Below are 144,179 nucleotides of genomic sequence, written 5' to 3' on the forward strand. Positions count from 1 at the left end.
GAAACAATTTTTTTTTTTACTACTTTTAGATTAACCTCTTCTCAAGCTTGATGTCTTAAGTGTTACCTCTCCACAGAGCTCTTTCATGTTCATAATGTCAGATAACATATCTTTTGTCTACTAAAGTCTCTTTTGCTGCTATTGTTATTTTCATAGTATTAGTTCAGTTCAGTTCAATAGCTCAGTCCTGTCTGACTCTTTGCAACCCCAGGAACTGCAGCACACCAGGCCTCCCTGTCCATCACCAACTCCCAGAGTCCACCCAAACCCATGTCCATTGAGTCAGTGATGCCACCCAACCATCTTATCTTCTGTCGTCCCCTTCTTCTCCTGCCCTCAATCTTTCCCAGCATCAGGGTCTTTTCAAATGAGCCAGCTCTTTGCATAAGGTGGCCAAAGTATTGGAGTTTTAGCTTCAACATCAGTCCTTCCAATGAACACCCAGGACTGATCTCCTTTAGGATGGACTGGTTGGATCTTCTTGCAGTCCAAGGGACTCTCAAGAGTCTTCTCCAACACCACAGTTCAAAAGCATCAATTCTTCTGTGTTCAGCTTTCTTTATAGTCCAACTCTCACATCCATACATGACTATTGGGAAAACCATAGCATTGACTAGATGGACCTTTGTTGACAAAGTGATGTCTCTGCTTTTTAATATGCTGTCTAGGTTGGTCATAACTTTCCTTCCAAGAAGTAAGCGTCTTTTAATTTCATGACTGCAATCACCATCTGCAGTGATTTTGGAGCCCAGAAAAATAAAGTCAGCCACTGTTTCCCCATCTATTTGCCATGAAGTGATGGGACCGTATGCCATGATCTTAGTTTTCTGAATGTTGAGTTTTAAGCCAACATTTCACTCTCCTCTTTCACTTTCATCAAGAACCTCTTTAGTTCTTCTTCACTTTCTGCCATAAGGGTGGTGTCATCTGCATATCTGAGGTTATTGGTATTTCTCCTGGCAATCTTGATTCCAGCTTGTGCTTCCTCCAGCCCAGTGTTTCTCATGATGTAGGCTGCATATAAGTTAAATAAGCAGGGTGACAACATACAGCCCTGATGTACTCCTTCCCGATTTGGAACCAGTCTGTTGTTCCATGTCCAGTTCTAACTGTTGCTTCCTGACCTGCATACAGATTTCTCAGGAGGCAGGTCAGGTGGTCTGGTATTCCCATCTCTTTCAGAATTTTCCACAGTTTATTGTGATCCACACAGTCAATGGCTTTGTCAGAATCAATAAAGCAGAAATAGTTGTTTTTCTGGAACTCTCTTGCTTTTTCGATGATCCAGCAAATGTTGGCAATTTGATCTCTGGTTCCTCTGCCTTTTCTAAAACCATTGACAACTTCTGATTATTTTATGTGTATGCTTCTTTATTTATGGTTTTTTTAGTCACCTATGCTATTATGGCAAGGATATTGGGGATACAATGTAATTTTTATTATGTAATATCTAAAACTTATAACTTTTATTTTTTCTTCTTCAGTTTAATCATTAGCATTGAAAATAATTCATTCTACGTTTGATTGAAAACTTATCCTGACCTGATACTTTAAGCAATCATTTAAGAAATATTTCTCATCTCTTAAACTGAATGTCTGTCCACACCTAAATTCCTTTGGATGACTGTGACTCATTCATCTCTTATTTGGGAAGTCTATTCCACATACAGCCCCTAAGAAACTACTTTACACACCTAAGGCAACCCTCTCTGGCAGATTTTCCAGTCAAATTCTCAGTTTCTTATGCATCCTATTCAAACCACTTTTTACTTGCCACTCTGGATTATGGGGTGATATATTACCCTAATTATGGGACAAGAAGCAACAAATAGAGATTGAAGAGGATAAGCATTATCTTGAAAGAGAAATTCCCACATTAGGTCATAATAAGGTCTTTGAGCTAAGGAAGTTTTGTTTTTGTAGGTTAGTTGCTAAGTTATGTGCGACTCTTTGCAACCCCATGGACTGAAGCCTGCCAGGTTACTCCATCCATGGTATTTCCCAGGCAAGAATACTGGAGTGGGTTGCCATTTCCTATGCCAAGGAAGTTTAATCTTCTCAAATATGGGAGGAAAATCTACATCTTCTGTCAGAAAAAGATCAAAATTAATCAAGGGTTTCAGTGTCTCTGTCATCAGATCTACCCCAAATATTACCATTTCAAGCCTTCTCCACTGTTTCCCCTCACTCTTCCATGCACCTTTCACATGATAGCCTAGTCACAGGTGGGAATTCATCTTTCATAGTAATTCTTCCACCTGAAGAATTAGGGTGTGTATCTTATTGCTACCATGTTAAGTTCTGCAGTTATAAGAAATAGATTCTATTAGAGCCAGTGCAGGAACTCTCTGGTTCTGTTTCCATGAATTGAGATGGATGTCTTAGGGAAGTGAAAGCTCAGATTGCCTTTCTGGTTGATCTCACCAGTTCACTAAGATTATGGCTCTCTGTTTCAGTCTGGTTTAGAGTATCATGAACACTTCCCCAGTGGGTAGCAGGGCACAAGCTATTTGATCTGAATGCAACTCTTTCATTACATCTAACATGCTGTTCTAGGTTCTGTCTTGATGCACAGAGAAGGAAAGTTACAAGGAATACTTTAAATGGATCTCTCCTCTTCATTATTGTCTCTTTCTCTTCTCTACCACTCCCTGGGCTGGAAAGTGCACAGGTTTTTATTATACTGTCCTCATATACTCAGACTATCAAAATATCTATTTAAATGTGAGAGAGTATCTTTTTTCTACTATAAGAGATTTCTCTGAGAGGTATATCTATTTGTTATTTTATCAAGAAATAATTGACATATAATATTAGTTTCAGGTGTACAACAGAATGATTCAATATCTGTCTACAGTATAAAATAACCACCACAATAAGTCTAATCGACATCCATCACCCCACACAGCTGTATATATATTTTCTTGTGATGAGAATTTTAAGATATACTCTCTCTGCAACTTTAAAACTTGTAACAGAGTAGTATTGACTACGGTTAACCATTATTCCTAGTCTCAGAAAACTTTTAGCTTTTCACCATTGAGTATGTTATCTCTAGGCTTATCACATGTGGCCTTAATTTTACTGATGTATGTTCCTTCTCTATTCCCTTTGTTGAGAGTTCTTAATCATAAATCGGTGTTAAATTTTGTCAAATGATTTTTTCTGCACCTATTGAGATGGTCATGTGATTTATATTCTTGATTTTGTTAATGTGATGCATCACATTGATTGATTTGCAGATGTTGAAACATTTATGCATCCCAGAATAAATCTCACTTGATTATAGCGTATGATCCTTTTAGTGTGCTGTTGAATTTAGTTTGCCAGTATTTTGTTCAGGATTTTTGCACTGATGTTCACCAGAGATATTAACTTGCAGTTTTCATTTCTAATACTCTCCTTGTCTAGCTTTGTTGTCAGAATAAGGCAGGCTTCATAAGATGAGTTTGGAAGTATTCTCTAAGCTTCTACTTTTTGGAAGAGTTTGAGAAATATTCATATTAATTCTTCTTTAAATGCTTGATGGAAAATCTATTCTTAATATTAGATATGCTATAAAAAGAAGATAAAGGGATTTTGAAATTTTCATCTTATCATAATTATATCTTATTTTAATTATACCTTGCCATAATGTCATAGGGCTTCCCTGGTGGCTCAGTCTGTAAAGAATCCACTTGCAATGTGGGAGACAGGAGTTTGTTTTATCACCATCTTTTATTCTACAGGATAATTCTACTTTTGAAAGTGAAAAGTTGAATATTGACCTATTTTTGTTTTCCATTTTTTGAAACAAATCTTACCTCTTCCTTCTAGCAGATGGTTGCCTGGTATAATCAAGAATAGGATTATACACTTGGGAAAGGAAAATGAAAAGGCCATATAAAACTATAAAAATATTTCCTCTGCCACACTGATATGTGTGGATACTTATAAAATGCATTGCCTACTTCATGACTAAATCTACCTTAAATAATCCTGTTTCTTTATAACATTTTTTAGGATCCAAAGTGTGAAATTCAGAAGTTATTAAAATTTCTAGATAAAGACCTTCCAGAAGAAACTGTGGATAAAATCCTCTATCATAGCTCCTTTGAGATGATGAAGCAAAATCCTAGTGCAAATTATACCACTATGCCAAAATTTAGTATGGACCATTCTGTGTCTCCCTTCATGAGAAAAGGTAGCTTTATATACATTATATATTAGCTTCTATACAGGCTGATAGTAACATTATGGACATTGTATGTAGGCAGATAAGAGCAGTATCAAAGCAAATGGGAAGAGATTATGTTGGGGAGAAAATTTTATGAAAAAAATGTTAAAGGAAATAATTCATGGCAAAGAAATTTATTATTACTTTAAGTCTAACATGTAAGACAAGCTTTCCAATAAAAAATATTTACTCAAGAGTCTATGCATTGATAAGTATGGATTTTGGCACTCAATGATATATCAGAAGAATGACTGTTGTTTGTCTGGATTATTTAGATAGTCTTCATATTCTCTAAAATTTTTGCTGTGGTTGGTAACTAGCTTAAATGATGTTGGGAATACTAAATTAACGAAAAGTGAAAGTGAAGTCACTCAGTTGTGTCTGACTCTTTGCGACCCCATGGACTGTAGCCTACTAGGTTCCTTCGTCCATGGGATTTTCAAGGCAAGAGTACTGGAGTGGGTTGCCATGAAAGAAAATCCAATTCCTTGAGATTGTTTCTATAATTATAATAAATCATTGCATACTCAGGTATTGAACTCAATGTGTAGTTAACATTTTGCACAAAATCTTCCTTTACTGATTATATGTTGAGTTGAATTGTGTGTGTGTGTGTATGGTTGGATGGCATCACGCTGGGAATATCTGGATCTTGGCCAGGTATGATTTTCCCTCCCAGGGGATGTTTGACAGTATTTGAAGTCATTGCTGATGGTCATGACTAGGGGTTCACTGTCGGCTTCCAATGTATAGAGGGTAAGGGTGCTAAAACATCCCACAATGCACAGGGCAACCGCCACATCCTCCCCAGCAAAGAACTGGCTGGCTTGAAATGGCAACAGTGGAGATATACATAAATAAAATGTCAAAGTTAAGAAGTCCTAGGCCAGATTGACAGTTGTTTTGGCATGTTTTCTTCATTTTTTCTCTAAAACTGGGCTTCCAAATATGTCTTCTTAATTGCCCTATGAAAATGACATTATATCAGATATGCATTACAAATACTACTTCCTATTTCTTCCTTTAAGGTTTTAGATGTGATTAGTATCGGGAAGATTGAAAGCACAATACAATAATAATGAAATAGGTTTAATTACATTGGATATAGTAGTCTCTAAATCTTACTTGATCATAGAAACTTTTAAATAAATTATCATTTTACATTGGAAAAGATAGTTTTAAAATGACTGAAAACTTCTCTGGTCCTTTATTAACCAAGCTCTTGAAATCAAAGAGTAAAGATTTTGAGACATTGGATTTTTCTCTCAGTGACATTTCCTGAAGCTATTCAAGAAGTTATTTCTTTATATAAGATATTGGAAAAACCCATGGAGATTTTTGGAAAGCTAGGAAGGTCTAGGAGTCTGGGAGTGGGAGTAGGAGGTGAAAAACAGAGTTATGGAGTAGATATGGCAGTATAAAGTTAGAGGTCTAAAAATACAAGCTGGTAATTAAGCTTAAAATTGATATTAGACATTTTTAACATTAGTTTAAAATTTACCATCTCATCTTTCTTTTCAGGTGTTTCAGGAGACTGGAAAAATCAGTTCACTGTAGCCCAGTATGAAAGATTTGAAGAAGATTATGAAAAGAAAATGAAAGGGTCTACACTGCAATTTCATTCAGAGATCTAAGAAATACTAGCTCTTTTTCCAGTTGCTTTAGTTATGTGTAATGTTTCGCTATTTACTGAGATTAGTGTTTTGTAATAGAATATTCAAATAATTTCAGTTTGCATATGAAAGATCAACATTGTTTTATTATTTTAACTACCTTCTACAATGCTTTTATTATACTTTATTATTCTTAAAGATTAAATAATAAAATTAAGTCTAAAAATCTATAATTTTACTCTTTATTTTTAAATTCAAGGCCTGCATTGTTGGACTAGTAAGGAAGATATTTAAAGAAATCTTCAAGATGGATGGATTAGACCCAAAATACCCTCTTAAGAAGACATTATATTCTCTTTGTTGTATGCTTAGAATGGTATCAGCATAATAAAATATCAATGACAGTTTTGTGTATTTCCTTAGAGTGTTTACTGTAGATTCAATTTTGAATAGTTTATTAATCATGGTCTTCTGCTCTTATACTTTATATGTTAATAATCTAAAACAGTACCAAGTAACCAATAAACATATATTACCAAAGTATGCAATAATAATAATTGATTCATTACTATCAGAGATAAAAATCAATAGTCATCATAGTATCAAGCTCATTAATATTTATTAACTACTTCCTATGTATAAATAGGACTTCCCTAGTGGCTTAAATGGTTAAGAATTCACCTGCAATGCGGGAGAGACCTGGGTTTGATCCCTGGGTCGGGAAGATCCCTTGGAGGAGGGCATGGCAACCCACTCCAGTATTCTTGCCTAAAGAATTCCCAAGGACAGAGAAACCTGGTGGGCTATAGTTCATGGGGTCACAAAGAGTTGGACTCAATTGAGTGACTAAACATGTATAAATAACATATATATGTGTAAATAAAGTAACTTAGAGATAACAAAGAATTCAAGGAACTTTAATTCAGGCTTGGAATAAAAAGAAAATACAGATAACTAATTGTAAGAAAGGTTAACAAACATTTGGTCCTACTCAAAATGTCCATAAGACATTTGGCCCTGTTCAAAAGATCCACAGGCCTTTTTGGTCTATGCCAAATGGTTTTGAATATGGCTAAATATAAAGTTGACTCAGTTGGTTAAGAATTCATCTGTAATGCAGGAGACTTGGGTTTGATCTCTGAGTTGGGAAGATCCCCTGAAGAAGAAAAAAACAACCCACTCCAGTATTCTTGCCTGGGAAATCTAATGAACAGAGGATCCTGGTGGGCTATAGTCCATGGGGTCACAAGAAAGTGGAAAGTAGAGTCGCTTAGTCATGTCCAACTCTTTGCGACCCCATGGACTGTAGCCTACTCCTCCATCCATGGGATTTTCCAGGCAAGAATACTGGAGTGGGCTGCTATTTCCTTTTCCAGGGGATCTTCCCAACTCAGGGATCAAACCTGGGACTCCTGCATTGTAGACAGATGCTTTACCGTCTGAGCCACCAGGGTGGGGCGGGGGGGGGGGGTCACAAGAGTCAGATATTATTTAGCAACTAAACCACCACTACCAAATATAAAGTAATTTTTGACATGGTTCAAATGTCTACATGGACATTTTGAGAAGGACCAAATATGCCCAAATTTAAAGGAGCTTTTAGAATGGACCAAACGTCTAATAGAGATTTTAGACAAGACCAAATGTCTTGCAAGGGTAAGAAAACAAAAATCAGCCATAATACTAATAGCTAATGTTTATTGAGAACTTACTCTGTACTAAGTACTATGCTATATAATTTACATGACTTCACTTCAACCAATCTTCATTTAGTTCTTTAAAATAGGTATTCTAATTTTTCACAATTTTGCTAGTCAGTAAACTTCAGAGAGTAAATATGCAGCCAACCATACATGCCAAATATGCACTAAAAGCATTTAGAGGGGATAGCTTAATTTCTGATTATTTTATCTTTTAAGTCTCAGTTATTCACTCTTATCCTCATATTCACTCATGAACTTATCCTATATTCACCTTCCTTCATGCTCTCCAATTTCTGCTGTTGCATGTTATTCATGCCTCATGACTGTCAGATAATTTAGATGAGATTACAATTACAAACATAACTGAAAATCTTCTCTGATATGGAAATAACAGATGCACTCAAATTTTGTTCTTTCTAAACATTTGATATATAATCTGGCAGCCTCCAAATATTTCTAAACAATCACCATTGCAATAACATGCTTTAAGCATACTCCAATAATATATACAAATCTATTTCTTTGTAAATTATATATTTTTGTATAAATACATTATGTATGTTGTGAAGTGAACATATACATTAAAAAGAGATAAATATGGAATAAATAATCCAGAATATATCATTTTATTTATTAATTATACTAAGTACACTTACTGTTACTAAAATAGTTTTAGAATAATTTAGAATGAGGAACAATGTGATTGAAATGGCTTTATGATTTTTAAAAATTTTTTGTAAAACTTTTAAAATATTTTTTAATTGATGGAAAATTGCTATATAAGGTTGTATTGGTTTCTGCTGTACAACAATGTGAGTCAGTCATAATTATATATATGTCTTCTCCCTCTCAAGTCTCCCTCCCTCCTCACTCCCATCCCACCCATCTAAGTCATCAAAGAGAGCCAGGCTGGGCTTACTCTGTTATACAGACACTTCCCACTAACTCTCAGTTTTACACATGATAGTGTATATATGCCAATGCAACAATTTTGATTTGAAAATGTGGTTCTAAATTTAGATTATTTAAGTATTTTTCTTCAGTTATTGTAAAGGTGAAAAGCATATGTTACTCAAACCATATGTTTAAATGGAAAAAAAAAGTGAATTTTTTCCTGTGTTTACCAAGTCACGTACTCAGTTTTCAATCTTATCTAACATTTAGGACGGGGAAGCCTGGTGTGCTGCAGTCCATGGGATCTCAAGAGTTGGATACAACTGAGCGACTGAGCAACAGCAACCATTTAGGAAAAGCATTTTGCCAGAATTTGGTAATAAATTTGTATCTTCATGCAGTATGAGGTGTCATTTATGTTGTATTTTTATAGGTCTTAACAAAGAAGTTCAAAAGCCATCAAAGGTCTTTGGAAAATTTTTAAATTAGTTAAAAAATTGTTTCCCAGATTTTTAAGTGTGTTGATATGATTCCCCTAAATGATACATTTACATTATTTTCACTATTACAATCTTATAGCTATAAAGTATTTTCAAGGTGCCCTCTTGTTAGTTCATTTATGACATATTTCAGAAAGCAAGCCCTTATTTTCTCACTCATTGATAACATCAAATGTCTTTGAAATCACAACTGATGGTAACTTTTTGTCATAGAAAGTTAAAACCTTGAAAAGATATCTTTAAAGAGAAAGGAAAGTGTAACATTTTTAAAGTTCTACATTCAGTTAACTTGTTTTCCATGAGATGATGGAAAACCTTGGTGTGTTTAAAGAATTATTTTGTCTCCTTAGAAAGTAAAATTTGTTCTTATTTAAAGGCCTTGTCTTTATACAATTAATTATGTACAAGGCACCCTATTGTCTGCAAACTAGAATCCATTGCAGTGCACAGAGTAAAAAATAAAATAATTGTTATCTATGGCTAAAAATACTATGTTGTATGTTTGAAAGTTGATTAGAGAGATCTTGCACTTTCTTATAACAAAAGAAGTGTAACCATGTGGTGATGGATGTTGACTAGATTTATTAAGGTTATCATTTCACAATATTTACATATAGAATCCTTATATTGTGCATCTGAAACTAATGTATTGTTATATGTCAATTATACCTCAATTTTCAAAAAATTGAAAGTGCCACTTAATTCTTTTGTGTTCCCAGAATTTCTGTTTCCTCATAATTTGTTCACAATATTAAGTCAGATTTAAATCACTTCTGTCAAGATGCCTGGGTATAATGACACCTTTCCATCAGGCCTCCTTTCGTTATCTGCCTTCTGACCCACACCAGAGTACTCTGGTGATACAGAGCTAAAATATGCACTCCTCTTAAAAGATTAAAGTGCTTAGTTTCTCAGTCATGTCCGACTCTTTGTGACCCTATGAACTGTAGCCTGCCAGGCTCCTCTGTCCATAAGGGTTCTCCAGGCAAGAATACTGGAGTGGGTTGTCATGTCTTTCTCCAGGGTACCTTCCCAACCCCACGGATCAAGCCCTGGTCTCCTGCATTGCAGGCAGATTCTTTGCCTTCTGAGTCATCTTGTGATACAGACAAGTATGAAAAAAATAGAAATTTGCTCAGAACTTTTGTTAAAACCTTGACTGAAGGAATATTTTTTCCTTAATAGTTAGAAAGTGAAAGAAAGTGAGGTCTCTCAGTCGTGTTCCACTCTTTGCTACCCCATGGACTGTAGCCTGTCAGGCTCCTCCGTCCATGGGATTTTCCAAGCAAGAATACTGGGGTGGGTTGCTATTTCCTTCTCCAGAGGATTTTCCTGACCCAGGGATCGAACCTGGGATCTCCCTCACTGCAGGCAGACGCTTTAACCTCTGAGCCACCAGGGAAGCCTTTTCAGTTATTGACTGTAGAACAGCAAATACTGGAAAATAACATCCTTTAACATCCTGGCAATCTTTTATTTATTATTTTTTTGTGCAGTATAGTTTTATTAAAGTATAAAGGAGATAGAGAAAGCTTCTGACATAGACATCAGAAGGAGGCAGAAAGAGTACCCACTTGCTAGTGTTAGCCATGGAGTTATATACTCTCCAATGAATCCAAAGAATGTCTGGAGGTTGTAAAGACCTCACCAGACCTACTCCCATAATTTACATTTTAAGATAACAGAGTTGACCAGAAGGTTTAACCCAAAGACTGTCCTCAGGCAGGATATATCCTTGTAAAGACCAGACCTACTCCCATAATTTATGCTTTAAGATAACAGAATTAGCCAGAGGGTTTAATCCAAAGACTGTCCTCAGGCAGGATACATTATCGTTATATAATCCTAAGGAATGTAGAGGGAAAAAAATAAATAGTTTGTCCTTTCTTCCTCTTTGAATATTCCAGACCTCTCTCTCCTTGGGGACCCCTGGACTTCTTATCAATCTGCCGAGGAATTGACTTTCTCATTTCCCCCTTTTGTTTAAGGAGGATTATGTTGCCAAGGGAAAGGGGCGTTGTTTTCATTTCATAAATACTTTCTGATGTCTAGGGGCATGGTCCCTAAATTGTTGAGGCAACACACTCTCCTAACCCTCATATCGAGGGTCTCTGATCCAGGGGCCCCAAGTAATAGTTGTTGGAGGAGGCTGGACAACCATTTGAACTTGAAAGCCTTCATGTGACTAGAAACAAATCCAATTACACAGTTACAGATGCAGGGAGCAAACAGCAAAAATAGAACACTCAGAATTATTGTAATTAAGATAGTCTTCCACTATGGGCAACTAGTTAACGTCTCCCAAAGTGAGGCAATTGAGGCTTCAGGAGTATCCATGGCCCCAATCATCTTGGTGACGTGTTTAGCAAAATGAGTAACATTAGTGCCCATATCAGGTATATAAGCACAGCATTGGGTATGAAGAATGGCACAAGTTCCTCCTTGCGCAGCTGTCAGAATATCTAAAGCTAGTCTGTTTTGTAAAACCACCTTTCTAATTTGAAAAAGGACCTCTAATATCCACTGCCCCTATAGCCTGGGAAAAAACCGAGCCATCCCCAAAAGTTAGCCAACAACTTAATTATAGTGATTGGAAACACTTGGAATTTTTGCCTCAGGAAGTGTGCACTGTAATCATTCCTGTATTTTCCAACCCCAATTCAGGTCCTCCCTTTGTCTGGCCAGGCACTGTGGGACTGGATACATCAGTCGCGCTGGCTTGCTCCAAACGGGACTTACTGGATATGTGACTCTTACCTATGGACTTGGCTTCCCCCTGGCTGGATAGGGAGATGCACCCTGGGTCTAGCCTTTACTCACGGCTTTATATTTTCAGAGCTTCCAGAAAAGCCTGCTAATTTACCCCACCTTAAAACTCGGTGGGCAAGGTCTGTATTTCACTGGTATGATTATTTGGCTGCAGTGTTTGTTCCCTCTTTGGGAACTACAGATGTTATGCTACGAGTGGATGCTTTGACTAATTTTACTCAACAGGCATTACAAGATTCTCAAAAAGCGATTTCAGCTCTTAATCCTGGCAATCTTTAAATAATGGCCCTATATTATTCAATTATATAAGAAGTAATGATTGAATGACTTATCTATTAGTCTCTTATCAGGAAGGTTATTTAATGTAAGCTGATTAAAGAGAGTGTGTTAAAAAAAAAAAAAGTAAAATCTATACTTAGGTTGTTCCAAAAAAGAAAAAGAATATATTCTTATCATAGAATTGAGACTGCCTTCTATACCAGAAGTGGTAAATCTTTTCCTTCTTTCCTGGGCAAAGGAAAGTTATTATTTGTCTGTTGTTTTCAATTACCTACACCTTTCCACACATTAGACACATACTTCTCAGGTTCCCAAGGTATTCTCCATTGTGGAATCAAATACCTTATCTGTTTCAAAAGTGCTGTTTTGCACCAAATTTTAAAATAGCATATTTTATGTATGAAATTTCAAAAATAATTTAGACTAGTTCCCTACTTACCTTAATAATTATGTCCATTGCATTTTTCCTTGTCTTTGATTTGTTTAACTATTTTAATCTAATAAGATTATATATGCAAATAGGAAATGTATTCTTCCAATATAGAGAAAGCAATATTTTTGGATTAAAAAAGCTATTCTTGTGTTTCAGGGCAATAAAGAAATTTCACAACCTATTAATAAGCAAATTTATATGCTTTATTGTATATGATTTAATAAAATCTAGAATTTGTTTAATTATTAATTGAAAATCTGCATTTAAAGATGCAAAATGTCAGCATATTGTTTGGCTGAAAGACTTATCTTTGCTATTGGGCCATAACTTGTGTCTTTGTTCTTAGACATCACTGGTAATAAACCAGCACAAAACCCCATATTTGTTCCCCCTGACAGGTAAGGAGAATTATCCTTTATACTGCAGAAGTGTGTTACCAAGAAAATGTATTCTTTGTAGAACACATGCATTTTTAATCAAGGAGGATAAACTACCTCATTGATTAAAACTACCTGTGTCTTATGTCTTCAACTCAGAATAAATAATAGCTATTTTTGGATTTTGTTTTTGTTTTTCTTGACTATGGTACATGCACATAGGAGACATTTAATAATAAAGGAATTCACAGCAGATGCTATAAACTGTTTTCAAAAATTTTTAATCCATCTTTATTTCCTGTTTTGACTTACTTTCATGAAGTATTCCTCACATTTCTTCACATTACAGGTATTCTTGATAATTATAAGCATTTTACAAACAGAGAAGATCCATTGCTAAGAATTTAAATGATTTCTCTAAAATCTTACATTTAGAAAGCAATAAGATTTGCTTTATAATACTAATAACTTGACATTTGCTTTTCCAATGCATGTCATTGAAATAAAGCAGTGATCATTCCAACTTTTCAGTCAATGTCTTTCACTTTCTTCCTGCCTCTATTTAATAAAGAGTTTTTCCCTTCAAATTTTATTGAGATATAATTGACAAATATCACTGTATAAAACATACAGCTTAGTTATTTGACTTACATACATCATGAAATGACTATCACAATAGATTTAGTAAACATCTGTCATTTTATATAGATGCAATTTTAAAAAATAGAAAAAATATTTTCCTTGTGATGAGGACTCTTAAGATTTACTTTTAATAGTTATATGACATAGTGTTAATTATATTTAGCTGTTGTACCTTACATCTCAAGTACTTATTTATCTTATAAGCAGAAATTTGTAATATTTGAATACCTTCATCCAAATCCACCTTCACCCCCATCTGCTTCTGGTAACCATAGAACTGATCTCTTTTTTCTATGACACTGTTTTCTAAGTAGAGTTGATCTAAACTTATGTTAATTCCTGCTAGACAACACAGTGATTCAGCATTTCTTTAAATGTAAAATGATCACCATGATAGGTCTAGTTATGATATGCAGCATATGAAGATATTAGATAGTTATTGACTATATTCCCCACACTGTACATTTTGTACCTGTGACTCATTCATCATGAAACTGGAAGTTTATGCCTCTTAAACCCCCTCACCAATTTCTTATCTTTCCTCATCTCTCCATCTCTCTACTCTTTGGCAGCCACCTGTGTCTCCTCTATATCTGTAACTCTGTTTCTCTTTTGTTATTTTTGTTCATTTTTTCTGTTTTTCTTTATATCCACATATGAGAAATAATATAGCATTTGTCTTTCTCTGTCTGATTTATTTCACTTAATACCCTCCAGGTACATCCATGCTGCCTCAAATGGCAAAATTTCATTCTTGTTTATGACTAAATATTTTTCCATTATATATATACTTGAATACTATTATATATAGCAGTATTAGATAGTGGGATATATGTGTGTATGTATATGTGACATACTGACAGAAAAATCCACTGCAAAAAGAGATTAAATGATTTCCCCAAAATCTTGCATATAGGAAGTAGGGAGATTTGTATTACAATATGTGGCTTTCCCAATGTCCAACAGGACTGGGATTGGAATCTAGGCAACTCTGTTCAGCTTCAAAACCCTACCTCACCCTTCGCCAAACTCAGCATTTCATTAATTAGAAAATCAACAGTGGACAAACTGAGAAATATTTCTCAGTCTATACTGAGAGAAAAGTGGCTGAGATCAGCTTAGAAAGTGTCTTTAGGTCTAACCTTCAACCCTAAATCTCTAACATAATTGGCTATAAATGGTGGAGACTAGAAAGTGAAGATTATTTAAAAATGAAGTCACAACAAAACTAAACAGAGTTAATTACATCTTGGGCAAAAAGTGTGAATGGAGTAGGGGTGTGAGTTGTAATGCATTATTCTATACTTTCTATACTTTTACTTCGTAGACTCACTATATTCAACCTGTCTCAGAAATTTTCAATTCTTCAGGAAAAGTTAAAAATATTGCAAAGAATAGCATGAGCCACCTGTATTTATAGAAGTCTCAATCACCATTTTTTATTTATTTCTTGGAAAGTTCTTTATTATTTTATGAACACATTGAGATGTTCTTAGGGTGTGTGTTCAGCTAACTATGTCAACTAAATTACTCTCTGATGGGCTACAGTCCATGGGTTCATAAAAAGTCTAGCACACATAGCCAGATGACATAAAATTAATCCTAGACTCAGATTTTTATTTCTTTAAAGACATGCAATAACTTCAAAGATGTCACTCATCTCAAGTTAATATAAATTAGAAAAATGAAAATATCATTATTATACCTTGCAAAAGAAAAAAATACATGCAAATAAAGTAAAACCAGTAATTTGTTTTGTATTTCAAATAGTCATAAAATAACATTTTAGCCTAGTCTCTGTCGGGATTCCCCTGGAAATTCAGTGGCTAGGATTCTGGGCTTTCACTGATGAGGGCCCAGATTCAGTCCCTGATCAGGAAATTAAGATACTGCAAGTCACATGGCACAGCCAAAAAAAGAAAAAGACTAGTCACTCTTTGATATATGTTTGCCTCATCCAGCTATGAAAGTAAAAATTCTCAAAATTATTAATAACATAACTTATTTTAAAGAAGCAAATAGTGGTAATTTATGCAAAAACAATCTTTAGTAAAAATCTAGATGATAAGAATTTAAAAGAAGACAAAACTCTTCTAAGAAATTAGCTATAAAATTATAATTTCTAAAGATTTTTTAATAAAAATTTATTTTATAGTATTTTGATCCACTGATATACACAAAGGTACTGCTTAATCTAAGACACAAGCAAGTAAATATTCATTTTTTACAAACTTATACCAAACAATATGTTCGATAGGGACTCCTGCCCAACCAACAAACTTTATCAGGCTGAGAATGGGTGAGGTTCAGATATGAGGTGTGTATCTCCAAAGCCACAGAGGTCAGGGAGGGAGGAATAAAGGAAGGAGGGACAAAGGTTGGGATATTAAAGTACAAATTATGTGTTAATAGAAAATATCACTTTTACTTTTTGCTGAGGCAGCTTATGAGGACTCGGGCTAAAGACACACTTCCTTTAAGAGAGCTTTTGCTGTTTCTTTTTCAAGAAATGTAAACCACAGGAAAAAGTATGGGCAGTGCAGGTAGCTGCTCACTCAACTTTCCCAAGTGTGTTCTAAAGAAAAGACAGAACCAGTGTGTGTCTCCAGTTGCTTCTCTCTTGGAATAAGAGGAGAAAGGTCTTCCACTCAAGTCCTTCTAATGTTATGGTGAACAACGTTTACCCTCCGTGTGTGTGTGTGTGTGTGTGTGTGTGTGTGTGTGGTGTGTGTGTTGGGGATGGAGTGGGTTTGTACAAATGGAAGAAAACTGGACATCAGGTAGTAGGTTTTATTATATATTATTTCCTTCTCCAGCGTCAAGATAAAGTCAGGATTATAAACAGAAACCACAGTGTCAAAGAGGACTTTTCACTTTGGCAGCAAAGATAGTTAGCACTCCTGTAGCACTTAAGATTATAACTTAGGTGCTGAGACATTCACTATCTATTGTTCTGAAAACTCACTTTTATTAACAATGAGAAGAAAGAAAAAAAAAAAAATCATGTCCATATCCATAACCCCAAATCCTTGCCTTGCCTAACCAAATGGAACTCTCTTTCTTGAGGAAGAAGAGAATATATTTGATTGGTGTTAGTTGAAAATTTAATGTTAATTTTGGTTTTAATAATTGTACTCAACAAGCAACAAGTGAGAAAGTCTGTATTTGAACTCAAATTTGTCTTGTAGACATTGAAGCTCATGATCTCATCACTCTACTATGTTCTCACCAGATTTTGGGTCAAATTAACGATTAAAGAAATCAATTGTGAGATTAATTACATGCCGGCATTTACCAAGCACAATTGATTAAATAAAATTACTCTAGCTCCTATATCTAGGACTAAAAACTTTTAACATATTACATAACTCTATGAATAATGACATAAATCTAAAAGCCTTTAATTCATCAGAACATCTACCAAGTTCATTCTTAGGGTCAAGATCAGTGCCAGTCTATATCACTAGCAAGTAAAGTTTTGAGTGTTGTGTACTCTACAATTCTAGGTGGTACAGTTCATATTGAAGTAAAAAACAAACAAACAAAAAAAACCCACTAATGTCCCTGAGACCTTAACAGACAATTGGTTTCTGAAGAAGAATAAGTTCCAGATTTTGCCACCAAGGCACTTTAAATTATGTCAAATGAGTGGATTTTTTTTTCTTTTGAAGACATCTAAGGAAAGAAGCCTGAATTGTTTAAGCTCACTTTTGTATATTTTATTTCCCAATGACAATAATTTTTTGTACTTCTTGTTAATATTTCTTTATCCAATAATATTCCTTCACTGTTACCATCCTTTCTCCTCATCAAAGGTGACTGAGATATATAAGGATATTAATATTCAGGTGAGGGATTTCTCTAGTTCTGAATAAGAAAGTGAGGAAAAACCCATTCTGTCAGTGTAATCTGCCTTTAGAGAGGGAGGAAGAGAGATCTTCCACTTAATCCCTGCTTTCTTAGGTAGATGAACTATGATGACACAAAGAATTTCAAGGAAGTGACTCTTACCACTATTTCTATCACAGGAGGAAGAAGACAGCCCCATCCTCAGGAATTAAAGGCAAACAAGCAATTTCAAAAAATGGTTACCTTTTCCTTTAGACTCATGCATTCTTAAGAAAGGTAAATAGAAAACTATTATGTATGCAGACACCACTGGTATAAGAAAAGTGAAACTTGGAGGAAGTAGATAAATATTAGGACATTAAGTTGCATGCTCTTAGATCTGATCCCATCACTTCATAGCAAATAGAAGGGCGGAAGTAGCAGCAATGACAGATCTTAATTTCTTGGGCTCCAAAAATCACTGCAGATGGTGACTGCAGTCATGAAATTAAAAGATGCAAACTCCTTTGGAAGGAAAATTATGACAAACCTAGACATCATATTGAAAAGTAGATCTTTGCTGAGATCCGTGCATTCAAAGCTATGTTTTTTGCAGTAGCTGTGTATGGATATGAGAGTTAAACCATAAAGAAGGTGGAGTGGCAAAGAATTGATGATTTTTAATTGTGGTACTGGAGAAGATTTTTGAGAGTCCCTTGGACAGCAAGGAGATCAAATCAATCAGTCCAAAAGGAAATCAACCCTGAATACTCATTGGCAAAACTGTCCCTCAAGCTGGAGTTCCAATTTGACCACCTGATACAAAGAGCCGACTCATTGGAAAAGACCTTGATGCTGGGAAAGATCAAGGGCAAGAGGAGAAGGTGGTAGCAGAGGATGAGATGGTTAGATACATCACCAACTCAGTGGACATGAATTTGAGCAAACTCCAGAGATAGTGGAGGACAGAGGAGCCTGACATATTGCAGTCTATGGGGTCACAAAGAGCTGGGCACGACTTAGCCACTGCATACAACAACAACAGCAAATATGAAAAATAAAAATAAATGTTCTTAAAACATAAAAGGAGAGCTAGGGAAAACATCATAATCTGAGAAAAGCTGTCATCACTTTTGCCTTGAGTTAAATATCATAAAGTAAAATGTCCAGTTTCAATGTTTCCTCTCATTATCAGTTTTAAACTTGATCTTTAAAAAAATTGGAATATTTTATTCTGTATTACTAGGTTAAAAAATTGAGGATATTATTTTTATTAACATGTAGTGAAAAGTAAAGTTCACTGTGGACATAAGCATGCTTGGCTAAAATTTAGAAACCCTTTTCCTCACAAATGCATCTATAAAAATTACATGCATATTTATAATTTCTTTGCATTTACTTTGCATATGCAATTTTTTAAAGCATAATACACATTCCTTGTCTTCAAAGAACTTATCTTCTTATAAGATAAATAATAAAAAAACTAAAATTTATTAATAAATATCAGGCTATTGTGGAAAGGAAAGTTGCATGATGTTGGTCATTAGGATTGATAAAATGTGCATTGATAATCCATTCTTGAGAGTTTAAATTGAATGAAGTACATAATTTTGATTTAGCAATTCTGTTTCTAACATTTTTTTTGAGTATGAAATGTTTTTCTTAATAGCAAAATTCAGCTTAAAACTGGTATGTATAGCATAATACCATTTGGGGGGACCAATTTGTGTAAAAATATTTAGAATATCTTTTTTTAAGCCCATTTTATTTTATTTATTTTTTATTTATTTACTTTTTTCATTTATTTTTATTAGTTGGAGGCTAATTACTTTACAATATTGTAGTGGTTTTTGCAATACATTGACATGAATCAGCTATGGATTTACATGTGTTCCCCATCCTGAATCTCCCTCCCACCTCCTTCCCCAACCCATTCCTCTGGCTCATCCTAGTGCACCAGCCCTGAGCACTTGTCCTAGAATATTCTTTAAATATCCAAATATTAATAGCAGTTGTTTCTGTTGGTGAAACAAAGAGCAAATTTAAATCCACATTTTCTGTATCTTCTAGAATTATCTTGTAATGTAAATTATTACTTTTACAAAAAAAAATTTTTTTTAAGATTTTGTGTGCCTCTAAAATTTTATCTTTCCCATTTGAAATAAAATAATATCCTAACTTTTATTTAACCCTTCATAGAATTTATTTATGTATTTATTTTATTAGACACAGTGACATTGGAAGAATTCAAACTTCTTGAACACTGCTGTTTAGATTGATTGAAGTGTACACAGGGTTAGTTTTAGGGAAAAAAGAATACATGCACTGTGAATCTTTTCTTTCTTAATCTAGCTCTTTTGTTTGTTAAGCCCACATGACTTAGAAGTCACAAGTTGTTTTCTGAATCTGATACTTTACTTAATATTTATAAGATTTTAGCCAAATCATTTAGAATTTCTGAATCTTAAAGGTAAAAATTGAGCTATCAATAGATTGAGAATGCCTTCAATCAATAATTATTTGTAAATCAGGAAGGCAAACACAGTGTCTTTCTATTTTTTTCCCCCAATGTAGTGTCTGGGACATTTTAGGTCTGGTGACTGAATGAATAAACAAATGAATGGACAGATAAATGAATGAATGAAATATAGAATATTAATACAAGTTTTAAAACAAGAGCAAATTTTTATTCATGGTTCTCAAAATATGATCCTCAAACTGATAGCATCAGTAATATCTCTGAGTTTGCTGAAATATTAATAGAAAATTTTCAGACTCTGTCTTAGACCAAATTTATCAGTAACACTGGGTATTGGGATCCAGTAATTTGTATTTTGTCACGGCCTCCAAAATGGTTCTGAAACATGCTAAAATTCAAGAAGATCTGATTTAGGTTGTTTTTCCATTAGTATTAATATTAACTGAAGTTTGATGGTTTTGCTATAGGAATGGGGACCTCTTCCAGGGCCTGAGAATGCGCTCTTGACTAAAAATCAGAAATGAGTTGACTGAAGAGATACAAGTGCTGACAAAGCAAGAGACTTTATTGGGAAGAGGATCCTGGAGAGCAGGAGGGTAGGGAACCCAGGAAAACTGCTCTGCCCTGTGGTTTACAGTCTTGGGTTTTATGGTAATGGGATTAGTTGCCAGGTTGTCACTGGTCAATCTTCTGACTCAAAGTCCCTTCTGGGGTAGCACTCATTACCCAGACAAATTGGATTCCAGAAAGAAAAAGGATTCTGGGAGACTGATAGGACATGCGATGTCTTCTTTTGACCTTTCCCAAATTTTTCCCGTTGATGGTGACTGGTTAGTTACTTCTTCCTTATCAGGACTTCTTATCATAAAATAACTCAGGCAAATGGTTACTATGGAGTCTGACCAGGGTGGGGCCTTCAGTCAGTGTTTCCCTTAACAGTTTGAACTTCCTTGGTAGCTCAGACAGTAAAGCGTCTGCCTACAATACAGGAGACCTGGGTTCGATCCCTGGGTCAGGAAGATCCCCTGGAGAAGGAAATGGCACCCCACTCCAGTACTGTTGCCTGGAAAATCCCTTGGACGGAGGAGCTTGGTAGGCTACTGTCCATGGGGTCGCAAAGAATCCCACATGATTGAGCGACTTCACTTTTCACTTTTCCTTAACAGTTTAATCGAAATGTGGTTGCCAGGCAACTGGTGCACATCTGAAGTAGGGTTTGCCTGAAATTAACACCTTGTTGCCAAAGTTTGCTAGTTGCATTCCTTGGCATGTCCTGCCATACAGAAATACTTATATTGTTTCATGTATGTATTAATAGTTAGTTGCCAATATATAAAATTTTAATATTTGGACTATCACAAAAATAATCTAGATCTCTAAAAATACTGCCCTCTTTTCTGCATGAAAAGGATGTGGTAGACCCTTGGTCCTCCAGCATCAGCATCATCAGCACATTATTATCCCACTAAACTCCTTTGTGTATATGTGACTTACCAAAAAAAAAAAAAAAAAAGAGAGAGAGAGAGGTTGTGGAAATGATTAGAGTGACAGAAAACAAGTGTATTCTGAAACCATCAGCTCTACTCTATTTCTGCTGCCAAAGTGTATCTTTAGTGTATGTTTGTGTAGCTTTGTTTTTTCTGTAATGTTGGAAACTCATGTTTCTTTCAGATGGATACACATCCAAAATGACTTTTTGTCATGATCAACATTATTACAAGACATTCTTTAAAAATTGTAGAGAAACAACAGGATTGTACCTACTAACCCTTCAGCTTCTTTCCCTTTGCTTTTCTTTCTTTGAAGCCATGTGAACCTTTAAATCTAGATAATCTCTGACTTTGCTGACTTTTAGCTCCCACCCTCATTCATTTCCTTTCAAGACTTCCTGCCTCTTCCAGCAGTTGAAGCAGCAGGCCCTGCCTCTATGTATGTCATTCAAATTTGTATGTCTTAACTGCCCATGAAGTCATTGACTACAGCAGTCAGATCATATCTTTAAACTTTTTTTTTTAATCCCAGAGACTGGAATGAGCCTCCCTGAGCTGTCTTCCCCTCCCTTCAGGGCTCCCACCAGGACCCAGGATTCCTTTTGGCAGCTGCATCACCAACTGAAAATGAAAACTGAAAAGAGGGATTAAATCCTGAGGTAAAGTGTTTTTTTTTTTTTTTTTTTTTTTTTAAATCTCTTTTCTCTGAGTTTTTATCATGCATCCACAGCACAATGAGCTCCTAGAATAATTTCGCTTTTGAACATATGTTTATTGCTAGAATGTTTTTGCCTAATTGCAGTTTTCCCTCAGGAAATGCAGTGTTGTTTATATTATGCGGACTTTCAGCGATCCCTTTCATTTTTCTAGGTTTTCTGCTGAAGCATGCCAGGATTGTGGATCTTCTCATCAAACTGTAGGCTCATAAGGGAAAATGGAATCCCCTCCAAGCCCTCATTTCTCTGCTCACATCTCTACTTCACCCCTATATACACATATGCATATGCACACCCTTTAGGGTACTTTCCAGAATGCAGAACATGTTATTTAATTAATATATTTCATTAGCTGGAGTTTGATGTAGACTAAGTAGAATTGCAGTTTGTTAGAGTGAAACAAATGGAGAGAATATTCTTTTCCCACTAAAAGAATATCAGTGTCAGATGATCCAGTTTGTTTCTCCTAAGAGGGGCAATGGCTTCCATTTTCCTTTTATTCAATTGTGTGTTTGTGTGTGTCAGCCGTATCCAACTCTTTGTGACTCTATAGACTGTAGCCTGCCAGACTCCTCTGTTCATGGGATTTTCTATTGATGTTTCTTAAGTCAATTTTAGACATTATAATTTTTAACTTATCACTCAACTAGGTAGATTTGTAGTATTGTCTAGACTGTACCATATAACGCATTAAAAGTTTTTGTCATTTCTTTTTGTCATTTTAAGATTTAAGAGAATTCTAGGAACTATTTTCTTTTTTTAAAGTAAATATCCCTCATCAACCATCTGCCAAAGTATTTTGCTCAATAATGTTAGTGGTAGCTCAGCTGGTAAAGAATCTGCCTTCAACACAGGAGACTCCAGTTCAATTCCTGGGTTGGGAAGATCTCCTGGAGAAGGGATAGGCTACCCACCCCAGAATTCTTTGTTTTCCTTGCTGGTTCACATGGTAAAGACTCCATCTGCAATACGGGAGACCTGTGTTCGATCCCTGGGTTGGGAAGATCCCCTGGAGGAGGGCTTGGCAACTCACTCCAGAATTCTTGCCTGGAGAATCCCATGGACAGAGGAGTCTGGAGGGCTACAATCTGCAGGATCGCGAAGAGTCGGACAAGACTAAGAGACTAAGCGCAATCCTATATCTTTGGGCTCTCTCCCCTGAATCTATCTTCTCATTTGTTCTAAACTCATCCTCATCCACTGGTCATGATGAGGCAATGTTAATCCCAGACTGCTACTCCAAGGTTCTTGAACTGGTTACACCCACTTCCCAGATGTGACTAGTATGTAGTCACTGTCCTATTGTTACTCATATTCCTCCTTCTCTGACAACATTTTTGCAGCATGAGGAGTTAAAGCTTTTATCAGAGGGATGTTTGCTTTGTCAAATAAACAAAAAAATTCCCTACAAACTGTGAACACCTTTAACCAAATGAGATAAATCAGGAACACCTATGACTCTGGTCAGGCCTACCCATGCAGTATGACCAGTGAGCAAAGCTGGGAAAACTGAACTTTATTTCTGAGACACACCTCACTTGCTATGTGTCTGAGCAGACTTCCTGCAACTCTGTTTCCTCATTTCAGTCTGTAAAACGAAAGTAAGACTTATCATCAGGGAGATAATATATATGAAGCACATTCAATATAATTTATTTTCTGGAAAACAATTCATTCTGATAAATCATTTATGTGTACTCTATATTGTTAGAGAGTACCTTAACAGTAGTTGAAAACCATACTTCCCCAATTTTCTTCTGCATGTAAGCTACTTGGGGATTTTATTAAAATATAAGTTCTGATTCTGGATTGGAGCCTCATATTCTGCATTTGTAATACAAGCTCTCAAGTGATGACAATAGTGCATGGGGCTTGCATATGTACCATATTTAAATAGCAATTATGAATCAATTATATAAATATAAGACAATAGTACAAGTTAAATTAAAATGAGTAAGTAAAGAAACTAAAACGTTTAAGACATGAAATGGAACCAGGAATGATGTTATAAATGTATAACATAATGTTAAGCACATACTATGTGAGAAACAAGTTTCTGTGATTTATTGCAGACCGTATGGAAAATAGATCTGTGTCCTCAATACCGACTTGCTTTCCCATGAAAATCTGTGTGTTTAATAACAGTTAATAAGTAGAATTATATTTCTACTAAATGCTAAATTCCAGAGCCAAAAAATTAAAAAAAAAATAAAGAGATAGCCTCATTTATTTTTCTCAACTGATTCAGAATATGCCAGTGTTCAAATGAGGCCTGGAATTGATATTTACCTTTACATAATCTGGAAAAGTTAATTTGATAAGAATTAATAGAATAAAATGTTTCAAGGAAAACTATTTTATTTACTATGTGAAGCTCAAATCTAATATCTGAATATGCTATGTTTATTTCTGCTCTCACTCATTCCTTATATCCAAACTCCAAAGTAACACTATCCCTAAGATCTTAGAAGATTCTGAATGGGAAGTACATGTCGCATCATTCATTCATTCATTTATTCAGTTCTCATTCATTTATTTATTCAGTTCATTTAACACCTACTTTATTCTAGGTACAGTGTTTACCTACTCAGTTCCTCTTCCTTTCACTTCTTGCTCTGTTGAGTTTTTGAGCAACCACATTATTTGTTCCATTCTTGAAGCTGCTGACATGTTCTAGAATTTTTTATTGACCTAACAAGGGACTACAGAAGCAAACAGATAGGATAATTAAGAAGCACCATGAAGGCAGCAATTTAATATGGAATGTTTAATTTTCCTAAAATGCCCAGACCACACAGCTCTCACCTGCATCCTTGTTTTAGGGTCTTGCTGGCTCTAAACCTATTTATGTCTACTCTGTGCTGAGGCTGCTCTTTCATTTAGATACTCTTTTCTAGGTTTCTCAGGTCCCCAAATCCTTTACTCTGTGAGCAGTAACGAAGATGTAAAATTCAAATAATTTTTCCTATATTTCTTGTATAAGATGCCATATATTTTTAGACAAATGAATTATATAGTAACTTTTATTGGGAAAACTAAAAAAAAAAAAAAAAAAAACATGCTATTGTGTGCATATCCACGAATTGTCAGACATAAAATATGTTATATATGATATATAATGCATATCTTATAATGTAAAATGAAAAATATGTCCAGATTTCTCTCTTCTAGACTTTTTTTTTTAAACATTATTTATTATGCTGGCTGAACTAGTTGTTGGTTGCTGCGTGCAGGCTTTCTCTAGTGGCAGAGCGGGAGCTGCTTTTCATTGCGGTGTGCGGGCTTCTCCCTGCAGTGGCTTCTCTTGTTGTGGAGCACGGGCTTTAGAGAGTTGGAGCTTCTGTAGCTGCTGCACTTGGGCTCAGAATTTGTGGCACATGGATTGAGTTGCTCCACTGCATGTGGGATATTTGCAGACCAGGGATCGAACCTGTGTCCCCTGCATATTCTTAACCATTGGACCATCAGGGAAGTCCCTCTTCTAGACCTTTTCAAGAGCCTGGAGGATGGGGTCTAGCAGGGTGTAGAGAAGTTATCTCTAAAACACAAGGCTGTTACACAATGTATTTTTCCTAATCTAAAGCATTCCTTTTTCCATACAAAAGCAAGTGAATTTAAATAGCAGCTAGCTTTTATGTTAGTGATTTTGTTTGCGGTTCCCATTACACAAATTGTTAGCTTAACAAGTTTCAACAATTTTCAAATCACCAAATTACTTACAAAATATTTGCCTGATAAAAATATTTGTATCAATGTGCCAATCAGTGATCAGCAGTCTTTGATGTCTAGTTATAATTATTTGCTATAAGCAATACAAGTTTATCTGAGATACATAATTTATGTTGTTAATTCAAACTCTTTTCATCTGGTTGTATACATTATCTATCATTATTGATGGATAAGTTCTCAGAAATAAATGGAATAGCAGATTATAATGGATCTTAAAATTTCTACATTCTACCTTTCCTTCTATTTCTGAGAGGTTTATGTTCTTTGGGGGCAGAGAGAAGGGTTGTAAAATGAGAAACACATTAGCAAGAGCCAGGCTACAGTTTCATATGCAAAGTTCAGTGAAGGTGAAGTGGAAAAAATAAATAATGATGAGCTCTATGTGATGGTCAATTTTGTGTGTCAAAATGATTGATGCACAGGAAACCCAGATATTTGGTCAAACATTATCATAAGTGTGCCTGTTAGTGTATTTCCTGGATGAGTTTAACATTTGAATTTTAGTGTATTTCCTGGATGAGATTAACATTTGAATTAGTATATGAATAAAACAAACTACCCTCCCTAGTGTAGACAAGCCTTATCCAGTCAGTTGAAGGTCTGAATCACATAAAAAGGCAGACCTCTGGGGGTGAGGCGGAATTCCCCCTGCCTGACTGTTTTTGAGCTGGGATATCATGTTTTCCTATCTTCACACTTAAACATGAGTCTCACTGGGTCTGAAGCCTGCAGGCCTTCAGAAGGGACCTACACCATTGACTATCCTGGGTCTCCAGCTTGGGATAATTTGATTCTATTTCTCTGGAGAATCCTGACTAAATCTCAAAATGTTTTGAATAGGTTAGCAGATCAATAAGATTCTAATTCAGGATTAGTATTATTAGGATTATTATGATAAGTTACCACTCAAAAATATGCAAGACAAATTTTATTATATATAAATATTTATGTATATATACATAAAGAGGTTTGTCATATGTAATTGGCTTAGATAATTTTACAGGTGGGCAAGTCCCAAGATGTGCAAGATGATTTATAAGCTGGAGACCCAGAATAGCTGATGATTTAGTTCCAATTGAGTCTGAAGTCTAAGAACAGTGAGAGCTAATGGTATAGTTTAAATTCAAAAGCTGCCAGGCTTCAGCCCCAGGAAAAGCTGATGTTTTAGTTTCAATCTGAAGGCAGGAAAAAAAACTGTATTACAATTCAAAGGCTATCAGGTAGGAAACATTCATTCTTACTCAGATTTGTTGTTCTAATCAGGCCTTAAACTCACAGAATGAGGTCATTCCACACTAGGGAGGGCAATCTGCTTTACTTAGTACTACCCATTTAAACATTAATCTCATCCCAACACATCCTTACAGAAACACTCAAAATAATGTTTGACCAAATATCTGGGCATCTGGTGGCCCAGTCAAAGAGACACATAAAATTAATCATCATAGCTTCTAAGCAAAATAGAGTATCATAAATTAAGTGTTCTCCCTTGTGTGAAACAACCAACAGGAATGTGGGTAGAAAACAAATTGGGCCCTATTATTGCCCCCATTTACTACTTTGAGAGAATTCCTGGGCCACAACCCAGGTACAACACCAGACATCCAATAGAAAGTATCAGGCAAGCTAATTAGCAGAAGAAAGCACCATACTGAAAGGAAAAATTAGGTAATTGAAAATAATCTAGAACTAACACAGATGTTAGGGTTAGCAAAAAATGTATTAAAGACAGTTATTATAACAATATTCAATATGCTCTAAAAGTTTTCTGCTTTATTGACTATGCCAAGCCTTTGACTGTGTGGATCACAATAAATTGTGAAAAAATTCTTCAAGAGTTGGGAATACCAGACCACCTGACCTGCCTTCTGAGAAATCTGTGTGCAGGTCAGGAAGCAACAGTTAGAACTGGACATGGAACAACAGGCTGGTTCCAAATAGGAAAAGGAGTACATCAAGGCTGTATATTGTCTCCTTGCTTATTTAACACATATGCAGAATACATCATGAGAAACGCTGGGCTAGATGAAGCACAAGCTGGAATCAAGATTGCTGGGAGAAATATCAATAACCTCAGATATGCAGATGACACCACCCTTATAGCAGAGAGTGAAGAAGAACTAAAGAGCCTCTTGATGAAAGTGAAAGAGGAGAGTGAAAAAGTTGGCTTAAAACTCAACATTCAGAAAACTAAGATCATGGCATACAGTCTATCACTTTATGGCAAATAGATGGAGAAACAATGGCAGGCTTTAGTTTCTTCGGCTCCAAAATCACTTCAGTTGGTGATTGTAGCCATGAAATTAAAATATGCTTACTCCTTGGAAGAAAAGTTATGACCAACTTAGACAGCATATTAAAAAGCAGAGACATTACTTTGCCAACAAAGGTTCATCTAGTCAAGGCTATGGTTTTTCTAGTGGTCATGTATAGATGTGAGATTTGGACCATTAAGAAAGCTGAGTGCCAAAAAATTGTTGGTTTTGAACTGTGGTGTTGGAGAAGACTCTTGAGAGTTCCTTGGACTTCAAGGAGATCCAATCAGTCCATCTTAAAGGAAATAAGTCCTGAATATTCATTGGAAGGACAGATGCTAAAGCTGAAACTCCAATATTTTGGCCACCTGATGCAAAGAACTGACTCATTTGAAATGACCATGATGCTGGGAAAGATTAAAGGTGGGAGAAGGGGATGACAGAGGATGAGATGGTTGGGTGGCATCACTGACTCAATGGGCATGAGTTTGAGTAAACTCTGGAAGCTGGTAATGGACAGGGAGGCCTGGCATGCTGCAGTCCATGGGGTCGCAAAGAGTTGGACATGACTGAGCTACTGAACTGAACTGAACTGAAAACTTGAGACAGGAAGAGCATAGTCATTCCCCAAATGATCTTCTAGAGATGAAAATTATAATGTCTGAGGGGGAGAAAAATAATTGGAAGAGATTAAAATCAGATTGTACATTGCAGATGAAAAAGTTAGTGAATATAAAGAAATATAGCCATAGACATTATCTGAACTGAAACACAAAGAGAGAAAAAAAGATTTTTTAAAAAATTTAAAGAGCTTCAATGAGCTGTAAACAAATTCATATATCTTGGAGTATCAGAAGGAAGAGAAAGAGACCCTCAAAAAAGGTATTGAAGAAATATTGGCTGTAAACCCAAAATTCACAGAAGTTCAATAAACATGAAGTGCAGACACACATACAAACCATGAAAATAAGCACATGAAGGCACATCATAACTTAATTGCTCAAAACCAGTGATAATATAGAATATCTTAGAAGCAGACAGAGAAAACAAATGCATTATACACAGAAGAACCAAAGTGAGAAAGACAACAGATTTCCTGCAAGATAAAATAAGGAGAAACAAGATGGCGGAGGAGTAGGTGGATGTGGAGTACATCTCTCTCCGTGGATACATCAGCAATACACCTTCAGACACAGAAGATCTTGCAGAACACCAGCTGAGAGTGGGCAGGAGTCTTTGACCACTGGGAAGGAATATATAGATCGACACAAATCACGGTAGGATGAAGGAAGGAGGGGGGAAAAGGAGTTATCAGGACTGGACATGTACCTGGGGGATGGGGGACCTGAAGCAGGGATCAGATCCCCACATCAGGGCAATTGTTTGGGACAGAGGAGAAGTATTTGAGGCTGCTGGAGAGTGCAGCAGCTCATGTGTGACAGTCCGAATGGAATGAGAACCACACAATCTTTCCGACAGCCCTACATACCTTGGATAGGATTCGAGTCCCCTGGAATGCGCGGTGGCGCAGAGCTGGACTGTGGGGATTGGAGAGCAATCCCAGGGTGAGAACTGCTGTTGACTGCAGGGAGAGAGTGGGAGGGGGACATGAGGGAGGAGATGGAGACAGGAAATACCTTGGAAGGAAAGCTGGGCAGCCATGGAGGTAAGGCAATACTGCTGAGTAACACGCAGAGGGTGGAGCCATCACTGTAGCCTCTCTTTCCCCACAGGCAAAGGCCAGCAGCTGACCAATAGACCCAAGGGAATGGGCCCTTTAAGTGCCTGATGCCCTAAGCAACAGAGAAAGATCAGATAAAGAGGCCCTTTGAAGCCAGGTGCCAGAGGCTAGGGGAAAAAACACAAAAAAACAAAAACCGAATAGCACCATATTTCCCGCACCGATGGCTGCTGGCTCCCCTGTGTACATGGCATTGCCAGGGTCCCCATGTCCAAGCAGCTGCACCAGCTCCACATCCGGTCCGGTCCTCACTGAGGCAGACCTAAAGCCTCCAGCGCAGCCACAGGAGCAAACTCCTATGGATGACTCACATACAGAGGTGGAAATAAAACCACAGTTGAACTCCAGGGGCAGTATGGCTAAGGATGAGGATTGAAAACTTTCCCAATAACTCTACAAGCTGCAGTTTAAATCCACATGATCAACTAGGCAGACTCTGTGTCTATGGAATATATAAAAGGGCAATGAGAGTTCCCACAAAAGAAAATGCAGTAGCTCTAGCAGCTGTGGACAGTGGAGGCAAGAACATGCAGGAGTAGGGTCAGATTAGCCTGAGCTGTCCCCATAGCAGGTCCAGAGACCAACCAACCCATTATTGGAAGACATTTTAAGGAGGTAGAGGTGGATTATCCAAGAAAAACATTTATTATTGTTTTTATATTTTGATTTGTTCTGTAATTGGTTCTGGAATTTTCTTCCCTGTTCCTGTGGTTGATTTTATTATTGATATTAGTCTATTTAAGCTTTTGAGAACTTTTTTAAAATCTCACTTTTCATTTCCTTTATATATTTCTAGTTCTTTGTTGGCCTTATGCAGTTCTGTAGAATTTTTTTCTTTTTAAAATTTTTTCTAAAATTTATTTTTTAATTTTTTCATATATATGTGTGTGTGTGTGTGTGTGTGTGTGTGTGTATAATATGTTTGTGTGTGTGCTAAGAAGCTTTAGTCATGTCTGACTCTTTGTGAAACTATGGACTGTAGCCCACCAGGCTCCTCTGCCCATGGGGTTCTCCAGGCAAGAATACTGGAGTGGGTTGCCATGCCCTCCTCCTGAGGATCTTCTTGACCCAGGGATCAAACACCCATCTCATTATGTCTGTTGCATTGGCAGGCAGGTGTTTTTCCCCTAGCAACACCTGAGAAGCCCCCCCTTTTTTATATACTTGTATTTAACTTTGCTTTTCTATTTTTTCTTTTTCTTTTATTCATCATGTTTGTTAGTTTTGTTTGTTTGTTTGTTTTCTTTGCTTTATTTCTTGGTTGGCACTCTGCTTTGGTTTTGTTTTCAGTTTGTGTTTTACTTAGTTTTGATTTTAATTGGTCTATATCATTTTTGGTTTCCTTTGCTCACTGGGTCACTCTGTTGTACTCTCTTTCCTTTGGACTGTTTCGGTTTTATTTTTGTGTGTGTGTATGTGTGTGTGTGTGTGTGTGTGTGTGTATGGGTGTATATTCTATTGTTTAAAAATTGTTAGTCTGATTTTGTACTTACCATTGTCTAGAGGGCCATCTTTTGTTTCTTGTTTTATTTTTCTTTTGTTATTGTTTTTTTTATTTTAATCATCTTTAATGCCATAACTAACAAATTGTGGAATCCCAGGTCCCTGGCCAGAGATCGAGCCTGAGCCTTTGGACTGAAAGTGTTGAGTCCAGGACCCTAGACTGTCAGAGAACTCCTAACCCCAAGGAGTATTAATTAGTGAGAATTCTCATGAAGGCCTCCACCTATATACAAGACCTGGCATCACCCAACTGCCCACAACACCCAGTGAAGGATGCCTTGCCCAAACGATAAGCAAGACAAAATTACAAACCCGATCATCAGTACAGAGGATTCCCAAAAACACTCCAACATATACCACCTCACACAGCCCTCCCCATTAGAGGGGGAAAAAAGCCAAACCTCACTACCTCCCGCCAGAACGCAGGCACAGTTCATTCCCAATAAAAAGCTTACACAAACCACAGGGCCAAATTTACCTACTGAAGGCAGAAACCAAATGGAAGAAGGACTATGACCCTAAAGCCTGTGAAAATGTGAGCTCAAGCACAGTAAATTAGAAAAAATCTGAAAAAGAATTCAGAGTAATTATAACAAGAGGATCCACAACCTCAAAAGTAGAATGGAGAAAATGAAAGAATTGATTAACACATTTAGCAAGGACCTAGAAGAAGTAAAGAAAAAACAAACAGAGATGAACAGCACAGCTACTGAAATTAAAAATACTCTAGAAGGAATCAATAACAGAATAACTGAGACAGAAGAATGGATAAGTAAGCTGGAAGATAGAATGGTGGAAATAACAGCTGAAGAGCAGAATAAAGAGATAAGAATGAAAAAATTTGAGGATGTCTCAGAGATCTCTGGGAAAATATTAAACACATCAACATTTGAATTATAGGGGTCCCAGAAGAAGAAGAAGAGAGGGGAAAAAAAAAAAGGTCTGAGACAATTTTTGAAGAGATAATTGAAAACTTTCACATCATGGGAAAGGAAATAGACCATCAAGTCCAAGAAGTGCAGAGAGCCCCATACAGGATAAACTCGAGGAGAAATACACACTGTTGCTGCTGCTGCTAAGTCACTTCAGTCATGTCCGACTCTGTGCAACTTCATAGACGGCAGCCCACCAGGTTCCCCAGTCCCTGGGATTCTCCAGGCAAGAACACTGGAGTGGGTTGCCATTTCCTTCTCCAATGCATGAAAGTGAAAAGTGAAAGTGAAGTCGTTCAATTGTGTCCGACTCTTGGCAACCCCAAGGACTGCATCCTACCAGGCTCCTCCATCCATGGGATTTTCCAGGCAAGAGTACTGGAGTGGTTTGCCATTGCCTTCTCCAGAAATACATACTAATCAAACTAATAAAGATTAAATACAGAGAAAGAATATTAAGTGTAGAAAAAGAAAAAGCAACAAGTAACATATAAGGGAAACCCCATATGATTAACAGCTGATCATTTATAGAATCTCTGCAAGCCAGAGTGGAAAGGCAGGATATATTTAAGATACTGAAAGGAAAAAATCTACAACCAAGATTATTCTACCCAGCAAGAATCTCATTCAGAATTGATGGAGAAATCAAAAGCTTACAGACAGTAAATGTTAAGAAAATGTAGCAACACCAAGCCAGCTTTACAACAAATGTTAAAGGGACTTCTATAGACAGGAAACACAAGAGTAGGAAAAGACCTATAAAAACAAACTCAAAACAATTAAAACAACGCCAGTAGGAACACATATATCAATACCTATTTTTAATGTAAATGGATAAAACACTTCAACCAAAAGACCAACACTGGCTGAATGCATACAAAAGCAAGACCCATATAGATACTGTTTACAATAGATCCACTTCACAGGTAGAGACACACATAGACTGAAAGTGAGAGGATGGAAAAAGATATTCCGTTCAAATAGAAATCAAAAGAAAGCTGGAGTAGCAATTCTCATATCAGACAAAATAAACCTTAAAATAAAGATATTGTAAGAGATGAAGGGCACTACATTATGATCAAGGGATTAATCCAAGAAGAAGGCATGACAATTGTAACTATTTATGCACCCAACATAGGAGAACCTCAATACATAAGGCAAACACTAACAGACATAAAAGAGGAAATTGATAGCAACACAATAATAGTAAGGGACTTTAACACCCTACTTACACCAATGGACAGATCATCAAGCCATAAAATTAATAAGGAAGCACAAGCCTAAAATGACACATTAGGCCAGATGGAGCTAATTGGTATCTTCAGGACATTACATCCAAATGCAGAATACACTTTCTTCTCAAGTGCATTCTCCAGGACAGACCCCAACATGAGTCACAAATAAACTCTCAGTAAATTTAAGATAATTGAAATTATATGAAGCATTTTTCTGATCACAACACTATGAGTCTAGATCAATTATAGGGAAAAAAAACTGTAAAAAAAACCCACAAAAACATAGAGATTAAACAATACATTTATAAATAATGAACAGGCTACTGAAGAAATTAAAGAGGGAAATAAAAGTATTCCCAGAAACAAATGATAATGAAAATATGAAGACCCAAGACCTATGGGATGCCCCAAAAGCAGTTCTAAGAGGGAGTTTATAGCAATATAATCCTACCTCAAGAAACAAAAAAACCACTGAATAGACAACCTAACTTTACACCTGAAATAACTTGAAAAAGAACAGAAAACCCCACAGTTAGTAGAAGGAAAGAAATGATAAGATCAGAGCAGAAATAAAATGAAGGAAACAGTAGTAAAGATTAGTAAAACTAAGATCTGATACTTTGAGAATATAAGCAAAGTTTACAAACCATTTACCAGAATCATCATGCAAAAAAGAGGAATCAAATCAACATAATTAGAAATGTATAAGACTAAGTTACAACAGACAACGTGGAAATAAGAAGGATCATAAGAGACTATTTTGAGCAACTATATGCCAATAAAATGGACAACCTGGAAGAAATGGAGGCAAAAATATGCAATGGGTAAAAGACAGTCTCTTTAATAAGCATCCTGGAAAAAAATGGACAGCTACTTATGAAAAATGAAATTAGAACACTTCTTAACATCATACACAAAGATAAATTCAAAATAGATTGAAGTCATAAGTATAAGACCAGAAACTGTAAAACTCTTAGAGGGAAACATAGGGAGAACACTCTATAACATAAATTACAGTAATGTCCTCTATGACCCACCTCCCAGAGTAATGAAAATAAAAACAAAAATAAACAAGAGGGACTTAATTAAGCTGAGAAGCTTTTCAATGCAAAGGAAACTATAAACAAGGAGAAAACAATACCTTGGGAGAATGGGAGAAAATAATAGCAAATGAAACAACTGAAAAAGGATTAATTTCCAACATATACAAGCAGCTCATGCAATCAATGCCAGAAAGACAAACAACCCAATCAAAAAGTGGGCAAAAGACCTAAACAGACATTTCTCCAAAGAAGACATATAGATGGCTAATAAACACATGAAAATAAGCTCAACCATGCTTGTTATTATATAAATTCAAATCAAAACTACAATGAAATATCACCTCACACTGGTCAGAAAGGACATCATCAAAAAAAATCTACATACAGTAAATGCTAGTGAGGTTGTGGAGAAAAGAGAACCCTCTTGAACTATTGGTGGGAATGTAAATTTATACAGCCACTATGAAAGAACAGTATGGAGATTCCTTAGAAAACTAAGACTAAAATTACCACATGACCCAATAATCCAACTACTGGGCATGTATCCTGAGAAAACTTTAATTCAAAAAAACTTATATACCCCAGTGTTCACTGCAGCACTACTTGCAGTAACTAGGACATGGAAGTAATCTACGTATCCATTGATGGATGAATAAAAAAAAAAACTGTGGTACATATATACAGTGGAATATTACTCAGCCTCAAAGAGGAACACATTTGAGTCAGTGCTAAAGATGTGGATGGACCTAGAGCCTATTATACAGCATGAAGTAAGTCAGAAAGAGAAAAACAAATACTGCATATTCATGAATGCATATATGGAATCTAGAAAGATGGTACTGATGAACTTATTTTCAGGGCTGCAGTGGAGATGCAGACATAGAGAACAGATTTATGAACACTGTGGGGAGGGAAGGGAAGGAGAGGGTGGGAAAGAGTAGCATAGAAATGTATACATTCCATATGTGGAATAGATAGCCAGGGGACTTTCCTGTATGACACAGGGAACTCAGACTGGGGCTCTATGACAACCTGGAAGGGTGGGGTGTGGTGGGAGGTGGGAGGGAGGTCCGAGAGGGAAGGGACTTAAGTATACCTGTGGCTGATTCATGTTGATATGTGGCAGAAACCAACACAATATTGTAAAGCAATTATCTTTCAATTAAAAATAAATAAATTTAAAAAATGAGATTCCACAGAAGTATGATGATGAATGATAGGTCCAGATATTTTTAGTGCATTTCTGGAAAATGGGATTTTTAAATGTTCAGTTCTGTTTCTTTCCCAGGCTTCCATTCCACTTAAGACTTTTGATCTGCTTGTCACTAAGTCAGCTTCTGCTCTTGCAGTCTACTGCTGAACACCCATAAAAACGCCCTTTGTATTTAGATCTCTCGTTCTCTGTGTTAAAGGTCAGTTTTACTTTGTCAAATTTCCGGGTCGTAATAATTTAAGTTATTCAACTTCTTCGTTTCATTCTCTCTTTTCTTCATGATTTGATTGTGCATTAGATATTTGTATAATCTGGGACAAAGATGACTTCCTCAAAAGATGTCCTGAGAAAAAATCTGAAGCTAATCCATGGCTGTCCCATCACCTATGCATTTGCAAACAACTGGGAAAAGATTGAACAGTTCCAAAGCAGACCAGATGACATCGTGATAGACACTTATCCCAAATCAGGTGAGTTCTGTGACCTGACAAATGCAGGTCTAACATCAACTTTTGTTTCCTGAAAATCAGCTTCTGTACAAAATTGTTAACATCCTAAATAAAATTAGTACTCCTAACAGTCAGCCTAGCCACCTACCCTGATTATATGAGAATAGACATTTGGGGCATAGAAGGGGAAATTCTACAGAATTAATTTTCTAAGAGACTATATTAAGATGGCAGGCTTCCAACAGGGACCTTCCCCCACATTCAGGTGAAGGTTAAAAAAATGTTCTTTTGCCACAGGTACAACTTGGATCAGTGAAATTGTGGACATGGTTCTACATGATGGGGATATTGAAAAATGTAAGCGAGATGTTATAACTGCTAAAGTTCCAATGTTGGAACTGGCTTTTCCTGGACTAAGGACTTCAGGTAATTTTTTTTTCTTTTCTTTTTTTTTTTCAGGTAATTTTAAATGGCCCAGGAATTATAATTTTATAGTCACATATTAGTAACATATTAGTTACTGTATCTGTGATTTCCATTCAAGAAAAATGGAATGTATTTGGTAACATGAAATAAAAGCATGCAAGTAGAACAGTAACCAAGGCATACAGAGAAACTGTAGTTTAGTCCATCACATGCACGTCAAGGTATAATAACAAAAATAAAAGAATTTTGTTATGGAAAATGACTAGAAATCTCACTGATGAAAAAGTTTTTTATCTTTTACTGAGTTCTGTTTTATAAAATTTGTCAGATTACATTTTCAATTTAGAATATTGCTATAATTAAATAAATGTGTGCGTATGCTCAGTCTGTTCAGGCATGTTCAACTCTTTGCGACCCCATGGACTATAGCCCACTAGGCTCCTTGGTCCAGGGGATACTCCAGGCAAGAATACTGGAGTGGGTTGCCATGACCTCCTCCAGGGGATCTTCCTGACCAAGGGGTCAAACCCACGTTTCTTGGATCTCCTGCATTTCAGGCGGATTCTTTTACTGCTGATCCACTGAGGAAGCTCCAACTAAATAAGTACCAGTGCTTTTTAAAATACAAAATTCATTATTAATACATTTGGCAGTATATGAGTATCCTATATTTTATTGGCAGCCCTATAAGGCTGTTTATAATTTCTCCTATTTAGCCTGGCATTGTATTCCTAAAGCAGATTAAGTTCTTTTTTCTTAATCACTAGATGTCTTGGTGGCCAACTGTAGTGTAAAACCTAACAGTTTGGTTTTGTATTTTTCTTTTTCATAATCCAAGTACCTGACATATGTTTTGATTGCCAGTGAAGCATCAGTTTCAAAGAGGCATCTATTTTTAAAAAGGTGATCTCTAATAAATCTTGTTTTTTTTCTTCCTGTGGTTTAAATTTCTGCTTTTATGTTTAAAATTCACCATTAAAGAGTGAGCACTTAAAACCCTAGGCCTTCCACCCCAGAATAAAATAAAAGCAGAACCCCGGGTCTACTCACTCTCTCTCCACCAATGACCTTACTGTGTGGCACCAGGTGTGCTATATAATTTCCAGGTCCTGTAAGTAACAAAACTTTATTTTTTAAATAAATAAATTTGGTAGATTAATTTCTTAACATATCCTTGCTGTAATCAAATAAAGAAGTACCATTTCTTAAAATACAAAATTTATTTTTAATACGATTCATTTTTTCATTGCACAAATATTTATTGAGTGTTTCTAAAGAATTATGCACTGACCTATGGGCCAGATATAAAACAATAAGTAAACTGTATTTCCTGCCCCCAATGAGCTTACAATAATATTGTGACTTTAACTAAGTAAATAAACTAACAATATATGAATACTATTAGTTTAATATATCCAGAGTAGGGCTCTATGAAAGGGAACATGAAATTTTACTTTAGACTGGATATTTAGGGATCCTTGCTCTGAGTGGAGACCTAAAACTTTGTACACAGCTAGAGAAGGCATATTTCAGGAAGATGAAGTAGATATGGTGGCCTAGATGCAGAAAAGAGCTGGGTGGTAGTCTGGGGACTTAAAAAAAAAAATCACTGCCACCAGAAATCAGCAACAATGAAAGATTGAAAAAGTGAGATTTAAAACAATTGAAGACTAGACAGGGACAGATCATTCAGGGCTCATAATTCTTAGGAATATTCAGTGAACTAAGAATCAGCAGACTAGGGTGTCCTGTAGGCAAGTGAGAAGGGTTCAAAAGCAAGGGCTGGCTCTCGAATGCTGCTAGAAACATGGGATAAGAAGACACTATTATGGTGGTGAATGTGTCTATCAGTGTAAAGAGAAGAATTCAGATTCTCTCCCCTACTAGAACTCATTACTTCTACAGTTAGACAAGGATCAACTGAAAAGGTGTTCTTCCTCTGTGTGGTTGTCTGAAGTCAGCAAGGAAATGATAAAGCTTGCAACTCAAGGATCATTCTGGGGCAAGTAACCCAAATGAGTGCAGAATGAGTTGAGATTCCAGAACCATAGAAAAAGATTAAATGAAAAGTGATAGAATCAAAGTAATAAGGGACAGGGGAATCAGATAACTGATGAAAGACAAGGGTAGTGTGGGGAACCAGTCTGTGAAGCATCACCAGAGAGGGAGTAGGTGAGATACAGCAGGTGAAGAAGAGTCAACTTGCACTCAGATTTATTCTAAAGTCTGAATGTGCATACTTGAGATGTCATTACATATTCCCAACATTCATATTTATGTGTGTAGGAGGATCCTTTAAAGGACCTTGCATGGCAAAATAATCACAAGACAGAAAAGGCTGAGAAATCTCCTTTCTGAAGTTAGGAGACAGAATGAAGCAAGAGTTTCATTTAGTATATACACAGTGTGTGTGTGTGTGTGTGTGTGTGTGTGTATACATATATATATATATAATATATATATATTTGACTCATAAAGGAGATAATGAAAATGCAGATATAACAGCTGATGCTCTACAAAGATATCATCTATGCTATCAATACAATAGCTCTTGCAAAGCAGAAGTCAATATGAGGTATGATGAAACTCCAAATTGCTAAGGTTGTTATTATTACTCCTCATTTTTTGGAGATGAAGAAAATGAAGCCTTGAAACTCTGGGATAGTTTCAGATGCTTTATGATGAATAAGTGGGAAAGTTAGGATTTGAACCCAAAGAGGCTAACAGAGAACCCAAGTCTTTATTCATTAGAAAATACTGGCTCTTAGAATCCACGTTAATGAGGCTTGTGATTTGTTCAAAATTTAGCAACATTATATACTGCTCAAAAGTATTTCAAAAGGTTGGTTGAGAAATTCAGAAAATGCAGGCTCATTGGAGACTGTAGTACCTATATAACCAAACTAAATTTCCTCAGGTTTAGAACAACTGGAGAAGAATCCATCACCTCGGGTTGTGAAAACACATCTGCCAATTGATCTCATTCCTAAATCTTTCTGGGAAAACAACTGCAAGGTATACTTTAAACAGCAAGTCAGTTTTTAACATGACTTTTAACTCTTTCTCACTCACATGGTAAAGTAATTGCTCAAATGCTTTGTTCACCTGTTACCATAAGAAGTGAGGTGTATAAAAAAGTGTTTAAATTTTTAAAAACACAGTATGTTTTAGCCTAAACATGCATACTCAAATTTTCCAAAATTATGTAGGAATAGAATCCTTATCTCAGTACAATATTGCTATTACTATTTCCCAGCTGTCCTCAATAGTCTGACCTTCTCTGAAAACTCAACATAAAGTTGTAGATTCTTATTTGTTTGGTAAAATTCTTCAGTGAGACACCTGAGCCTGGGTATTTGCTTTTGGGAGACTTTTAAATTGGAAACTCCACCCCCCCCCCCAAATATTGTGAAGCTATTCAGATTATCTATCTGGCATTTACTAGCTTGTCACATGTTGGAGTCTAAGTTGTTAAATTCTAAGTTGTTGAATTTTGTAATGAAAACTTGTTTGGAGCAGGAGCCGCATGCCTGGCTGTCTAGGCGCCTGCAGGAGCTCACAGTGCACCGGGACTGGGATTGGCTGGGCAGAGCACACAGGCCTGGAGACCACAGACAAAGGCACCTGCTTGCTCCTGGGCTGCCGCGCTCTCAGGCTCTGCCTTGGAGGAGCAAAGAAGCTCAGAAAGATCAAGTGGATTGCTCAAGGTGACACACCAGTGTCACAACGCAGTGCTTGGCTCAGAGCTCAAGTATTTCTGACAGTTGACTCCCCTCCTGGTCATGCATTCTTGATTTCATAGAGATTTTCGACCATGTTGTTAAACTTGGGAAAAATGGTTTAAATCCAGGGCCACAGACTCAGTATGAGCACCTCGTGAAAGGCTGAGGTGGCGTCTCCTTTATGAAGAAGGACAAGCTTGGTCTCTGATGCCACAGTGGAGAGAAGTTAATTAAAGTAGCTCATTTTCAAATGAAGCCAAGTGGACAGAAAAGACCAAGCTCTGAGCCTTTAGAGTGGGAGTGCTGACTCCAAGACCCTAGACTACCAGAAAACTAACTCTAGGGAGTATCAAGTAGTTAGAACTCACACAAAGGAAACCACTTGAATATAAGGCCCAGCATCACTCATCCACTAGTAGCACCCTGTACAGGACACCTCATTTAAACAACAAGGAAAACAAAATTACAAATCCAGTCATCAGCAGACAGGATTACCACCTCACTCAGCCTTGCCCATCAGAGGAAAAACAAACAAACAAAAACTCAGCACAAATCTCTCCCTATACTAAGCTTACACAAACCACTGGACCAACCTTAAGAGGGCAGAAACCAAAAGGAAGAAAGAATTCAACCTTGAAGCCTGGGAAAAGGAGACCTCAAACACAATAAGTTAAAACAAAATATGAAAAGGCAGAGAAATACTACATAAATGAAGGAACAAACTAGAAACCAGAAGCCAAAAAAAAAAGGAAGAGGAAATAGGCAATAGGAAAGAGAATTTAGGATAATGATAGTAAACATGATCCAAAACCATGTAAACAAAATGGAGAAAATGCAAGAATCAATTAACAAAGACCTAGAAGAATTAAAGAATAACATATGAACAACACAAGTACTGTAATTAAAAATACTCTAGAAGGATTCAATAGCAGAATATCTGAAGCAGAAGAAGGAATCAGGGAGCTGGAGATAAAATGGTGGAAATAACTTCTGAAGAGCAGAATAAAGTAGAAAGAATAAAAAGAACTGAGGATAGTCTCAGAGACCTCTGGGACAATATCAAACACACCAACATTCAAATTATAGAGGTCCCAGAAGAAGAAGAGAAAAAGAAAGGATATGAGAAAATGTTTGAAGAGATTATAGTTGAAAATTTCCCCAACATGGAAAAGGAAATAGTCAATCAAGTTCAACAGGTACAAAGAGTCTCATACAGGATAAACCCAAGGAGAAACATGCCAAGACACATACTAATCAAACTAACAAAGACTAAACACAAAGAAAGAAAAAGATAGTGCTAAGTCATGACTGACTCTTGTGATCCCATGAACTGTAGCCTACCAGGCTCCTCTGTCCATGTAATTCTTCAGGCAAGAATACAAGAGCGGGTTGCCATTTCCTTCCCCAAGGGAACTTCCTGACCCAGGAATTGAACTCAAGTCTCCCACGTTGCAGGCAGATGCTTTACCAACTAAGCTATGACACAAACACACACACAAAAAGACTATTAAAAGCACCAAGGGAAAAAGAACAAGTAACATACAAAGGAAACCCCAAACACTTAACAGCTGATCTTTCATCAGAAACTCTTCAGACCAGAAGGGAATGGCAGAGATATATTTAAAGAACTGAAAGGGAAAAGTCTAAAACCAAGATTACTGTACCCAGCAAGGATCTCATTCAAAATTGATGGAAAAATAAAAAGCTTTTCAGACAAGCAAAAGTTAAGAGAATTCACTACCACCAAACCAGCTTTATAACAAATGTTAAAGGGACTTATGTAGTCAAGAAATACAAGAGAAGAAAAAGATCTACAAAATCAACCCTAAACAATTAAGGAAATGGCAATAGGAACATATATATCAATAATTACTTTAAATGTAAATGGATTAAATGCTCCAACCAAAAGACACAGACTGGCTGAATGGATACAAAAACAAGACCCGTATATATGCTGTCTACAAGAGACCCACTTCAGACTTTGAGACACATATAGACTGAAAGTGAGAGGATGGAAAAATATATTCCATGTAAATGGGAAGCAAAAGAAAGCTGGAGTAGCAATCCTCAAGTCAGATGAAATCCACCTTAAAATAAAGAAGATTGCAAGAGGTAAGGAAGGACACTACATAATGATCAAGGGATCAATCCAAGAGGAAGACATAACGATCATAAATGTCTATGCACCCAACAAAGGAGCTCCTCAATACAGAAGACAAACACTAGCAGACAAAACAGGAGAAATTGACAGTAGCACAATAATAGTAAGATACTTTAACACTGCACTCACACCAATGAACAGATCATCAAAACAGAAAATTAATAAGGAAACACAAGTCTTAAATAACACATTAGATGAGATGGATCTCATTGATACCTTCAGGACATTCCATCCAAATGCAGAAGAATACACCTTCTTCTCTAGTGCACATGGAACATTCTCCAGGATAGACCACATCTTGGGTCACAAATCAAACCTCAGTAAATGTAAGAAAGTTGAAATTATATCAAGCATCTTCTCTGACCACAATGCTATCAGACTAGATATCAATTACAAGAAAAAGAAACTGTAAAAAGCACAAACATATGGAAATTAAACAACATGTTTTTAAATAATCAACAGGTTACTAAAGAAATCAGAAGAGAAATAAAAAAAATTTCTAGAAATAAATGATAATGAAAATACAACAACTCAAAACCTATGGGATGCAGCAAAAGCAATTCTAAAAGGAAAGTTTATAGCAATACAATTGTACCTCAAGAAACAAGAAAAACACCAAATAAACAATCTGACTTTATGCCTAAAACAACCAGAAAAAGAAGAAGAAGAACAACAAAAATTAGTAGAAGGAAAGAAATCATGAAGATCAGAGCAGAAATAAGTGAAAAAGACACGAAACAATAGCAAAGATTAATAAAATTAAAAGCTGGTTCTTTGAGAAGATAAACAAAATTGACAAACCTTTAGCCAGACTCATCAAGACAAAAAGAGAGAAGAATCAAACCAACAAAATTAGAAATTAAAAAGGAGAGATTTCAACAGACAATGCAGAAATACAAAGGATTATGAGACTATTATGAATAGCTATATGGCAATAAAATAGGTAACCTGAAAGAAATGGACAGTTTTTTTTAGAAAAGTTCAATCTTCCAAGACTGAACCATGAAGAAACAGAAATTGTGAACAACCCAATTACAAGCACTGAATTTGAAGCTGTGATAAAAAAAAAAAAATCCCCCAAAACAAAAGCTCAGGACCAGATGGCATCACAGGAGAATTCTATCAAACATTTAGAGCAGAGCTAATGCCCATCTTTTTTAAAATTCTTTCAGAAAATTGCAGAGAAAAGAACACTTCCAAACTCTTCCTACAAGGCGACCATCACCCTGATACCAAAACCAGATAAAGACAACACAAAAAAAGAAAATTATAGGCCAGTATCACTGATGAACATAGATGTAAACATTCTCACCAAAATTTTAGCAAACAGAATTCAGCAACACATCAAAAAGCTCATACACCATGATCAAATTGTGTTTATTCCAGGGATGCAAGGATTCTTCTATATATGCAAATCAATCAATGTGATATACCATATTAACAAATTGAAAGATAAAAAACATAATATAATCTAAATAGATGCAGAAAAAGCCTTTGGCAGAATTCAGCATCCATTTATAATTAAAACTTTTCAAAAAATAGGCATAGAAAGAACCCATCTCAACAAATAAAGGCCATGTATGATAAGCCTACAGCAAACATATTCTCAATGGTGAAAAACTGAAAGCATTCCCCCTAAGATCAGAAATAAGACAAAGGTGTTCACTTTTGCCACTATTATTCAACATAGTTCTGGAAGTCCTAGCTACAGCAATCAGAAAAGAAAAATAAATAAAAGGAATCTAGATCAGAAAAGAAGTAAAGCTCTCACTGTTTGCAGATGACATAATACTGTACATAGACAACACTAAAGATTGTATCAGAAAATTATTAGAGATAATCAGTTAATTTAATGATGTTGCAGGATACAAAATCAATACACAGAAATCACTTGCATTTCTATATACTAACAATGAAAAACTAGAAAGAGAAATTAAGGAATCAATCCCATTCACCCATTCAATCAATCCCAGTCAATTCCCATTGCAACAAAAAGAATTAAATATCTTGGAATAAACTTACCTAAGGAGACAAAAGAACTGTACACAGAAAATTATAAGACACTAATGAAAGAAGTCAAGGATGACATAAACAGATGGAAGGATATTCCCTGTTCCTGGGTAGGAAGAATCAATATTGTGAAAATGACTATACTACCAAATACAACCTACAGATTCAATGCAATTCCTATCAAATTACCGATGGAATTTTTCACAGAACAAGAACAAAAAATTTCACAATTCATATGCAAACACAAAAGACCCTGAATAGCCAAAGCAGTCTTGAGAAAGAAAAATGGAGCTGGAGGACTCAACCTTCCTGACTTCAGATTATATTGCAAAGCTACAGTCATCAAGACAGTACGGTATTGTCACAAAAACAGAAGTGTAGACCAATGGAATAACATAGAAAGCCCAGAAATAAACCCATGCACCTATGGGTACATTATTTTTTGACAAAGGAGGCAAGAATATACAATGGGGCAAAGACAGGCTCTCCAGTAAATGGTGCTGGGAAAACTAGACAGCTACATGTAAAAGAATGAAATTAGAATACTTCCTAACACCATACACAAAGATAATGGATTAAATGGATTAAAGACCTAAAAATGTAAGACCAGAAACTATAAAACTCTTAGAGGAAAACATAGGCAGAACACTCGATGATGTAAATCAAAGCAGATCCTCTATGACCCACCTCCTAGAGTAATGGAAATAAAAATAAAAGTAAACAAATGGGACCTGATTAAACTTAAAAGCTTTTGCACAGCAAAGGAAAGTATAAGCAAGGTGAAAGATAACCCTCAGAGCTGGAGAAAATAATAGCAAATGAAAAAATTGACAAAGGATTAATTTCCAAAATATATAAGCAGCTCATACAACTCAATACCAGAAAAACACACAACCCAATCAAAAAGTGGGAAAAAGATCTAAACAGAAATTTTTCCAAAGAAGACATACAGATGGCTAACAAACACATGAAAAGATGCTCAACAACACTCACTATTAGAGAAATACAAATCAAAACTCTAATGAGATATCACTTCACACTGGTCAGAAAGGCCATCATCAAGAAGTCTACAAACAATAAATGCTGGAGAGAGTGTGGAGAAAAGGGAATGCTCTTGCACTGTTGGTGAGAATGTAAATTGATACAGCCACTATGGAAGATGGTATGGAGATTCCTTAAAAAACTAGAAATAAAACCACCATATGACCCAGCCGTCCCATTCCTAGGCGTATACCCTGAGAAAACCAAAATTGAAAGAGACCCATGTATCCCATTTTTCATTGCAGCACTATTCACAATAGCTAAAACATGGAAGTAACCTAGATGGCCGTCAACCTATTATACAGAGTGAAGTAAGTCAGAAAGAGAAAGATAAATGTCATATTCTAACACATATATACTGAATCTAGAAAAATGATACTGAAGAATTTATTTACAGGGCAACAATAGAGAAACAGACATAGAGAATAGACTTATGGACAATGGGGAGAGGGGAGGAGAGGGTGAGATGTATGGAAAGAGTAACATGGAAACTTACATCACCATATATAAAATAGATCGCCAATGGGAATTTGTCGTATGGCTCAGGAAACTCAAATAGGGGCTCCATATCAATCTGGAGGGGTGGGATGGGTAAGGAGGGAGGTTCAAAAGGGAGGGGATGTATGTATACCTATGGCTGATTCTGGAGAAGGAAATGGCAACCCACTCCAGTATCCTTGCCTGGACAATCTCATGGATAGAGGAGCCTAGTAGGCTGCAGTCCATGGGGTTGCAAAGAGTCAGGCACGACTGATCGACTAACACTTAGACTGCTGACTGATGTTGAGGTTTGACAGAAAACAACAAAATTCTGTAAAGAAATTATCCTTCAATAAAAAGTAAATTAAAAAAAAAGTTGTTAAAAATACTCCCTCATTCCTTAACAGACTTTATTTTCTACAGTAATTTTATTTTTAAAGAATTTTAGATTAATAGCAAAATTGAAAGGAAGTTAGAGATTTTCCACATATCTCTTGTACCTGCATATCCAAAGACTTCTTATCATCAGTAACTCATGTCCTCTCTGTTTTGTCAGTCTTGTTAGATATTTATCAATTTTGTTGATTTTTTTTTAAAGAAAGATCCAACTTTTTCTTTTCTATTAGTTTTCTTAATATTTCACTGTTTTTCATTTCATGGATTTCAAATCTGTTGTTTTACATGCCTACTGTATGTTACTTTTTTTCTTAAATAAAATATCGTGCATTTGATTTTCTTCATCCTCCCCCTACAGATCATTTATCTGGCTCGAAATGCCAAGGATGTTGCTGTCTCATTTTACCACTTTGACTTAATGAATAATTTGCAGCCTTTTCCTGGAACCTGGGGACAATATCTAGAGAAATTCTTGACTGGAAATGGTAGGATGGCCTTAGCTAAAAATTAATGTCATTAAAAATATTTTTAATAATATTAACCATTACAAGTATGAATTTCCCTTTCAAAACACTTCTTTTTCCAAATCAGTAACAAGAATATTCAAAAATCATTTCAAATTAAATCAAATACATTTAATATTTCACTATGACATTCAATATATAACCTGGTATTAAACATCAGCTTAATGAAAATATTCTCAAACCTCTTTTCAGTCGCTAAAACCCATTCTCAGTTCCTACTCACAACAGAAATTTATTTTCCCAAATCATTAGTTAGATCTTTTATACACACATTTATAGTAGTTAGATAAATAAGTGATATGAGTACTTCATAAAAGAATAGTTTTCTTCTGCATGTGGCCAAGTGTAACCTATTGGAGGTCAATGTATTTCCATTTGAAATGTTTCTTTTGTAATTAATATATTTAAAAATCTGAAATTTGTGCATCCATAAGTAGCTGATTATATATACTTGTTCAAATAGACTTTATAGTTTCAGTTCCTTGATTACTAAATTCCACAAAATATTTGTATAATTTGACTTATTTTTCACAAACAAATTTTTAATTTGATAAATGTTTATGGAAATAAGCTGTTTCTCTGGTTTTAGTGGCCTATGGTTCCTGGTTTAATCATGTTAAAAGTTGGTGGAAGAAAAAGGAAGAACACCCAATACTTTTCTTATTCTATGAAGATATGAAAGAGGTAAAATAGTAGAAATACATTGTAGATAATTCCTCAACTACATCCTGGAGCAAAAGGATTAATAGTTTTTTCAATTAATCTATGGAGTTCAAATGCTATAACTGCTTTGTCTATTTTCCATGTCTGTTTACCCAGATCTTGCTAAGATCTTCAATGAATCTGTGAAATCAGTGACATTTTTATCCTCTTATCCTTTTTAATCATTGTGTTTCTCTTGAGCACCTTTCTTTTCAAATTTGTCTCCTTCATTTAATGGGTTATCATTCTGTTTGTCATGGTTTTCCTGTGAATCTCTATCATTTAGTCATCTTTTTTTTAAACTCTTTGTTATGGATTGATGATCATATCTATGCCCACTGTTGCCAAAACTATGTGCTAATTACCCACCAAAAACTCCATTTTAACTTCTAACCTGAATTCAGATCCTTGTTTTTCTTAAAATGACCCTCAAATTTAACATACTGAAAATTAAACTCATCTTGCTTCTCTCTCTCTCCAATAGGTAATCCTTTTCTTTTATTCTGTCTTTTGGTTAATGATGTTTGGTTGTTCATTCAGTGTTGAAAGTTTGAAAGTAAATTGTCCTCATTGACTTTCATGCAGTGAATATGGTTCCATTTTCTCCTGAACATCCCATTGGTTCACATGCCCTACCTATTATATCTTAAGTGTGCTCCTCTCTTTTACATTCTTCCTGTTAGTTCAGGTATTCATAAAGATTTGTATAGTCTCCCACATGAACTAGTATTAGCCTAAAGACTATTGCAAAGTTCCAGGCCTATCCTCAGGCTATTTTATTTCATTAGGAAATATACACATGCACACACACACACACACACACACGTGGAAACCAACTTTATCTAGTTGTAAAAGCCTGAACATGCAAATAAGGATATCTTGTAGAATTTCAGATTCTTGGTGGAAGGCATATCTATCTTTCTTGTAACTGCATCCACAGTACTTACAACGCCTACCACATATATAGGTGCTCATGGCCACTTATTGTATGCATAAGTGATTACTTGAATGAATGAATGAGCAGTGGTTGCAAACATTTGTGTGTGTATGTGTTACTTGCTTAGTCATGTCAACTCTCTGCAACCCCATGGCCTGTAGGCCACCAGGCCCCTCTGTCCACGGGATTCTCCAGGTAAGAACACTGGAGTGGGTTGCCATTTCTTTCTCCAAAAAGAACTATAGGGAGAAAGAAAGTGAAGTCACTTAGTCGTGTCTGACACTTTGCGACCCCATGGACTGCAGCCTACCATCCATGGAATTTTCCAGGCAAGAGTACTGGAGTGGGTTGCCATTTCCTTCTCCTTACAAACATCTGAGTAACATCAATAAAGAACCTGCCTGCAATGCGGGAGACTCTGGTTTAGTCCTTGGATTGGGAAGATCCCCTGGAGAAGGGAATGGCAACGCACCCCGGTATTCTTGCCTGGAAAATTGCACGGACAGAGGAGACTGGTGGGCTACAGTCCATGGGGTCGCAAAGAGTTGGACAGGACTGAGTGAGGAACACTCACTTTTTTGTTTTGATCCTACTCAGCACAGAAACCTTACCTTATGTAAAATCTCTCTTGTTGCATGTATTTCTGAGAAACTCTCAGGGTATTTCTCATGTCTTATCAGTAAGAGTCCTTTTCTACTCTGCCCAGGCTCCCACTCTCTATCACACTTACTTGTAGCTCATAGAGAATCTGTGATCTAAACATTATGATTGCCACTTTATGACAATTTGCTGGCAACAAAATAGACAGCTCTAAAATTAGAGTGGTTTTAGGAAACCGCTTTTAAAAAGTGGTGCTCTCTGTTGAGTGTTTGATTAATCAGAATTAAGTTATAAGTTCTTCATAAGACAGAAAACTGTGCTTCTGTGCCAACTATTTCTTTTTACTTTCTGGAGACCAAAGTAAAACTTATTCACTTTATGAAGAAAGCAAATTTAACTTCTGGATGTAGTTCTTTTTCTCCATAGAATAAACAAAATAATACATTTCCTAGGCTGAGCTGATATCCAAATTCTGAGTCAGACATCATGCTGTTCCTCACATGACATGCTTGTGTAAAATATTTCTCTCCTTATTCATTGAAAATGCCTTTTTCAAATCAATTTATGCATATTGATTTACAGGCTGATCTAATCAGTTCTATAAGAATATCTGGATATTTTGAATCCCACTCAAACTTACTATACATTAAACTTATTAGACAATATTTTTTCCTATCATAGTTATATTTTAGACAATGTTATAGAAATGGTTTTCATATAAAAACAATAATAGGACAAAATTATAAGTATAGATCAAGAATAAGATTCAGAGAGAAGCCTAGTAATTTACATCAGGTTTATGAATGCATCAGTTCTCAAACTCTCAATCAATGAGGTGAAAAAGAAGTAGAACCCAGCACTCTCTGCTTTAGCTTCTACTTGTCTATAAATTAGCATCATCACTGATACTTTGGCAGTGGCCAAATTATTCTTCAAACACTATAAATATGTAACAGAAATTGCTCTATGTTTTTTTGCCTGTCCATACATTTTTTCTGTTTTCACTACTAACTTTTCTCTTAGTCTTTTCTCCACTATCATCATTTCTGACATTTAAGTCATGTTAACCCCTGGCACTCCATTAATAGCCATCTCAGTGTTCTCTCATCAAGATCTGATACATAAAATATTGTCAGAACTTCCATTATAGGAAACTCTTTACCAAAACATACACATGCAAACACATTCAACACACATACACACACACTCAACGCACACAGAGTTAATAAGACACATTATTAAAGAGTTGTGCCCCTACTCCATAACAGATACAATTCAAATCCTTCAGCCGGACATCCAATGATGTTCTAAATTTTATCCCAATTCATCTTTCCTGCCTCATAGCTTCTCTCACTCCTATGAACAACTCAGCCCTAACTCCAACCACTTTTCTTTTTTCTCACTTGAACACAGTGAGTTGATGCTTCCAAGAGTTATATTTTCTTTACTGGAAATTTATTCTTTAACTGCTCAGGAGACTGCATCTTGGTAAACTCTGACACATCTTTCTAAATTAAGCTTAGATGTTAATCCCTTCAAAATCTTTCTAGACATATCTATACAGATTTTTGCTTAGCTCCCTAAAAAGTTACAGATGTTGTTAATGCCATTAGAATTTGAAAAATTATTTATTTCTCAGATTTTTTTCTTCTTATTCTCAATGACTAATGAGTAATTTGGGTCTTGCTATCTTTACAACTTCACTGGAATTTGTTTTTAATAATTTACATCCAAGTAAGATTTCATCAGTGTTTATAACTTTAAAAAATATCTGCAGTTTCCCCTGAATTTATTATAGTATTTTTATTAAATATTATTATTATAAACAAGAAACCAATTTGGAGGAATAACAGAAAAATAAAGTTGGAATAAAGAGACTGGGTCCCTAAAACATTCAGTTTTCAAATTTAACTGCAAATTGAGCTTAAAATTTTTGCTACAATCTGTTTTACTAAATGCTATTAATAATTATGTTAAAGTTTATTGTTATTGTACTTTGAATGAAAAATAAGACTTAGAATGAGCAAATATTTCCACTCTACCTTTACTAAACATAAATTATTGATCTTTTTTTTTCATTTTCATGATTTTTTTCACACTATTTTAATGATTTATTGTTTACCATTTCCTTGGGTGTATCTCTACCCTGTTGATAGAATCCAAAGCAAGAGATCAAGAAGGTTGTTCAATTTCTAGAGAAAAACCTGGATGATGAGATCTTGGATAAGATAATCCATCACACATCGTTTGAAATGATGAAGGACAACCCTCTAGTGAATTATACACATCTACCAAGTGAAGTGATGGACCACAGCAAGTCCCCATTTATGCGCAAAGGTTACTATTTTCTGAGTTTATTTTTCCTTTTTGCTTTCTTATGAATTGCTCTGAAATGAGGGTTAGCTTTGTAATCTCTACCAAGTTACTTAGCCAGTTTGGGACTCAATTTTTTCATCTGTAAAATAAGGACACTAAAAATACCTACCATAGTAGTTGCTGAGTTAGATTAGAAATAATTAAAGAAAATAATGCATATAGACCTGTTACTGGAATACCTTGAGTACCTAATAATCTTTCTCTCTTTCTTTACGACCCTGCAAAAAGGGAGTGGTTTTGTCACTTCTGATGCGAGTCATTCTGTATTTTTTCATTCTTAAAACTTAGATCTTTGTTTAAATTGGCACAGGCCTCCTCCTTCTTCCCAGTAATAAATTAATGTCAGTCAGTGAAGTACCATCTCTATAGACTCGTTATCATTAGAAAGCAGTGGTCATTTTGTTAAGAAGGATCCACAAAGAGAAAGGCCATGTGGGAAGATTTTGTTCCCTAAAAATACTATCTGAATCATGTTAATGGTAAACATGGAATCTAAAGTTAACTTAAGATGACAATAGAGAAATATGACATTCACTGTCAAAATACAGCTCTATTTCAATAAGTCAAGTATTATAAATTGTGGGTTATCATATGTGGTTTGGGTCAAAAATGTGTTATCTTAAATGTGAGAATTTGTCCACCTAGTCATGTCACCCTGTCTTTTCAATATTCTTTACTGAACTGGAGATAAAGATAAAATTGCAGTTGGTGTGCCTGAAAGTAAACATAACCTGGGATATGAACATGTGGATTAAGACCCTCAATTCTGAAAGTATTATATGATTATAGATTTTTCTAACACATTTTTCTCTGTACCTTAGCACACCTAGTGTTTTCAAATTAAGTGTTTTTTTTTTAATTTTCAAAACAGTACTTAAAAATTAAGGTCTAGTATAAGGTCAAGGCTAATTTTTCATTGTAAATGGTGCATTACAAGTTTGAACAAAGAAGACTGATACAACACAACACACAACAACACACACACACATGTTTTCCTGGTGGAAGAAACAGAGAAAAAAAAAACCTTATTAATTAAACAGCAAATTTTCATTATACCAGATCATTGAATGTAACTTCCAAGAGAGCTTTTTCCCAGTCATGAAAATTGATGCCATTGGATGATATCTCATTAGGGTATACAAATAACCTCAGTATCTGGATTCCACGGTTTCTAAAACTTCAAAGAGAGTACATAAGAAGGACACTCTTTCCACCCCCCGGGAGTCGTGAAGGACACAACTTTTGTGGTCAAATTGCTCTGGGGTTTATCCAGTCTGTGCCATTCCCTGAATCTTTGACGTTGCATACACTAATAAATCTGCCAAAGTTCTGGTTACATCACTGATAAAATGGAGAAAAGAATAGCATCTGAAGCACAAGCTTTGGGGGAGGATATTCATAGAAGATATGTAAGCTTGCATTGTATTTTTTTCTGACCAAAAATTATTTACACAAAAGTAGGAAGTCATATTATCTTGCAGTTTAGTATGTTCTTATCTAACATAACATCTATTTGTTTATTTATTCATGCATTCAATAACACTTTAAAGATATCTTTTATTTGTTAGTTAATATTTAAGAAAAGGTCTTCATGAACAACTATATGCAGATCATATTCTCTAGAATGTAAATAGCACATATATCCTCAAGAAGCTCATACTGTAATGCAAGAGAATGGATACTGGAAAATTCTCAGAAGTGAAGTATGAACAAAGGGCTAAGAACAGTTTTGAAGGATTCCACTCTGGATAATCAAGGTCATAGTTTGGTCACACAATATTAATGACGATAGGGAGATGATAAAGTCCAATGTTTATGCTTATGTCCCAAACTGCAACAAAACAGAAAATCTTGGGATTTGGCCAGAATTAATTTTATCAAACATTTTTTATGCTTCCTCACTCTCATGAAGCAAATGTGTTTGTGTATATAATATTTATACTCAGAAGATTATAGAAGATTATTAGAATGCTTTATATATGACTCTTTATTGTTTAAATCTACACTTCCTCTTTTCAATGACATCTTTAGAGGTGTACTATCCCAAATATGAACCACCCTCACATACATTCCAAAGAACTATGAACACCTGGTGAAAATAGAATAAAGTATAATAACCAGGGAAACAATCTTGTCTATGGGGATGTCTCTTGTTAAAAATGATTTAAAATCTTCATGAAGTCATCATGGTTTAATAAGACTTGCAATTCAATATGATTGCATTTATTTATTTTTAAATTTTACTTATTTTTGGTTGCACTGGGTCCTCATTGCTGCACATGGGCTTTTTCCAGTTTTGGCAAATGGCGGCCTCTCTCCAGTTGTGCGGTACGGGCTTCTCTTTGTGGTGGCTCCTCTGTGCAGATGAGAGGCTCTAGGGCATGTGGGCTCAGTAGCTGTGGCATCCAGGCTCAGTAGTTGCAGCTCATGGGCTCTAGAGCATGAACTCAGTAGTGGTGGTGCATGGGCTTGGTTGCCCCATGGCATGTGGGATCTTCCTGGATCAGGGACAGAACCCATGTCCCCTTAATTTGCAGGCAGATTCTTAACCACTGGACCACCAGGGAAGTTCAATTTAATGTTAAATAAATTGCAAAAGTAATGTTTTCCTCCAAACACATCAGCAGTACATTAAAAATTTATTTCTCAAATAAATAGTTTTAAGCATCCAAGAATAAAAGATTAAATGGAAATATATATCCCAACAGTTTCACTTCTATAAAAATTATTCAGTGATTCTATATGTTTGATTTTAATGCTATTCTTCTCCTCTAAAATTAAAATAAGATGTATCTAGTGAGTTCAGGGAACACAAGAATCATCCAAATATCCTAACACCTGCATTTATTATTTCTGGGAAATTATCAACTTTCTGTTTCACAGTTTGATTGTACTCATGACCAGTTCTTTTTACAGTTTCCAAAAGCAACCCATGAAAGATTGTAAAATATTTCCTGATCATTGATTCAGTGACTAGTGGTAACCCCATCATCTGGGACAATTAGAAACACTAAAATAATCTCTTCAGGAAATTATTGTACAGCTGCAAATTTAGACAAGAAAATTAACCCTTTTTATAATGTTTCTTTAAACCAGAGTCTGTTTAATTATGAACATGTCAAAGTGTTAGTCACTCAATTGTGTTCAACTCTTTGTGACTCCATGGACTGTAGTCCACCTCTGTTCATGGAATTCTCCAGGCAAGAATACTGGAGTGGGTAGCCATTCCCACTCCAGGGGATCTTCCTGACCCAGGGATGAAACCTGGGTCTCCTGCATTGCAGGCAGATTGTTTATCATCTGAGCACCAGAGAGGACTATTGTTTATTTATATATAGATGGAGGTAATTACCAATAAAAGAAGAAATGAATTTTAAGGTATTCAAATACAAGGAAAGGCTTCCTTTAAACTCTTTCAGTCTTTTCTTTTGGTATACAATGGCTTTTTCTTCATAAAGAAAATATTTTATTCATTCACGTGTTTTCTTATTTGTAATTTTTAGGGATTGCAGGTGACTGGAAGAATTATTTCACAGTGGCCCAAAATGAGAAATTTGATACCATTTATAAGAAGGAAATGTCTGAGACTGAACTTCAGTTCCGTACAGAGATTTAAGGAACCTAAATTGAAAATCTGAAGAAAAAAGTTTGATCTGCAGTTTGGTGAAATAAGGACAGCTAGGATTTAATTTGGGCAATTGAATGGTTTTATAAAGGAAAAAAAATGTGCTTCTAAGCTTTGATTTTTCATTGTGGTTAATCAGGTCCTCACTCACTCTGACAGAGTCCCTAAAACAAGAACAAACTGTTACCTTTTCATAAACTCTTCCTGCCTTTTCCTTGTGGTTTAAAATTAAGTTCTACTCCCTACTAACATGGCTCAAGAAATGCTGCTTTAACACTGGTACTATGTTTCCTAGCTCTGCCCCAATTTCCCTTTCCTGAAAATTTGACCCAGGACACTTTGTCTGGGTCTGTCTTCGGGATTTCAAGTTGTTCCGTGAGTCATAGCTCATCCGGCCTTGCCTCTCTTGCAGTGATATGATTCATGTCTCAGATAGTATGGTTCAGGTTTTGGAAATGTTGTTTCCATACCTAATTTCTGTTTATCCAAATTTCTAAATTCTGAGTATGTAATTTTCAAGTCTCCAAAGATGAAAGATCATCATTAGTCTCCCTACGGCTATTCCTTGGGAATAGGAGCTCTGCCCTGAGCACCTAAGCTGAGGGCTGGAACCTACTTCCTATGGAGAGTTCTTCCAGAATTCAACAGCTTCCTATGATTCCTGAGAATTTCCTATTGCCATGATATGGTTACATTTGGGAGCATCTTGGTTTCTTCATCTTATATCTGAAAAGATGTGAATCCCTTAATAATACTTTCAATATTTCAGATATAATCATATCTACCATTAAAACTTTCCCAATCTGGTGCCTACAAGAGATTCTCTAGGCTGAATGTCCACTACACCTTCCCAACCCAATGTCTTTTCCACCCATTTTTCTACTCTTAGGTCTATCTGTTGGTCTCTTTGATGGATTTTAGTAAATATGTGTAAGTTTTAAGGTAAACTTTTACAAGAGATGTCTCATTACAAGAGATCTCTTATATCTAAGAGATATATTAGCATTCTTTTATTTTTAATTGAACATAGCTGATTTACAATATTATGTTAGTTTCAGATATATAGCATTGTGAGTCAATTTTTTATAGACTGTACCCCATTTAAAGCTATTGCAAAATAAAGACTATATCTCTCTGTGCTGCACAATACAACCTTGTTGCTTATTTATTTTACACATTGTAGTTTGTATAGTTTAAATACATATTACTATTTTGTCTGTCCATATTTCCCTCTCCTGGTAACCACTAGTTTGTTCTCTATATCTCTGAATCTGTTTCTGTTATGTTATAGTCATTTGTTTTGCTTTATAGATTCCACTCATGAGGGATAACATAGAGTAAGTGTTTTTCTCTGTCTAACTCATTTCACTAAGCATAATGCTCTCCAAGTGTATTTGCACTATTGCAAATGTCAGAATTTCATTGCTTCTATGACTCAGTACTATTCCATGTGCATATTTAGCCATTCATCATCTTATTTACACACTCATCAGTGGAAGAACACAGGTTGTGTCCACATCTCACGTATTATAAATGTTGCTCCAAGCATTGGGGTGCATGTATCTTTCAAATTAGTGCTTTTGTTTTCTTTGGATTTATACCCAACAGTGGGATTCCTGGATCACATGGGCCTTCTATCTTTAGTTTTTTGAGGAACCTCTATACTGTTTTCCATAGAGTCTGTACCAGTTTATTTTCCCACCAAAAGTGTATACTAAGGTTCCCTTTACTCCTTGTATTCATCAAGACTTGTTATTTCTAGTCTTTTAAATGATAGCCTTTCTGACAAGTGTGGGATATCTTCCTGTGTTTTTTGTTTGTGTCTCTCTGATGATTAGCAATGTTGAACTTAAAAAAAAAAAAAATCTTTTTATTATTTATTTATTTATTATTTTTTAAAATTTTGGCTGCTCTGGGTTTTAAATCTTGATTATTGTACTTGGTTGTGCTTTTTGTTACAGCATACAGACAACATACAACTTTCTCTAGTTGTGGTGAATAACTTGCACTAGAAAGCAGATTCTTTGCCCCTGGACTACCAAGGACATACTTGTTGAGATTTTTCTTTTCCTTTTCCTGTTGGAACTCAATATATCTTTTTTGGAAAAATGTCTAATCAGGTCTTCTGCCATTTTTGATTCAGTTCTTCTTCTTCTTTTTTTTTTGATACTGAGTTGTATCTGTGTGTATATTTTGGATATTAATCCCTTATTGGTCATATAATTTGGAAATGTTTTCTCCCATCCTCCCGGTAGGTTGTCTTTTCATTTTATCTATGCTTTCCTTTGCTGTACAAAATTTTTTAAGTTTAATTAGGTCCCATTTATTTATTTTTGTTTCTTTTGCCTTAGGAGACAGAACCAAACATATCAGTATATATATAACTTCTATGGATTCTGTCACTGTTTTGCCTGTATTTTCTTAGAGTTTTATGGCTTCAGGTCTTACATTTAAGTCTTTGGAAGAAAATCACAGTCTGTAGCTCACACTTAATAAGCAGGAAGTAACACTAAGTATCTGCAGAAATTAACATCTATCTATGTGAGGGGTTTTTAAATTCTCAATCACTTATTAGCTTAATGATTTATTCAAATAATTAAGGACTCCTATTATACCTTTGCTTATGTCACTAATACTATATTTCCTTGCTCAAATTGTTACAGTTTGTTTGTTGGGAGCTCTTTTAGTTGGTTTCAGAATACTTTTGACATATTCCCATTATTGTAGAGTTTTTTTATTCACTTAATTGTTTTGAGCATTTTATTAATGTCTGGCACTGAGAAATGCTCCAGGCTCATCTTGTATATTCTGTATTAGTTTGTAGAATCAGCCATTTCTCTAAGAAGCTCCTTTTTTGGAGAATTAATAAAAATCAAGCTTTTGGTTCTAGATGTGTGTATTATTTCTCTGTTGTCATTGATCCTAAACCCTCTCAGCTAACAGCTAATCAAACAAGAGTTTGATGTGTGTATACCGTGTATATTTATAAATGTTTCTATAGGTAGCTATCTGTATCATTATTAAGTAACATAGAGTTCACACTGATGTCTCCAACAGTAATCCTTTAGGAATCCTTTAGGGATCATACTTATTATTATGTATTATATTTTATTGCAATTTTTATTGATCATTTATTTTAAAAAAATTATATTGAAGTATAGCTGATTATGGAGAAAGAAATGGCAACCCACTCCAGTATTCTTGCCTGGGAAATTCCATTAACAGAGGAGTCTGGCAGGCTCCAGTCCATGGGAGCCACAAGGAGTTGGACATGACTGAGTGACTAAACGGGAGCAATAGCATAGTTGATTCACAAAGTTGTATTAGTTTCAGGCGTACAGCAAATTGAATCAGTTATACATATATATGTATCCTTTTAAAAATTCTTTTTCCATTTAGGTTATTATAGAAAACTGAGTAGAATTCCTTATACTATACAGTAAATCCTTGTTGGTTATATATTTTAAGTTTAGCAGTGTGTACATTTATTAAGTGTCAGGCAATCTTATAGAAGTATTAATATACTCATTTTGAGGGGAAGACACTGAAACTTTGAACTAAAATTCAAAGCTATGTTTGCTTGACTCTAAATGTCATTCTTAATCACTATATGATACTACATAGAATTGCATAAATATAATCTTCAGATATTACATACTTAACTACTTCTCAAAATATTCTCATAAATATAATTAGATAATGATGCCCAAGCTGACAATATAAAGGCTCCATGCTTCATCCAGTCTCAGAATCCAGCCGTTGAAGGGACACTGACTGCAAACCTATAAGGTTAGATTTGTGAATGTTTTTCCTCTATAAGCTATGTCAAAATTGGTAATTGTTTGTTGTTTAAATAAAGATTCAGTAGCTTTTTTCAAGCTCATTTAGCTTAATGTACATTTCAAATAATAAAATTAAAAACAATGTCATGGGTAAAATGCATACAGTCTAAATAAATGAGTAGTAGGTTTTGTAATGCTGCCTACTCATAAGGTGAGGTCTGACTGCGCTCTGTTCTGTTCTTCCTTACACAGAAAGAAAGAGGACAAGCTGTCATAAATCTTATGGAGAAACTTCCCGTGCAACTTGAATGAACATGAGAGGAAAAGGAGCAGAAAGAACAAAATATTTCCTCACAGCTTGTATCTTCTGTACCTCCTCCCTTCTGCTGCTGCTAGTGGTACAAGCACCAAAATTCCTGAACTTATTCAAATGATTTGTAAAGAAAGAAAGTTCTCAGGGTTCTCCCTGGAGATTTTGATAAGATAGACTGGACAAGGCCCCAGATTATGCAGTCTTCATAAATATGAAAGGAGATTTAATGGCTGTATTATCTATTATATTTTCATGTGATAAAGATTAGCTAGCTTTCTTTTTCAAGTAAGATAAGTTAGATGGCTAGGTATATAGGTAATGACATTCCTTTTGTACTGATCAAATTCATACTTTAAAATGCAAAAAAATAAATAAAACTTAAACTCAGGGGTAAAATATAATTTGAAAAGAGGAAGGAAGTTAATCGAATTGTACAACTCAGCACTGGGCCTTTAGCCAAATGTGCACTGTATTTCAAAATAAAAGAAATGGATAACTTTTCAAGTGCAGTTTGCTCAGTGTGTGAACTATTCACTAATGTACACAATTGAGGTAGATTTAGTTTCACTGAGAACAGTTTTGCTTATTTCCTGGATAATTATTCCTTCCATTGTGTAAGATCTAAATTTCTAAAAGATTAGTATGTGTGAAAAATGTACTCTCATTGTTTGGCCTGAATTGTTCTTATTGGCACACTTGGGGTTCTTAGACTTAAAGCACATTGGGCCTCATTAGGAAAGTAAACCAGAAAAAATTTAAAAAATATATAGCAACTAGATAAAAAGTAAAATCTTTTCATAGCAGCCTCTTGGTCAAGGCATAGTATTTGAGTGGTCCAAAAAACCTATCACAATATCTGAATTTTCCACCATTATTGCAGTTTAACTATTCTGTATAACAGACACACAGATACATTAAGTATTGAGATAAGTCTTCAAAGTAAACATATCTGGGTAACCACATCCGTATCCCAAGACACAGAATAATATCAATGCAAAAGCTCTCCTCTCCCATGTACTCTCTTACCATCAGTATTTCCCACAATGAAAACCACAATTCTTTAAAATTAAAGATTTGATTTCTTTTTTTTGATATTCCAATTAATGGAATGATGCAGATGGAGTCGTTAACTTTCTTTTTTACTCAACATTATTATTGGGAGATTTACCCATGTTGCATCAGTTCATGTTTTTATCTCTATATAGTGTTCCCTAGTGGAAATATACCAACATTTATTTGCTGTTGATGGGCATTTGAAGAGTTTCTTGTTTGGTTTTTAACAAATATTTCTGCTATGAACAAGCTTGGTCATATTTTTATTAAGTATAAATAAATATTTTCAATGCATTTTCCTTGAGTTCAACCTAAGGATGAAATTGCTAGAAAATGTAATATCCACATGTTTAAGACATACCACCAAAATTTTTTCTAAATTAGTTGTGCTGATTAATAACTACAATAGCAGTGCATGAGAGATTTTGTTCCATACTCTCCATATCACTTAGTATTTTATATAATTTCATTGTAGTCATCTTGGTAAGTGTATATTATGCTGTGATTCTGATATACTTTTCCCTGTAGACTAATGAAGTTCAGTAACTTTTCATGAAAATTTGTCATTTTAATATTCTTTTTGTGTGAAGTGTCTTTTCAAATTTTTTGCTTATTTTTCTATGTCCTGTCTTTTTTATTGATTTGAAAGATATATGTATCTTTGTGTGTGCATGTACATATGTATATCTATATCTATACATGTATGTATGTTTTATATTAATATTATTAGTTTTATTTCTCAAAATAACCCTGAAGGTTCATCTGATATCTCAATATGTGAATCATTATAAACTAACTGGCACTTTAGAAAAGTTAAAGCTAAGAATATTTTTTCTTTCCTCAAATGCCATCAAGTTCATGCTATAATCTTGATTAAGTATTGGGTTTCAGAAGCCGAAGTTTGCCTGGAATAATTGCTTTAGGGGATAGTTTCTTTTTGTAACCGTAGTGGAGATGGTGATTGCTTTCTGGTGAAACTGTTTAGCTCAGATTAGGACTTGAACCCATGGCCTTTTAACAGAGATAGTCAAAGCTGTGGTTTTTCCTGTAGTCACATATAAGTGTGAGAGTTGGACCATAAAGAAGGCAGAGTGCCAAAGAATTGATGCTTAGAATTGTGTTGCTAGAGAAGACTCTTGAGACTCCCTTGGACTGCAAGTGTTGGTCCTTCAATGGACCAGAACCTGGTGGTCCGAAGTCGACGATGAGAGAGTGAAAGAAGGAAAGAGGCTAATATTCCCTGGGTTACGCAGCCTGGCTTTCGCGCTCCAGGGAATCAGCCAGAAATACAGAGAGAGAGAGAAAGAAAGAAAGACACGGGGACCAAAGCTCTGATGGAGCAAAGGTGTTTTAATCAACATAGTGTGGGCATATATACTGTCTTACAAGGTAGCTATTCTCAGCAAAGATAAATATTAAAATTCCAGACTTACAAAACACAAGGCGATCCCTATTAAAGAGAGAAGAGGGTACTTATCACCATAATGAGAAACTAACAAAGGAAATGCCTGGATTCCTCAGCCCCGGGAAAGGTGTGCCTCTCCTCTTAATTCCTGAATATTCAGGAATTAATAAGAACCTAAAGATTCCTGACAGATCCAAAAAGCACACAAGGAAGCCTCCTGTTAAATGCTTCCTGACAAGCAAGGAGATCAAACCAGTCAATCCTAAAGGAAATCAACCCTAAATATTCATTGGAAGGACTGATGCTGAAGCCCCAATACTTTGGCCACATGATGAGAAAAGCCAACTCATTGGGGAAAACCTGGATGCTGGGACAGATTGAAGGCAAAAGGAGAAGAGGGAGGCATTACGACTCAATGGATCTGAATTTGAGCAAACTCCTGGAGATAGTGAAGAACAGGGGAGTCTGGGGTGCCACAGTCCATGGGTTCTCAAAGAGTTGGACATGACTTAGTAACTGAACAACAACAACAATATACCTGGTTGCAGGACTTAATGAAGCTCAGGTTCTTGATGTCTCATTGAAGAAAGAATTCAGTGAGAGACAAAGTGACAGGTAAGAAGTAGATTTATTTAGAGAGAAACACACTCCACAGAGTATGGGTCATTTCCAAAGGTGAGAGTGGCCTTGAAATATGGTGTGGTTAAATTTTATGAGCTGGATAATTTCATAGGCTAATACATAAGAGGGTTATTTCAACTATTTTGGGGAAAGGGAGATTTCCAGAAATTGGGCCACCCACCCACTTTTTGGTCTTTGATGGTCAGCCTCAGAACTGTCATGGCACTTAGCTTATTTACAATGAACATATGATAAGGCTCAAAGTCCACTGGAAGTTGAATTTTCCACCATCTTGGACCTAGTTGGTTCTAACCAATTTTTGTCATATTCTATGGCTATGCCATTCTTTTAAAGGCTGTGCCCTGCCAACTTCTCTCCTGAAATTCTTAAGGTAATGTACATTACAGGTTTTCCTAGTGTCTTAGATGTTAAAGAATATGCTTACAATGCGGGAGACCTGGGTTTGGTCCCTGGGTTGGGAAGATCTGCTGGAGAAGGAAATGGCTACCAACTCCTGAATTCTGTCCCAGAGAATCCCCATGGACAGAGGAGCCTGGCAGGCTACTGTCCATCAGGTTGCAGAGTCAGACACAACTGAGCAACTAAACACACACAATGTACATTACAGGGTCTTAGATTTTCTGAGATCCTGAAGAACCAGTCCTGTTTAAATGATGAAGATGTTAGGTTGTAATTGCTGAAGGCATTCGTGTCTCTAATAAATTACTAAGAACCCATCTGGCTATGATTGAGGAGATTTAGAAATTGAGAGAAATGCTTTGGATTAAGAACCTCTATTTTTTTTCTTTATTTTTTATTAGTTGGAGGCTAATTACTTTACAATATTGTAGTGGTTTTTGCCATACATTGACATGAAGCAGCCATGGATTTACATGTGTTCCCCATCCTGATCCCCCCTCCCACCTCTCTCCCCATCCCATCCCTCTGGGTCATCCCAGTGCACCAGCCCTGAGCACTTGTCTTATGCATCCAACCTGGACTAGCGATCTGTTTCACACTTGATAATATACATATTTCAATGCTATTCTCTCAGATCATCCCACCCTTGCCTTCTCCCATAGAGTTCAAAAGTCTATTCTATACATCTGTGTCTCTTTTTCTGTCTTGCATATAGGGTTATCATTACCATCTTTCTAAATTCCATATTAGTATAAATTCCACAGTTAGTATACTGTATTGGTGTTTATCTTTCTGGCTTACTTCACTCTGTATAATGGGCTCCAGTTCCATCCATCTCATTAGAACTGATTCAAATGTATTCCTTTTAATGGCTGAGTAATATTCCATTGTGTGCATGTACCATAGCTTTCTTATCCATTCATCTGCTGATGGACATCTAGGTTACTTCCATGTCCTGGCTATTATAAATAGTGCTGCGATGAACATTGGGGTACACGTGTCTCTTTCAGTTCTGGTTTCCTTGGTGTGTATGCCCAGAAGTGGGATTGCTGGGTCATATGGCAATTCTATTTCCAGTTTTTAAAGGAATCTCCACACTGTTTTCCATAGTGGCTGTGCTAGTTTGCATTCCCACCAACAGTGTAAGAGGGTTCCCTTTTCTCCACATCCTCTCCAGCATTTATTGCTTGTAGACTTTTGGATAGCAGCCATTCTGGTTGGCATGTAATGTGAACCTCTATTTCTCAAGGGCAAGAAAATTTTATTTTGCTACTTCATTTCTTTGGATTTGAAGTTGCAAAGGGATTTAACTTTTAACACTTATTTAGAAATTTAATAAAGGAAGTGAGACTGTAGTCAAATTTGCAGTACCTTTATGTTATTACTGTTCTGCAGTTGCTCAGTCGTGCTTGACTTTTTGTGACCCCACGGACTGTAGCATGCCAGGCTCCTCTGTCCTCCACTATCTCCTGGAGTTTGCTTAAATTCACATCCCTTGAATTGGTAATGCTATCTAACCAGCTCATTCAGGGTTTATTTCCTTTAGGATTGACTTGTTTGATTTCCTTGAAGTCCAAGGGACTCTCAAGTATCTTCTCTAGTACCACAATTGGAAAGCATCAATTCTTTGGCACCCAGTCTTCTTTACAGCCCAACTCTCACATACATACATGACTAGAAAAACCACGGCTTTGACTAGGCAGAGCTTTGTCAGTAAAGTGATGTCTCTGCTTTTTAATATGCTGTCTAGGTTTGTCATAGCTTTCCTTCTTTAGCATTTACTTATTAGGATTTTTTGCATTTTATCCTAATTATGTCTTATAATTTCATTGCAGAATCTGTGATTAATCTATTTTATTCCATATGGCTGGACATAATTTGGCTGATAAACAGAATAGGAGATGAACTGTAGAATGACCTTTCAGTTGACTTAATTGATATGTTGTTTTAAGCCATTTTCCTGTTTTGTTTTTTGTTTTTTGTTTTTGTTTTGTTTTATGGGCAAAATCTAACTACTCATAGTCCTGGAAGAATAAACTGATCTTGGAGAAATGACCTTGCAAATTTGGTGTCAAGACAGTCCTGGATTAAACTACTGACTTCATCCCTCAAGGGAAATGACCTTATCCTACACTCATCACAGTTAAATGGTTAAACCCAGTGAATAAAGAGAACAAATACTGGAAGAGTATTAGAGAGAGGAAATCACAGATTATATGGTAACCTTGGACTAGACCTAAAACATCCTGATGGTTTCCAGAAAAAATGCCGGAGAAATTTAAGGGCAATTAAAATTTGTTTAGAGTTGTTGCTGTTCAGTCGCTCAGTCATGTCCAACTCTCAGTGACCCCATAGACCACCAGGCTTCCCTGTTCTTCACCATCTCATGGAGCTTGCTCAAACTCATGTCCATTGAATCAATGATGCCATCCAACCATCTCATCCTCTGTCTTCCCCTTCTCATCCTGCCTTCAATCTTTCCCATGTATCAGGGTCTTTTCTAATGAATCAACTTTTCACATTAGGTGGCCAAAGTCTTGGAGCTTCAGCTTCAGTATTAGTCCTTTCAATGAATATTCAGGATTTATTTCCTTTAGGATTGACTGGTTTGTTCTCCTTGCAGTCCAAGGGACTCTCAAGAGTTTTACTTAAATAAAAATAACTACTAGTTTTGAATGACATGCAAAGTTGTAGGCCCCTCCTACATCACAAGAAATAATGAAGTTATTTTAAATGAACTGATTTTCCTCTCTCTACTTTGGAGATGTGTAAAATGTATGTGTAAAATGTATGAAGTCAAGTGTCTGCTTGTTTTTGAATGATTAATGCAATAATTTACTTTTGAAAATAAGGCACTGATTATTGTGTGCAATTAAGTGGTAAAGTAGAATTTTGTGACTGGAATTTGGCTTTTGAAGTGTTTTGTTTGGACAGCAGAATTTTCAGTGCTTTTACTGGTGGGTTTTGTCTGTGTGATCTTCACTTTTTAAAGAATTAATATCTTTAGCTGGGACATATAGTCTCCAGTTCCACATAAGCCCACCTACAGACTCTTGTTGATTTATGTATTTATGTGATGTGGCTAAGGTCCTAAAAGCATTTTAGTTTTCACTTGTCCAGAAAAGAGTCATCTAGATTCTTCTTTAAGATACATGGTTTCCCTCTAAGCAATATTTTCTGTTTGCACAATTTGGTGTCAGAATTAATCTGGTATTTGAAGCTAAAATCTGATTTTGTTAAACTATCCAGTCTTCTCTGTTATCATTAAACACACACCCATACACATAAATATAAAACAAATAACAAATTGCAAAACAGCAAGATGCAAAAGTAAAATGAATTTAGTCTTTAGATAAAAAAACAACCCCGAGGTTAGCATCTGGATGTTCTCAGTTAATAACTACATGACCTTGGCCATCATGACTTATTGAGTGGAGCAGAATTTAAACTTGGTGAATTTAAATTAAATCTTTCTTACTTTACCTTTTCATAGCCCTGAAAGATCTGATGTCCTACAGTGAAAACTGAAGATATATGAAGACCTTACTTAATGATTAATGCCTATCTCTTGGGTGTTTTAAATAACATGGCTCTTTAACTAATGGTTATCAGTGGGGAGAAGAAAGAGAGGAGGGGCACTATAGGGGTGGGAGGAAGGTTTGTTAGGATATTATATGAAATCTTGTTTTGATGCTTTCAAACTGTGGTTCTGGAGAAGACTCTTGAGAGTCCTTTGGACTGCAAGGAGATCACACCAGCCAATCCTAAAGGAAATCAACACTGAATACTCATTGGAAGGACTGATGCTGAAGCTGAAGCTCTAATACTTTAGCCACATGATGCCAACAGCCAACTCTCTGGAAAAGACACTGACGCTGGGAAGGATTGAAGGCAGAGTGAGAAGAGGGTGACATGGGATGAGATGATTGGATGACATCACCAATTCAAAGGACATGAACTAGGGTAAGTCAGGGTATACACAAGCTATACATATACATATATATATGTGTATATATATATATATATATATATATATATATATACATATATATATTTTTTTTCCCTTATTTTTTCAAAATCCTTAACACAAAATTATGTCCAAATTATTTATTTTTGAAAAAAATTGAATCAATGGGTGAAATAACCTGAGAACATTGCCTTATAATTGTTCTATAAAATTTATCTGTCATATGTATATCAAGGAGTACAACATTAAATATGATTAATCTGACATAAATATTTAAAATACACACAAAAAAGAAAGAAAAAAGCAGAGTAAACACAGGCATGCCTAGAACTGGGAGGCAATTATGAACTACCTTAGATAGCACCTCACTTTGTAACTGTGTTAATTCTGCCCCATTCAGCTATTACAGGTGTGTTTAGTTCAAAGCATTTACCCAGTGAAATTTCCCAGATAGTGAGAACATTCTGACGTGAGGTGATAATGACTTACTAGGTGACGTGGCTGCCAGGAAAACAACCCTGTTCAAGCCAACACTGACACTTACATGGATCCTGAAAAGGGTAATGGAAGTCAAAGAAATAAACAAAAGTCTTATTTTAAGCCAAAACAATGGCTTGTTTATTATAGATTAAATAATTCTTTGATCCTGAAAGCCAGTAAGACAAGTTGGTTATTCTTTCTCCTGAAGTGAGCACAGTCATATGCTCATATGAACAAAATCATATGAAGTAAACATAATACAATGTCTTTCAAGAGACATGAATGAATTTCAAACTAAATCCACACATATTTTTCATTTTGTCCTGACTTTTAAAGACCATGCAAAATTATTTACAAAGTCATCATACAGTTCAATAGATTTTTGTAAAAATTCTAAAATGAAAAACATTTCTTTTTTCTTCCTTTCCCTCTCAAATTTCCTTTCTCCTACAATAACAGTGCATTCTTTTTCCTTCAATCTCATTATATATATGTTGGAAAAAATCCCAATAACTTTACTCTATGTCCAGATAATTTTGCAGTCCATGAAAATCCTACAGACGTGTTCTTTCCTGTGGTTTGGGCTTCCTCATGGCATGGTGACTTCAGTGAAGTTTGACTTATTCCCAGAAACTCAGGGCTCCGAGAACATGTGTCTTAGAGAACAAGATGACTGTTATATCATTTTATGATCTAGCATTAGAAGTTAGAAAGTATCATTTCTCAAATATTCTTTTAATTAAAGCAGTCACAGCTTTATCCATACTCAAGGAGAGGTGACAAAGACTCCTTTCATTGACAGGGGCATTAAACATTTTACAACCATGTTTTTTTAAAACCACCACAATAGTGTTAATGATGAGTATTTAAACAAAATTTCCTATTATAGCTGAAATCTTAATTGCCCTTAGTTTTATTCATTGGAATAAAATATATCATTTTATTTTAATTTTTACTATTTTTTTTTCCCTATTGGTTTGGTGGGTTAGTCGCTAAGTCATGTCCAACCTTGCAACCCCATGGACTGTAGCCCACCAGACTCTTCTGTCCATGGGATTCTCCAGGCAAGAATACAGGAGTGGCTTGCCACTTCCTTCTCCGTTGTCCCTATTGATTCTAAGTAAAAGAAGTACTGTGGGATCTCTACAAAGTGCATAGATTTCTCCTATGTTTCCTGTCCAATATGCTATGATGTATGTTGTAAACTGTCCTAAGAGAGAGGTATTTGCAAATAACTGTAAGACAGCTGATTTTTGCTGTTAATAAAGGAAGCGCAAAGTCCTGGTTAAAGTATTAGGTGTCTGGTGCAAACATAGGGACAAGAGAGCCCGCCTGTTATAACCAATACGAGGAAAAAAAAAAAAAAATTAAGCAGCTAGAGAATGCCACAAAGTGAAAACCATCCTTCGCTGCTCAGCTCCACCCTCTACATTGTCTGCTAGGCTCGGTTTTCATGGTGCTACAATTCTTTATTTTTCACTCCTCATCTGTCCCCAAGATCTGCTTTACTTTAGTTACTTTAGTCTTACTTTAGTGGGAATAAATATATTCCTGGCTATTACCTGCTTATAAGCTTTAGAAAGCCATACTCTGGTCCTTGTCTATCTGTACCTCTCTATGGAGTAAGGAGTCCAGGAAGCCAGGGAATCTGTGCTTTCTTCTTGACCATATTTTCACAATTCCAAATCCTGGAGTGGGTTAGTGGGAGCCCTAACCTACTCCCATTTCTATGAAGTTTTCTTTCCAGGTCGTTCCTCCTCAGGGCAGACCTCTCTCTATTGCAGGCCTGTGTAACCCTAGGCTTGAAAGATGGTCAAGTGGTGACTTTTTGTCTGGAAGAGGGGTGTGGACAGAACTTAAGATAGTGGCTTAGTTTGTTTAAATACATTTGTTTGAGATCCTTCTGGGTGGTAAATGGAGCTAGGTTGGACTCTGGGCCAAGAATTTCATTTGTGCTCTTGTCCTGAACTTGCAAATGTTAGAAGTGGGCCAGTTACAGTTTGTTTTTTATTTGTTAAAAATGAAAAAAATAGTAACATAAAATGGTTCTCCTTCCTATTCTGTCTTAATACACACTGACATTTTGACTTATATTCCTGAAACATGAGTCAGTAGATGTAAATGTCAATATATTTCAGCCTATATGTGTTATTTGTCTGAACAAAAGTTTCAGGATGTACAGTCATCAATAGGGGCCCTTACCTGATTTGAGACTACAAGTTGTAACAATGATTACACATTCCAGAGAGTTATTGTTTACAGTGATTATGACATATAGGATATTTTCTCATGTACAATATTTTGTGAACCAAATTGTTTCTAGGAAAAGTTTTGTCTAGGCTGACTGAGAACAGGTCAAACTACAGAACAGGTAACACTGGAAAATATCTTCCAAAATATGTAATCTACAAATGAATCTTTTTTAACTGCAATTAGTTTAGAAATGGTCAATTACACTGAAATAGCAAGACAAGTTGATCCCTTAAAATTCTGCTGATTAAAAAGGTACCATTCATTTAAAATAATAATAATTTATTTATTTATTTTTGTTTGTGCTGAGTTTTCATCGCTGTGTGGGCTTTTCTCTAGTTGCAGTCAACAGAGACCACTCTAGCTATGGTAAAAGGGCTTCTCATTGTGGTGGCTGCTCCTGTTGTGGAACATGGGCTCTAGTCTAGGGGGCACTGGCTTTAGTAGTTGTGGTGCATGGGATTAGTTGCTTAGTTGCATGTGGGATCTTCCTGGGTTAGGGATTGAACCCATGTCTCCCGCACTGGCAGGCAGATTCTTTACCACTGAGGCACCAGGGGAGCCCAGTACTATTCATCTTGAATTCATCTTTGTAAAAAAACTTTTCAGAAGACTAGAGTATAAAAATGGAGAAAGAAATAATGATATTCAGGTTAAGCCAGCTCATTTAGGTTTGGTTTCTGAGATTTGTGGGATTCCTTTATGAGAGTCAAGATACTAAGAACTGAATACTTAAAGCTTGTATAACTGTTATTGTCATTGCTTAAGATAATAATCAGTTTTTATTAAATTGTTAACTTATCTTTGTGTCATCCTAAATCATACACTTCTTACAAAATGGTAGAGCTGAGTTTGAGTGATAAAACATGTTGATACAAGATAATGAAAGAAAGATAATGGATTTATGTTTAGGAAATTTCAGGGGAATGTCAAGTTGAAAAAGAAAGTACTTTCTCCTTATCTACACTGAAAGTAATGACAACAAATATCTACTTCCACTATTGTCACAGGGCATATGCTGTAACTTTTCACTTTTACAATTGATTTTAACTGAATCTCCTTAGTACTCCAGAACTTGTTCCAAGGTGATTGGACTTGATATCTACTTTCAACAGCCCCCTGAGAATCCTGAATAAACTTGGATATCTTTACCTGCTACCAGGATGATGAGTAAGAACCTTAACCATAATGTGTATGTCTGGTTTGGTCCCTTTATGGATAAGAAGTCTTCAGTTCAGTTCAGTTCAGTCTCTCAGTTGTGTCCAACTCTTTGCGACCCCATGGACTGCAGCATGCCAGGTCACCAGACAGAATGAAAGCAAGTAATAAAATGTGTTACTATAAGGAAAGACCAAAATGCCAAAGAAACATCCTGCAGGAATCAGAGAAAATATCTTGGTCAGTCAGTTCAGTTGCTCAGTCATGTCCAACACTTTGCAACCCCATGAACCGCAGCACGCCAGGCCTCCCTGTCCATTACCAACTCCCGGAATCCACCCAAACCCATGTCCATTGAGTCGGTGATGTCATCCAACCATCTTATCCTCTGTCATCCCCTTCTCCTCCTGCCCTCAATCCCTCCCAGCATCAGGGTCTTTTCCAGTGAGTCAGCTCTTCGCATCAGGTGGCCAAAGTATTGGAGTTTCAGCTTCAGCATCAGTCTTTCCAATGAACGCCTAGGACCGATCTCCTTTAGAATGGACTGGTTGGATCTCCTTGCAGTCCAAGGGACTCTCAAGAATCTTCTCCAATACCACAGTTCAAAAGCATCAATTCTTCGGTGCTCAGCTTTCTTCACAGTATAACTCTCGCATCCATACATGACCACTGGAAAAATCATAACCTTGACCAGATGGACCTTTGTTGGCAAAGTAATGTCTCTGCTTTTCAATATGCTATCCGGGTTGGTCATAACTTTCCTTCCAAGGAGTAAGCATCTTTTAATTTCATGGCTGCAATCACCATCTGCAGTGATTTTGGAGCCCCCAAAAATAAAGCCTGACACTGTTTCCACTGTTTCCCCATCTATTTGCCATGAAGTGATGGGACAAGATGCTATGATCTTAGTTTTCTCAATGTTGAGCTTTAAGTCTAACTCAAAATTCTGACAAATAGCACTAACATGTATAGTAATTTTAGATTATCATGAAGCTCTCACAAAATTGAACCTGGGTAGACTACACATAAAAGCCATATAAATATACTTGACACATGTTTGAGTTGACTAAACTTATCATTTAGTATATCTGAATAATTTGAATTGCAAGAATGCATTTTTAGTTGTGGTCGACTCTGTGACTCTATGGACTTTAGCTTGCCAGGCACCTTTGTACATGAAATTTTCCAGGCAAGAATACTGGAGTGGGTTGCCATTTCCTCCTCCAGCAGGTCTTCCTGATCTAGGGATCAAATCCTCAGTCTCTTGTGTCTCCTGAATTGTCAGGCGAATTTTTTATCAATGCACCACCTGGGAATAATCTGAATAGTGTGGATTAAAACATTTTAACAAAAAGGAAGACCAGTAATGGAAATTAAACAGTAAGAAAGAAAAAGTAATATGAAATTTCATAGAAGAAAATAATGATAGATAGGAAAATACAAAAAATATCTGGGCTCATAGGCATGAGCTTCAGTTTGAAGTGAGACCAGGTAGGTACCATGATAGAGTGGTATTCTCTAGCCTTGTGTAGGCACAAAATAGATGGAATGTTGAATTTAACTATGGTTAGGATTTTGCAAAATAAGTAAGATGGGGCATGAGAGAGGCAACAAAATTTAGTGAGTTAAAAAAGGGGTGATTAGAATGAAGTGTTTACTGTGTAGGATAAGGCTATTAAAAATCATAAATTAAACAATAACTAACATAGATTATTTTCTTTGTGCCAAGCAATGGGCTGATCTTCTATAATTTCATTTAATCTTAAGCACTTTCTTTTAAATAGTTACCATTGTTAGCTCCATTTTGTAAGTGGAGAGACTAAGCAATTAAATACTCTAAATCAGATAACTCATTCATTTAGCTATTAAATAAAACAGTCATAAAACCTACAGGAAGTAGAGCTAGGATAAAATCAAGACTAGGTAAAGTTTTAAAATAAATAAATAAGTACAATACATGAGGATTGGAAAGACATAAGAAGTGTAGAAAATATTTAGAATACAAACTATTTTTGGAACTAACCAATGTTTATTTAGAGAATTTGAATTAAATAGGCAGCCTGATCATCTTGAGTAAGTTGATCCAAAAGAACACTTTTGGATATTTACTCTATTCATAAAGGAAGGTGTAGGGAAAGAGCAAATTAGCTAAGATGGTGTGGTCAAACTCTCTCACTCCGTGGCCTCTCACTCTTTCCCCACATTTTGTAAATGATTATTTTGTAACAGCTGAGACCACTTATAGCCACTGCGCATGCATGTCATGAGGTACTCACTGGGTCACAGGTTGTGAGCCATATGCATATGTGAGCTCCACCTAGAAGCAGTGGCATTTTACTGCTGCGTCATGGCTGTGTCCACTGGGTCAACCACGAGAGGAGAGAATACAGCATGTCTGCTGCTCGGGATGCTATGTCAGCTGGGAGAGAATAAATGTGCCTGCAGTTCAAACAGCTCCTCCAGTATCCTTCCAGCCTCATAGCTTGCACCTTGTGAACCCTGGGTTTGGCAAACAGGGAGGACACCGAGAACAGCAAGACAATTGGCATCACGAACAGCATGATCAGTGATACAGAAGGTCACATTCAGTTCAGTTCAGTTCAGTCACTCAGTCGTGTCCAGCTCTTTGCAATCCCATGGACTGCAGCATGCTAGGCCTCCCTGTCCATCACCAACTCCCAGAGCCTACTGAAACTCAAGTTCATCATGTAGGTGATGCCATCCAACCATCTCATCCTCTGTCATCCCCTTCTCCTGCTGTTGGGGTCCTTTAATGTACCAGAACCTGGTGGTATGGAGTCGATGATAAGAAAGTAAAAGAGAGAAAGAGGCTGATATTCCCTGGTTTATGCAGAGGACCAATAAAGCCCTTGATACAGGACTTGCATCACTCACGAAGGCACCAGGCGCCCTCTCAAGGGGGTGAAGGCACAAAGTGCCTTCTCGAGAGGGTCTTAGAAGCCCGGGCAGGAAAGTGAGTATGACAGGTCTCCCCGCTCCAGAGAATTGGCCAGAAAAAAGAGAGAGAGAGAGAGAGAGAGAGAGAGAGAAGAGAGAAGCAAAAAAAGACCCGGGGACCTAAGCTCTAATGGAACAAAGGTGCTTTAATGATTTTTCTATGAGTATATACAGGCTGCAGTACAAGAAACTTCTTTCAGGAATGATAGAGTTCAGCAAACCAAACATACTGCAACGGTTCCCAAGGGAACAAGGAGTAATGTTAGTCACAAGGTCAGGAGACAATCCATATCTCAAGAAGGGGAAGAGGACTAAGCAGTTTTGTCCTAAAGAGAATGTTTACTAAAGGAGACCAAAGCCTGCCTCACACAATGACCTCAGTCCCTGGGAGCAGCATGCTGTTCCGCTTGAAGAGGGGCAAAGGACTCATGTGAGACAGCATGTAGGGATCCTCCCATCAAACGTTCCCTGACATCCTGCCTTCAATCTTTTCCAGCATTGGGGTCTTTTCCAACAAGTCAGTTCTTCACATCAGGTGGTCAAAATATTGGAGCTTCAGCTTCAACTTCAGTCCTTCCAATGAATATTCAGGACTGATTTCCATTAGGATTAACAGGTTGGATCTCCTTGCAGTCCAAGGGGCTCTCAAGAGTCTTCTCCAACACCAGAGTTCAAAAGCATTAATTCTTTGGTGCTCAGCTTTCTTCAGAGTCCAACTCTCATATCCATACATGACTACTGGAAAAACCATAGCTTTGACTAGACGGACCTTTGATGGTAAAGTAACGTCTCTGCTTTTTAACATGCTGTCTTCACTGGTCATAGCTTTTCTTCCAAGGAGAAAGTGTCTTTTAATTTCAAGGCTGCAGTCATCATCTACAATGATTTTGGAGCCCCCCAAAATAAAGTTTCTCACTGTTTCCATTATTTCCCCAACTATTTGCCATGAAGTAATGGAACCAGATACCATGATCTTAGTTTTCTGAATGTTGAGTATTAAGCCAACTCTCACTCTCCTCTTTCATTTTCACCAAGAGGCTCTTTAGTTCTTCTTCACTTTTGCCATAAGGGTGGTGTCATCTGCATATCTGAGGTTATTGATATTTCTCCCAATCTTGATTCCAGTTTGTGCTTCCTCCAACCCAGCATTTCTCATGATGTACTCTGCATATAAGTTAAATAAGCAAGGTGACAATATACAGCCTTGACATACTCCTTTTCCTATTTGGAACCAGTCTGTTGTTCCATGTCCAGTTCTAACTGTTGCTTCTTGACCTGCATACAGATTTCTCAGGAGGCAGGTCAGGTGTTCTGGCATTCCCATCTCTTGAAGAATTTTCCACAGTCTGTTTTGATTCACACAGTCAAAGGCTTTGGCATAGTCAATAAAGCAAAAGTAGATGTTTTTCTGGAACTCTTTTGCTTTTTCAATGATCCAGCAAATGTTGGCAATTTGATCTCTGGTTCCTCTGCCTTTTCTAAATCCAGCTTGAATCTGGAAGATCACATTAAGTACACCAACATGCTCAGTTGTGTTGGACTCTTAGTGGTCCCATGGATTGTTGCCCACCAAGCTCCTCTGTCAATGGAATTTTTCCAGGCACTAATATTGGAGTAGGGTAACATTTTCTCTTTCAAGTGATCTTCCAAATCCAAAGACTCAACCCATGTCTTTCATGACTTCTGCATTGTCAGGTAGATTCTTTACCATTTGAGCCACCTGGGAAGCCCAAAATACACCAACAAAAAGATCTTATTTACATAATACTAAGAGAAAGAACAAAATAGTAAAGTCCTACTTAAGAGAATTAATGAAAAAGGGTAAATTTTAAAACAGCATTTAAAAATTCTTAGAACTGTAACAAAGAACAATTTTAAGAAATCATACTTTCCAAATTAAAATATTCAGTGAAAATGAAAGTGGAAATTGCTCAGTTGTGTCTGACTCTTTGCAACCCCATAAACTATACAGTCCAGGGACTTCTCTAGGCCAGAATACTGGAATGGGTAGCTCTTCCCTTCTCCGGGGGAATCTTCCCAACCCAGTGATCGAACCCAGGTCTCCCACGTTGCAGGCAGATTCTTTATCAGTTGAGTCACAAATAGTGAAACATAAATAAATATTCATGAAACTGACTTATGTTGAAGGTTAAACAAAAGAACTGTTTTATAAAGAAAAATACCAAAAATGGAAAAATGTGTCAAGGTAAGGTATTCGAGAAGTGCAAGACACATCAGAGCACTCTGTTAAGGACAATAAGAGATTCAGAAAAACAGAAGAAAATGAGAAAATGAAACCAATAATCAAAAGTTGATTAAAAAACACTTTACTGTGATTAATCAATTGAAATTGATGAAAAATGTGCAATAAATTCAAAGTAGGATTTGAGAAACAAAATGCTCACTCTTGAAAGATTTCAGATTTTGAAGAGAAAAACTTTATGTTCTGTCAGATAGAATAAATTGGTTGATTTTATTTCAAAGGGAGAACAATCAGATGGCTACTGATTTCCTCATCTGTAACACTGGAAACTATAATGTCTACAGTGTTTTAGAGAAATAAATGTTTGTACCTTAAAAATCTTACCTACTGTCAAAATATATTCAAATAGTAAGATCAAAGTGAAATATCTGGGGAATATTTAGCAGTTCAAATTGTATTCCATTCATTTATATCTTTGAAAAAATTATTAGAAGTAACAAAATAACCAATATAAAGTTATAGAAATAGCATGAAATGAGCCTGAAACAGTGCTGAGCAGAAACTAATGAAAAAGTAGTAAAATATACACAATGTTAATATGCCTGAAAAATGCCTGCATAGTATTCTTAAAATAGGAAAGGCAAATATAGTGCATTAGTAAAAATACTTGTAACACATATGAAAGACAAGATACACTTACTCAAAATACAAAAATTGAAAAGACAATCTTCTTAAAAATATGTGAAGATTGTGAGTAGAAATTTTTTCAGAAGGACATATCAGAATGATCATTTAACTCGTTATTTCTGGTATTACAATTCCAACAATGTTTCAACACATGGGGATAAACAATCCATTGATTTTGCCATTCACCACTGTCACTCACTTTCTTTCATATCCTTATTTACCTCTTCACCCAGCAGAGATTTTATGATACACTACATGAATCATGCTTCTGTATCAATCATACATTCATTGGCTCCTCTGCCCCATCCTCATGATGACCAAAGCGCAGTCATGGCAGTGAAGGCTGGAGAAATCCACACAGTCATGCTGAATAGTATCATTTACATTCACAATCATGATTATGTTGACACAGCATTCTGGTTTGCTTTACTCTTCCATTCTTCTGGAAGAGTACACCCACCATTCTTTCTCTGCTGTTCTCCAACTCCCATCACTTGTGTCCTAAGTCACTTCGGTTGGATCCAACTCTTTGCAACACCATGGACTGTAGCCCGCCAGGCTCTTCTGTCCATGGGATTCTCCAGACAAGAATACTGAAGTGGGTTGCCATGCCCTCCTCCAGGAGATCTTCCTGACCCAGGGATTGAACCCACATCTTTTACATCTCCTGCATTGACAGGTGAGTTCTTTACCACTAATGCCACCTCGGAAGCCCAAACTCCCAATATCAACCCGCATTTCTGACAAAGTCAATCAGTAAAGAACATCCAAGTTTATGTATACCAGCTTGTGTGCACCTGATCCCTTACGCTCTCCCACTTTCTCTGTGGATATACTGTCCACATTGTCATACAATGCCAACCCTTCCAGGACGGTACTAGATCCCATGCCCATGTCATCTCTGGATTCTACAATATCACTCCACAAGTATTTCCCTTTTTCTTGCACAATTATTCGTTCATCTCATAAAATATTATTTATTAGATGTTAAAAATGAATACAAAAATCTCTTTGCTGTACATTAGCTTCAGCGGTCACTTCATTCCTCTGCTCCTTTTACAGCAAATTCTCTTATAATTCTATGGAATATAGCCCACCAGGGTCCCCTGTCCATAGAATTCCCCAGGTAATGATACGGAGTGAGTAGCCATTCCCTTCTCCAGTAGATCTTCTTGATCCAGGTGTCAAACCTGGATGTCCCTCATTGCAAGCAGATTCTTTACCATATGGGCCACCAGGGAAGCTCTTATCGGCGCTGGACACAGTTAATTATTTTTGGCTTAACTGACATTTGGCTTTTAGTCCCATTGGAAGGACTGAGGCTGAAGCTGAAGTTCCAATATTTTGGCCACCTGATGCAAAGAACTGCCTCATTGGAAAAGACCCTGATGCTGGGAAAGATTGATGGCAGGAGGAGAAGGGGACGACAGAGGATGAGATGGTTGGATAGCATCATTGACTCAATGGACATGAGTTTGAGCAAGCTCTGGGAGGTGGTGATGGACAGGGAACCTGGCGTTCTGCAGTCCATGGGGTTGCAAAGAGCTGGACATTACTGAGCAACTAAACTAGCCTCCAAAATATATCCAAAATCAACCTCTTCTCACCACATCTTCCACTATTACCTTTTCCCAAATTTCAGGTACCTATTATTTAGAGAATTGCCATAATTTCCTCAATGATTTTTCATGCTTTGGCCCTTGTCCTCTTCAGTCAATCAACTTCTTGAGACTTCTCTGACCACCCTACAGAATCTAATAGTCCTCAATCCATTCCCTCTTAACTACCTTTTATTTTTCTCCACATTATTTATCACCATCTATCATGCTGCTGCTAAGTCGCTTCAGTCATGTCTGACTCTGTGCAACCCCATAGATGGCAGCCCACCAGGCTCCCCCATCCCTGGGATTCTCTAGGCAAGAACACTGGATGGGTTGCCATTTCCTTCTCCAATGCATGAAAGTGAAAAGGGAAAGTGAAGTCGCTCAGTCGTGTCCAACTCTCAGCGACCCCATGGACTGTAGCCCACCAGGCTCCTCCATCCATACGATTTTCCAGGCAAGAGTACTGGAGTGGGTTGCCATTGCCTTCTCTGCACAGTGAAGCTGTCAGTGGCTGCAGCTGGACCAGGGCACAGCCATCTATCATATCATATATTAATTTTATTGTTTTCTTAAAGACTGTGTTTATCCAAACAATATAAACTCCATGAGGGAAGGGGCTTGATCTGCTTGTACAACACAATGCATCTAGAATGGTAAGTAGCAATACTCAATTATGCACAAAATGAATGAATGGACACCAAAGATGTTCAGCTACACTAATTGAACACTGCCTACTAAGATAATAAATGTCATCTATTAAAATGACAAGAAAAATTATTAAAGCATATGCTGCTGGTGGTAGAAATATAACAAACTTTTCAGAAATTGTTATTATAATTGAAAACTGTATTTTTAACCCACTAATCTTATTTTCTTGAAATCTCTGCTAATGAAATAGAAGCAGCAGTTTTTATTTGTAGTGGTAACAAAGGATGCATTTTTATTGTACAGCTGTATGAATTTGGTGGTAAATCTATACTACAGAATGGGTCAATTGTATCAACCTTGATGATGCTTATGATATATAGTAAATTTAAAAACAAACTGTATGATGTCACCTATATGTGGAAAATAGGAAAAAAAAAAGGATAAGAATGGATTTTTTTACAAAACAAAAATTAGACTCACAGACATAGAAAACAAACTTATGGTCACCAAAACGGAAGGGAGGACAGGGATAAATTGGGAGTTTGGGATTAAAATACACAAGCTACTATATAGAAAGTGGATAACCAGGGTTTCCATAGTGGCTCAGTGGTAAATAATCTGCCCTTCAATGCAGGGGACATGGGTTCAATCTCTGGTCCAGGAGGATCCCATATGCTTTGGAGCAACTAAGTCTGTTTGCCACAACTATTAAGCCTGTGTTCTCAAGCCCGGAAACCCATGTGCTGCAACTGCTGAGGCCCACATGTCCTAGAGCCCAAACTCTACACAAGAGAAGCTGTCAGAATGAGAAGCCAGTGCACCACAATGAAGAATACTCCCCAATCTCTGCAACCAGAGGAAAGGCTGTGCAACAACAAAGACCCAGCACAGCCATAAATAAATACACAACTTTTAAAAATAGGTAACCAACAAGGACCTACTATATAGCAAAGGGAACTATACTCAGTATCTTGGAGAGTCCTATAAAGGAAGAGAATGTAAAAATAGATACACATAAGTATGTGTATATATATGTGTGTGTGTATAACTGAATCAGTGTATTGTATACTTGAAACTAACACACTGTAAATCAACTATACCCCAATAATTTTTTTTTGAAAAAGCAAACTATAGTGTGCTAAAGGCCACCTGTCAGAAAAGTTAGATTTATCATTTACTGAGTCAAGAGAGTATTTGAACTTGTTTTATGTGATTTGGGGAAGGGTTCAAGGAAGCTGGGATTTGTCCAATATTGGACCAATCAGAACATGGGGACAATTTGATGACAAATATCTTAATATATTAACTAGAAGGTGGGAGGGATAGAGTGAGGCTAAAACTGTCACTAGGAAAGAAATATGAGTCACTCATATTAGCAGAGAGAAGGATGTTTAATTACTTTTGTGGTTCCACAGTGTTCTTGTTTTTGTCTGAGCTTAGACATAATTACAGAGTGACATTGCTTTTGTCTCACTTATCTGGTTACGGAGTGATTCCATCTGATACGGGTGTTCTGTGAAATCTTTTGTATTAAGCAAGAAACATGGTCAAGGTGATAATGCTAAGCCAGCTGCTAGCTGTCAGGGCTACTTTTTCCTTTCTCAAGATTAAAATGCATAATGTAATATATTTCTATTTAAAACATTACAGAGAAAATCAATAAATCAATAAATCATAGCTAATTTTATATATATATTGTATATATATACCTGTACACACATACATGGGCTTCCCCGGTGACTTAGCAGTAAACGATCCATCTGCCAATGCAGGAGATTTGGGTTCAATCCCTGGATCAGGAAGATCCTCTGGAGAAGGAAATGGCAACCCATTCCAGTATTCTTGCTTGGGAAATATCATGGACAGAGGAGCCTGGCAAGTTGCAGTCCACAGAGTCATAAAGAGTTGGGCATGAGTTAGAGACTAAACAACAAGAACACATATTAAAGTATATGTTGGTATATATGTGTAGGAGTGTAGAATTAGCAAAGGTATACAATAAGTGATTAACGTTAGCTGGGGGAAGGGAGAATAATAACATTTAAGAAGAGAAAAAGAAAAATGACCAAATTTTAGTAAATAATTTTCATGTCCTTAATGGTGGCCATGATCATGTATGTGCAACATTGTAAATTTCAATAAGAAAGCTAATCAAATTTAAAGGAAAAAGAAAAAGAACAATTTTTAGGCCTAAGGAACAATTTACATATAACCTAGGACCAGGAATCCCCATGTTTTCCAATGAAACCCAGGAGGTGGGAGAGGGGTTGAAAGCGGGAAGGAAAAATTCTCAGGAGCAGAAGTGACTCAAGTCTGGTACTTCTGGTGTCGCATGCTCTGCAAAGTCACTGGTGTGCCCAGGTAATGAATTTAGGTGAGAAATGAAGCCACACCACTTGTTTTTGTATCTTTTAACCGGGACAGGAAACCATTTATTAATGGGGATAAGGAATGGCAAAGTGCAAGCCACAGATTTCCCCCTTTAGCTGAGATGATAGCTGCTGATTAAAAGAGAAATCAGAATATAATTAGTAGAAGGGCAGTGTGGGATGAAGCAAAGATCACTGAGCTTTCAGTCAGGAACTTGAAGTCTCAGCCAGTTTTACCACCTCCCCTTGCTGTTTGCAGCAAAGTTTTAAGTATATAAATTACCATGCCATAGTTTTAAACTTCCCATTGTTATTGAAAAAACTAGAAAAAGGGTGTTGATTTTCCAACAACATGCAATTCTGTAGCATCAACTGAATGCCCTACAATGCAATTCATTTCTTCAATGATTTACCCTCATAGAGGTAATTCAGGAGTTAGCTGACCTCACAGGTTAAGGACTCAGTCCCAAAAGCCTACCCTCATTTCAAATGCCAGCCACAGATGGGGTCCTGAGGCTACTTGCACTTCAGCCCATAGAGCTGTAAATTCAGGGTGTCTCCACAATCCCGTAATACATCCCCCAGGTTTAAAAATTTGCTACAATAACTTGTAACACTCAGAAAAGCACTCTACTGACTATTACAGTTTCATTATAAAGTCTACAGCTCAGGGACAACCAAATGGAACTGACACATAGAACAAGGAATTGGGGATGAGGGTGAGGGTGTGCAGAGCTTCCATGTTCTTACGGAGCACACACCCTCCCAGAATGTCAGTGTGATTAGCAACCCGGAAGTTCCCCTAACCTTGTTGCTTCTAAGTTTTTATCAAAGTTCTACCACACAGACATGAGTAATTAAATCGCTAGTCATCAGTGATTAAACTCAGTCTCCAGCTTTTTTTCTCCCCTAGAGAAGGTGAGGTGGGACCAAAAATTTTAATCCTCTAATCAGGTGGTTGTTATTTTTTCTGGCAACCAGCCCTATAATGAAGCTATCTAAGTGTGCTGCCCCCACCCCCACCACCAAGAATCACCTCGTAAATTACAAACTCAGGTATGGTCCAAAGAGGCTCAATAAGAATAAGATATTCTTATCACTCTGAGAATTCCAAGGTTATTTGGAGATCTGTGTCAGCAACCAGGGACAAAGTCCAAATATATGCTTTTTATTAAATCAAAAAGGGCAATAAACTAGATTATTTTGAAGTCTCCTTCTGGTTCTAAATGTTCTCCTAAAACTTCAGTTTCTAAAGTCAGTTTCGGGGAAAACAAAAAAAAGTCAGGTTCGGTTCTGTTGAACACAAAACCACATAGCTATAGATGTGTGAGGACCATATGAATCCTTACCACCATCATAAAAAACAAGATTCTCAATGCTAACAAAATGTTTCAAGATTAACTAGAAATAAGTATAAATAGAAACAAAAACAACAATTTGGGGGTGGGGTGGAGAAAGGAAACAAATTCAAGCAACAAATCTCATTAATTCTGGCTTCTCCGTGGATTTTGCTATATCTTAGACTCCAAATAGGGCTTCCCTGGTGATTCAGCAGTCAAGAAGCCACGTGCCAAGCAGGAGATGCAGGTTGAATCCTGGGTCAGGAGGATCCCCTGGAGAAGGAGCTGGCAGCACAGTCCAGATTTCTTGCCTGGGAGAAGCCCACGGACAGAGGAACACGGGGACAGAGGAATCGCATGACTACAGTCCATGGGGTCATAAAGTGTAGTACATAACTTAGGGACTAAACAGCAAGACTCTAAATAATAGAAAAAGGTTTTTTTCCTGCAGATAATTCAAATAAATAGAACAAATGTATTTTCTGAGAGGGTTCTGCTGTGCTGTCACTTCAGTCTTGTCTGACTCTTTGTGATCCCATGGACAGTAGCTTGCCAGGCTCCTTTGTCCATGGGATTTTTCAGGCAAGAATCCTGGAGCGGGTAGCCATGCCCTCCTTCAGGGGATCTTCCTGACCCAGGGATCGAACCCTCATCTCCTACCTCTCCCACATTACAGGTGAACTCTGACCACTGAGCCATGGGGAAGCACCTTGAGAGAGCTACTTAAAATGTATTTAAGATAATTAAACAATCAGATTTATATTCATAATCATTAACAAAAATATAGATAATGATATACTATGCATAACATTTAGCCATTAAAACACAAATTTTTAAAGTTCTACATTAATCTGTATTTTTACAAATTTGACACATATTGGGATTCCCTGATGATTCAGATGGTAAAGAATAGTTTCTATAGATTTCATCATTTCTTTTAAATTATAAAATTCCAAATTGTAAAAGGAAAACAAAAAATAGAAGAGAAAAAAACAAATGGGCTTGAGTGCTGATGAATCAATCACAATGATTCAGCATGGTCTCATGTTTTTGCTACACTATCGTGTATCGTGTTTATGGGAATTGTTACCAATTCATTGCTTCAATATGTACAGGAAACTAAGAAGGATTTTATTCCTGGCTTTGAGAGCAAAATAGATGTATTTTTCTCTAGATCACTTCCTGTACACTTGTTCTCATGAGAAATAACACGTGATCAGAAAGCCACTGACAAAGGCTCTAGTGTGAACTGGCAAGTTACCGCAAAACAGGGCTTGGCTAAACTTCAAGTTATTTCAAAATGCACCAAAGACATCTTATCTTTCAATTAATAAATGCAAGTCAATTTATAGCACCATCATGTGAAAAAATAAGGAACTGACATGAAAGTAGGAAGCAAAAACAAATCCTTCCAAGCTCTTTACAGGAAATGATTTAAAAATTAATTTCACTTTAGTTGTCTATTTGTTCTGTTACTATATATATAATTTTATATATGTATATATTATTTAGGACTTTCCTGGTGTCTCAGATAGTAAAGAATCTACCTGCAATGTGGGAGACAAGGGTTCGATCCCTGGGTTGGGGACATCCCTTGGAAAAGGGCATGGCAACCCACTCCAGTATTCTTGCCTGGAGAATTCCCATGGACAGAGGAGCCTGGTGGGCTACAGTCCATGGGGTCACAAAGAGTCAGACACAGCTGAGAGACTAAGCACCGCACAGCACACACATATTCATACACATAAATTTTCTACTTATTTTCATGTTTTCTCTAAGTACAGTTAAATCATTTCCATATTAATCACTAGAACTGCATGAAATATTATTACACTTAAAAATATGATTTTATATTCAGGCAAAATATGTATTCCCTTCCTGTCTCTCGATATTCTCTTTTAGCCTCTTCTCTTACTCCTTCAGAGACACAAGCATACAAGTTTTGAAAGTGAATGAAAAAAAAAAAATAGAAGTCAGAGAATTTGTTTCCAAAGTTGTTCATAGCAAGGCATAAATTCAGTTCAGTTCAGTTCAGTTCAGTTGCTCAGTCATGTCTGACTCTTTGCATCCCCATGAATTGCAGCATGCCAGGCCTCCCTGCCCATCACCAACTCCCAGAGTTTACTCAAATTCATGTCCATTGAGTCAGTGATGCCATCCAATCATTTCATCCTCTGTAGTCCCCTTATCCACCTGCCCCCAATCCCTCCCAGCATCAGGGTCTTTTCCAATGAGTCAACTCTCCACATGAGGTGGCCAAAGTACTGGAGTTTCAGCTTCAGTATCTGTTCTTCCAATGAACACCCAGGACTGATCTGCTTTAGGATGGACTGTTTGGATCTCCTTGCAGTCCAAGGAACTCTCCAGAGTCTTCTCCAACACCACAGTTCAAAAGCATCGATTCTTCTGTGCTCAGCTTTCTTCACAGTCCCACTCTCACATCCATACATGACCACTGGAAAAACCATAGCCTTGACTAGATGATCAACATAAATCATGAGCTTAATTTTCAATGTTCCAATAAATACTTGTTCTCCAAATTAAAAGTGAAAATTTATGGCTATGTTTCTTATTATGAAGTTTGTTTTCTGAATTTTAGGAATAAGAATCAATGCTTTCTTCATCAAATTCTACAAAATACTATTTCTTTTTCTAATTATTTGCTATGTGTACCTAGCCCAGTGATTTTTCAGACTTTAGTATGCATAAGAAACATCTAGAGAAAAAAGGGCAATGACACCTTGGAATTTCTTTCTTTCTTTCTTTCTTTTTAATAATTGTTTCTAAATCTAAATTTCCCCTACAAACTATTTTCTGTATAGGTTGCACCTCTAACTAATGACAAAGGACTAGAGAAAAATCTACAGAAGTTTTGGACATGATTTTCTCAGTATTATTTTGTAGCCAAAATGTAGTGGAATAAAGAAATATGTAGCTGTTGGAAATAAGATGTAATTTCAGCTTTCAATTGTCTGGAAATTCTCAACTGCTCTTGAAAGTAGATAGTCATCAGTCAGATCTCTTAAACTATAACTTGCTTAGTAAATAATATGCTGTGACCTGCTTGCTCTGACCCAGCTTGCTTTAATTGTCCTTAAAAATTGTATAACCTGAAAGCTTCACATAGCTTGGACAATATATTACAAGATTCCTTTAATGCTTCTTCTAATAAATAAAACCTCTGATGCGTGGGTCACTATAGCGACTGTCTTTCACGTTGTTTTTCTGGAACATGGAATCAGTCTTGCCCAATTCGAGCTGGTTGAGACCACTGACAATTCATTTGGGCCCACGTAAGTGTCTGATGATCTTTTGATGTTAAAGGGACAAAAACGCCACCCGAGGACATGCTAATCCTATTGTTTTCTGATCAAGCCTCCGGTGAAGAAGCATGTAACTCAGATAAGTCTGTGCAGAGCAGCTATTACCTTACCTTTTTCCTGCCTCCAATCACCTTCCCCTGCACCTCCAAACACCATGCCTCTCTGTCCCATAAAAATCCTGAGAGTCTAGCTTTGGAGGAGGCTCATTTGAGATTTGCTCTACCATCCTCTCGAATGACAGCCTCAGGAATAAAGTCCTTTCTCTGCTGCATACTTCCATGTTTGAGCATTTGTCTTGCTGGATGTTGCGCAAACAAACCTAGTTCAGTAACAATCTGATGTTTTCTTCACTTATAAAATAAAGGTCTCAGATCTTTTGCACGGATTTAACAACAAACTCATGTGATGTGAGTATGGATGTGAGAGTTGGACTATGAAGAAAGCTGAGTGCAGAAGAATTGATGCTTTTGAACTGTGGTATTGGAGAAACTCTTGAGAGTCCCTTGGAATGCAAGGAAACCCAACCAGTCCATCCTATCGTAGATGGTGATTGCCGCCATGAAATTAAAAGACGCTTACTCCCTGGAAGGAAAGTTATGACCAACCTAGAGAGCATATTAAAAAGCAGAGACATTACTTTGCCAACAAAGGTCCATCCAGTCAAGCCTATGGTTTTTCCAGTAGTCATGTATGGATGTGAGAGTTGGATGGTTCAGAAAGCTGAGTGCCGAAGAATTGATGCTTTTGAACTGTGGTGTTGGAGAAGGTGCTTGAGAGTACCCTGGACTGCAAGGAGATCCAACCAGTCCATCCTAAAGGAGATCAGTCCTGGGTGTTCATTGGAAGGACGGATGTTGAAGCTGAAACTCCAGTACTTTGGCCACCTCATGCGAACAGTTGACTCATTGGAAGACCCCAATGCTGGGAGGGATTGGGGGCAGGAGGAGAAGGGGACGACAGAGGATGAGATGGCTGGATGGCATCACAGACTCGATGGACACGGGTTTGGGTAGACTCCGGGAGTTGGTGATGGACAGAGGCCTGGAGTACTGTGATTCATGGGGTCGCAAAGAGTCGGACACGACTGAGAGACTGAACTGAACTGAACTGAACTGAAAGGAAATCAGTTCTGAATATTCATTGGAAGCACTGATGCTGAAGCTGAAACTCCAATACTTTGGCCACCTGATGCAAAGAACGGACTCATTGGAAAAGACCCTGACGCTAGGAAAGATTGAAGGCTGGAAGAGAAGGGGACGACAGAGGATGAGATGGTTGGATGGCATCCCCGACTCTATAGATGACTTTGAGTAAGCTCCGAGAATTGTTGATGGACAGGAAAGCCTGGCATGCTGCAGTCCATGGGTCCTAAGAAGTCAGACACGACTGAGTGACTGAACTGAACAACTAACTTTTTACAAAAGTGCAGTCAAAACTATAGTATACAAATGTACAGTATTAGAAAGATATGAATGTTGAGACAAGTTAAAGCCAAATCTCATGTATGGCTTCTTTTCCAAGTAGTTTATCTAACTTTAGGATATGCTGCCCCCAAGTGGATGGTAGCTCATAACACAATGATTACAGATTACTAGGTTTTTCATAATTTTGTTGATGGAGTAAAAATAAGTTCATCTAGATGTAATTGCGGCTTTCCTAGTGCCTAAGATAGTAAAGAAGTCGCCTGCAATGCAGGAGATTCAGGTTCGATCCTTGGGTTGGAAAGATCTCCTGGAGAAGGGAATGGCAACCACTCCAGTATTCTTGCCTGGAGAATTCCATAGAGGAGACTGGTGGGCTACAGTCCATAGGGTTGCAAAGAGCTGGACATGTCAGAGAGACTAACATTTTCACTTTTCAGGTGTATTAGTGTATATTAGATACATTGTATTTATATAAATATATAACATAAATATACAAGTATATAATGCAAAATATAAAACAAATGATGTGTATACATTTATCATAGACATACAAAACCAATATAAAAGCATATATTTAATAGAAAACATAATGTTTATTCTCTAGTAACTAGTTTCCTTGATATCAATCAATAAATGTCTTTCAGGTTGGGACTATTGTAATTTAAAAGATAATAATACCTTACATTAAATATCTAACCATACGTTGTTAACAGCCTAGAGGATAAGTTGACATGTTATCTAAAATAATTTGAGACAGGAATGATACAAATTGTTACTTATTTTTGGTTATTAATGCTTCTAAAAGTACACTACAATTTAACTGTCTAAGATTATGTAATATCATTTTTAAGACCATTGAAATAAAACATAACTGGGTTTCAAAAATAGCTGAAAAGCAGTTTTTTCACCAACAAAATTTCACTCCCTGGTTCCATGAGAAATTAACAAAACCAAAAATAATTATGACAAAACTCAATGATCAAAAAGATATCATTATCCTAATGGTACTGTGTTTTAATTTGCTTTTTGGAAACCATTCACATTTGCAATATTTGATATATTTGCAATATATCAATAATAACAGAAAAAATTTTCCAGGTCTTGGGAATTTGTCATTTCAGAACTGTTCAATGAGAAGTCTAAATAGAGAAACTGAATTGGATGTATTACATAAAAATTTGACATATATTTCATGCTATATTCACAATTCTATAAGAAAAAATAATATTTCACATGTAAGATAGCTAACATAAAACAACAGACTGGTTCAAAAAACTGGGAAAGGAGTATGTTGAGGCTGTATATTATCAACACTTATTTAACTTATATGCAGAGTACATTACTTGAAATGCCAAGCTGGGATGAAACACAAGCTGGAATCAAAATTTCTCTGAGAAATATTGTCTAGATATACAGATGATGCCACTCCAATGGTAGAAAGGGAGGAGGAACTAAAGAGCCTCTCAATAAAAGTGAAAGAGGAGAGTGAAAAACATGGTTTAGGACTAACTATTCAGAAAACTAAGATCATGGGTATGGTCCCATCACTTCATGGCAAATAGAAGGGGAAAAAGTGGAAACAGTGACAGATTTTATTTTTTGGGGGGGCTCCAAAATCACTGCAGATAGTGATTGCAGCTGTGAAATTAAAACATGCTTGCTCAACTCCTGCAGCTCAATTCCAGAAAAATAAATGACCCAATCAAAAAATGGGCCAAAGAACTAAACAGACATTTCTCCAAAGAAGACATACAGATGGCTAACAAACACATGAAAAGATGCTCAACATCACTCATTATCAGAGAAATGCAAATCAAAACCACAATGAGGTATCATTACACGCCAGTCAGGATGGCTGCTATCCAAAAGTCTACAAGCAATAAATGCTGGAGAGGGTGTGGAGAAAAGGGAACCCTCTTACACTGTTGGTGGGAATGCAAACTAGTACAGCCACTATGGAGAAGAGTGTGGAGTTTCCTTAAAAAACTGGAAATAAAACTGCCATATGACCCAGCAATCCCACTCCTGGGCATACACACCGAGGAAACCAGATCTGAAAGAGACACATGTACCCCAATGTTCATCGCAGAACTGTTTATAATAGCCAGGACATAGAATCAACCTAGATGCCCATCAGCAGATCAATGGATAAAAAAGCTAGGGTACATATACACAATGGAATATTACTCAGACTTTAAAAAAAAATACATTTGAATCAGTTCTAATGAGATGGGTGAAACTGGAGCCCATTATACAGAGTGAAGTAAGCCAGAAATATAAACACCAATAGAGTACAGTAACTCATATATATGGATTTTTAAAAGATGGTAATGATAACCCTATATGCAGGACAGAAAAAGAGACACAGATGTATAGAACAGACTTTTGGACTCTATAGGAGAAGGCGAGGGTGGGATGATCTGAGAGAATAGCATTGAAACATGTATATTATCAAGTGTGAAACAGATCACCAGCCCAGGTTGGATGCATGAGACAAGTGCTTGGGGCTGGTGCACTGGGAAGACCCAGAGGGATGGGGTGGGGAGGGAGGCGGGAGGGGGGATCAGGATGGGGAACACATGTAAATCCATGGCTGATTCATGTCAATGTATGGCAAAAACCACTACACTATTGTAAAGTAATTAGCCTCCAGCTAATAAAAATAAATGGAAAAAAAAGAAATGCTTGCTCCTTGGAAGGGAAGCTATGACAAACCTGGACAGCATATTAAAAAGCAGAGACATCACTGCTGAGAAAGGTCCATCTAGTCAAAGCTATGGTTTTTCCAGTAGTCACGTACGGATGTGAGAGTTGGACCGTTAAGAAGGCTGAGTGCCAAAGAATTGATGCTTTTGAATTTTGAGGCCAGAGAAGACTCTCAAGAATCCCTTTGACTACAAGGAAATCAAATCAGTCCATTTTGAAGGAAATCAACCCTGAATGTTCACTGGAAGGACTGTTGTTGAAGCTGAAACTCCCATACTCTGGCCACCTGATGCAAAGAGCTGACTTATTGGAAAAGACCCTGTTGCTGGGAAAGTTTCAGGACAGGAGGAGAAGAGGGCAACAGAAGATGAAATGGTGGGATAGAATCAAGGACTCGATGGGAATGAGTTTGCGCAAATTCTGGGAGATAGTGAAGGACAGGGAAGCCTAATGAGTTGCAGTCCATGTGATCACAGAGTCAGACATGACTTGGAGACTAAACAATGAACAACAACAACAACAAGAATAATAAAGTTCACATGTTAAGACCTCATCCAAGGATGTGTGTGTGTGCGTGTTGCAAGGGAGGGGTAGCAAAGGTAAAATTACAGCATTTATAAGCCAACTACAACACATTTTTTAATTAAAGGCAAGATTCTCTCTTCATACTGAACAGTTACATAGGTAGAGAAATGGGTATAGGAAGAAATGTGTGTGTATACATGTGCATGTCCTACCAGGGGTGTGCATTGAATCTGAATTTGATGAGAGTGTTACAGTTCCTTTTAAAAGATATTTGAGTCATAAAAACTAAATAGAGCTAGGAACTCTAATTAATCAATCTTATGGGAGATTCCACTATAAAAGCAGGCAAAAAGCATCACCACAAGAGAACGAACTTTAAAAGAGCAAAACTTCTCCGACATTTTAAATAATTATGAAGTATACATCTATGTAACCATTCCTTATTTTAGAACTAGAATACACCAAGATATTCAGAAGATCCCTTCATCACCAGTTACTTCCCCCCTTCTTTTCTTTCTGAAGTGACTACTATCCTAATTTTTTAATAATGAATCTTTTAGGCTTTTTTTTTTTTCATTTTACCAGATAAGTATACATCACTAAACAATGTAGTTAACTGTTTGTTTTTATACTTATAAGAGGTTATTTTTATAAATTTTTTTATCAATACCCTTTATCAGGTTAAGAAATCCTGTATTCTACAGTTTTGAAAAATCATGAAAGATGTTGAATTATATTAAAGACTTTTTCTATAAGTAATAAAATTATAATATAATTTTTCTCCTTTAATCTATTAATATTATAGGTTATATTAACTGATTACCAATGTTAGACCTAAAACACTTGGATAATTCTGATTCTACTTAAAGTTTATTATATATTACTGAAAAAGTTTTGCATTATTGAAAAAGCTTTGCTAATATTTTATTATTTGCCTGGAGAAATACTAACAACTGATTTTTCTCTAATTTCCCTTTCTGTGCCTTCTGATGGAGGAGGAAATGACAACCCACTCCCGTATCTTTCCTGGAAAATCCCATGAACAGAGGAGACAGATGGATTACAGTCCATGGGGTCGCAAAGAGTCGGACACAACTGAAATGACTAAGCATGCATATATATGCCTTCTAAATCATGATTACCTACCCCCTTAAGAGAGCCAAAGATGGAGAAGCTCTATACAGTCAGCGAATAAGACCAGGATCTGACTGTGGCTCAGATCATGAACACCTTATTGCCAAATTCAGACTTAAATTGAAGAAAGTGGGGAAAACCACTAGACCATTCAGGTATGACCTAAATCAAATCCTTTATGATTATACAGTGGGAGTAAGAAATAGATTTAACGGACTAGTGCCTGATGAACAATGGACAGAGTTTCATGACATTGTACAGGAGACAGGGATCAAGACCATCTCTAAGAAAAAGAAATACAAAAAAAGCAAAATGGCTGTCTGAGGAAGCCTTACAAATAGCTGAGAAAAGAATACAGGGAAAGATATACCCATTTGAATGCAGAGTTCCAAAGAATAGCAAGGAGAGATAAGAAAGCATTCCTTAAATGGGGGAAAAAAAGAAAGAAAGAAAGCGTTCCTCAGTGATCAATGCAAAGAAATAGAGGAAAACAATAGAATGGGAAAGTCTAGAGATCTCTTCAAGAAAATTAGAGATACCAAGGGAACATTTTATGCAAAGATGGCCTCAATAAAGAACAGAAATGGTATGGACCTAACAGAAGCAGAAGATATTAAGAAGAGGTGGCAAGAATACACAGAAGAACTGTACAAAAAAGATCTTCATGACCCAGATGATCATGATGGTGTGATCACTCACCTAGAGCCAGACATCCTGGAATGTGAAGTCAAGCAGGCCTTAGGAAGCATCACTATGAACAAAGCTAGTGGAGGTGATGGAATTTCAGGTGAGCTATTTCAAATCATAAAGGATGATGCTGTGAAAGTGCTGCACCCAATATGCCAGCAAATCTGGAAAACTCAACAGTGGCCACAGGACTAGAAAAGGTCAGTTTTCATTCCAATCCCAAAGAAAGGCAATCCCAAAGAATACTCAAACTACTGCATGATTGCACTCATCTCACACGCTAGTAAATTAGTGCTCAAAATTCTCCAAGCCAGGCTTCAGCAATACGTGAACCGTGAACTTCCAGATGTTCAAGCTGGATTTAGAAAAGGCAGAGGAACCAGAGATCAAATTGGCAACATCTGCTGGATCATTGAAAAAACAAGAGAGTTCCAGAAAAACATCTGCTTCTGCTTTATTGACAATGCCAAAGTCTTTGACTGTGTGGATCACAATAAACCATGGAAAATTCTGAAAGAGATGGGAATACCAGACCACCTGATCTGTCTCTTGAGAAACCTGTATGCAGGTCAGAAAGCAACAATTAGAACTGGACATAGAACAATAGACTGGTTCCAAATCAGGAGTACGTCAAGGCTGTATGTTGTCACCCTGCTTATTTAACTTATATGCAGAGTACACCATGAGAAACGCTGGGCTGGAAGAAACACAAGCTGGAATCAAGATCGCTGGGAGAAATATCAATAACCTTAGATATGCAGTTGACGCCACCCATATGGCAAAAAGTGAAGAAGAGCTAAAGTGCCTGTTGAAGAAAGTGAAAGAGGAGAGTGAAAAAGTTGGCTTAAAGCTCAACATTCAGAAAACTAAGATCATGGTATCTGGTCCTGTCACTCCATGGCAAATAGATGGGGAAACAGTGGAAACTGAGGCTGACTTTATTTTTGGGGGGCTCCAAAATCACTGTAGATGGTGATTGCAGCCATGAAATTAAAAGACGCTTATTCCTTAGAAGGAAAGTTATGACCAACCTAGATAACATATTAAAAAGCAGAGACCTTACTTTGCCAACACAGGTTCATCTAGTCAAGGCTATGGTTTTTCCAGTAGCAATGTATGGATGTGAAAGTTGAACTATAAAGAAAGCTGAGTGCCAAAGAATTGATGCATTTGAACTGTGGTGTTGGAGATGATTCCTGAGAGTCCCTTGGACTGCAAGGACATCCAACCAGTCTATCCTAAATGAAATTAGTCCTGGGTATTCATTGGAAGGACTGATACTGAAGCTGAAACACCAATACTGTGGCCACCTGATAGGAAGAACTGACTCATTTGAGAAGACCCTGGGAAGATGCTGGGAAAGACTGAAGGCAGGAGGAGCAGGGGACGACAGAGGATGTAATGGTTGGATGGCACCACTGACTCTATGGACATGAGTTTGAGTAAGCTCCAGGAGTTGTTGATGGATAGGGGAGCCTGGCATGCCGTAGTCCGTGGAGTGGCAAAGAGTCGGACACAGCTGAGGGACTGAAGTATACTAAACCCTCTTAGGAGAATATTTTAAATCACTTATTCTTTGAATATTTGATAAAAGTTTCCCAGGAATCCATCTGGTCTGGACCTGGAGTGCTTTTTTGGAAATTTACTTAGAAATTGATTCAATTTTTCATATGGATACAGGGACAAATAGATTTACTACTCAGTTTTGGTAACATTTTCCCATGTCTTATTTAATTTTATTATTTAACTTATAAATGTTTAAAAAATTGATCAGTATTTTAACATTTCTCATGCAGACTAAGTTATCCTGTGGTACTTTAATTCCACTTACCCTTCATGACTTTACATGCTCTTATTATCAAAATTTTTATTTCCTTCTCTTTTATGTTTTTTAAATTTTTTGCTGTTGTTTTTGCTGTTGTATTTAATTAATGAAGAGATTTAAAACACATTAACCAGTTTCTTTGCTCTCTCTATAAAATATGATGATCTACAAAAGATCAGTTCTCTTGACTCATAGCTATGGAGAAAAGTTTTAGCCTTTGGTTTTAAGATTGCATTCATGGGTTATGTAATTTTCTGGGTATGTATATAACTAGAAGAATTTCCTTTTAATACTATATAGATGTCTATATATATATATATATATATATATATTACATATATGTGTTTTCTAACTTGTACAGCTTTTAATGATAAGTCTGTTCTTATTTTTTAATTTGTTTCTTTGTTACTAATGTGCTTTTAAAATTTTCCATCTCTTTTTAAGATTTTCTCTTTTTCATTGATATTCGACATATTGATTATAACATGCTAGAGGGAATTTTGCTTGTTTGTTCTTCTTTTATTTTTTAACTTGGTTAATTGGGCTTCTTGGATCTATATGTATGTGGAATTCATTACATTTGGAAATAGTTTAGCTATTATGTCTCTCAGTACTTGATTCTACCTATAGTCCTTCCATCAAGGACTCTAATTACCTGTGTGGTAGGCTGTTTGTTCATTTTCTTTTTCTTTTTAAGAGGAAGGTGTGTTAATTTCTCTATGTTTCATTTTGTGTAGCTTCTATTACTGTATCTTCAAGTTCATCAGTTTCTTTTTCTATGCTATGCCTAGTTTTCTGTTAATCTTATCAATATATTTTTAATCTTAGATGATAGTCTTCATATCTCAAAGTTTTCTATGGATCTCTTTCTTATTTCTCTCCTCATGTACTTATGTTTTCTTCTATTTTTTTGATGATCAGCTATTTTTAATAGCTTTCTAAGTCTTTGTCAACTAATTTTATTCTTTGTGTCATTACTGTGGCTCTATGAATGAGATGTATATCTTGTTAAAACTCAGATATTTGTAGTTTTTTTAATGTCTCTTAACTTTTTATTGTTAGTTTACCTTGGTGAGTGCTGAGATTTTTGTACTGTTTTAAATATTTGGGGATTTTGTTCTCCTAGATATAAAATTTGAATTTGATACATTAGACAATTGCTATTAAGTTGATTCCCTGGAGAAGGAAATGGCAACCCATTCTGGTATTGTGCTGGGAAACCTCATGGACAGAGGAGCCTAGTGGGCTACAGTCAATGGGGTCACAAAAGTGTCAGACACTCCTTAGCAACTAAAGAACAGTAAAGCATCTATTGCTTATTTAATGTCATGTGTTCCAATACACTGTTCCACTCTTTCTCCAGGGCTGTCATATCTTAGAGTTATATAATATAGGACAAAACAAGAGTTTTTTTTTTTTTTTAATTGGATATATAGCTGAGGAAACATGTTTTTAATGTCACAAAAGGGAGGAAATTAAATATATTATGCTGGCAGATGTATATGCTTACATTTAAGGGTGCTATCTGAAGGCCATAGAAAAGCAAAGCAGGTGGTTCATTTTATGAAAACAGTGAATTAAAGAAAGAATTTTGTCTGCTGAGTGTTAATATTTTCTATCCTCTGTATTTTAAATCCATGATTTCAGTTTTCCACTGACTATTTTTTATTATTCCACTCTCCAAATCTCAAGCAATATTAATCAATTCTATTAAAAGGGCAACAATCTCTTTTTATTCAATATTTAGTACTATGTACTCAGAGTTAGAGTCTGAAAATGGAAAGGAAAGGAGACTCTGAATTTGAAGAAGATGTAAAATGCCAGTCAAAACCAAAATGAGGTATCACCTCACACCTGTTACAATGGCTATAATAAAAAAATGTTACAAGCTAACAACAACAAATGATAATGAGTGTTGACAAGGCTGTGGAGAAAAGGGCTCTCTTGTACACCATTGCTAGTAATGCAAAATGTTGCGGCAGCTATGGAAAATAGTGTGGAAAAACTAAAAACAGAGCTATCTGTGATTCAGCAACATCACTCCTAGGTATACATCCCAAAGAATTAAAATTAGAATATCAAAGATATTTGTACCCCCATGTTTACTGCAAGAGTATTCATAACAGTGAAAATATGGAAGCAACTCAAGTGTTTATCAACAGATAAATGGATAAAGATAATGTAGTATATATATACAAAATTTCCTCATAAATTAAGCTGCTGGTTTATGAGCCATGTTAAAAAATATTAATTAATTTCTCTTTTACTAAACATATTCTTTGTAAGTCAGAATTGAGTTTCACATTTCATCAAGTGCTTTTTTTTGTAGAGAGACAGTTATATAAATTTCTCCTTAGTTCCAGTACTAGATAGTACTAGATAGTATCAATGTGTTTCCTTTCAGTGAATCTTTTGAGCTACAAACCTGACTTAACTGTAACATATTGTTTCAATGTTTTTAGAATATATTACTAATATATTAGTTAATCTATTTTTATTAACAATTCACATTTCCATTATTTATCAGCAACAGATAGATGTCATCTCATTCCAGCAATAAAAACAATATTTATTGCTGCTCTCAAAATTAACAAGGCATAAAAGAGACAAGTATCTTTTGTCTCTGTTTTTGAAAATTACCCTTTAATCACATTATGATTAAGCACTTAGTTTCTGTAGTCAGATGGCCTACATTCAAATCCTGGCTGTGTTATTACATCTCTGAATGATAGTGAGCAAAATAACATACTTTCCTATGCCTTGGATTTTTCATCTGAAAACAGATAATAACATTACCTTCATCAAAAGACTGTAAGAATTAAATGAGTTAAGGTATGTAAAGTACTTAGAATGACACATGGCATACTGGAAATGCTCAATAAATGTTAAATTATTTGCATCAAATCTAATAAAAGTATATTTTTATAAAAAATGCTGATTGTAGCTTGATTAAAAAATGGGAAGAAGAACTGAATAGACATATTTCCAAAGTGGAAATGCAAATGGCCAACAGACACATGGAAATACACTCAGCATCACTAATTTTAAAGAAATGCAAATCCAAATCACAATGAGATATTAATTACCTTACGCCTGAAAGAAGGCTATCACCAAAAAACACAAATAACAAATGTTGACAAGGAAGGGGGTGAAAGGAAAGCTTTGTAAATGTAAATTGATATAGCAACTAGAGAAAATAATATGGAGGTTTCTCAAAATACTAAAAATAAAATTACTATATAAACCAGCAATTCTACTTCTAGGCATATATCCCCAAAAAACTAAAAACACTGATTTCAAAAGATATGCACACTCCAAAGTTCATAGCAGCATTATTTAAAATTGCCAAGATATGAAATCAACCTAAGTGTCTAACTCAGATGAATGAATAAAGATGTGACCTATACAGACAATGGAATACTATTTGGGCATACAAAATGAAGAAGGAAATGGCAACCCACTCCAGTATTCATGCTTGGAGAATTAGGCTACCCATCATGGGGTCGTAAAGAGTCAGATAAGACTGAAATGACAGCACACATGCAGAAAAAAATGAAGTTTTGCAATTTGCAGTAACATACGTCAAGTTGGAGGACTTTATGTCAAGTGCAATAAATCAAGCAGGGAAAGACAAATACTGGATGATATCCTTTATATGTGGAACCTAAAAAATACAACAAACTTGTGAATGAAACAAAAAAAAAGCAGACATAGAAAATAAACTAGTGGTTACCAGCAGCAAGAGAAAAGGAGGAGAGGGGCAATATAGGGTCGAAAAGTAAAAAATAAAAAGAAAACAAACAAACAAAAACACATAGGTTCCAGGGAACCAAGGAAAGAATACACATTTAACAAAAGGTTAATTTGCTTTAGAAAGTAATGGGTGGGGAATGCAAAGAGTAAAATGATCTGTATAATCTTTTCTTCACTTTAGATCATAATTCTCACATTTGTGCTTACCCAACTAGCATTTATTGATTCAACTTCTTCCTAATCAAATGAGTGGTTTTAACATTCTGGTTGGAAACTTCAGGTAAGAAATTTTTAAATCTTACAATAAGCAGTATGTAAGCAATGCATAATGTATACATGGACTTTGTATTTTCTTCTAAAAAGTATCAGTCATTACCAGGTTGGTAGTTAACTTCTTATTTGTTTTATTACTTCTCTTTAAAAAAATGTTCAGGTTTTTTTGAGATAACCTGAGTTCCTCCCCACCTTGACTTCAGTGTTACACTTCACAATAACTTTGTAGATATTAAGGGCATTGTATGATAGAGCAACAATTTGTAAGTTTTATCTAAATGTGAGTTCAAGTGCCTTTTTAGAGCTTCACTCCAAGTGGAGAGTTTATTTCTTCCTCCTTAGCCAACACAAAAGGAACAAATAAGATTTATACTAATGGACATTGAAAGCAAATGTGATTCTCACAAGTGGCTACTTTGTTCTCTAAGGTAAAACATGAATAAAGATTAGGTTGTCATCGTTGGTGGGTATTTTATTTTTTTAATATTATTCAGTGAATTTTTTATATCAAAAAACATACACATATCTCAAATAAATCTCAAATGAGGTAAAAGTGGTTAGAACTCAGTCGTGTCTGACTCTTTGTGACCCCATGGACTGTGGCCTTCCAGGCTCCTCTGTCCATGGGATTCTCCAATCAAGAATATTGGAGTGGTCAGTAGTTCTTCCTGACCCAGAAATCAAACCCGGATCTACAGGTTTGCAGTCAAATTCTTTACCGTTTGAGGCATGAGGAAAGCCCACACAAATCTCAAATAAGTACATAAAGTCAAATTTATTTATTAAAAAAAGAAAATTTAAAGTTTCTTTAAGAAAATCCTGTTGTGTAAAAAATAACCAATTCTGGTATTTTAAATACTATGCTTACTTCTTTTACGCAATTAGGTAAAGCACATATTTTATTATCATCATTTATGGGGGCAGCAGAGGATGAGATGGCTGGACGACATCACCAATGCAATGAACATGAACTTGGGCAAACTTTGGGAGCTGATGAGGGAAAGGAAGGCCTGGCATGCTTCAGTGCTTGGAGTAGCAATCAGTTGGACACTAATGGGTGACTGAAAAGCAACATGATAAAAACACTTGTATATACTAACCTTTGTTTACATTTGTTAGCTGTTTCTTTGATTTGACAAATATATTAACCATAGTTTAGCTGTATTCACTCAAAAATTTTCTGGAAAGAGTGTATCGGCTTTTTAATGCTGTTAAGATCAGAATAATTAAAATCACATTTTCAGATACTCACATTGGAAAAAAAATATTTTTACAACCTCTTTAAATTTCTATGATCAATATAATTTTTTCATTTATTTTCTATTAGCTCAAGAACATAAAGAAATCTAAAATTTAACCTCAATAGTTTGACAAATTTCTTAATAACTTTCACATTACTGAGATTTTTTAAAGCCAAAAAGTTTATGACATGAGTAGTTTCTTTTGTGTACATTGCTCATCACTAACGTCCGGATACTTCTAACCAAGACTTCTCTATCTCTATCACCCCGTCTGAAAACAGTCTCTACTCTGTATAGCTCTGAAATATTTATCTGATGACCTGCATCATTTCATCTGAAGATACTCAGCATTTTCCCCAATTAAGAAAAGGAATTCAAAGAGAAAGCTAATAGATTTTAAGCATGTCTTTCTCTCCAGGCACTACGCTTGCTGCTTAGTCAGCATCATTTTATTTATTTAAAGATGTATTTATCTTATACATTGTATTTATAATTTCATAATGTATAGTATCTATTATATAGTTGTTCATTTATTATATGTTACAATATTTTATCTATTTTATTGTATGATTTTACACACACAAAAAGCATCTTGTTTTCAATTATCATTTTCTAGATAAAAAATCTAAGTCTCACAAATACTAAGCAGCGTAATGTCAAGTTAGGATTTTTTGGCCTCTGTGTGTGTGTGTGGTGTGTGTGTGCTCAGCGGTGTCTGATTCTTTGGGACCCTGTGGACTACAGTCTGCCAGGCTCCTCTGTCCATGGAATTTTTCCAGGCAGGGATACTGAAGTGGGTTGCCATTTTCTCCTCCAGGGGATCTTCCCGACGCAGGGATTGAACCCGGGTCTTCTGCAACCCCTGCATTCTCTACCACTAGCACCACATGGGAAACCCCGCTTTTAGCCTATCTGATTCTAAAAACAATTTTTTTTAAAATAGCATCATGTTGACTTTAATATGGGCTTCCCAGGTGGCAGTCCTGGTAAAGAACCTGCCTGCCAATGGAGGAGACATAAGAGATGTGGATTCGCTCCATGGGTCAGGAAGATCCCCTGGAGGAGAGCATGGAAACCCACTCCAATATTCTTGCCTGGAGAATTCCATAGTCAGAGGAGCCTGGTAGGCTACAGTCTATAGAGTAACATAGAGTCAGACAAGATTGAAGTGACACAACTTCAATATACTATGCTGCTTTTTTGTTACATTTATGTACACAATTTTTTCATGTTTCTCTGAGAGACTGTAAGATGGATGTAAGACTGTAAGTATCTTTTCAATTCATCTTTTGCCTAGTAGGGAGTTCTATGCTTAGTAGGTACCTAATAGACACATATAACCTGAATAAAGACAATATCTTAGTTGTCTAAAACTGGATTTGATTCCCTGCTAGTAAATAAAATGAACAAAATAGCAGTACATTGTGACCAGTTGTTCATCCTAATGGATCAACTATTTTAAAGTCTCCTGGCAAGTGACCATGGACCACGGGGACTCCAGCAGCTGGATATTTTGTACATACTATAAAATCCTACTGCACAGAATCTTGAACTGAAATCCATCCCATGAACTGTCTTTTATCACTTTGCTAAGCTTTGAATACTATTTTGTAAAATGTAGCAACTGTTTTAATAAAGCAGTTGCTGTTTCACTACAGATTATCTTTGGTGATGTGGAGCTCAGAAGCAACATCACTAAAAAATATAGGATTTCTAACTTTGATAGATTTATTAAAACCAAATGAGTCACCTTTACTTATTCACAAACATACATATGCACAGCTTTCATAGGGATCATTTTACTGGGATGACTTGATTCTGCATTATTCTGTATGAGTTACACAAATTTATATTGCACATTTTATTAATATACTGTGTCAACATGTTTGGCATAGTTTATGGTTCATGTGTATACACACACACACACACACACACACACACACATATATATGTATATATATATATATATACAGGTGCCTTATAGTTGTTAAAAATACATGATATACTTTCATGAAGTTATCTATCCTAGTGTTTAATACAGTAGGTTCTGGGGGCAGAGAGCCTTAAGACTATTATTACCAGTTCCTTTATTTTGCTTTATGAATTTATCAAGGTACTCAACTTCTCTGAGGAATGATTCCTTCTTATTTGGGAAGAAATTATAGCACCTACCTCACTGGATCTTTTTTTCTTCTAGTGAAGAATAAATGAGGTTAATACACGTAAGGCACTTTGCATAATATATGACACATAGTGGAGCACTTAAATGCTAGCAACTTTAAAAATCTGAGTCTAATTGTAAAGTAGTTATTCACAAAGACTTAGCTAACTTTTAAGCAGCACTTTCAACAGATGCATGCTTGAATTAGCAATTTTCCTCAAATAGCTCCAATTCACATGTAAAATTGTCCACTGTCTCTTGTATATATTACTTGTAAGTAGTTTATTTAGTAATTTTTTGTCAGTGATTCATTAACATAAAATATTTTCCTAAACATATTATTAAAGTACCAATTAACATTGCAGTCACTTATATTTGTTTGTACTTTCAATTTTGTAAGTATTCCTTGCAATAATTTTATCTATTAATGGGACTTACCTTCTGACTCAAATGGCAAAGAATCTGCCCACCACGCAGGAGACCTAAGTTTGATCCCTGTGTCAGTAGGAACCCCTGGAGAAGGGAATGGCGACTCACTGAAGTATTCTTGCCTGGACAATTCCATGGACAAGCCTGGCAGACTATAAACCAGGGGGTTGCAAAGAGCCAGACATGACTGAGTGACTAACATCATCCATTAGTAATTAGTAATTAACATCATCCATTAGTAATTAACTTCTTAACAAGCTTAATTATTGCTAGTGACATTATAAAATATATATTAAATATTAGCAAATCTATAGCATTAGCAACTCTACATTTTTGAGTAAGTTCGACTCTATCTGGAGTTTTGGTACCTAGGTCTGAATGGAGAGTTGAAATACACAGTATCTTTAAGCAGCTTAATAGTAATAATTTAACAATTATAAGATGCAAAGGAAGGGTTGAAGGATCAAGTTCAAGAAAAGCATAAGACAGCAAGATTCAAAACCAAAGCTAAAGCAACAGGCTGAGAAATGACACAGTAAATCTGTAATTGCCATAAAATTGTGATTATAGACCTACCACAACTAATGTCATTTTTTATAGAGAAGTTTTGAATCAAAAATGAAAAGTAATTTGTCTTTCCTTTTTGCTTAAAAAGCAGAGAAATTTGTTTGTGTCACACCTCATCGAATCTTCTACATCAAGCAACATCATGTTGAACAAGATCATTCTACTGTTGTCTCTTCAGATAAGTCTCCTAGGAACCACTTTTGGCGGGAATGTTCTGATTTGGCCAATGGAAGGTAGTCATTGGCTAAATGTTAAGATAATTATAGATGAGCTGATTAAAAAAGGGCATAACGTGACCGTTCTAGTTGCTTCTGGTGCACTTTTCATCACACCGACCACCAGCCCATCTCTGATATTTGAAATATATGAGGTACCCTTTGGCAAAGAAAGAGTAGAAGGAGTGATCAAGGACTTTATTTTGACCTGGATGGAACACAGACCATCTCCTTTAACCATCTGGAGATTCTATCACGAGATGGCCAAAGTCATGAAGGACTTCCACATGGTGTCCAGAGAAATCTGTGACGGTGTTCTCAAAAATGAAAAGCTAATGGAAAAGCTGAAGAAAAGCAAATTCGAGGTCTTGGTGTCAGATCCAGTCTTTCCTTGTGGTGATATAATAGCTTTAAAATTGGGAATACCATTTATCTACTCCTTGAGGTTTTCCCCAGCCTCAACAGTGGAAAAACACTGTGGGAAGGTACCATACCCTCCTTCCTATGTTCCTGCTATTTTATCAGAACTCACCGACCAGATGTCTTTCACTGACAGAGTAAGAAATTTCATTTCCTACCATCTACAGGACTATATGTTTAACACTCTGTGGCAATCGTGGGATTCCTACTATAGTAACGCTTTGGGTATGTTGCATTTTTATTATTTAAGTTTGAACAGACAGAGCTTTGTATCACTTCTTATCTGTTTCCCTATGGCTATTCTTCTCCAACCCTATGTATTGATTGCTATCTATTACTATCATTTGCTATCAAAAATGAAGATAAGAGACACTATGCTTTGGAGCTACAATGTGCTGTTTTCTAATTTTATGGATTTGAAGATACCCAATAAGATTTTTTTTTTGGATAACATTTTGTAACAAATACCAAAGTTTAAAGTTTATTCTCAGTTAGATATTGTATTGAAAACAGAAATTGCCTAGAAACTCTAGTGGGATGTGGAAAAACCTGGAAGAAATTAAGCTTTCTACAAGCCCATTACCAGTATAAACATTTGTGCACGTGTGTTGAAAAATATTATATGTTTATGAAAATGTTTGATTGTTGCACATAGACTTCCTACTGTGTACTAGACACTCTCTAGATAGGTTACAACAAGGGCTGAGGTCAAGTTCCTGGCTTCAAGGATTTCACAGTCAAGCAGAGAAACCAGACATAAAAATGAATATTTACAATATAGATGATATGAGTAATGGAAATAAGTATAAAGGACAGAGATAGTATTAGATTGGCCAAAGAAGTTTCTTCAGATTCTCTCATGTCTTATGGCAAAAATATAAAGCAGACAAGCGGTATGTGATAAGAGAGTGTTATTCTAAAAACTTCAGAATTGAGGTGTTCCATCTCAGAAGGAAATTTCAGGAATTCCCTGAAAACTAAATGTAGGGAAGGAAGCAATGTGCCCAATATTGTGGAGTCTTAAAATAACATATGTGTGCTGGATATTATTGATGGTTCAGCATTCAGTATTCATGAAGGTTAAAGTGTAAAAGTCAGGAAGCATGAGGAATAACTTTGGAGATGTCAGGACAGCAAGAATGAATTTTTCAATATGTATTTACAAAGCCTCTAGTATGTCATGCTAAAAATTTTGGATTTTAGCTAATAAATAGTGGGAAAGTTTAAAGAAATGCATTATGATTGGACAGTATTTTATGTAAAATATTAGGTAGTTGTGGACCTCGAATGGAAGGTTGCTAAACATAGGCCATTGCATCACTCCTGGAAAGATGTGATAAGAGCATGCATGAGTGAAGTAGCTTATAAAGAAAGAAAAACAATGCAGATAATGCATTTAGGAGAACAGGCTCATGATAACCAGTTTTCAATCAGGAGTGTGTGACCATGGAGGTGTAATTAAGCTTCCTTGTACTTGCAGTTATTTATCCAGATAAGAGGGCTACTGAAATAACTGAGTTAATGTATAAAAGGATTTTAAGATAGTGTCTAGGAGCTAGTGACCAATCAATTTGTATTACCTCATTATTAGGTAAAATTAATGAAGTGATAATTGATTGGTGTGGAGTATTAATAAGGATAAGGAGGACATTAATATGGTTTTTTCTTCAGATATTAATTGACATGCATGCATGCTTAGTGGTGTCAACTCTTTGTGATCCCGTAGACTATAGCTTGCCAGGCTCCTCTGTTCATGGGATTCTCCAGGCAAGAATACTGGAATGGGCTGCCATTTCCTTCTCTGGGGATCTTTCTGAGCCAGGATTCAAGCCTGTGTCTCTGACATCTCTGCAGTAGCAGGTGGATTCTTAACTACTGAACCACCTGGGAAGCCTGATATAATTGACATATAACATATTACTTTCAGATATACAGCATAATGGTTTGATCTTTGTATATATTGCCAAATGATCACCACAATGAGTCTGGTTAACATCACCCAGCCAGCACATAATGTTTTTTCCTTGAATTAGTAATTTAAAAATTAACTCTTCCAGCAGATTTCAACTATACAATACAGTTTATTATTATTAATGATAGTCACCATGCGGAGAAGGCAGTAGCAACCCACTCCAGTACTCTTGCCTGGAGAATCCCATGGATGGAGAAGCCTGGTGGGCTATAGTCCATGGGGTCGCGAAGAGTCGGAAACGCCTGAGCGACTTCACTTTCACTTTTCACTTTCATGCATTGGAGAAGGAAATGGCAACCTACTCCAGCGTTCTTGCCTGGAGAATCCCAGGGACAGAGGAGCCTGGTGGATGTCATCTATGGGGTTGCACAGACTTGGACACGACTGACGCGACTTAGCAGCAACAGTAGCAGCATAGTCACCATACTGTGTGTTATATCCTCAGGACTTATCTAAATATTTTAAACTGGAAATTTCTACCCTCTGATCTACCCTCTCTCCTCTAATCTCTGGCAGCCACCAATGTGTTCTATGGTATCTACAAGTTAAGGTTTTATTTTTCTATCTGACATTTCACTTAGCACAATGTCCTCAAGGTCCAAGGTCCATCCATGTTGTCATTTGAGATTTTTTCCCTTGCTATGTCTAGATAATATATATATGTGTATATGTGTGTGTGTGTGTGTGTGTGTGTGTGTGTGTAGCCAAGACATGAAAACAACATCAAAGAATAAATAAAAATGTGATATTACATGTAGCTACTGTAAATGATGCTACAATTAACATGGGTCATAGATATTTTTTGAATTTAGAAATAGAGGAAAACAATAGAATGGGAAAGACTAGAGATCTCTTCAAGAAAATTAGAGATATCAAGGGAACATTTCAGGCAAAGATGGGTTCGATAAGGGACAGAAATGGTATGGACCTAACAGAAGCAGAAGATATTATGAAAAGGTGGCAAGAATACACAGAAGAACTCTACAGAAAAGATCTTCATGACCCAGATAATCACGATTTTGTGGTCACTCACCTAGAGCCAGATATCCTGGAATGTGAAGTCAAGTGTGCCTTAGGAAGCATCACTATGAACAAAGCTAGTGGATGTGATGGAATTCCAGGTGAGCTATTTCAAATCCTGAAATATGATGCTGTGACAGTGCTGCACTCAATATGCCAGCAAACTTGGAAAACTCAGCAGTGGCCACAGGACTAGAAAAGGTCAGTTTTCATTCCAATCCCAAAGAAAGGCAATCCCAAAGAATGCTCAAACACCCGCACAATTGCATTCATCTCACACGCTAGTAATGCTAGCATGTATAATGCTCAAAATTCCCCAAGCCAGGCTTCAGCAATAAGTGAACTGTGAACTTCCAGATGTTCAAGTTGGATTTAGAAAAGGCAGAGGAACCAGAGATCAAATTGGCAACATCGCTGGATCATCGAAAAAGCAAGAGAGTTCCAGAAAAGCATCGAAAACATTGACTTCTGCTTTATTGACTATGCCAAAGCCTTTGACTGTGTGGATCACAATAAATTATGGAAAATTCTGAAAGAGATGGGATTACCAGACCACCTGACCTGTCTCTTGAGAAACCTGTATGCAGGTCAGGAAGCAACAGTTAGAACTGGACACAGAACAACAACTGGTTCCAAATCAGGAAAGGAGTTATGTCAAGGCTGTGTATTGTCACCCTGCTTATTTAACTTATATGCAGAGTACATCATGAGAAATGCTGGGCTGGATGAAGCACAAGCTGGAATCAATATTGTCGGGAGAAATATCAATAACCTCAGATATGCAGATGACACCACCCTTATGGCAGAGAGTGAAGAAGAACTAAAGAGCCTTTTGATGAAAGTGAAAGAGGAGAGTGAAAAAGTTGGCTTAAAGCTCAACATTCAGAAAACTAAGATAATGGCATCTGGTCCTGTCACTTCATGGCAAATAGATGGGGAAACAGTGGAAACAGTGGCTGACTTTATTTTTCTGGGCTCCAAAATCACTGCAGATGGTGATTGCAGCCATGAAATTCAAAGACACTTACTCCTGGGAAGGAAAATTATGACCAACCTAGACAACATATTAAAAAGCAGAGACATTACTTTGCCAACAAATGTCCATCTAGTCAAGGCTATGGTTTTTCCAGTAGTCATGTATGGATGTGAGAGTTGGACTATAAAGAAAGCTGAACACAGAAGAGTGTTGGAGAAGACTCTTGAGAGTCTCTTGGACTGCAAGGAGATCCAACCAGTCCATCCTAAAGGAGATCAGTCCTGGGTGTTCATTAGAAGGACTGATGTTGAAGCTGAAACTCCAATACTTTGGCCACCTCATGCGAAGAGCTGACTCATTGGAAAAGACCCTGATGCTGGGAGGGATTGGGGGCAGGAGGAGAAGGGGACGACAGAGGATTAGATGGTTGGATGGCATCACCGACTCAATGGGCATGAGTTTGGGTAAACTCCGGGAGTTGGTGATGGACAGGGAGGCCTGGTGTGCTGCGGTTCATGGGGTTGCAAAGAGTCAGACACGACTTAGTGACTTAACTGAACTGAGTCTTCATTTCCTTTGATAAATATCCAGAAGTGGAATTGTTGTATCATATGGTAGTTCTATCTTCAGTTGTTTGAGGAGCCTCCATACTGTTTTATACAGTGAACTGTGTCAATTTACATTCCTACCAACATTGCACAAGGGTTCCCTTACTTCACATTCTCACCTACATTTATTTTTTTATTTTTTTGATAATAGTCATCCTAAGATGATGGTAAGGTAATAGCTCATCATGGTTTTGATTTTCATTTCCTTGATGATAGTGCTTTTGAACACCTTTTTGTGTTTCTGTTGGCCATCTGTGTGTCTTTGGGAAAATGTCAGTTCAGGTCCTCTTACCATTTTCAGTCACATTGTATGTATTTTTGTTACTAAGTTGTATAAGTTTTTATATACTTTGGATATTAGCCCCTTGTCAGATACATGATTTGCAAATATTTTCTCCAATTTGATAGGTTGCCTTTTTATGCTGTTGACACTTTACTTTTTTTGTGCAGAAGCTTTCTAGTTTGATGTAGTCCTACATGTTTATTTTTGCTTTTATTGACTTTGCTTTTGGTAACAAATCCAGAAAAGCATCCCCAAGATCTATACCAAGATTAGTGCCTATGTTTTCCTCCAGGAGTTCTGTGGTTTCAGTTCAAACTATAAAAGTCTTTAATCCATTTTGAGTTAATTTCTGTACATGATGTAACATAGGGATCCAATTTCATTCTTTTACATGTGGCTGTGCAGTTTTTCCAACACCATTTATTAAAGGGACTGTCCTCTCCACTGTGTATTCTTGGCTCCTTTCTATAACTTAATTGACCATATATGAGTGGGTTTATGGATGAGAAGTATTAAGAGGGAAGTCAGTAATAATTGGTTCATCTCTTCTGGGTAGGTTAAATAGTTGCCCGTAAATAGAAAAGAAGACAGATATTTCTCTCCTGGAATCTAAATAAAAGTCTACCCATTCTAATGTTTAGAGAGAGTAAGCACAGCTACTGTGATGATCATGAACTACCCAATGAAGATAAAGAGATGGTCAACATCCTAGGGTTAAAACTGGACCTTCAAATTTAAGGAAGAGGATAAAGGAATGACAATTTCATGAGGCAACAAAGATGTCTGAAAACTGTCAAGAAGTTTGAAAACTCTTTAGCCTCCTCTTGCATGTAATAAACTAACAGTGAAATCTGAACATGTGCAGCATCTCAGTTAATGAACTAGATGAATGCACATCTAGAGCTCCTTTGTCATGATACATGTCTGCATTCTTATCTAATCATTTATGTTTTTTATCAACTATTCATTGTCAAGCTTGGGAAAATAATGATCAGGATTATGATGTTCTTTGTGTTGGTGAAATTATCCCTATAAACCTTCCCCATGCTAGGAATCTCAAAATCACGTTTCATTATATTGTATTTGTAAGTTAATACTGGTAATAAAACCACACTATTTTCCCTGTCTTAAGACATTAGAATAATCTTTCTTAACAATTTATTCATGGGAATGTAATGAAGATTTCTAAAAAGGTTCTTACCCTCTAATTTTGATAATATCATGCTTCTAATCAAATTACACTTTTCCGACTTAGAATGACTATTTAAAGTTCGTTTTTCTAAAACACAATATTCTTAAGTCTGGGGACTTGAACGGTCATATTCAAAAGGTCAGGTAAGAAAGAAAAGTACTGACACAACAAAGTAATTTGTTTTTGTGCCGAACTTTGTACATGCAGACTGATGAATGAGGATTGTAAACAGAACTGATGTATAAAGAACTTATTTCCAACTTATAATTTAAATTTATCTTTTACTTTAGCTTGAGTGTGCTAATCAAAATCATTGTGAAAAATACATATCCACTCAGGTCTCAAATTTTCACACCTGAGTAAGTAAATGGAGGAGTGAATAAATGGAATAAAAAAGGTAAGATTATTTTCTGCAGTGGAATGCTGTAAGAACTTCAGAGTGAGTCCTTAATCTCTTCTAATTGCTAGAAATTGGATATTATGTGGCAATTACTTCTTTTATTTCAGACGTTGGATATTTGGTTCAAACTCATGAATATCATGATAGTAATACCATGAAATATTTGTTGATATCTGTATTATTTGTGTCACTGTACAGTTTGATGAGTGCTTTACATTTAATAGATATCTTAATCCTTAATGGATTTTGAAGAAAAATCTATGATTGCAAATGAAAATATTGAAGCTTAGAAATAGTGAACATGTTAAAAATCAAATCATATTATCTCATAGGTTGAGAAAATTTTCAAACAAGTGTTTCTAACACCAAAGCATTTAGAAGGATTTTTCTCTCCTTTAAAATAAATTACCAATTTTTAACATTCTTTTAAGATGAAACTTTTTTGGGTACTGTTCTTCCTTTCAATGTACTTAGTTTTGAAATCTGCTATTCTATTTCTCTCCTATTTCAATTTGCCAGATGGAGTTTAATTTGGCCATATTATCATGAGGCAGCTTGCTATTCCTTTAGGCATAGGTCTCCAAGTGACTCCACTGCATGGGGCAATCTGCCTGAGTATAGCTTTCTGGTCCTAAGAAAGCTCCACTTTAACTGAAAGTGAGAAAAAAGCTTCTGCAGATTTCAGATATATTTGTTTAAAGTTGATACAGGTAAATTTTATTTTTGTTTATATTAACAACAGAAAAGCTACCACAAAAATTGGGGAAGCATTTAGGGAAATAATAATGTAGCTTTTAAATCCAGTAAAAAATGCTTACTATTATCCATAAATATTACCTATTACTAACAACAGTTTTACTCTGTGGCCACTATAAAAGCAAACAGTTTTTTCTGTGATCTTTATATATTAGATTTATATAAATAAACAGTGTATTTTTATAGATGAATAATTAGGTGAGTAACCTTTAAAAATTAATGCCGTCTACAATAACAATAGACAGTCATGCAAATATATTAAGTTCAATAGAAAAAACAGGAGACCTTCAAAAAAAAAGTGTGACCATAGTATCAGATCTTCACATGAACAAGAGACTCACTAAGCATAGGTAATTAATGTAAAATAAAGTGCTAGAAATGAGACAAATCTGAGTGTGTATTATCTGCATAGTGATTGATTTCCAGTAGTCATTTGAAAGTAGAAAAAAATGTATTGGGGTCTTTTCCCTGAAGAGTATTACATTTTGATTTGGATTTTTATTTCTGTTTTTCTCTTCTTAGTATTTCCTTTGTGTCCCTCTCTCCTTCCTTCCTTCTTCTAGCTTAAATTTCAATTGACTTTGATTGCTTTAAAGTTTTCAAATCACCACTAGTAACATTCCCTTTTCCACAGTTACCCATAAGCCAGATGATAACCATAGGTGAGAGATCCAAGATGGAATTTGTTGCAGGACTTCCACAATTCCCAGGAAGAACTTTCACTGTGTTTTGCTCCTATTCAATGTAAGGGAATGAAGGTTATAATCTTTACGGGTATAATCTTGAGCCTTATATCTTTGTATTTCTTCAAGCATTTTTGAAATTTGGAACTGAATACTGTTAGTGTTAGATCATGTGTAACGCACCTGGCCTGAGCATGACTAACACTTCTGGAGTACTTGGTCGGTGTTTGGGAACATCTGCATTAAAGCTCAGGTGCCCCAGGCAGCCACTGTCTGAGGAGTAGAGAGGAGGTAAGCCTAGTTGATGAGATCTGGTTAAACTGATCACTTTAAAATCAGATTCTCTTCCTACAATATCAATATAGCTAACATTTATTAAGCACAAATGCTATTCTTATTCTGAATAATTTACATGCATTTCTTAACTCAGGGCTTCCCAGGTGGTTCGGAGGTAAAGAATCCGCCTGCTAATGCAGGAGATACAGGTTTAACCCCTGGGTGAGGAAGATCCCCTGGAGGAGGAAAGAGCAACTCACTCCAGTATTCTTGCCTGGAGAATTTCATGGGCAGAGGAGCCTGGTGGGCTACAGTTCATGGGGTCTCAAAAGAGTTGGACATGACTTAGTGACTAAGCAACAATTACTTCACTCAGTATCATAACTACAAAAACTAGACACTTTCATTTCCGCTTATTTTGTAATGACCCTGAGTAACTTGCCTGAGGTTATAAGCAAGGAAGTGGTGAAGTATTTAATGCCAAACCCAGTACTGGCATTTCTTCATAGAGAGCTTTAAAAGAGGTTTATACAGGGTACAATGAAGGGAAGAAAAGAGAGTGCATGGAAGTTTAAAATGTCAAATGAATTAACTAAATGCTAATCAAAGAACTCAAATATAATTGAAGCACTGATGAAAGGCTAAAATTTCTGAAGTTACTGAAGAGGTGATTACTCCTCTTCCTAAAAGAGTGTTAGGACTGATTTGCAGACTTATGTGGCTGCAATTGATTCTGAAGGGGAATAAAACCTGCCAGGCCCCAAAGTGTCTCTTTGGCTTGAGGATTATCTGGGGTTGAATGTTTTTAATAAGAGACAAAGGCTCAGGAAGTCTTTTTTTTTTTTTTTTTAACCTCCCCCAGACTGATCTGCAGAGAACATGGGCTACTGTGGTAGGGAACGCACCAGGGCCTGGAGACCAGAATCCACTCTGTGTTCCATTGTCTCTGTGGCAGAGCAAACATTCCTTTACAAAATATGTGATTTTGCATCTCCATGTGAATCCTCTTCCTCCCCTTTAAAACCCCAAGCCCCTGCCTCCTTCTCCTTCTCTCAGGGGGCATGAAAGCAGAAGTGAAAGTTAGTCACTCAGTCCTGTTGGGCTCTTTGCGTCCACATGGACTGTAGCCTACCAGGGTCCTCTGTCCATGGGATTATCCAGGCAAGAGTGCTGGAGTGGGTGGCCATTTCCTTCTCCAGAGGATCCTCCTGACCCAGGGATCGAACCTGGGTCTCACGCACTGCAGGCAGGCTCTTTACTGTCTGACCCATTAGGTGGCATGCAAGCATCAATTATCTAGCTTGTTCTTGCACCTCCTCGTCTTATGGAGACCCTGTATGTCATTAAATTTGGGTTTTCCCCTGTTCATCTGTCTCATGTTGATTTAATTCTTAGATGAGTCAGAAGAACCTGCTTTTCCTCCCCTAAAATTCCAAATGCAATAACAATATTGTAATTAGTACAAATGTTCTATGACTGATCTAGTTTTCAGTTGTGGTACTTATATTTCACAGGCATATACTTTTAAAATTATTTTCTGAGCTCTTTAGTCACATTTAAGATGCCATTATCAAATATTCACAATTGTGAAATACAACATTTTCTAATTTTTACTATTATAAAATGTATCTCAACTATTTCACTTAAAAAGTAGAATATAGAAGAAAAAACATTGGATGGAAAACCAAAATACTTTGCATTTCCAGTATTATGACTTCCAGATTATTGAAACCTCTCTTGACCTGTTTTCTTACATACAAACTGGTGGAATTGGGCCAATTGGATGTATGCTGTCTCCAGAATGACAATTCCACAGTGTTATTACTGAAACCTTATTCAGAAGAGCTATTAGTGAACTAATAAGACAAACAAATATGTGATTGTTTTAAGTTACAAAACTTTATTTTTTCATGAAATTATGCACATTTGGCTTGTTATTTTTCCACTGATGGAAATTTAAATCAGCTTATACCTTCATATGTCCGCAAACATAATTTATTTTTTAATCTCTTCATAATTTTTGAATTTGCAAATCATGAATAATTTAGACATATAGGAAACCATAGAATAAAAAGGACAGACACCTCTATTGATTATATGAGATTATTTCAATATTCAAGAATAATTTAAAATCTTTCTCTGTATATATATCAGTTACTAATCAATTTTGTTATCTCTTATTATCTTTATTAAAATAGATAATTATATTATTGTCCTGAAGAGATCACTTAACAGTGGAAAGCTGACTCCGTGAGCTCTTTAACTTTCTTTTTTTTTTAATTCAGGGTAATTTAGGGCTGCCTACTTGCATTTGATTCTTGGGTATATTTTGATAAGTGTTATCATAGTTATTGACAGTAATCTCTAATTAATTATTATATTATACTTACATGGACTTTGATAATTGGGCAAATCTCAGTATTTCACATATAAACCTTCAGTTTATATTCTTTATATGCTCAGTATTTAACATATAAACTTTCAGTTATCCTTTATATGTGCTTTGTCTCCTTTCTATAAGAAGATCATAATAGCAACAGATTTCTTTGTGAAGATATTTCAGATTCTCTTCACTAGACCTATTTTAATGGACCTCAAGATTACCCATACTCTTCTCTTGCTATTTTTCTTCAAAATCTAATTAATTTTAAAATTGTTGCCACTATAATCAAAGTGCGGCTAGCTCTTGAAAGGACACAGTCATTCTAAAAGTATCACTTCTCTGTGCCCTCTTTCCCTTTCTCTGCCTTCCTGGTTCTTTTGTTCTTCAGGGGCCTGAAATGACACAATTCAGGGGCCATAGATTATGAAGATAACATTCAGCAATTAATTTCCATTCTCAATTCCCACCTTCTATTCTTTTAATCACTTTATTTGTTCTTATTTTCTCTTTTTAATGGCAGCCTTTAAATATTTTAACTTTTGAAACAGCACCATTGTATATTAACAGTTGACCTTGGTCGATTTGGTATTCACTAAGAACCTCAACTAACGGAGATCATTATGTCCATGTCTGGCCAGTGATTCTGTGGCTAGCCCACTGATTTACTGGTCAATCTTTTAGCAAACTTATTAGACTGCCAGCATTACTAAACTCTTGCTCTGAGCCAAGCAGTTTGCAGAAGTTTTGCAGATATTATTGCTAATTTACAATGTAATATAGCAAATTAGCATCATCTCTAAAGCTGAGAGGGTCTTGGTAATTCACCAGGGTCACAAACTTTATTAAAGGACAGTTTCTGAATGTGGGACTGAAGAAGTCTAGTGTCCACCTAAGTTAAGCTACTAAACAGCTCTGAGTAAAAAGTATGTGGTTCCTTAGGGTGCTGGTCCCTATTTCCTTGATAGTGTGTAAATACATCATAGGCAAGAAAATAAAAAATCCCCTGTAACAAAGAGACAGTAATTAAGTTGCTTCATTACAGAATAAAAAGGTCCTCTATCAAATATGTAGTAATTTATTACTCAATTAATCTAACAACTTCTTGAGGTGTTTTAGCAAACCTCCTCTAAGTGAATCTTGTTTTTAATTTTTTGCTAAATATGAGCCATGGGGAAATGATAATAATGTCCATCACTGGGCATTGCCAAAGTTCCTAAAACTTACAAAGATGAGGCATGACATTGTAAGAAGTCAGAAATGAGTGAAAAAATTATCATGATTATCATCCCAGTTGTACTATTCTGTCAAATATGCTTTGGATTATGCAATTCAACATTAGTTTCATTATCCATGAAATGGAGTGAATCACTTTTGCCAAGCAAGCTATGTAAAGGATTAAATCAGACAATGCATGTAAAAATGTCCTATATACATATATAGTTAAAGACATCCAACTTGAAAGAACTGTAAGTCTTGACAAAGTGGCCGTAGCAGTGAGACCTGTTATTTTTCATCTAATTTGGGGAAAGATATACTAATCTGAATATGCATTTTATAAATCACAGTTACTACTGCAGCAAACATAGGTGTCAGGCTTATAACCCATCTGCTTCTCTTTCTTTAAAATAGCACCAGATTTCATTTCTTTTGTTGGAATAATCATATTAATGCATTTAAGAACTTGAGTTATATTGTTTTCCTCTTAATCTATAGACCAGTTGAGTTATTAAAGAATGTAGCTGTCACATTAAATATTATTTTATTTGAAAAAAATAATCTACCTAAATACTTTATACGCTGAAAGCTTCTTTTCATCTTAAAAGATCTACAGTAAGATGGTTTCCATAATGGATGTCACCATACCTAAGAAGTTTTACCATCACCTGATTTTTAATTTGACTCTGATTGAAATTGTTCTAAGTGGGAATGTGCTAATTTGGCCAACGGATGGTAGCCATTGGTTAAATATTAAGATGATTTTAGAAGAGCTGAATCAAAGAAATCACAATGTGACTGTACTAGCTTCATCAGCGACTCTATTCATCAACTCCAATTCTGACTCTCCTGTGAATTTTGAGGTGATACCTGTTTCCTACAAGAAGAGCAATATAGATTCCTTAATTGAACACATGATAATGCTGTGGATAGACCACAGACCGACTCCTCTCACACTCTGGGCTTTCTACCAAGAACTAGGAAAACTCCTAGATACTTTCTTCCGAATTAATATACAAATCTGTGATGGAGTATTAAACAACCCCAAGTTAATGGCAAGACTTCAGAAAAGTCGTTTTGATGTGTTGCTGGCCGACCCAGTAACAGTCTGCGGAGATCTGGTTGCTCTGAAATTAGGGATTCCATTTATGTACACCCTGAGGTTCTCCCCAGCATCAACAGTGGAGAGACACTGCGGAAAAATTCCAGCACCTGTGTCCTATGTACCCGCAGCCCTTTCCGAGCTCACGGACCAGATGACCTTCGGTGAAAGGCTTAAAAATACCATATCTTATCCCCTGCAAGACTATATATTTCAATCCTACTGGGGTGAGTGGAATTCATACTACAGCAAAGTCCTAGGTAAGTCTCTAAAATGTTCTCTTACTAATGGTTCCAGATATCTTATTTATTCTTATTGATCCAGCAAAAGGTTTCCATACCACTGCAAGTGCCAAGCTGAAGTAAATATGTGTGGGCTAAGTCACTTCGGTCATATCTGACTGTTTGTTGCCCCATGGACTGGAGCCCTCCAGGCTCCTCTGTCCATGGGATTCTCCAGGCAAGAATATTGGAGTGTATTGCCATTCCCTCCTCCAGGGGATGTTCCCCACCCAGGGATCAAACCCTTGTCTATTATGTCTCCTACACTGGCAGGCAGGTTCTTTACCACTACTTATTATATATTATATATGTGTACACAATTGAATGTTATTTTTGGAAAATTCCTAAACAATGGAATGGTGGTATTAATATGCATGATGTTGTCTCAAGCAAATAATCTTGTGCCTGTTTAGGTAATAGCTTTTCAATGTGCAAAGCAACCTTCAAATATAAATGAAAACATCTTGAAATATAAATGAAAATATAAATACATTCACCAGGATAAATTCAGTTCAGTTCATTTGCTCAGTCATGTCCGACTCTTCGTGACCCCATGAATCACAGCACGCCAGGCCTCCCTGTCCATCACCAACTCCTGGAGCTTACTCAAACTCATGTCTACTGAGTCAGTGATGCCATCCAACCATCTCATCCTCTGTCATCCCCTTCTTTCCTGCCTTCAATCTTTCCCAGCATCAGAGTCTTTTCCAATGAGTCAGTTCTTCACATCGGGTGGCCAAAGTATTGGAGTTTCAGCTTCAGCACCAGTCCTTCCATTGAATACCCAGGGCTGATTTCCATTAGAATTGATTGGTTAGATCTCCTCACAGTCCAAGGGACTCTCAAGAGTCTTCTCCAACACCACAGTTCAAAAGCATCAATTCTTCAGCACTCAGCTTTCTTTAGAGTCCAATTCTCATGTCCACACATAACTACTGGAAAAACCATAGCTTTGACTAGATGGACTTTGTTGGCACAGTAATGTCTCTGCTTTTTATGGATAAATTATGACACTACTAAAAATATTTTTGAAGTGATACCCAATTTACTTTCCCTTCTTCATTCTCCATGTTTTCTTTGTTTTAGGAAGCTTTAAAAGTCCTAGGATTAGACACTGGGAACTTGAATTTGTACTCTTCTCTGCCTCTCACTATCTCTCCATCCTGAGGCTCCCCTCAGTGCTTGGGCCAGCATTGCCTCCAGCTTAATTGCTCAGGGATCTTTGGCAAGCCTCAGGGTTTCTTGCCTTACTGATTCTTCGTGAAAATCAAACAAAATAAAGCAAACTGTCAAGGCCAGTTATGGTTTATTGTTTGTATTACTTCTTTTTCTGATCTTCATGAGTCTTCTTTTCTTTTTCTATTTTATTCTTTCCTGAATGCTTTTTTCCTCTAGATTTGTTAGTAGTAGCAGGGATACTAATTAACAGCAATTAAGTGATGCTACCAATGGTACTTTCTTACAAAGGTAATATGCAAGATATTATTCTTTTACTCTAGAAAGATTGAGGGCATGAGGAGAAGGGGGCAGCAGAGGATGAAGTTGTTGGATGGCATCATTGACCCAATGGACATAAGTTTGAGTAATCTCCAGGAGATACAGGATAGGGAGGCCAGGTGTGCTGCAGTCCATGGGGTCGCAAAGAGTCAGACACGACAGCATCTGAACAATAGCAGCAATGCTACATCAATTATGAGGGACTACATTTATATTGAATATTATTTATAACAAACTACACAAAACTGTGCAATGACAATGTCCTGATTATACTATCATGGGACTGTGTAAATAGAACATAGTAAGTATTTGTAGAAAATAAACACCTCTGTGCTATACAAAATCTCCTTTCTCAAATGGTGTTGTGACAGATTATGTAACGTGTGTAAAGAATGATACAGAATGTTCACAACTTCTCATTTTCACAGGGCAATGATCTAGCTGCAGACTTATTTAAGAAATGGAATATCTTATTTATGTAAATCCTTAATGCTCCTCATGTTACTCAATGTACTTGGACAACAATAACTACCTTGAATATTTTATTTCAAATAGAAGTGTATTTTCAAGAAGAACTGCTAAAATCCAGCTTGTCCTCTGTTTGCAATTACATTCATCAAGTATTAGAGACACCTGTGAACTGTAACCTGATCCTGAAACAGATCAGTTTATACATTTGATATTATTTTCTTTGAACACAAGAGGTTTCATAACATCATGTGCTGTGAAGTGTCCATTTCAATGTCCGTTCTTCAGTTCTGTGGGAAAGGCTAGAAAAATAAAATGTGAAAAACAAACAAGCAATAACAAAACCCCTCAACTATCTACTCTGAAAGAGATAGAAGTAAGTAAATGGGCTTCCCTGGTGGCTAAATGGTAAAGAATCTGCCTACAATGCATGAGACCCCGGTTTGATCCCTGGATCAGGAAGATCCCCCCAGAGAAAGGAATTGGCTACCCACTCCAGTATTCTTGCCTGCAGAATCCCATGGACAGAGGAGCCTGGTGGGCTATAGTCCTTGGTATCGCAGAGTCAGACATGACTGAGCGACTAACACTCATTCATCAAGGAAATATCTAATTGCACTGGTTAAAAACTCTGCTTTATTTGTCAGTGAGGATATCTTTTATGAATGAAGTAAATTAAAATGATCATCAATTCTATTTTAAATATGTTTCTAACTCCAAATAGGACAGGCCTATCTGGGAATATAGGCCGATCATTTTTTATATTCAGGAGTGAGTCTATAAATAAATCTTGTCCTGGCCAATTGTTCCACAAGGTATCTTCAAACTACACTGAGTTTGATTTCTCTCCCAACCTCAGAGAGATTTGCTGTACATGCAGACCATAGGTAGTTCTCAAGTGGGCAGGACTAGGTACTAGCCTTTGCTATAGCCACAGGAAGGCCAAGGACTTGAATGTTGTCATGGAAATAGTTAAATTGGTAAGGAAACTGAATGGTCCCATTTCGCCTCTGTCTTTTGGTTTCCTGGTCTGCCTCTATTTTTCCCAGCACTCTGCAGACATTAGAGAGGAAAGACCAGTACTAATCTATGTACCACTCAGCCAGTATAGCCTGTGTTGACAAAAAGAAAAAAATGTGCCCAATGTGAGAGTTGCAAGTTAAGTTTCATTGGGGGCAATATGAGGACTGCAGCTTAGGAGACAGCCCCTCAGGTAGCTCTGAGAGACTGTTGCAAAGAGGTAAGGGGGGAAGGTCAGTATATATGTGATTTTGGTAAAGGGGGAGGACATGCAATCAAGTGCATGCTTTTGGTAGAAAGTTTCTGCTGGTCTCATGAAGCTTCTGCTAGTCATGAGAAGCAATTGGCACCACGAAGAAGGATTTTAGTGCTTTTCTAGATAGAAGGAGATATAAGAATTGGGCTTATAAAATCAACTCCTGAGAAAATCTAACTATCTGAGGACGTGTCCTGCCAGTTTCCTGGAGCACAGAACACGTTATTTCTATTCTCCACCTTGACTCCTTCGGGGGTATTGGAGATCAGCAGCTTCAGCAGGACATGATTCCTTGTAGAGGTAGGTGGCAAGCGTCCGTGGCAAGTGCCAATTTGTGGCTGACACCTGCTTTTACCTGTAAGTACCATGTAGGTTCCATGTTGGTCCCTCTTTCCCTGCTGCTAAATTTTAGATGTATTCCCTATAACTAACCCTATCTTTTTCCAGGCCATTAAAAAAAAAAACATAAAATAATTGAGCCTCATAAAATTTCCCCTCTAGCAAACTTGCCTGAAGCTGTACTAAATTACTCAGTACATTTTTTGCATTTGATTTCTGGCTGCCTTTTTTTTCCCCCATTTATTTTTATTAGTTGGAGACTAATTACTTTACAATATTTTAGTGGTTTTTGTCATACATTGACATGAATCAGCCATGGATTTACATGTATTCCCCATCTCGATCCCCCCTCCCACCTCCCTCTCCAACCGAGGCCTGGCCTGAGGTTTTTTTGTTTGTCTGTTTTTCTGTATCCCACTCCCATTCTAATCACTATTACCAACATCTCTTTTCCCTGGAAAATGTGGATCTCTGTTAATCTGCTCTCACATAGGCTTTTAATTCCTTCTCACACATGGCTTTCCTATGGTTAGTGCTGTGAGCTCTTTAAGATTCTGTGTAACCTTTCTTGCAAGTAAAACCTAAGTCATAAATTGTACAGTTCATTGCAATTTCATAGTATAAACCCATGCAATAAGAACCCAAACCAAGAAGCAAAACATTATTACACCTGTAATTCCCTAAACTTCCTCATATCAGTCCTGACTACACCCATCTGAAGATAACAGCTTTTTTGACTTCTAACACCACAGATTAAATTTGACCACTTTTAAACTGTATAAATGAACCACACATTATGGCCCTTTTGTATTTTGCTCCTTTTATTTAATAGTATGCTTTTTATATTTGTCCAAGTTGTCACACGTAGATGTAGTGTGTTCGTTCTCATAGCTATACAGAATCTTTTGAATTAATGTAAATTTTACTTATCCATTCTACCTCCAGTGGTCATGTTGGCTGTCTTGGTTTGGGCTATGTATGATAAACACTGCTACAAACACTTCTTCTACATGTCTTTTGGTGAATACAAGTATGTTGTACTACAAGGTGTATATATAAGAAAGGAATTGCCAAGTCATAGGGTATGAATCTGCTTAGCTTTAGAAAATACTGCTAATTTTCAAGTTCTTAGACCAATTAATAATCTCATCAGCCATTTACTAGTATTCCAATTGTTCTCCATTTTCACTTGGCATTTCTCTTCATTCTTTTACTTTAATTGTAACCATAATGAAGTGCAGTGCTGTCTCATTATTATCTTTTATTAATAAATAATTTGCATGTATCTGTTTAAAGTACATAAAGCACATAGTGATTTGCATATCAAATGTATATACCTTTGTGACCAACACATCAATCAATCTCTAAGATCCTTTTCCAACATAGCTGCTCTCCAGTCCTTTTCAGACACTTATCAGACTAAATAACTCCTACCACTTAGCTCATTCTTCTTATGTATTTCCTCTGTGGCCCTGTTTCTCTTTCTGCATTGTCAGTCATCCCCATGTAGTGGTCGGAAAGGCTTGTCAGTTGTCATCAGCACTCACAGTAAATGAGTAAGGGGTCGATGAGACAGAATAATATTTGATCTCCGGCTCCACTGATAAGGACCAAACACCCACAGCAGAGGAACTTGTGATCCCTACCTTCCCCAAATTCCATCACCCCTGTGGATACCAAAGACCACGCCTGTATGTGACTCGGGAGATGACAGACCCAACAGAAGCACGCACTCTCCTGGAGCCTCAGGCAGCGATACCAGGGGCACTAGTGGTAGCAGGGCACCGAGGACTCCAAAGCAGTGACAGGCCAGCATAGGCGAACACCTCTGACAGCTAGTGGAGGGTGGAAAGTGCCTACTCTCAAACAGAGCTAGAGAGAGCGCATGCAAGCAAAAAACAAAAACTTGTGCTATGGCGCCACCTACTGGAAGACAATAGAAGGGCAGCTAGTTGAATCCTGCTCCTGCTCAGGCTCTTTGCGGCCTCATGGACTGCAGCTCCCCAGGCTCCTCTGTCCTTGGGATTCTCCAGGCAAGAACACTGGAGTGGGTTGCTATGCCCTTCTCCAGGGGATCTCCCCAACGCAGGGATCAAACCCTGGTCTCCCACATTGCAAGAGTATTCTTTACCAGCTGAGCCACCAGGGAAGCCCAAGACTGGAGTGGGTGGCCTATCCCTTCTCCAAGGGATCTTCCCCACCCAGAGGTCAAACGGGGTCTCCTGCGTTGCTGGGGGATTCTGTACCAGCCGAGACAAGAAAGAAAACATTACCTAAAGAAGAAAGGCATTCACTACTTCAAATGTGCCAGCGGAGAAACAACGAAGCTTCATGAAGATCCACAGTAACATTGTTCCACAAAAAGAATAGGAAAGTTCTCCAAAAACCAACCTTAGAACCACAGAACATCATAATCTGACAGAGAATTCAAAATAGCTATCATGAAGAAACTCAAAAAGTGACAAGAAAACTCAGGCAATTCACTGAGTTCAGGAACAAGATTAATGAATTAATTAACAGAAAGAATAATTTACCAGGGATATTTAAACTCTAAAGAGACTCAAGCAGAAAATCTGGAGCTGAAGAACTCAAGTGGAGGTACAATGCTCCCTGATTCCAAACTGTATTACAAAGCTATAGTAATCAAGACAGCATGGAATTGGCTGGAAAATAGACATAGAAATCAATGAAACAGAACTGAGAGGCCAGAAATAAACCCACAAATACGTGGAGAATTATTTTATGACAAAGTAACAAGGAACATACAATGGAGAAAGGATACTCTCTTCAATAAATGGATACCAAAAATTTTTATAATTTATAATTTTATTTTTTATTTTATTAAAAAACAAAAAAATATTTTACACAGAAATTTACACTGCAATCATGAATTACAGTGTTTTATTGAATTATCCATACTGTTTTAGCTATTTTTCTTATTGCTAATTCTAAAATTGTCAGTATTATATATGTGTGTGTTTCTAAGTTGACATTGATGTTGCTGATATTGTTTAAAGTTGAACTATATCTACCTATATATGGCTAAAACACAAGTAACAATGAACACATCTAATATACTCATCTTGATTTTTAAGTGCCATTCTCTAATAAAATGAACCAGCATTCTTTGAAGAAATGGTTAGTTCTAAGGTTGGGACAGTGAAAATAGTAGATGATCCTGAAACATTTTGCGGTTTCAAAAAGTAACAAGTAATTGAAAATGATGGGGCCATATCAAAAGGATGTAGAAACCAATGTATGAAAAAGTTTCCAATGTCTGTGACAATTTGAACAATAAAATAAATAATGATTATAATTAAATGTATAAAAACATTTTTGAGTTAGAGCAATATAAGTATAAATAAGTGAATAGTAGGAAATTATTTAAATTCTAATTAATAAATATAGAAGGAATCATTGATTTTTTAATTGGGTTTTTAAGATCAATATTTTATATAATCATAAAATTATCAAAACTAGAAATTCTTATGAAAAATTATCAATTATCCTGCTGATATCCTTTTTTCTTTTCAGTAAACAATCCAAGTTTCCTCCTTGCATTTACTTGTCCAGTCTCCCTACTCTTCAGTTTCTGACAGTTCCCACAGGCTGTCTTTGTTTTTCTAAAGAGCACTGGCTAGTTAATTTTTAGAATGTCCCTTAACTTTTTTTCTGGTATTTTCTTGTGATTAGGGAAAGATGATGTGTTCGGGGTAAGAATACTATAGAAGTAACCTTGTGTCCTTCGCAGTGAGATGCATAAGAGGTACATCATATAGACAGTTTATTACTAGTGACCATATTTTGGTCACTTAGTTACAAGTGCGTCTGCCAGGATGCTCCCTATTTTCCCCTTTGTGATGAGCAAGCATCTCGAAGGGAGATACTGTGAGACTGCAAATCATACTAATCAGGTGTTGGCACATATTTTTATAATCCTTTCCAATAAAATTCCAATGAATAATTCAGAAGGAGTAATGGAAATAGAAAATCACTTTTAGAAAAACATAGTAATAATCCTGAAGGATATACAGAAATCTTGACTTAATTTAGAATTGCTTATGTTTAAAATGACTACTTTAAAAATTTTAAGTAGTTGGAAGATTTGGGTAAAAAAACAGAAATTTAGGGCTTAGTTGTGCAGTCTGGCTGCATGAAAAATGCACAAGCTCTAAAGAGTAAAAAAAGACTTGAAAGACGAAGCCCTGAGTAGACAAAACCAATAACTAGATTCAAAGGCCTTAGTCTATTCTTCATGCATCTTTAACATTCTATCATCATTTCCATTTTTTATTCAAAACTTAATTCTACATAACATCTTTTGATTTCTCTTTTGGGTCACTGTTTATTTGTACAGCTGTGCTTAATCTACTCTTCAGTCTATTCATTAACTTAAATCTGATTTAGTGAATTTTTAAATTCCAGAAATTCACTTTGTTTCTTTGGCAAATTTTCACAGTTATTCTTTTTAATCTCTTGTTTCTTACCAATATTTTCAGACTTTGCTTTCATACCCTTAAATTTATTGTAAAAATAATTTTATTTTTCATTTCATACAATAATATTTTAAATCATTGAAATCATATTTCTGGCTTCTGCTGCTTTTGCTGGTTCTCAGTCCTGAATCCTTGTTTTCTTTTAACAAGGAGGTGCTTATTTACCTTCAAATTTTATCAGTGGAAACCTTTGAAGTTGGGTTCAAAGTTTCTTCAAAGAGGCTTTTCTAGTTCGAGCTGGAAATCCATATGAAGATTGACTGTTAAGAATTCTAAAAGATCTTTTTCATCTACACACCAGCAAGTCAAAACTAGCAATTATCCTTGCTGTAAACTTCTGTGTAAGTGAATTTGTTTGTAAAAGGGAGGCCATATCTTGAGAATCTAGCATTACATGAACATACACAGGGTGTAGGATCTTGGCAAGGCTTCAGACTTTCCTTCTCTCCACTCTTGGCGCCTATGGTGTGTTCTACAAAGAAACAACAAGATTGAACATCAGAATTCCTGCCTTGACTTTGTTTAGGGATTCTGTCTGCTGACTTTTTACCTTCTTGAAAATCAGAAATGAATTTCTATGGGGCAATTTTATATTTTATTCAGAATTTTAAATGTTTCAGTTGGATATAAGTAAATATATGTCTATACTTTTACATTTATGAAAATTAATCATTCTTCAAAATCTGAGCTCTCCCTTAGTTTTCTCATATAATAAAACAACTTAGAGATATTTCTCTATTCAAGCAAGAATACTGGAGTGGGTTGTCATGCCTTCCTCCAGGGGATCTTCCCAACCCAGGGATCAAACCCAGGGAATGAGCCCAGGTCTCCTGTATTGCAGGCAGATTTCTTACCAGCTGAGCTACCAGGGAAGCCCAATAACATGTATACTGAGGTCAATTTCTAACCTGCACTATATATCTCTGCTCTCTGTTTGACTTCATTTAAATATTTTTACAACATATGAACTTCATCGTAGTGATTAGATGCATTTATCAATCTTTGTTTAATCACTTTGGGGCTATTTATCCTGTGTAAAATGACTTTTATCCTCAGATTATAACATTATCTGTTTTCTCTTAGTGAATTTATGGTTCTGTTCTATTTTCTGATTCTCTTTTGGATTATGCTTTTTACCAGTCATTAGCAGAGTTTATGCAAAGCCTAATTATGCAACACAACACAACTCTCAATCCTTAATCCTAGATTATTCTTTGCATCTTTAAGCAAACCTACTCTGGGTTTTTGTTTTGGCAAAACAGAAAAGCTCTCAAGGGAAATTGAAATTTCAATATATCTCTCTCAAATTATTGAAATGAATATTATTTTGTAACTGAACATAACCCTTGGTATAGCTATGTCACAATTCTTAGAACACAGATACATTAACATTCTCTTTCACTTTTAAGTAATACTTTTCAGCCTACTAAGTAGACTCTTAAAGACTTCGCTAACTTAAAAATTTCATCATTATCTTCCCCCACCAAGCAACCTCCTTCATGAGCTTTGCCCTTCCTCATTTCATCTATACCTTCTATGATCCGTCTCCCTTATATTTGTAGAATTATAAGGGAGAAGTATTAATTATCATGATAATTTATTTTCTGCAATAATCTATGAGATCATTTTGAATTAGAAGCGTATCTTACTTGTTTCTTTATACCCTGTGCATGGTATAGAATCCAGTATAAAGTAAGTGCGAAAAGTTGCTTGTTGGAGACATGAAATATCAAAAGTTTTGAAAAGAAATTGGAATTGGACTGAAATACAGATCGATGATGCGACACAAAATCTGTGCTCCTAAATATTTCCCCTCTCTTGAGATTCACACACATTATCAATCATTAATGACACATGGTCGGTCAAAAAATGTTTCCGTTAACTACTACTCCTTTAGAGTTTTGTGATTTTTCTAGAGTTCTTAGCACTCTCTGATTGCTCAGAGTCTAAACCAAGCACTCCCCTGTTAATGACTGAGCACCCTTCACTTCTCAGCAGTCATGACTCTCATTCTAGACCCTCTATTCACAAACCAATATTATATTCTCCCTGATACTCTGATCAAATCCTGCTGTCTTAAAATTTAATTTTATCTACTTACGTATGCTTTTTTTCTTTGCAACTCAGATAATATTCAGAGGCCAGTTTAGGTTTATTAAAGGACATATATGATCATTTTCTGTACCTGATTTGAAAATTTGAGTACACATCTTTTTATGAAGATTAAACTGAATCCAGTGTACAGCATTTAAGGCTCTCCAAATTGTCCTATTTTAACTAATATTTCCCTTTTCTGCACAGTCCTGTGTTAGCCTCTGCTCCATACATACTGAACTAACAACTGTATACTTAAATGACCATGACTTACGTATCATTCATCTTTTTATCCCTTTCTTCTATTCAACTTTAAAACCCTTCTCCTGTATTCTTTGCTTCTGAGTTTAGCTGAAATGTCCCCTCTGTGTTGAAGCTTTGTCTGGTTTCTTCACATTAGAGTGACAGTATATTCTGAGACCCTGAAATCCTGTATCTTTGTACAACACTTAGTATATTCATATTCTTCCTATATTAGGCAATGTATGTGTTTTATTTACATTCTAGCATGTGACCAACTTTATGAGAAGACATATATTTTCATGTTTCCCCAAATTATTAATCATCATGTTCCAAGAGATGTACCATATTATTTGCTAGATATATTTAAATGGGTTCTATCATTTTTTAAAAATGTCAATAAAACATTATTTTTTTCTATTTTAATCTATTTTTAAAACTCCTAGAAGGTTGCAATCATTTCCTCAAAAATATATGAATATTTCCTATCTTCTCCTGAACAAATATCATGCCCAGTTAAGAACTGGCAAAGTTCTCTGCATGTAAGTTTCCTAACTCCAGAAATTAATTTTTAACTTGATCGATGTCTAAATTGCCACTTCAGTTTTGTGCCCAACAAGCATTCAGCGTTTGCAGAGCAGTGTGTGAGGGAGCTGCTATCATGATGTCCAAAAAGTGGGTTTCAGCAATTCTACTGCTGCAGTTCTGTTACACTGGCTGTGGATTCTGTGAGAAGATCCTGGTTTGGCCCTGTGACATGAGCCACTGGCTCAATCTAAAGGTTATTCTGGAGAAACTCACGGAAAGAGGCCATGAAGTGACTGTGTTGGTGTCGTCACAAAATTTTATCATTGACAACAACAAGCCTTCCACACTGAACTTCGAGATGTTCTCAGTGCCACAGGACAAAGAGATTGCTGAAAAAAGTCTAAACGAATTTTTAGATCTATCTGTTAACGTCATGCCAACATTGTCACCCTGGCAATCAGCAAAGAAACTTCAAGATTTTTTTCTTCAAATAAGTTCAGATTTAAAACTTATCTGTGAGAGTGTTGTCTACAACCAGACAATCATGAAGAAACTCCAGGACACCAACTATAAAGCTATGGTTATAGACCCTGTGACGCCCTGTGGTGAGCTGATTGCTGAGATTCTGGGAATTCCTTTTGTGTATACATTAAGACTCTCCCTGGGTAGTACAATGGAGAAATACTGTGGGCAACTTCCATCTCCACCTTCCTATGTGCCTGTTGTCATGGCAGGATTACCAGACAAAATGACATTTCTGCAAAGGGTAAAAAATCTAATGTTAACCATTTTCTTTGACTTCTGGCTCCAACAATATGACCCTCAGTTTTGGGACCAGTTTTACAGTGAAGTATTAGGTAAGAGACTCTGCTTTTCATTCTAAAGTAATTATCAGAAGATGCTGAGGCGGTTTCAGGAAAGTCTAGGAAGAGGAAAGGAATCTATTTTTAAAACTTTCACTTTCACAAAAGCTCCACAATTGATATCAAGGAACTGTGGTTCAATAACTAATTGGGGAAGGGAGGCAAGAAATTTCTTGCCATGGTTCCTCTTTCCTTACTGTCCTCTATTTATTAGGATGCTTCAATACTTAAAAGATTGTTACCAAAACAAAATGAAATATAAAACATGCTAATAAATGTCAATCCAATGGAATATGTATTTTTGTCAGATGCAGGATGTCACAAATAAGTCTAATACACTGAGTGTTCATAGAGGAGATGTTTGATTTCTTAGTGGTTAAATGAGTGCAATGTTTGTTAAAAGAGGAAGATAGTCTCCTTGCCTGATTTTAGTAATAGTCTGGAACCTGACCCATGTTAACAGTGGTATTAAATTTGGTATATAACTTACTTTGTCTGAATTTTGTTCTACAAATTTTGAAAATCATAGAATATTAGATTTAAAATTTAAACCATCCTCCTTCGGACCAGAGTACCAGGTATTCCTATCTCTCATAAATTTGGGATGAAACTTCAGTAAGTCCTATGAGAACTGTTTCATCAAAATGCATCATACCGAGAAGTTTCCTAGTTTGCTTTATAGTTTTGGATAACTATAATATAGAAAACTGAAAAATTAAGCAGAAACTTGAAAGAGTTTATAACTCAAGATGTTAAAAACAGTATATTTTTCACTTCACTAGTTATGTACACTCTATTTTTAATCACCTGCTTTTTCTAATAAAAAATGGTTTTGCTTTGCAATTTTCAAATGTCTAGCTCTTATCTGACTGCATCACTGAAGCTGGCTTTCACTCCAAACACTGTTTTGTTTTGTTTTTAATTGAAGTATAGTTGATTTAAAATGCAATAATTTCTGTGATATAACATAGTGATTGAGTTATACATATGTATCAGTTCAGTTCAGTTCAGTTGCTCAGTTGTGTCTGACTCTGTGACCCCATGGACTGCAGTACGCCAGGTTTCCCTGTCCATAACCAACTCCCAGAGCCTGCTCAAACCCAAGTCCATCTAGCTGGAAACGCCATCCCAGTATCTCATCTTCTGTCGTCCCCTTCTCCTCCTACCTTCAATCTTTCCTAGCTTCAGGGTCTTTTCCAATGGGTCAGTTCTTCACATCAGGTGGCCAAAGTATTGATGCTTCAGCCTCAGCATCAGTCCTGGTTTGATCTCCTTGCTGTCCATGATACTTGCAAGAGTCTTCTCCAACATCAAATTTCTCCAAATTTCAAAGCTTCAGTCACCATCTGCAGTGACTTTGGAACCCAAGAAAATAAAGTCAGTCACTGTTTCCATGGTTTCCCCATCTATTTGCCATGAAGTGATGGAACTGGATGCCATGATTTTCATTTTTTGAATGTTGAGTTTTAAGCCAGTTTTTTCACTCTCCTCTCTCACTTTCATCAAGAGGCTCTTCAGTTCCTCTTCACTTTCTGCCATAAGGCTGGTGTCATCTGCATATCTGAGGTTATTAATATTTCTCCTGGCAATCTTGATTCCAGCTTGTGCTTCATCCAGCCAGGCATTTTGCATGATGTACTCTGCATAGAAATTAAATAAACAGGGTGACAATATACAGACTTGATGTACTCCTTTCCCAATTTGAAACCAGTCCATTGTTCCATGTCCAGTTCTAAGCATTGCTTCTTGAACATGATAATCTCTAGTTGCTTCCTTGTTGCTGCAAATGGAATTATTTCATTTTCTTCTATGACTGAGTAGCATTCTGTTGTATACATGTGTTATAAGTGTTATATATGTGTTATATATGTGTTATATATATATATGTGTGTGTGTTATAGCTTCTTGATCTATTCATCTGTTGATGGGCATTTAGGCTGTTTCCATGTTTTGACTACTGTGAATATTGCTGCTGGGAACATAAGGGTGCATGTATCTTTTTGAATTATAGTTTTTTCCATATGTCAATGGATAGGATTGTTGAATCCTATGGTAATTTTAATTTTACGTTTTAGAGGAAATTTCCTACTGTTTTCCATAGTGACTCTATCAACTTACATTCCCATGAACAGTGTAGGAGTGTATCCATTTCCTCACACTCTCCCCAGCATTTATTACCACTCCAAATATAATTTGAGAGTCATGAAGAAACATGGACTAACAAATATCATATTGGGTATTAGAAATCTTAACTAATTTAACTTCCTTAATGCAGTAGTTTGCTAGGGCTGTTATAACTAAATTTAAAAGACTGGATGGCATTAAAAAAAGAAATTTATTTTCTCTCAGTTTGGCAAGCTAGAAGCCCAAGACCAAAGTTTTGTCAGGGCTGGTTTTCCTTAAGGCCTATCTGAACAGCTTGCGGATGCCCACTTTCTTGCTTTGTCCTCTCATGGTCTTTCCTCTGTATATGCACGTCCTGCATGCCTGCTAAGTCTCTTCAGTGGCGTCCTACTCTTTGTAACCTTATGGCCTGTAGCTCATCAGGCTCCTTTGCCCATGAGATTCTCCAGGCAAGAATACTGAAGTGGGTTGCCATGTCCTTCTCCAGGGGATCTTCCTGACCAGATTGAACTTGTGTCTCATGTCTCCTGCATTGACACGCAGGTTCTTTTCCACTAGTGCCATTTGGGAAGCCCATATGTATATCCTAAGGTCTCTTATTCTTATAAGGTGATCTGTCATATTGGATTAGGGCCCACTCTTATGATCTCATTTACATTAATTGCCTTTAAAAGATCTACCTTCAAATACTGTCAGACTTCAGTGTTTTAATAAAACAGGAACACAGTTCAGTCCATAACACTGGTTTTTATAGACACATTGTTATACAGAACTAAGATTTTTTTTTAAAAAAAGCACTTTAAAAATCCTTAGCTTTACATATGACTTTGAATTTACACTGTGTTGATTTAACAATAAATAACATAGCAACCAATAAACATTCCTGGGTGTTTCCCTGGTTGCTCAGTAGTAAAGAATCCACCAGCAATGCAGGAGACATGGGTTTGATCCCTGGGTGAGGAAGATCCCTTGGAGGATGGCATGCCAACCGACTTCAGTGTTCTTACCTGGGAAATCTCAAGGACAGAGGAGCCTCGTGGGCTACAGTCCATAGAATTACAGAATGGGATAGGACTGAAGCGATTGAGATGCTGCTGCTGAAGCTAAGTCGCTTCAGCTGTGTCCGACTCTGTGCGACCCCATGGACGGCAGCCCACCAGGCTCCCCCATCCCTGGGATTCTCTAGGCAAGAACACTGGAGTGGGTTGCCATTTCCTTCTCCAATGCATGAAAGTGAAAAGTGAAAGTAAGATCATTCAGTCGTGTCCGACTCTTGGCGACCCCATGGACTGACAGGGGGACAGGTTCCTCTGTCCGTGGGATTTTCCAGGCAAGAGTACTGGAGTGGGGTGCCATTGCCTTCTCCGAAGTGATTGAGCAGGCACACGCAAGTGCTTTCTCGGTGTAGGCGAAGTGTTAGGCTCTATGGATTTGAGATAAATAAGACCAGTTCCTTGGCCTCGATTCTTCTCTCAGAAACAAATGCAAAACACAGAACTAGAAATATATTCTGATAATTAGAGATGTTGTCCTAGTTCCAACTGATAACTTTCTGAGACATTTGTTGTATTATGCATAAATATAGGAAAGGTAAAGGATTCTGTATGGGTACATGTTATACAAAATATGTAGTCCTTAGGATCAATGGCCAATTTTTAACTTTACCACCTTTAACAGATTTCTCGTTTACTGTAAGTGCTGTCATCAATTTTCATTGCTCTACTCTTTCATCTTCTTTATTAAACAATTCTGAAGACACTATGACTATAATTTCATTCTTGATGTAATGAAAAAAATAGCTAGTACAAATTGCTAAAAATTTGAATGGAACAAAACTATATATATATAATGAATGATAATTAGCTTTATGTTTTTCCTACATAAGCACTCTTATCTTCTGTCTTTACAGAAGACAGAATATTGTCTAACTATTAAACATAAATTTATGTGTATGGGTGTGTGTAGGTATATGTATGAATGTGTGTATATATATATCTGTATATGTATATGTGGCTTCCCTGGTGGCTCAGATGGTGAAGAATCTGCCTGCAATGCAAAAGACCTGGGTTTGACCCCTAGGTTGGGAAGATCCCCTGCGGAAGGAAATGGCTACTCACTTCAATATTTTTGTCCAGATAATTCCATTGACAGAGGAGCCTGGAGAGCTACAGTCCATGGGGTCGCAAAGAGTCGGATACAACTCAGCGACTAACACTTGCCTTGCCTATATATATGTATGTATGTGTGTATATATATATATATATATATATATACATATACACACATATATATTTACCAGTAGGAACAGTGATATTCATCTTTACCTATTTTCACTTAATATAGATTTGACATCTTTCCTCACAATGTACTAAAACCTACATTATTCTTTAGTAATATTCATATGAGTGTATGTAACAAATAATTTAATTTGTCTAGTGTGAAAGCTATACTTAGATTGTTCCAGATCTGCTGTTCCCCAAAAAAAAAAGAAGTATTTCCCTAAAATTTGTACCTACATTTCTGCTACAATGCCCTCTAAAATTTTTGAATGATTTAGCTCTTATCCTCAGATATTTTCTTAGGTAGTCAGCAATTATTCCATTTTCTTTGGACTCTTTCTCCTATTGATCTCTAATTGGTCTGGCATTTTAGGAAATCTAAACCCTTAATTTTTTATGATGGGCATTACAAACATCTTTTCAAGGCCCTCAGTCGACTCAGAAATTTATCGATATAAATATTTTATATCTTTTAAAATATTATACATATAATTTCATATTTTAGAAAATATCATACCAATAAAAAGTGAAGAGATGTAAGTATACAGTTGAGAGAAATAATAAAATAAACTTCTGTATGCCTTATAAAGCAAGTTAAGAAATAGATCATTACAGTTCTTAGAAACGTTCTTCTGTCAGTAGAAACCACAAGCCTGACTTTGGTGAACATTTTCTTGGAAATTTTACATCTATCATTATATATGATTTCTTTAACACTCTGCAATTTAATTTTCTAATATTATACATACAAACATAGAAGTATTATTTATGCAGAATAACTTTTAGGATGCAATCATGTGTTTCCTTTTTTTTAAAGCTCTATAGATAGTATTCTGTTGTATACCTGATATTTTGTGTATCAACAACTAGCTACTTGGGTTTCCCAGGTGGCGTTAGTGGTAAAGAATCTGCCTGCCAAGCAGGAGACATAAGAGACATTCAATCCTTGGGTTGGGAAGATCCCCTGGAGGAGAGCGTAGCAACTCACTGCAGTTTTCTTGCCTGGAGGATCCCATGCCAGAGGAGCCTGGTGGCTATTGTCCATAGGTTTGCAGAGTTAGACACAACTGAAGAGACTTAGCACACACACAACTATTTATAATTTATTATATAATACTGCTATTATGAACATTCTTGTGTATGCCCTCTGTTGTAGAAGCAAACATGCCAACACGATAGAAACCATATATCTATGTTTAAATCTTTATCTGTATTTTCCACTACTAGGTAGTCTCAGACTTTTGTTAAAAAAATTATACTTTAACCAAGACTATACAAATTTTTACCTTAACCAACACAGTATTTTATTTCTCATCATACCACATCTTTAGGCAGCATATTATTGAATGAGTTTTATTAATCAATGAGGAGTAATTGACATACCATAAAATTCACACACGTGCAATGATATTTATCAGGTTTACAAAGTTCAGCAACTGTCAACATGTTATAATTTTATAATCCCCCAAAGAAATGATTTTTCTGAGCTTTGTCAAAGTGATAGATCTGAAATACTTTCTTAGGTTTCATTTAGATTTCCTTCATTATTACTGGCTTGAGTAACTTTTCATATTTTATGGGCTATTTTTGTTTCTTTTCCATGAATATCCTTCTCTTGTTGTTAGTCCATTTTTTTCTAAAGGGTTTCTTGTGTCTTCATTGTTGTTTCAATAAATTCTTTTTATAGTCTAGATAAGCCTTTGTTAGTTTCATGTACTGTAGAGACTTTGGCAGTTTATGATGCACTTCTCATTCTCTTAAATATCATAAGAAGACCTTTGGGTTTTAAACCTAATGAAGTAAAATAATTAGCCATTTTCTTTTTTTAAACACTTGAGCAAATCCTTTCTTACTCTAAAAGCATAAAGATTTCCTTTTATATTGTCCTCAAAGAGATCATGGTTTTGCTTTTGAAGATTTTAATCTACTAAGTAATTTATTTTTCTGTATTTTGGGTTCAATTTCTCTTTTTTTTACCTTTCTTCCTTTGCTCTTCCTTCTTCCTCCTTCTCCCCTGTCTCCTTCCTTCTCTACCCCTCTTCTCTCTCTTTTTTCTTCCTACTATTGCCCAGGGATACAGAGTTGTACCATTATAATTTATTCAAAGCTTTTTCTTTTTCCTACTTATCTGCAATGCTTCCTGTATCATTAAGAATTTTCACTACTTAAGTGGTTTTTCTTTGATTCATTATGATATTTTATTTCTTCTATATTTGTTCTTGTTTCTAGCTTTATTAAGACATAACTGGACTTCCCTGGGGGTCCTGTGATTAAGACTCCATGCTTCCACTGCAGGGAGTATGGGTTCCTTCTCTGGTTGATGAATTCAGTCCCCACCTGATATACGGCATGGCCAAAAAAAAAAAAAAGAGGTAATTGACATATAACATTGTGAAAGTTTAAAGTGCACAGCATGACAACTTGCTATACAGAGAAGTGTAGAAAAGTTTTCACCATAATAATAACCTCACATATTTACTTACTTTTTTTGTGGTAAGAACATTTAATATCTACTCTCTTAGGAACTTTTGAGTATATAATATTGTATTGTTAACCATACTATTAGTCATCATACTGAATATTAGATCCCCAGAACTTATTCACCTCATAACTGAAAGTTTGTACCCTCTGATCAACATCTCCCTAAATTACCTCATTCCTACCTGTTTTTGAAAACCACCAATCTCCTCTCTTCTTTGAGGTGGCTTTTTTTTCTTTAAAACTCCACATTTCAAAAAAAAAAAAAAGACTCCACATTTCAGTGACATCATACATTATTTTTTTCTCTATCTGATATTTCACTTAGCATAAGTTTCATTCATTTTGTCACAAATGGGAACATTTAACTCTTTTTCATTGCTGAGTAATACTCCATTGTATGTACATACTACATTCTCTCTATCCACTCATCCAAAAGTAGACTTATGAACTGTAGCTAGAAGGGGCTGGAACTGAGTGTAGGGCCCTTTCAGGACCTCTGAGAACACAGACAGAAGTGTCTCCTACTGGATGCCTGAGCAGCAGGTCTGCAAATGGACTGTAGCTGTGATGGGGTTGCAGCTAAGTAGGGAACTCTTCAGCATCTCTGGGGACACCGCTTTTGAGTGTCTATTGCTTAGTCTGCATGTTACTGTGACAGCTCTCAGATGGTGGCTAGAAGGGGCTGAAACCAAGTCTGGAATCTTTACAGAATCTCTAGGTTGCAGATTAGAGTGATTCCCTCTGTGTCCCTGAACCCTCAGGGCTGTTGGCAGACTGGTCATGAGGAGACTGGAGTTCAGTACAGGAAACTTTCAGGACCCTGAGATGCAGACAAGAGTGCTTCCTGCCTGGTTTGCTCTGCCAGGCTACTTGAGGACTGTGGCTTGGACAGGAAACAGCCCAGTTACAGGGCCTTCTCAGAATCCACAGTCTGACCAAGTTTGTCCAACTTGCCTCTGGGGATCCCACAGGGTTTGAGCCAGTTGTGGGCCACTTCAAGGTCTATAGCTGGGACAGAAGTCTGGATGTTTATTATTCAACATGGAGTGGGCATGGCTCCTCTTGGTTTCCTTGTCATATGATGTTAGTAACAGAGCCAGAGAGAACCATACTACCACTGAGTTCTCAGCGGTACAGAACTTTTTGCCATGTCTGCAGCCTGGAACCCACTCTCTGGATCAGTCATCTGGTTGCAAGCCTCACCTCTCAAAAGGTCATTGTCTGTCTTGGACTGTACCTAGATTTCACAATCTCCTGTCTGAATCTCAGGGCTCCCACAAGACACATATGTCTGTGAATAAATGCCAAATCATTGTTAGGGGCGGATGGGGGTACATGATGGATATCTTATTTGTTCATCCTGTTCAAAATATCTGGAAGGATAACAGCCTCTCTCCTAGTATCTCTTCCAGGATACCTTGATTATTCTTAGCCCTTTGCTCTTCTAAATAGATTTCTAAAATTAAATATGAAATTCTAAAAAAAAAAAGTTAAGTTTCATGAATCTTGGGATTTTGAGATTTAGTGAGAAATACAAGGAATCACAATGAATCAGTGGGTAAAGAATTCTTCTGAAATGCAGGAGATGCAGGAGACAGGGGTTCTATCTCTGAGCTGGGAAGATCCCTTGGAGGAGGGCATGGACACTCGCTCCAGTATTCTTGCCTGGAGAATTCCATGGACAAAAGGGCCTGGCTGGCTACAGTCCATAGATTCACTTCATGACTGAAGTGACTGAGCATGCAAGCATGAGCAAGGAATCTGTAGATAAATTTGGAGAGAATGAACAACTTTGTGAATTTTGATTTTCCTATCAATGAACATAATAGCTCTATTTATTTTCCATAAAGGGTTTCAGCAAGACTTTATAATTCTAATCTGCATATTTTATGAATCTCTTCTTATTGCTAGTGGGATATAAAATGGTGCAGTCACTTGGGAAACACTTGGTGGTTTCTTACAAAAGTAAATCAATTCTTACATACTATCACACATCTTGGTGTTTACTCAAAGGAATTGAGAATTTATGTTTACACAAAATGTGCATGTTATAGATATTTATAGAAATTTCATTCCTAACTTCCCAAACTTGGAAGAAACCAAGTAGTGAATGAATAAACTGTGGTAGATCTAAAGAAGGAATATTATTCAGCTCTAAAAAATGAGTTATCAAGTCCCCGAAAAGCATCAAACCATGGGAGCACCTTTGTGCATATTATTAAGGAAAAATTCCAGGCTGAGAAGTCTATGTACTGACATTCTGTAAAGGCAAAACTATGGAGACAACAAAAGATCAATGGTTTCCAGGGTGTGGGATAAAAGTGAGGGATTAATACGCAGAGCACAAAAGAATTTGGGAAGAGTGAAAATACTCTGTATGATACCATATTGATTGATACATGTCTTTATTATTTGTCTAAGATCACCCAATCTATACTCAGTGTTAATTATTATGTAAACCATGAACTTTGGTGATTATAATGTTTCAGTGTGAGTTCATCAACTGTAACAAATGTGCCATTCCGTTGGAGATGTTGATAATGGGATAGTCTATGCAGATGTGAAGACAAGCATATATGGGAAATATCTCCACTTTTCCCTCAATTTTTCTATCATCCAAAATTGCTCTAAAAAATAAAGTATTAATTCATAGACTGTGATACAGAAATCATACATGTTAGTTTTCTAGCATGTCTTTAAAAGAAATAAATCGTCTAGGAAGCCTAGTAAGGTTGTCTCTGGATTAATATCTATTGCTTGCATGAGTTACCACTGAGAGATTGGTACCTGTCCTCTGCTGAATACCTCAATCTGTCTCATCTACAATGGAGCATTTTGTCATACATTCAGGCTCCCTCTAAGAATTCTCTGAAACTAAAAGGTATCTCAGTAGACTCATCATGAAGGATTAAAATAATAGATTCAAACAGCAACAATATTTCCATGGTAATTCAAATTTAGTGGCCATTGATCAATTATTTGTAAATTTTATATTGTGTTTATAACTCATTTTGTGTAACAAAATAATAACAGAAAAAAAGATTGATGGTAAAGTTTAATTCCATATTTTTGTTTTACAGGTCCTCAGCCTAATATTTAGAATGTCTTACGAAATTTACAACTTTTTCATACTTTAGCACAATTTTGTTCTTGTGTTGATATGTATTTCATACCGTGCATAACTGCTTCAAATAAAGAATTTTAGTATACTAAGTATACTAAAGTACTAAGTATTTTACTAAGTACTAAAGTACTTTACTAAGTACTTTACTAAAGTACTAAGTATACTTTAGTGTACTAAAATACTTTAAGCTATGTCTTTCAAAAATATTTTGCACTATGATTTCTCCTAAGGACTTAGTAATCAAGACAGGATGTCACACACATGGAGCAACACATCTAAAAAACAAAAGCATGTTTGTGGAGAAACTGTGGTGTTTTGTTCTCATCCAGTCTTTGGCAATTTCAAGCTAAGTTTCCTTGGAAATGGCTTTTTTATTATCAAGTTAATCATTGCCTATATAACTTCAGCTGAGCAAGTGAGCACACAAGTGCACATAAAACTTCTGACATATATCCAAATACTACAAGATAGTAACAATTCTTCAAAAAGGATATTCAACCGGGAGTACATAAAAGCACCATTTCTGAATAGAATCTTTAAGAAAGGAACATTGTAGTCTTAATTTTTCTTTACTTAGATGCAACACATATTTTTTGTGTATACAAATGATTGAGTAATTTGCAAATATTTGTTCTTTACAAATCTCCTAAAATGAATATATAGAATATATCCTTTTCATAAAACATTATTTCAAGGTGACACTCAAATGTGTGATACTAGTAATCCATGCATGTGTAATCTGCATTCCAAAGGGGGTTATATTAGGTTTAAGTTACTCAGGGATTTCCTATGGAGAAAATAATAGCAAATCAATGAAGGGATGAGATTTGACTCAGCAAGACAAGGTAAATTGATACTGGTGGGATTCTTCAACAATGTGAGTGAACCCGAAACTGTAACAAGCCGAAAGGTAGAAAGATGGTCCTGATTGGAAATTAGAAAACCCCTGAGAGCTGATTTGGTGTTTATGGTGGTTTAGTTGCTAAGTCATGTCTGACTCTTGTGACCCCGTGGACTGTAGCCTCCCAGACTTCTCTGTCCATGGGATTTCCCAGGCAAGAATATTGCAATGGGTTGCCATTTCCTTCTCCAGGGGATCTTCCAGACTCAGGGATCAAACCCACATCTCTACTATTGCCAGTGGATTCTTTACTGTTGAGTCGTCAGGGAGGTCCTTTGTGTTAATAGGATGCAGCTAATCTGCCATGCGGATAAGGCAATGGCATCCCACTCCAGTACTCTTGCCTGGAAAATCCCAGAGATGGGGGAGCCTGGTGGGCTGCTGCCTATGGGGTCACACAGAGTCGGACACAACTGAAGTGACTTAGCAGCAGCAGCAGTAGCAATCTGCCATGGGCCATTTAATTGGAGAGAAACCATTTGTATGGAATACATCAGTACTTGGAGTTGTGGTTAAAATTTTTGATTGAATTAATTTCCTGAAAGAACTTATTTTTGTCAAAGAATTGTATTTTTATTTGATTTTATTGAGTTTGTTTTATTTTACATACTACTGTTCTTTTCCTACCTAAACATTCTTTCTCCCTCCCTCCCACTTCCCATCCTTCCTCTACCTTTCTATCTTCTTTCTTTTCTTCCTTCCTTTTCTTCCTCCATCTTTCATTAATACTTTAAATTTCATTTCCTTTTAACATCTAAATGTGATAAGTAATCAAGAGTCCCTTCATAGAACATCAGAAAATCAGTGGTGCAATTTTTTCCCAGCAAATATGTATGCTAATAAGTTCAAGTCTACTTCCTTCATTTTCTCCAGGAAGACCCACTACGCTATGTGAGACCATGGGTAAAGCAGAGATTTGGCTCATCAGGACATACTGGGATTTTGAATTTCCTCGTCCATACTTACCAAATTTTGAGTTTGTAGGTGGACTGCATTGTAAGCCAGCCAAACCATTACCTAAGGTAGGTCTAATACAGTGGAAAGCTCTTTTGTACTTTATATAATATCCTAATTTTCTTTTAAAGCTTGCAGTATCTATGACAGAGATATGCTTGCTGCTGAATTGCTTCAGTTTTCTACTTCGAATCTATTTTCAAAATCATAGGAGAAGTCTCTTATGAATAATGTTACCTTTTTTGACTTGAATAGTTAATCAGAAGGATGAAATCTTCCAAGTGGCATGTTAAAAATATCAGTGCATCCATAGTGTAGACACTGGATTGAAAAACAGGAAGCTAGAACCTTGGCTATTATTAAGGAGACTGCTGCTGTCTTCCTGAGAAGCATGATGCAGTTATAAATAGGGACATTTACTATGGTCATTTGAGAGATAAAGATGCTTTCATAAAAGCTAAGTGTTGATGGAAGACATGGAACTAGACAGGGCTTCTTGGAAAGCAGTAGACTTTACTGAGCCAGGAAAGAATTGCTTGAAAAAACTTTTTTGAGATGACAATGATACATTCAATTTCAAATTCACTTTAAGAAGGCAAAGGGATTTTCAGGTGAAAATTTCTAAAAATCATCTGGTTAGTACAAGATTTCAGTCTCAGCTGAGAGCACTGGAAATAAACTTGGGAGTCATTAATGTAAATTAGAAATCATAACTGAGAAACCAAAATGCTGAATTAGCTCTTTATGACTGTGATATCAGGAATTTTTTTGGAGTAAAAAAGAAAATCATGCACCCATATTCCAATGTTATCAAGAATAAATAAGGACTGCCAGAAATATTAGAAGAAAGCAATATTTAGAAGCATAAAAAGAGAATAGTAGGTAAACAAAGTAAGGATATTTTACTTAACTATATTCATCAACAGGCAGTGAAGAGACAGATATTTATTTGTTTGTGTTATAGGTAAATGAGCATACTCTTTGTACAAGAGGGCAGGTTAAATGATGTTCCCATAAGAGTTCTTGATTTCACTTTAGAGGAAGATGGATATTGAAGTTTAAAATTTCACTTCCGGATTGCTAATATGCATTTCATACCAATAGGTTATAGCTAAAGACAAGCTCCACTGAGTGTTATTACTGGAGATAAGAAACCAATATCTAAAATAAATAAAGGTACAGAAGGATGCATGACATATTCCATGGCTCACTTGCCACATCATTATGTTTATCATTCCACTCCCACTTTTCTCATGCAGATGATTTCAGAAAAATAGCTCAGACATGTTTCATAAGAGGGGAAATGTATTCCATTCCAAAACCCAGTTATTAATATAGACATTTCAGCAACATGAATTCCAATCATGGCTTATCATTCTCATGAAAGAATTATGCCAATCACTGGACACACAAAATAGAAAAGCAGTGAAATTAAACTAAGAAACCAAATCAAACAAATAAGTGTATAATTCTTATACACAGGTATGTGTGTCTATGTCTGTGTGTGTGTGTGTGATTTTTTTTTGTATTCAATCACTGTCTATGTAGGGAGATGAATCATAAAGATAAAACACCAATTCCTAGGACATCAGATATTCTCTTAACTTTAACCGAGCTAAAAAGAGTGACCTGCTTTTGTTTATGGCATTGTCCTTTCCTTGATAATTTTACTAGCCTTTAACTGAGAAACACCAGTGATTGCAGGATAACCACAGATAGTTACAAAGAGATGACACATCTCTAGAAGGTGACATTCACATAGATAATGAGGAAGACCTCAATCCCAGACTTTGCTGTCCCCAATTTGCACAACTTCCCAGGTGGCGCGAGAGGTAAAGTACCCACCTGCCAATGCAGGAGACTGGGTAAGATATGTGAGTTTGATCCCCAGATCAGGAAGTTTCCCTGGAGGATGAAATGGCACCATGATGGGCTCCAGTCCATGAATTTCCAAAGAGTTGGACATGACTGGAGCAACTTAACATGCAAGTGATAATCAAGAGAAGTTTATTTGCAGAGAAATGTATAATTTACTTCTGTTCTAAGACCCACATTTTGGGCACGTAGTCAGTGTCACACTCTTGTGAGACAGAAGCCCTGTCTCATAAGTGTTATGATGATTGTAACTGGTTTTTACTACATTATCTTTTTTTTCAAATATATTACTATGTATAGCAATTGTTTAAAGTCCTTTTAACCCTATTAAACAGGGAGATAATAAACATGAGGAAAATATCCTAAATACCTAACAGGAAGCTAGATAAAGTTATTCAAAAGGTATTGACTGTAAACTGGGATGCTAAAATTTTTAAAAGCCTAATTCAGAATCCTTCTTTGGGCTTTCTTCCAAAGAATATTTTTACAAGTTTGCAGACAGGTCTGTTGGCTCATAAAATTAAACTTTGGGAGTAATAGTTCCATGCACCATGAGAACATCTGCCTTTTATCACCTATTCATTTTGTATAATGGTTTGGTTTCATGTTTTCATGTTTTTATTGTGTAATTACCCATTGTATATTTAGCCCATCATTTCAGAAATACATTTCCTTCTAACAAGGCTAGATGGTTCTATATGGCAGAAGACAGAATCAGTCTAACAATGTCCCTCACACATCTCTTGAATCTTCTAATTTATAAGTGTAAGAGAGCCTTTTCCCCCCAGTAATTGGCACTTATGTAATAAATATAATTTTGTTGATGTGTTCAGTTGTTCGGTCACATCTGACTCTGCAATCCCATGGATTGCAGCTTCTCTGTCCTTCACTGTCTCCCAGAGTTTGCCCAAACTCATGCCCATTGAATTAATAATTGCAATAAAATATAATCTTATCCCTGCAGGAAATGGAAGAATTTGTTCAAAGTTCAGGTGAAGATGGTATTGTGGTATTTTCTCTGGGGTCAATGGTCAAAAATCTCACAGAAGAAAAAGCCAATCGTATTGCCTCAGCTCTTGCCCAGATTCCACAAAAGGTTAGTATAAACTCCAATCCTGGTGAGCAGAGTCACTTTGCAATTGTAGAGAGTGCATGGCTATTAGTATTCTTTCCAGATAAAAGTTGTAACTCATCCTTCCTTGAACAAAACTGACACCACCTTTAAGGAAAAATGTCTCGAAAGATTCAAATGTATTTGGGATACACTTAACCACTTTCTTACTGAACCTTCACATTACTATAAAAATATATCTTTTCATGAAGTCATTTATTTTCAATGACATAGAGATGAAATGATAAGATTCTAGTAATTTTTCCATATCAGTTAACATTTACCAGCATTTATTAAATGCCAGATACTCTGCTACATCTTTTATACACATAATCTTATTTAATTATTAGATTGCCCATTATGAGGTAGTGGTTTCCGCTGGTCACGTACACATCCCAGGAAACTGAGGCTTATAGGGGTGAAATAATCTGCTGAGGGCCACACAATTAGTATATGGTAGTATTATGTCTGTTGGACTCCAGGGAACATAGCCTTAACCTCTCTGTTATTCTGCTACTCCAAAAAATGAATACACCATCCCAACCATGGTCTTTCAAAAAGGACAGGAAAGCTTCCTTGAAAGATCTGAGAACCAAGTCACCTTAGTAATGGGGAAAAAGCCCAGAAAGTACAGTCCCATCTTCAAGGAGCATACAGCCAAATAAAAAGGCTAGATCAACATACAGACTAATGGGAGAGTGGCCCAGACAGATGAAACTGGCTGTCTAGATATGCACTCATTTATTTAGACAGCTATACCTCAGTCAGTTGGCACATGTATCCTATTGCCTTCATTTCAGTTCAGTTGCTCAGTCATGTCCAACTCCTTGTGACCCCATGGTCTACAGCATGCCAAACCTCCTCCCTGTCCATCACCAACTCCTGGAGTTTACTCAAAGTAATGTCCATTGAGTCGGTGATGCCATCCAACCAACTCATCATCTGTCGTCCCCTACTCCTCCTGCCTTCACTCTTTCCCAGCATCAGGGTCTTTTCTAGTGAGTCAGCTCTTTGCATCAGGTAGTCAAAGTATTGGAGTTTCAGCTTTAGCTTCAGTCCTTCCAAATGAATATTCAGGGCTGATTTCCTTTAAGATAGACTGGTTGGGTTTCCTTCAAGTCCATGGGATTTTCAAGAGTCTTTTCCATCACCACAGTTCAAAAGCATCAATTCTTCGGCACTTAGCTTTCTTTATAGTCCAACTCTCACATCCATACACGACTACTGGAAAAACCATAGCTTTGACTAGACAGACCTTTGCTTGCAAAGTAATGTCTCTGCTTTTTAATATGTTGTCTAGGTTGGTCATAGCTTTTCTTCCAAGGAGCAAGTGTCTTCTGATTTCATGGCTACAGTCACCACCTGCAGTGATTTTGGAGCCCAAAGAAATAAAAGTCTGTCA

General features: G+C 36.4%; 3 protein-coding genes across 8 annotated transcripts in view; all 3 read left to right on the plus strand.

The window, feature by feature from the left end:
- Positions 1 to 5,850, plus strand: part of LOC110124837 (sulfotransferase 1 family member D1) — a 23,329-nt gene extending 17,479 nt beyond the window's left edge. The window contains 2 exon segments of the mRNA XM_070458004.1: positions 4,003 to 4,183; positions 5,738 to 5,850. Of these exon segments, the coding sequence (XP_070314105.1) occupies positions 4,003 to 4,183; positions 5,738 to 5,850 (294 nt within the window).
- A 15,798-nt stretch (positions 5,851 to 21,648) lies between these two features.
- On the plus strand, positions 21,649 to 59,638 carry SULT1B1 (sulfotransferase family 1B member 1). 2 transcript variants are annotated; one of them, XM_070458006.1, is made up of 9 exons: positions 21,649 to 21,882; positions 35,889 to 36,060; positions 36,337 to 36,465; positions 39,383 to 39,480; positions 46,634 to 46,760; positions 47,389 to 47,483; positions 51,195 to 51,375; positions 58,736 to 58,828; positions 59,074 to 59,638. In XM_070458006.1, the coding sequence occupies exons 2-8, from the start codon at positions 35,913 to 35,915 to the stop codon at positions 58,825 to 58,827; spliced, it is 870 nt and encodes a 289-aa protein (XP_070314107.1). In that variant the 5' UTR covers positions 21,649 to 21,882; positions 35,889 to 35,912; the 3' UTR covers position 58,828; positions 59,074 to 59,638. The 2 variants fall into 2 exon arrangements, with proteins under 2 accessions (XP_070314107.1, XP_070314106.1); XM_070458005.1 differs by lacking the exons at positions 58,736 to 58,828; positions 59,074 to 59,638 and adding an exon at positions 54,918 to 56,191.
- Positions 59,639 to 102,487: 42,849 nt separating this feature from the next.
- The window catches only part of LOC110150323 (UDP-glucuronosyltransferase 2A1), a 51,893-nt gene continuing 10,201 nt past the window's right edge, over positions 102,488 to 144,179 (plus strand). Inside the window, exons 1-4 of one of the 5 annotated variants that reach the window (XM_070458320.1) lie at positions 102,488 to 103,203; positions 115,475 to 116,106; positions 139,711 to 139,859; positions 142,631 to 142,762. In XM_070458320.1, coding sequence (XP_070314421.1) covers positions 102,488 to 103,203; positions 115,475 to 116,106; positions 139,711 to 139,859; positions 142,631 to 142,762 — 1,629 coding nt within the window. Of the gene's footprint in view, positions 103,206 to 115,474; positions 116,107 to 127,159; positions 127,923 to 139,710; positions 139,860 to 142,630; positions 142,763 to 144,179 lie in introns of those variants that run through there. The other 4 variants (XM_020913250.2, XM_020913247.2, XM_020913249.2 and 1 more) reach the window with 4 other exon arrangements.

This window comes from Odocoileus virginianus, chromosome 29 (genome assembly GCF_023699985.2).
Source record: "Odocoileus virginianus isolate 20LAN1187 ecotype Illinois chromosome 29, Ovbor_1.2, whole genome shotgun sequence".
NCBI lineage: Eukaryota > Metazoa > Chordata > Mammalia > Artiodactyla > Cervidae > Odocoileus > Odocoileus virginianus.

Bases quoted from the DNA above. Each gene is read 5' to 3' on its own strand.
- SULT1B1 (XM_070458005.1), top strand. From the start codon at position 35,913: ATGACTTCCTCAAAAGATGTCCTGAGAAAAAATCTGAAGCTAATCCAT. The intron at 36,061-36,336 runs GTGAGTTCTGTG...CTTTTGCCACAG, and splicing joins AGACACTTATCCCAAATCAG to GTACAACTTGGATCAGTGAA. The intron at 47,484-51,194 runs GTAAAATAGTAG...CCCTGTTGATAG, and splicing joins TCTATGAAGATATGAAAGAG to AATCCAAAGCAAGAGATCAA.